This window comes from Lissotriton helveticus, chromosome 11 (assembly GCF_964261635.1).
Source record: "Lissotriton helveticus chromosome 11, aLisHel1.1, whole genome shotgun sequence".
Classification (NCBI taxonomy): Eukaryota; Metazoa; Chordata; class Amphibia; order Caudata; family Salamandridae; genus Lissotriton; species Lissotriton helveticus.
Window position 1 is genome coordinate 56,086,584 of NC_136072.1, and position 144,179 is coordinate 56,230,762.

The 144,179-nt window shown below is 42.8% G+C and overlaps 1 protein-coding gene across 1 annotated transcript; it reads right to left on the minus strand.

Moving 5' to 3' along the window:
• Nucleotides 1-41,523: 41,523 nt before the first annotated feature.
• Nucleotides 41,524-103,643, minus strand: LOC144792919 (cytochrome P450 2J2-like). The gene is made up of 9 exons (XM_078668121.1): nucleotides 103,436-103,643; nucleotides 84,729-84,891; nucleotides 76,341-76,490; nucleotides 68,577-68,737; nucleotides 66,642-66,818; nucleotides 50,933-51,074; nucleotides 44,235-44,422; nucleotides 41,998-42,139; nucleotides 41,524-41,915 (listed from the first exon to the last, which is right to left on the minus strand). The coding sequence occupies exons 1-9, from the start codon at nucleotides 103,610-103,612 to the stop codon at nucleotides 41,722-41,724; spliced, it is 1,494 nt and encodes a 497-aa protein (XP_078524247.1). The 5' UTR covers nucleotides 103,613-103,643; the 3' UTR covers nucleotides 41,524-41,721.
• Between the last annotated feature and the right edge of the window lie 40,536 nt (nucleotides 103,644-144,179).

Genomic DNA, 144,179 nt, shown 5'->3' on the forward strand with positions numbered 1-144,179 from the left:
TAAGGTACAGGCTAGTTTCTGGTGGTAAATTGAAACTAGAGCCCGTCTGCTGTTTCCCTCCAATTGGCACCCTACGGGGCTCTCTATGAGGCGGTTCAGGTGGAGTAGGTCCTCCCGTAGGCTGCAGACTAATGTTCGCAGGTTCTTCCTGTGTTGTTAACAATAAAACAGTAGGGGTATTTGAGGTCGATAACTGGGCCAATGGAGGGGGTTTGAGAGGAGCTTGCGTTTCTGTAGGTTTATTTCCCCGAATGGTACCCAAACATGTACTTTTTACTTTTATCGCATCTGACAAACCCCTGTAGTCTGCTCTAACTGGGAGAGCTGTTTCTCAATCTGTGACAGTCTAGATTCTAGGGGTTCAAGGGAATGTTTTAACAGGGCTCCCAATTTTTGTATTAAGGGATTATCTTCCACCTCAATTCTACCAACGATGTCCTCATCGCCTCCAGTGCACGAGTTTTGATTGGATTTAATCGGAGAGTGATTAACGTGCCTAGTCGGGGTCTTCTTATTAATTTCCACCTTTGACTTAGAGGAAATATCACTCTTACCCTTGCCTTTCGCTACCTTTGGTTGCCTACCTCCAGTTTCTGTCGTATTAGCTCTCTTTCTCTTAGGGAATGCGCCCTCGCTTCTCTCCCTTAGTATTCTGGTGTTTTGTATCTCAGGGGAGTTATTAGCCATAGAAATGTGTACAATCTCTACTGTTTCAGATGATAGTGAACTATTTCTGGACATATTATTAACATGTTCATTAACAATGGGAGGACAGTGTACAAGGGCTTGGATATCGGTAGGATTGTCTTTTAGAGCACGTACGGGCGTACGAGCTGTCGCAAAATGGCCCATAGAGGATCTTTTTGCTAATACCAAATCTTGCGACACCCGCCGTACCATGAGGATTATTCCTTTATCGATTACCGAGTTCGCTCTAACAATGAAATTGTCCAAGGTACCCATTAATGTTTTCCCTGCATTAACTGAGTTACTTCTATTTTCACGTCCAGGCATGTTAATGGACATAATAGTTCAAATATGGATCTATGAACAGGAAGCAGTTATACCAAATGTAATACCTATATGCACAGCAAGCGCCAGAGGGTGGGCCCAGTCCGGTCTCACTCGGGCTCGAACGGGCTACAATGGGCCCGCCCTTGGCCCGGGCTTCGCCCGCGCGCGTCCCGCGGTGCGCGGTAAATGCCTAAACTAAAAGGAGGCAGGGAAGTGGCGGGAAGAGGACCAGCTGCGGCCGATCAAAGGGCGCTACCGCCGCTGGTCCTCGCAGTCCCGAAAATTATGCCCAGTCTCCAACAATGAGGCAGAGTCACTTTCCAACTTCCTTAGTGGGCAAGCAAGGCAAACAGGTCCCGATGAATAAGAAGCTCCACATCAGCTTTTAAAAATAACAGCAACTGCTGCGAGTGGCACCCTCCTCGTGCCATGGACAGCAGCCTCACTCCTGGTTTGGCTTCACTGACCATAAGGGAACATAACTACTAGAAATCACCAGAATTGCATTAAAACATTTACCTAGTGACCCTGTAGGTGAAAGCCTTGTAACAAAGTGCTGCCATTGCACGGCTTATCAAGTGAGTGTGATTTATGCATCTCAAAAGTAAGAGAATTGCTCTCTATATTTCAAAACCCTAGAGGGCATTGGCAATCTCAGGCAGTGTGGCTTACCAGAAAGTTTTCCTGCCTTGCAAATGTCAAAGTATGGGTGAAAATTCTATTTGCTCACATGTATGTGACTGAAATCTCAGGAACTTCCAACCAATGTCATAAGTCTTATAATCCTGATTTAATGAATTTCTTTCAAGAACAATAATACTTTACATTTGTAGGTGGACCTAAAGCATGTGACAGGGACAGATTAAGCTGTAATCATGTGACGACCACATTGAGGGTATATTGATTCTACATGGTTACAGTTTTTACCCATTCGTGTCCAGTACAATGGGCCCACCCTCAAATGTGGAGTGCCACTTTTATTAAGAGAGTGTTCCATTTCTTTAATACAGCAAAGTATTGAATCATGTCCATGCTTCTTTCTTTATAGTGCTGAAAAACTCTACTTAATATTGAAGAATATGTATTTGAGGTGGATTCTTGGCAACAGTATTATTAAGGTCCCTCAATCAGATCACAAACACAACTCTGCTCAATCAATTTGTTTTAAGACTTTTCATCAGATGGGTAAAAGCTCCAACAAGTGGAGGATCAATGCTCCAACAAGTGGAGGATCAATTGTAATAACTCCCTCTACCTCATTGCATGCCTTATTTATGAGGTGGACTCCACCTCCTAGAATGTTGGGACAGCAAGGCCCACAGCAATAGGGCACCCTGATAGTTTTCTGTCTCCAGTAAAGTCAGGAAGCATTGGGCCCGGCATTGATACTACCAGACTGGCTGACCCAATAACAGGAGGATGAGCAGTTGGCGTCCATGGCTTATGCTACAACAGAACGTTACCAGAGACAGAATAGCAAAATTACCTCTTGTATTTGGTATCCACATACCCTCTTGGGCACCCTTCCTTCAGTCTTGGAAGGGATAGCACAGATCAAACCTTCTCCACAAGGGTTGTGGTCAGGGCCAGGATTTAAGCAAGTCAAATTTTCTTTATTTGATTTGCAATAGCAATCATAAAAGCACAGGACGAACAATTAAAACAGTTAAAAAGTAATTTATGTTTTTTGCCTCTCTTCTGCCTACTTCATGCTCCAGAGCAACTGAAGTCATCCACACCAGTGGCAATACTGACTGTACATTGATCCTTAGTACTCCTGTGGGTTTTGCAACTTTTAAATAAATGTAAGAGTATTACTGAGGAGCTGAATGAAACAAGTACATGCCAGTCGGGCGATACCCACATATGTCTGTGTGGTTCCTGGTGTCCTCTGAAGGCCCTGGCAATCAAGATGGTGGAAGAGTAAGGCTGCAGAGGGAGGAATGGTCCCTCTCCCTTTATCTTTGTAGACCATCTACTTGTCATCCCTTCCTTCACGCATGAAGCATTCTCTCGAGTGTTGTTAAGGATGAGAGGTTGGTCTTTCTGTGTGTGTTTACAGGGACCACCACAGGCAGTCTGGGTGATTTAGTACCCCTGAAAGGTAAGAACTTTGATGTGAAAGAAAATGTAGAAGAAAAGCCTGGAATACTCTTCTTTACTTTTGACCTTCCTTTTCCTTGGCATAGTCCTTAAGAAATACCATCCCACCCTGTTCATTCTGATCTTCAGAAGTGGTCTAGGTACTTTAGGGTGATACTGGTAATGCTGGACACCTCCATGGCATGCCGTTTAGGTAGGCTGGTCTTTTATTTTTGTTGCAAACTGGAGTTTCATTTTACAGAAGTGGAGTTCACCTCATATGTAAGGACTTTGATGCAGGAGAGTAGGAGTAAGAGTAACAAAGGTTACAGATAAATAATAAGCACATGCACAGGTACTTGATTTCGAGTTTGTTTCTCAGCTTCCCCTCGATCAGCCAGAGGATCTGTCGAACTTGTATTCAGGCAGTCAGTTAGTCAGTCAGTCAGTCAGTCAAACCACTTTATTCGATTAATTAAAATCATAAAAGTACATTACACAATATAATAAAATCATATAACCCAATAAAACATATGAGCAACTTAAAAAAGAATTAATACAGCAAGATCAATTTTCAAATGCATAAAAACTTACAAACACAATTAAGGGTAATTTAATAAAGGGGTAAAACAGAGGTTTTCTATACGATTAGATCTCATATAGATTTTAACATAGGGTCCATTCTTTTTCTGAGATGAACTGCTGCAACTAAAGAAGCTGGCAATGATAAAGATCGTTAAGCAGTTGAAGATGAAATAAAGCAGGTCTAACCTGTAAAACCCCCTTTCCCCTTAGCAGAGGGGCTAAAAACTACCTACGAATCTCACTGTAATAGTCACAAAACATTATAAAATGCATCGTGTCCTGTGATGAAAAATTGTCCCAGGGACCTGGACTTAATTCCTCTGGTCTGCACCAGCCTTGCAGATTGCCTAAGGAGAAATGGATTAAATGAAAACGAAACCTAGTTAAAGCGATTTTAATAATTCTGAAGGTAGGGCTCAATCAGAGGGGAAGTTTTTAACAAAAAGTGAGCCCTGACTGCAGGTTTCAATAGCTTCCACTCATCACGATCCGCCAACAATAAATTAAAAAATTGGGATTTAACCCATTTAACATCCTCTTTTTTATCCTATCTGGATAATTGAAAAGATCTGGAAACCCCAGTTTTAACAACATATGCTTAACGTAATGCAACCACTGGATATTACTAGCTTTCTCCAGGTGAACATAGTCCCGAATAATCTGATGATTCAGTGTTAAATCTGGGTTAAGTCAGGTCTTAAACCAGCAAACCACCAAGGCCAATCTCATCAAGTCCGACACATATCCAAGCCCCAATTCTTGATGAATAACAAAGGTTGGAGTTGATTGAGGGACCGACAAAAGGGTATGCAGAAATGTATTTTCAGCTATCTGCACCCCTTCCAAGTGCTTGTAACCCCAGCTGGCAGAGCCATACAGAGCCATAGCCAAGCATTTAGATCTATACATATTAAGCATGGCTTTGATGGGCCTAGCCCCCAGACGCTGTGCAAACCCTTGAACAGCAGCCGTTGATCTTACCATTGCACTTCTTTTGGTTTTTTGTTTGGGGACCCAGGAACCTCTGTCCTCAAATAAGACCCCCAAATAGGTAAAAGAGGACACCCCAGACACCTCAGCTCTGTTGCAGTAAAAGGATTTTACTTTTCTGTTTCTTTGGCCCATAGACATAATGTGGGACTTCGCTATGTTGACTACTAAGTCCAAGCACTTCATATAGGCCCCAAAGGCATCCAAAAGCCTCTGAATGTTTATGGCTGTATGGACTAATAACACAGCGTCATATGCGTGTAGGAGAACAGGGATAACCCTTTACCCTACTCACGGGATGTCCAAACTAGCCAAGTCTAAAAATTTATCAAGATTATTAATATGAAGGGTAAAAAGTAGTGGCGCCAGAATACATCCCTGAGGAACACTCTGCCAGATTTAAAGTGCCTTGTGCATTTTCCTTCCTGGATAACCCTAACTGTTGCTGAGAGATCCCTGTGTAAATTTGCCAGGAAATGAACTAGACATGGATCAATCCCCCCTGTCAAGTAGGATAGACCACAGTTTCGATCTGTTAACCAGATCAAAGGCTGAGGAGAGGTCCATAAAGGCCAACTGTAAAATACCTTCTTTAGCTATGGTATATTACCTATTATTAAATCTAAATTAAGGCACTGATCAATGGTACCCTACTTTGTCTAAAGCCATAGTGTAGGTTAGATAAAACCTAATTTTCGTTCACCCAGTCCGTGACCTTAGATAGGATCACTCTCCCTAGGATTTTCACAGCGGAATCGATTAGAGATATCGGTCTATAACACCGTGGATCCCCTCTCTGGCCCTTTTTAAAAACTGGAATGATCGTGGATGAAGACCATGATGTGGGTAATCCCTGGGAACTTGACACATTAAATACATTAGTCAGTATTTTGGCCCACAATTTTGGATTTAGTTTATACAGATCATCAATACACATTCTTAATGGGTGAGCCAGGCAGTTGGAAACTTCTAGAAGGCCTTAGAACTTTATGGGCAGGAAATAGCCAACTTTTTAAAAGAGCCATTTTCAGAATTGTAATCTAAAAATCCGACTTTACCATTAAAGAGGATTTTAAAATATAATGGATATGGGTCCATGCAGATTCTAGCTGTCCAAGCAGTTTCTATCTGCTCCCAATCAAAGGTTAGCACCCATTAAATGTAATACAGTAGCCCAAAGTTATTCTGTGGCTGAGGTAGGCCTTACAGTAGTGACAAATGAATTTAAGAGTTGTTTCCTACCAGGAAATGTAAAACTTAAAAATCACGCCCTACTTTTTAAATGCAGTGCACCCTGTCTTATGGGCTGTTTAGGGCCTACCTTAGGGGTGAATTAAATGTTTTAAAAGGAAGGTTAAGGCCTGCCAAAAAGAATATTTTGCTAGGTCGCATTGGCAGTGTAAAACTGCACTAAAGGCTACAATGGCAGGCCTGAGACATGTGTTAAAGTGCAACTTTATTGGGTGACACAATAGGTGCTGCGGGCTGACTAGTAGCATTTAGTTTCCAGACACTGAGTATATGTAATACCATATACTAGGAACTTAGAAGTAAATTACATGTGCAAATCAGGTGTAGGCCAATGTTAGCATGTTTAGGGGGAGAGCACAAGCACTTTACAACTTTTAGGAAGACCACACCAAGGATGTCAGGTCTAACACTTTGCACACACAGTCTGACCAGAGTCTGTCTTATGGGAGCAAGGACGGCTGCTGCTGGTTCAGCAAGTGTAACCTTTCCTCTGAAATATCAGAAGCATCGGTTCATATGGAGAAGGCAGTGCTCTGGGCTAGTGTGTGGATCTCAAATGTCTTGTTGCACTCACTGACTCGTGCAACTCTACAGGGAAAACATCCTTTACAACGCAACCATTACATCGCACTACACTTACAATGCAGTCATTACATCGCAACATCCTTTACAACGCATGTCACTACAACGCAGGCATTACAACGCATGACGCTACATCGCATGTCACTACAACGCAGGCTTTACAACGCATAACATTACAACGCATACCATTACAACGCATAGTACCCCTACACTATTCAAAACTTACCCTACTGTTACACCCCCTGGAGTTAGAATAGTAATTTTTACCCGAATTCCATCCAACACTTACCCTACTGTTGCACCCCCTGGAGTTAGAATAGTAATCTTTACCCCTACACTATCCAACACTTACCCTAAATGCAATGTATGGTATGCGTTGTGAAGGTATAATGCGATGTATTGGAATGCGTTGTAAAGGTAGTTTCTAAAAATGAGATGTAGTGTCATGCGATGTAATGGAATGCATTGTAAAGGATGTTGCGATGTAAAAACTGTGTTGTAAAGGCATGCATTGCAAATGTATGCGTTGTAACATCATACATTCCTCTACAGCCATAAAATGTAGATTTTCCTGTTCCTCCAGTTGAGCCCTTATTACCTAGTTGAGCTGTGGAATGAGCTGCATTTTTTGAAAGTTTTATTAAATAATCATATTTTGTACCACATGTTCCCAATTTAGCTTCAGAATATACAGCAGGGTAGGTATGAACAATGGACTTGCTTTTCACTGGGGGATTCATGTGGCATCACAGAAAATGAAAGTTGAAACCACAAGCTTGAAAACACACCTTGATGATACTTACCCATGCACAATATTGTATGGGTATTCCCCATGATGATGACCACATCATGGGTCCGATTTAGACTTTGGTGGATGGGATACTGTGTCACAAATGTGAGGATATCCCATCTGCTGTGTTACACGTGCCATAGGATGTAATGTACCTTTAATATGGTGGATGAGTCTTCACACAAGGAGATTGCGGCTGCTGGAAACAACTCAACTTTCCGTGTGAAGGTATGAAGAAAATTAGGAATTTCTTGGGGAATCGAAATGACTCCCTCAGTAATGCCTCTTTTTTTTGCAGTTTTATGTAGCACAAACTCAACCAGAAAGTACTGGAGCGCTATACAAGAGCACCAGTTACATTCCACAGAGGTAATTTCATTTCTTGTAGGCACAGGGATATTATGCGATTTGCCCAGAATCACAGGACATTGAGCAGACGCCGAGACTTGAACCTGGTTCCTCAGTTCCAAAAGTGGCCGCTCTGGTCGTTACCCCACATCCTCTCCTCATTTCCAGTCATGCCTCATGTTTAGTGGACCATCTGGGATCCAACTTGTAATATTATTATTATTATTAATAAAGGCTTTTATATCGCGCTCTATTACTAAAAAAATAGTATCCTGGCGCGTTGAAGGCTGAGCAGTGTGGGAGAGAACAAATATCTGGAAGTACAGAAATAGGGAAGTTTAGACTATAGTATTAAAGAGGTGGGTTTTAAGACCTTTCTTAAAAGCACTAACAGTCGATGCAGTTTTTAAATAGAGAGGAAGAGTGTTCCAGGATTTTGCTGCTCTCACTGAAATTGATTGGCCGCCAAGTCTGCAATATTTGAATCAGGGAACGGACATTTGGCACAAATTGGCCGATCGCAGAGGGCGATTGGGGACATACAAGTAGAATCTTTTCCTCAGGTAGACAGGGCCAGTTTGATGGATAGCTCGATACGCCAGCACTAGAATTTTAAACAAAATCCTGTGAGCAACTGGAAGCCAGTGAAGAGCACGGAGAAGAGGACGAGCACTGGAACGCCTTGGGACATTAAACAAAAGTCTGGCGGCGGCGTTCTGAATAACCTGAAGACGGTGGATCAGGTAAGCCGGCAAACCAGAGAACAGTCCATTCGCGTAGTCCAACCTAGAGAGTACTAATGCCCGAATGACAGTCTCTTTAGCTTCTTTTGGTAAGAAAGGGAAGAACCTACGTAGAGTTTTTAAGGTAGCAAAACAAACCCCAGTGATTTTCTTTATATGGTCCTCAAACTTAAGGTTCTTACCGAACCAAACACCCAAGTTTTTCACCGGGCCAGATGCGGCTTTTGGTGGAGGTAGGTCGGTAGGCCAAAGACGCTCACTAAAATCCTCAGGAAAAGAGCCATATAGCAGGATCTCAGATTTGCTTTCATTACATTTTAGCTGGGCATTTGCTAACCATTGAAAAACAGAGGACAGGCAGAGTTGGGCCGCCGACGTATCTAAATTATCTTTAGGCCAGGTAAACAAAAGTTGAGTATCGTCGGCGTACGCCATAATTTTTGCCCCTAACTGTTCAGCAAGGTAAATTAAAGGGGTGAGATAAATGTTGAAAAGTAAAGGGCTTAACGTAGACCCCTGTGGAACACCAGTAGAAAGTAATTTAGGGGTGGAGGCAAAGGGGGGCAACCAAACTTGTTGTGTGCGGTTATTTAAAAATGAGGTCAGCCAGTCAAATGCGGGGCCAATAATACCTATGTCGGCTAGTCTGGAGAGTAGAAGGGAGTGAGGCACCGTATCGAAGGCAGCAGAGAGGTCCAATAAAATCAGAGCCGCTCTGCCACCTTCGTCAAGACACTCCCGAATAGCCTCCGATATTTCGACTAGAGCCGTCTCTGTACTATAGGCGGCCCTAAAGCCAGACTGGGCTGGGTGTAGGGCCTCCGTAGATTCCACAAATTTCTCCAGCTGACTGAAAACAATCTTTTCACATATTTTTGCAAGCGCTGGAAGCAAAGATATTGGTCGAAAATTGGACGGAGTGGCCGGATCTAATCCATTTTTTTTTAACAGTGGGAGCAATTTTGCTTGCTTCCAGCAGGCGGGGACAGTAGCCGTAAGAAGCGAGAGGTTGATGATCTGAGTAACCTCATTTCCCACAGTTCCCGCTAAACCCGCAAATACTCTAGCCGGGCATGGATCAGAAGGGGATCCAGATTTTAAAGCAGCAACAATAGCAATGATGTCCGAATTTAGTTGAGGGGTGAAATTGGCCAATTGCTCGGTGCGTATGGGCATTAAGGGAAGCGGAGTTGTTAGGGAAGATGAAGGGCCACTACAGACATTTTGCAGGTCCACCTGAATTTTGGCAATTTTTTCAACAAAGAACTCAGATAGTTCTTCGCACCATTCCTCTGATGCAGGCAGCAAAGGTTTAGACGCACAGGGAGATACAAAACTTTTTACAATCGTAAATATTTCCTTACTATTGTTGTTGGCTTTGCTGATACGCCCAGCATAGTAGCTACTTTTTGCAGATCTGATGGCTGCATAATACTTTTTTTGTGCAGTCCGCAGATCCTTTTTCGCCTCAGGAAGATAAGCTTGTCTCCACAGCCTCTCCAGCTTTTTACAGCCTGATTTGAGGTCACGGAGGGCATGGGAAAACCAAGGTTTGGAGGGGGTAGAACGGAGTCTACAGACCCGACTACTCTTAATTGTTGCGGTAGTCGCACACTCCACCCATAGATTGAATGCGCTGGCTGCAGCATCAATATCAGGAGGGAGCAATGGGCGGGAAGCAGCAAGGCCATCTGAGAGAATATTTAAGTTAATCTTCTGTGTATGGGCAATTTGGGGATGGATCACAGTAGAAGTCAATAGAGGCCAGGAGAATCTGATAAGCTTATGGTCCGACCAGGTTACTGGCTCAGGATGGACCATATTGATATCAAAATTCGTGCATACCAGATCCAGAATATGGCCTCCTATATGGGTTGGAGCAACCACCCATTGTTTTAACTGGGCCATAGAGAGAGCTTCTACAAGGCGAGCCGCCTCCGGTAGGTCCGAACTATCAACATGAATATTGAAATCCCCCAGAAGAAGGTTATGTTATGTTATGTTAAAACAATTTATTATGCGCACAGCGACCCCAGCGAAGGAGCATCCCGGCGCAGAGACAACGGAGCAACATAACATAACAGGGAAACAGTACTACGGTAGAAGAAGCTAAAACAAGAAAGTCTTGATGGCTCTACGGAAGGTACCGGTAATGACGTAAAATCCTAGGGACTATAACTTCTTCTAAGACCTGCACAAAATTGCCAATATAGCCTGGAGGGCGGTAAACCAACGTGCCACCAATGGATGAGTGAGCGTTAAATATTAGAGAAAAGTGGAGCATCTCCGCTTCAGCCAATTGTTCTTGGGAATCATAGGAAAAAGTCCACTGTTCTCTAAAGACAACCGCAGTCCCACCTCCTCTACCCAGAGGGCGGTCAGATCTAAATATTTTAAATCCGCGTGGAATGGCAAGTTCAACAGAAGGGGCACAGGTTTCATTGAGCCAAGTTTCCGTAATAAAAAGTAAATCCAGCTGATTGTCACTCAGCAGCTCAAAAATATCTGCTGCATGTTTGACCAATGACCTAGCATTAATCAAACCGGCTTTCACCAGTGAGGAGTCAGCGGGACGGAAAGGCGGGTAGTTAAGACTAGGCCGGAAACGAAATTTACACACCTGGCAGACCCGGGACGCACTGTTAGCCACGTCCCATGTAGCATTACACATACAGGAATCGGCTTTCAGCGACATAAGATGCCCGCGTGCGTACCGCATGGGGTTGTTAAGGGGCCGCCAAGGAGTGTTGGCAAGATGGATGGCCCTAGGCCCGTCCGAGGCACGGACGGGCACAGACTGGCCCTCCTTTGGCGCTCCTTCGGCGCGCAGACGGCGCGCCCGCTGCGCGTGGCCGCTGCGCGTCTTGAAGTGCATTGTTATTTGTAGCCACAGCCCCTCCCTCCGCTGGACCGCTAACTCGGGTCCAGCCGGGTCCGAGCCTGACTCAAGATGGCGCCCGTCTAGCCCTCCACATCAATTGGCACCTGGGAGCCGCGGTGGACCGGGGCACAGGGGGACCAAGTCTCAAGCACAATAAGAGGTAACAGTTTTAAAAAATATTTTTAAAAGGCACAGAAATTATTACACACAATTCATAAAATCGAAATGCAAGTAATCTGAAAGTGACTCGGTAATTCAGTGGGGACCAAAGGAGAGCAGAGGAGAACCCTCGCAATCTGCTCGCCTTCACTAAGCGAAATTTCGAGGTGCTGCCACCACCTCCAGCAAACGCCCAGACCCACCTACTCCAAGTCTATTTGTAGCCACAGCCCCTCCCTCCGCTGGACCGCTAACTCGGGTCCAGCCGGGTCCGAGCCTGACTCAAGATGGCGCCCGTCTAGCCCTCCACATCAATTGGCACCTGGGAGCCGCGGTGGACCGGGGCACAGGGGGACCAAGTCTCAAGCACAATAAGAGGTAACAGTTTTAAAAAATATTTTTAAAAGGCACAGAAATTATTACACACAATTCATAAAATCGAAATGCAAGTAATCTGAAAGTGACTCGGTAATTCAGTGGGGACCAAAGGAGAGCAGGTTGGATTTTCCCCACCCCCAGTTACTGGTACCCCGGTATCGGTAGTTCAAGGGCTGGGGGAACTCTGGCACACTCCCTGGGCCTCTCGTGATGGGGTCTTATTGGGCGCTTATTTTTCATGCTCTCCAGGTTTAGTCAGGCATCTTCCAGTGAACATTAGCCACTTGTCCACCCTCTTACTGATAACTGTTCCTATTTCAGTACTGTGTGAGCACGCCCAGCACATGTGCCCCTTGTTTTGATGCAGCACAACAGTAATTAGTTTTCTTTTTTGGAAGCATACCTCCATGAATCTGTAAATGCTGTAGAAGGTAATGATAAGCACTGGCAAAGCCAATAAGTCTCACTTTTTGTAAGTCACAGTCTGGGGAATCTGCCCTTGTCCTCCCTCTTCTAGTTGGCAAGGGCTTGCACCTTTGTATAAGTAGGGACCCTTCTTCCTAGTCAGGATAAGGGAGTTACACTCCTAAAATAACCCCTGCTCACCCCCTTGGTAGGTTGGCATGAGCAGTCAGGCTTATCATAGAGGCAGTGTGTAAAGCATTTGCACGTAACCAACAGTAATACAGTGCAAGCACTACAAAAGCACACCACACCAGTGTAGAAAAATATCCAATATTTTTATATACTTAAGACAAGACCAAATCTGATAAAAATCCACAATGCAGTACTTTAAAAATAGATAGTTCGCAAGATGTTTTTTAAATTGCAAAAATATGTTGAAAACACAGTTCATACGAGTCTGTAGCTCGGTCCGAGCCTACTGCGATGCTGAAAACACAGAGTCTCGCAGTTCCAGCTGACTGCTTCAGTACGGGCCAGCAACAGTGTGAACAGACTCGGTAACAGTACCTTTCTTAATGCAGCTTACACGGAACTGCGAGCCGGTCGTGGCATCTGTCGCGGTTGCGATGCAAAATGGAAGAGGTGCAGGGCGCGGTGTCCACTCGCTGCAGTGCAGGCAGCGGCTCGGTGACAATCGTCCAGACGGCGTCGGTGAGACCAAGGCTGGCGGCGCAGGGCGAGACAGTGCTTGATGCGGTGCTGGCAGGTTGCGATGCAGGCAACAGAGCCAGTTGGTGGGAATTGGCGTTGGCTGATCCGGACAGCTGTGCTTGACGAGGCGGTCATGGGTGTTGAGCCAGTGGCAACCATGTCGGTGAGACCAGGCCAGCGAAGGGAAGTGAGGCGGTGCGGGCTGCGGTGTCCACAGGTTACGGTGCAAGCAGTGGCTCGGTGGCGGCGGCGTCAGTCATCGTCGTCGGTGTAACAAGGGTTGCGGTGCAAGATGCGGACACAAGGCCCGCAACGGAGTCGGTGACAGAGTCGGTGGCGGTTCCCTCCTCTGTGGCAACTGAAACAGCGGTTCCAGGAGCGGTACCCAGAGGTTGGTGAAGTCTTTGCAGTCCCTGAGACTTCTGAATAGGGGGACAGCTCGATTTCAGACCCTTGGAGATACTCAGCATAAGTAGAGAAAGTTCAGTCCAGTCGTTTCACTGCCCAAGGCAGAAGCAGCACTGCAGGCCAACCCAATAAAGCAACAACACAGCAACGGGGCAGTACTCCTCCTGGCAGCTCTTCCAGCTCTTCTTCTTGGCAGGTTCTTACATTCCAGCGAGTTCTAAAATCTTGGGGTCTGGCCCCCAATATTTATACCATCAAATCCTTTGTCCTCTGAAGGCAGAGGGGCCTGGACCTAGTTCCAACCACATTGGGCGCATTCTGCCAGTGTGCACCTTTTTCCTTTGTCAGTGTGGGCCAGGGTCCTTAGACGCACCACAGGAGGTGGAGCCAGCATTGTGGAAGGTAGGCCCAGCCCTATTCAGACCCAGGTGCTACTCCTCCCACCCATCTATGTGTGGATAGGTTATTCAGCCCTGTGCTGACTCACCCTGTCTCCTGGAGTCTCCCCCAGCCCCTGTCACTCACACACCAGACAGACAATACACATGCTAGCAGAGGCAGGCTGGATAGTTAGGTCAGAAAATACCTACTTTCTAAAAGTGGTATTTTCAAACACAGAATGTTAAAAACAACTTCACTAAAAGATGCATTTCATCATTCTGAGCTCAGGCATACTAAACTTGACTTTCTACTATGTTACCTGGGTCAGTTAGGATTATAGGATGTTATAATCAAACTGCCCATTCTGGCCTACCGGGAACAGGTAGCCTTGCAATCAGCCTTGCAATAGTGAAAAACGAAGTAGGATGTAATTCACTATCAGGACATGCCACACACACCAGGGCATGTCCTACCTTTCACATACAATGCACCCTCCCCTTGGGGGTACCTTGGGCCTACCTTAGGGGCGACTCACATGTAGAAAAGGGAAGGTTTAGGGACTTGCAAGTGTGTGCACTTGCCAAGTCGACATGGCAGCCCCAGGCTGCGCACAGGCTCTGCAATGGCAGGCCAGCGTTACACTTTACACGCTGTTTGCGTGAGTTGCACAATCCAGTGCTGCAGCCCACCAGCAGCATTTTATTTATAGGCCTGGCACTCGCAGTGCACTTTACTAGGGACTGACACATATACATCAAATAGGCCAATCATGGAAACACCAGTCCATAACACATTTTATAACAGGAGCACTTGCACTTGAAAAATGCTCAGAATCATCACACCAGCAAAAAACAGAGTCAAAACCTGGAGGTCAGAAAGCAAAAACTCAGGGGAAACATGCCAAAAAATGCCAAGTCTAACACAGACACAATACTATTACTATACATGGGTCACTGTACAAGCACTCAACATGCACACTGCATGTCAGCCCCAGCTTCTGGGTTTCATACAACAGTGGAACTTTGCACGAGAGGGGCCAGTAGACCACACCCTTAGAGACACAGATCAAAAGGTCTGGTCAAGCTATAAATCGTAAAACAATTCATGCTGCCACCACCGCTTCGTGTGATAATGGTCAGGACAGTGACAGCAGTGCTTAATTTGAGCCGGTGGTTTCCTGCTGTCAGTACGGGCACTTAATCATCAACACCGGCTTTTCATGAGTACCAGTTAAGGACGAATATATGATGTTACGTCGCGGTGTTTACACGGCGATACCTTTACAACGCAGGCATTATAACGCAAGTCGTTACAACGACTTGTGTTGGAGGGCGCCGGACTTAGGAATAGTATGATTTACTATTCAACTCCAGTCTACGTACAGTAGGGAAGGTGTTGGAATAGTAAATCATACTGGGCCATATGTAGGAAGCCTAATTGCGCTCGCAAATGCTGAAATTCGCAAAATTTCAGCATTTGCGATCGCAAATAGGGCAGTGTGCTATGTAGCACACAAAAACCCACATGCAAAATAAGGAATCGCAAAATTTGCGATTCCTTATTTTGCTATTGCATTTAAGGAATCGCAAATTGCGATTCCTTAAATGCAATGTAGGAAGCACACAAGTTGTGTGAATTTTGGCTTAAGGAATCGCAAAATACCACCAACTTCAGGTTGGTGCTATTTTCGATTTCTTTGAAAAATTAACTTTTTGTCCTTTTTCAAAGTGCCATGTGGGTCACATACATGTCCCTAGGGCATGTATGTGGGCCACATGTGCACACATGTTAATTTCAGGGGTGCAAAAGGGTGTACTATTGACACAAATTGAGAATGTCTTCCCATTCATTCCTATGGGCTTTCTAGCCCATAGGAATGAATGAGAAGGTATTGCTTATTTGCGAATCCTAATTTGCGATTCGCAAATAAGGAATAAGTGGAATTCGCAAAAAAAATTGCTAATCCTACCTACATTTCGTTTTGCGATTCTCTAATTGCGATTCCTAAAAATCTCAATTTGAGAATCACAAAATGAAAGTTACCTACATATGCCCCACTATTCCTTAGGTTAGAGCACCATCCAGCGCAAGTCATTGCAATAACTTGCGTTCCAATACCCGGTTTGTAAAGGTATTGGGGGTGTAAACACCGCGATGTAACCGATGTTTCCCGTTAAGGGCACATTTATATATGTAGACACGGGGAGATTACGTGATTTGCCTAGAATCACAGGATATTGAGCCCATGCAGAGGCTCGAAGTCAGCAGCTCTGGACATTATGCCACATCATATCCCCACTTTCATGATTAGTAGTTGGTTCGGTTTTGGCGGCGCTAACAGGAGAAATGGGCTGGTGCAAGCTGCATCCCGATGAGAGCCCTGGCACATATTTCTTTTTACAAATTAACAACCGAGTGACAGTATTCCACTGCGTCCATGAAAACATGCTTGGTCACAGGACATGTTCTGGACTTTGCATGGTCAGGGACAGGCCTAGACTTTTGTGCACACACTATATTAGCCTGACATCAGGATCAGATTAAAAGTGAGAATAACAGTTTCACATGCAGCTGGTAAACAACATTTCAGCCGTAATTACTCTGAACTTTCAATGGACGTCTTCCAGTTGTTGCATTACAGGTAACACTGAAATACATTACAACTATTGTTTTGAGACACTTCTATACAAAATGATAAAACATTACAATACAATTACATTGGTAAGAAAAAAGTGTTGGGAGAAAGAATGAAGTTGTTTGTTAGTTATAATAAGTAACCTATATTTGTTGTTACAGAAGACACAACCTGACAAGGGGGAGGGAGGTACACAGTGAACACCATGGTGGTTAAAAGCGTATTCAGAGAATTTGAATTTGAATACAAACATGGTAATCCTTGGGACTAGGTCCCCGGGAATTTGAGAAAAAAATCTGGGGATATTTTAATTTACCTTCTAAATAACACTTGAAACAGGGGATTTAAAATGTAGTTTATCATTCGTAATTTACCCACTTAGGGGCACATGCATCAAAGCTTTTTGTGATCGCAAACGGTGCGAATCGCAAAAATCGGCCGTTTGCGATCGCAAAATCAGCTTTTGGTATGCATGAAGGGTGAAGGCCCTCGCCATTTGAGAATTCGCAAATATTTGCGAATTCTCAAATTGCGATTGCATTTAAGGAATCGCATTTTGCGATTTCTTAAATGCAATACATGAAACTTTAAAAAACTAGCGACTTCGCACTTAGGGGGAGCAAATTACCATGAGGTTGAACCTCATGGTAATTTGCGAAAACTTTGAAAAATGCACTTTTGTGCATTTTTCAAAGTTTCATGTTGTGCACACACATGCCCTTAGGGCAAAGAATGAATGAATGGGGAGGTATTCCTTAATTGCGATTCGCAATTTGCGAGTCGCAATTAAGGAATTTTAAGAAATCGCAAATTTTTCAGCGATTTCTTCATGCATAGGCTTTTGCGATTTCTTAATTGTGATTCCTTAAAAATCGCAATTAAGAAATCGCAAAAGCCAACAACAATGCATGTGCCTGTTAGGTCGGATGATCGCCTACTCATTGGTATGTAGCAGCCCACACTGCCGCATTCATGCGAAGCTAAACTCACACAGTAAAGAAAGGGGTTATGATAAGGATTTTTATCAGCATTGTAAAGATGAAATATGGGGTTGGTGCAAACAGAATCTAAACTTGTAACTTAATGGTTACACAGGCGCCTAAATAACATGTACATCAATCTGCAAGGCTGTTTTAGAAGTCAGCCATCTGCTCAAGATCACAAGGCGCGCTCAGTGCAGTTTGTACTGTACCTGCATGAGGATCTCGGGGTGCAGCTTAAACCCCAGAGTCCACAAGTTGCCGAGGATGGGGAGAGGGGTGGGCCCGGGGGGTAGCCGCCCGCGCATCCGCATTACTTTCATAAACTGCAGAGTGACGAAAGCCAGCAGCAGAGCCACTAACAGCTCACCCAGGAGCAGCAGCGCCATCTTGATGCACCTTCTTGGATACACTGGAATATTCTCAAAAGGGCAGCAGAACCGGTCAGTCTGGGTGATTGCCCCGAAGCCCGCCCTTTTTTGAGATCGGTGTCAGCTGGTTCTCGTCTTCCGCACCACTCCTTGTTTGTGCTACAGGCAGGTCAGTAGCCAGAACAGAGAGGCAGGGGAGGGGGAGAGGGCATTTGAGCCTGGCCAGCCCTTCTTTGTCTTTGACGCCTCCACCTTCCAAATGACAGAGACAGACAGCACAGTATTTCATAAATTCCGAAGATGAATGAGCAATAAAAATGCCTTCAATTATTGATTTGATCTCGTTAGGTTTGCTGTGTGTTCCAAGACAGGTTAAAGGTCAGGGTGTGTCTTGTGACAGATTGTGTGGAGATGTTTACTTTTCTTTCTTTGACTACAAAGTGAGAGGATTTTGTAAAGTGAACTAGGGGAGTAGAGCCAGGGAGGCCTTCATTTTGTGGCAATGTTGACTAAATTAGGTGGCAAGAAAACACACATCATGTGGCGCATTATGTGACATATCACTTGATTATTTTATAATTTTTACATGTTTGCACTGTCACTGCATGGCAAAGGTTTCACTTCATTAGTACCAGTTCCACATCCAAAAACGGCTATAAATAACTGAAAGGTGACCAATCAACCTTTACTAAGGCACCGTGGGGGAGCACGCGGTGCAGCCATTTTAGTAACTTTCACACTGTGTGAGCTAGAAACGAAAGTTTTTTTTGTTAAAATCTGTCGATTACGCAGGATATGATATGATGGATTATGTGGCAAATGCGACAAATTAATAATTAAGCGGAAAGCACCGCATCCACAAAATCACAAAATTCCAGTGGCCTTGTGTACAGGGAGTGAGAAGAGAAATACCGTAGGGCGGCTGTCAATTTGTTTATAATTCACACATTTAAATACAAGTAAATGAACTGTAGAAATATTTCAACATGTGCCAGAAGTTGCAAAAGCACAAATGAAGCACATTTTGTTTTAAAATTTTGAAGTCTGATGGAACAAAAAGATTTTAAATGATCAAAACAAAACTTGGTGATGCACAAATGATAAATATTGTATTGTATTGAACATTTGTATAGCACTTACTATCCCTATGTGTGGCACTGAAGCGCTTACCTACATGGGCAGCAAGCTAGGTCACATAGGGGGGAAGGATGTTGTCTTTGATTTGTGATTCTGTGTGGGAAGTGTTTCATGCCGTGTGTGGTGATCACCGATGTGCGGTTATCATGTTTCGAGATACATTGCTTAGCCGTGAGGACGATGAGCTGATGGAGACACAGATGCACAGTTTATGGTTTTTCAGTATGCCGACATCTTTGATCAGCTCTGCAGGTGCCATTATGGTGTTTCTTTTGATATAGTTACTTCAATGGTTACTGCACTGAGTTGTCCATTCTGAAACTTTTGGTAAACTGTGGCAGAGGCGGCATTGCAGGAGGGAGAGAGAAGTGGATAGATCTTCTGGGGGATCACTGACATAATATCAAATTCACAAATATAGAATTACCAAAATATAGAAGAAAAAATATAGAATGCAAAAATATCGAATTCCTATCTACAAACAGGTAAGTACAAAAATATCGAATCAAAAATATAGTTTTAAAAATATAGTTAGTCAAAATATCGAATTTTTTTAAATGTCTTAAAAGTAATTTAAAATTAATGAACTAATAAATATAACATTTACTATTACCACTCCAGTGAGTGCAACAGTAGGGAAAGCGTTGGATAGCGTAGGGGTACAAATTACTATTCCCACTCCAGAGAGTGCAACAGTAGGGAAAGCGTTGGATAGTGTAGGGGTAAAAATTACTATTCCCACTCCAGAGAGTGCAACAGTAGGGAAAGCGTTGGATAGCGTAGGGGTTAAAATGACTAATCCCACTCCAGAGAGTGCAACAGTAGGGAAAGTGTTGGATAGCGTAGGGGTAAAAATTACTATTCGATATTAAATGACTTACCTTCAATTCGATATTTTTCACCACTATATTCTGTCCATTCGATATTTTGTCCATTCTATATTTTGACTTCGATATTATGGTAATTCTATATTTTGAATTAGATATTTTGTCTTGTTACCCTTCTGGGATGTGCATTGTTACTATCTTCTCCTATCTGAAAATCATTATGAGATGTAAAGAAGCAGTCTTAGAGTATAGCTATCTGAACCTGCAGTCATGGACTAGATTCAGTTCCTTCGATTGACCGGCATTGTGGGCAGAGCTCTTCAGTTACTCCATGCCTGTTCATTTGGTGATGTCCGGTTTATTGGCTGTACAGTACTGGTGATGGACAACCCTCTTAGCAGATATGTCTTACGTGAATGTAAGAGGTGTGAGTTGCAGTTCGCTGGGGACAGCTGAGTGTTATGGTATTAGATTTAGTGTGGGCCAAAAATGTTACATATGGAATGTTATGTATGACAATACTGTTGTGGAGTAGATGTTTGCTAACTATCTCCAGCTTAACACGAGCAAATCTTGAACCGGAAGGGCAAGCAGTTTGATATATACCAGCTTCCGGGTCGGATTTGCCGACTTTCAGAATACGGAAGACCGGTGATTGATACAAGTGGAACTATTGCCGCCCCAGGACTCCGCAATATTGGGAGGTAAGCGACGCTCATCCTACGGGTCTCAGTGACCCATCTGAATGGCAAAAAGACTCGATCCTGTTACTTTTTCCCGCACTAACACGGGCCATTGGTTTTATTTTGGCAGCGGGCGCAATCCTGACTCCGTCAATATTTCGGGAGGAAGGACCCTTACTATTCTAAAATTTTGCCGGAACTCAATTAATAGATTACCGGAACACGGGATATTTGAAAGAATTACCGATTGGAGGGTAAGTTCTTACTAGAGATTGGTGGGTTTTAATATTCTACTACGGCCGTTTTTTATAATAGAACGGGACAATATGCATTTTATTTTGATTTTCAGCGGAGACGCTTGATACTGACTTAAAGAGCTGACAGAGAAGAAATATCATTGCCCATGCCATAAGCTGGGCCGGAAGTATAACCAGCAGGTAGGTACGTCCCATGTCTTGGGCTAACCATTGAACTTAACTTTGTTTAGATGGTGGATATATACACACCTTGCTGGGGGATTAACATCCCATCTTAACCTGGTTATTTTAGGTACAAAAGTTTACTAGCAACTGATATCAGGTAAGCCTGAGTATTTTGTACTCAGCATCTTTATAAAGCTAACAGAGCACCTCCACAATATATGATTCCGAATAAGTTGAGACCCGGCACCGTTATTTCACGAAATTCATCACTTATATCATTGCCATCTACTGGGGAGAGCACAAGTCCATTGACTAGACTCACAAAGGCACGTTGGTCTTAAGAATTACTAGCACGAACTGTGGGGTATGATTTCTTCGCTTAAACCTACAGGTCGCTATGTATTTCGGTATGGGAATTGACTTTAATCCCTCCTCCTTTTTTCCTTCAATGCACGGATTCACACTTCACAATGTTGTGCATGAGAAATGTTTTCTCCCATCTATTTGCATGTATATTTGAATGACTTACTGTATATTTGTAAGTCACGGGAAAATGATCTCGCGACTCCAATATATGTTTGTATTGTTTTTTTCCCAGCCCTGATAAAGTCGAGGGTTTCAGCCCTATCGACGAAACACGTGTTGGCTGGACTGAGGAAAAATCTTTGAAATTAAAAGAACTACTCTTCTTCTGCACGTCGTGTAATTTTGTGAACTTGGAGAAAAATTGAATGACAAGTCTTTATGCATAAATCTTTATTGGTGTGATAGGTGACAAACTTCAATCTGTGGATTACTGGTGGGGATGATGACAACCCATACCTAGGCACCCAATAACATATAGAATAAACAATATAAATATCTGCCCATATTTCGTGAAGCGCCAATTCCACCGAGACCAGTCATCCCCTAAACTCTCATTACCTGTTACATTGGTGGGGCAGCTACGGAGGCGTAAATAATCACCTATACCAGAGACTATGGATAGAGGTAAAGAGGCAGCAGAACTATTTGACAGCTTAGCAAGAGGGGAGACGGTAACCACCTCTCTGGCAAGTGGAAACACTAATAAAGCAAATGAAGGATTGAGGGAGAAATTTGTTAGACTGGAAAGACTGAAGATAGCAGAAAATGCCAAATGGTGGGATGGAGCGACTCTAGAGCAATATGTCCGTCTTAAAAGAATCCCTAGGGGACTGCGCTCTCAAATATTACCCACTTATGACGACCTTGAGGAGGATCTCCTGTTAGCCTGGGAGAAGGAGCTGATCTCCAATTCCAATAATTTGATGAACATTCTAATTGAGAATGCCTCTCGCAAAGTTAAGAAACTGCAGGGTGAAATTGCATCATTGGAATTGGAAATTAAAGAACTGAACCTCCCCGAAGCTACAGAAAAAAACTATGAAATTCTTAAAAAAATACTAGAGAAACACCAGATATATATCAAACAGCGTAAAGCACGCAAGATAAAGAGGGATGAGACTGACTATAAGCAAGGTAGAGTGTTTACCTTCGCTAAGAAATATGATCATTTGGTAGATAAAGGAACTAAGGGAACGACGGAACAAGCTCAAAACCTAACCCCAGCGAGCTCTGTTTCAACATCTATGGAGACCCTACCTAGCGAAAATGAAGGTATCTCATCAGATGACGCTGCACAATGTAGTGCTTTTTTAAGGGAGGTGAAACTAAAAAAACGGGGGGACAGGGACCTGTCAAGACAAAAGGTAAATACACCAAAAAGACAAGGAGGGGAAAAAGAGGAGGATCCAAATGCAGGAAGACAGGGAATGAGATTGAGATCCTGGAGAAAGTAACTGAAAACATGAATGAATGTACCGGTGTGCAAGTGGTGAATCTCAGTGATAAAATACTATCTCCTGATATGATTTCTGTTCTTGAACGTGGCATGAGTTTCTGTCCAAAGGAACAGGGTGACATCCATAAATCTATGGTGGATCTATTCAAATTTACTCGTAAATTGAAATTGAAAAAACATTTTGAATGTATGCAAACTGTAAATAAAAGCATAGAAATACAAGCCTCGGATGTGACTCATGTAATACCTACAATTCAAGATATCAGAGATAGTGAGATATTACTGTCTATAGTAGATGATGATAGGGACCATATGTCTATTGATGAACTGTTACTTGATCATGATATAGAACCTGATAATACCATCTCTAGTGGTCTATATAACAAGTCTCGATGGACTCCCACGTTACCTAGTGGTAATAGTGTGGACATGTTTCATAAACTAGTCACTGAAGATTTATACACCCACTTGAATCATAACAAGAAAAATAAGAAGTTGGCTGATAACTTAAATATGAATGAACGCAAGGCACTGGTGGAATTATGCAAACTATCAAATGTGACCATCAGGGAGGCAGATAAAGGGGGGAATATCGTGGTGATGAACACGACTAACTACAATGCTGAGATTTTGACACAATTGAGAGATGACACTTATTATGAAAGACTGAGTGGTAATCCAATAGAACAACTGAAGGCCAACATTAACACCCACTTGGAGAAATGGTGGCTTGAGGGTCTGATCAGCAGAGAAGAACTAACATATTTGAAAATAGATAAACCCAGATTCCCCTGTATCTACACTCTACCCAAGATACATAAGAACGCGCAACATCTACCGGGTAGGCCCATCATTTCTAGCATAGGGGGCCCTACTGAGAGACTCTCGCAATATGTTGATAAATTCTTACAGCCACTGGTACGCAATTTACCAGCCTATATCAGGGACACTAAGCACATCCTTAGTATTTTGTCGGATGTGGCTTGGGAGGAAGGCATGATTATGGCTAGCCTCGATGTCACCTCCCTTTATACTAACATAAGAACTGATTTGGGTCTTGGGGCAGCGAGGAAATTTCTGGAGAAAAGACCTGCATCCCAGTGGGCACACACTGAGATGCTATTAGATATGATGAATCTAATACTACAAAACAATGTTTTCCTATTTGAAACAACGTGGTATCGCCAAAAACAGGGAGTAGCCATGGGCTCCAGATTCTCTCCTTCGTATGCGAACCTTTTTATGGGCAAGTTCGAGGAGGAGTGGATCTGGGGCCTCAATGGCGCAAAGTGGAGTGACTATATCATTTACTGGGGTCGCTACATAGACGACTGTTTGTTAATTTGGGCAGGAGACATGAACAGTCTCATGGAATTTTGTGAACATTTAAACTCGAATTTGATGGGTATTCAGTTGACTCATTGCATAAGTACAACCCAAATAGAATTCCTAGACCTGTCACTTTTTATTGAAGACAATAAAATACAGAGTAGACTCTTCAGAAAACCCACTTCCTGTAACGCCCTATTACATGCTGGAAGCTCACACCCAAGACATCAAATTCAATCCATTCCCTTTGGAGAATTTACCCGGGCAAGAAGAAACTGTAGCAAAGATGATGACTTCCTAAAATGCAAAGACAACATGAAGAGTAGATTTATATCTAGAGGGTACGACAGAGATATGATTGCTAAGGCGGAACAGAGAATAGACAAAGTCCCTAGAGAAATGACCCTTCGGGACACTCGAAAAGATAACAAAGGGAACAATAAGATCAGATTGATCACTAACTATGACAATGCAGCTGCTGTTTTGAGAAACAGTATGCACAAACACTGGTGGATTTTAAACAATGATAAAGTTCTGAACAAATATATCACCAAAAATCCTCTCATAACACATAGAAAGGGGAGAAGTATAAAATCCTGGATAAGTCCAACCTACCCAGTAAGATCCGTAACACCTCATGACTGGTTGACACAAAGAAGCATTGGCTTCCACAAATGTGGAATGTGCAAAATTTGTCCCATGGCTATGAATAAGACCAAAACGTTTTGTAACTACATGGGAAAAGAATTTGTAATTAAACAATTGCTTAATTGCAATAGCTGCTTTGTAGTTTACATGATTAAATGCATCTGTGGCAGTTTCTATATAGGTAGCACTAAAAGAATGCTAAAAGAAAGGATGTTTGAACATATAAGAGCCATCAAACACCAAGACATTAGATATAACACCGCGACACACGTGAACCAGTGTCCTAAACAAGGCAAACAGAAAATAATCAGCTTCTGTGCAATAGATCAGGTAAAAAGTGACCCAAGAGGGGGCAATAGAGAATTGGCCCTTAGGCGCAGAGAAGCGTCATGGATACTGACTATGCGTGCGGTGGAATATGGGATGAACTCGGACCAGGAACTGCACTACTATCTGGGTGACTAAGGATGACAGTATACAGAGAAACAAATACAAGAGATGTTTTGTTATTTACTACTGAACTGCATACAATGGTTGTAGATCATAACTGAACCCTAAATAATGATTAGACCGCCACACTTCTGTCTGTACCCTGTAACCGCGACCCTGTACAAATGTATTACATGGACCTTTACGAATAACTGCAAATCTATGTATATGAGATTTAACAATGTATATATACCTGTAACCATATATTTGTGAAACAATATTGTAGTCACAGTGTAAATATAAATTTACCCCACAGTTCTCACTTGACACCATAACAATTACTGAACAATCACTGTTAATACAGACTATATTTAGTTTCTGTATGACACGTTACCAGAAGTAGATCTAAGAGCACTAAAATACTGAAACAGCGAAGATATGGTGTTCTTGGTTATTACCTACACACCATTCAAAGATGGCCGTAGACGTTTAGGTGTATCTCCACCACGTCTGATTCTTGAACCGGAAGGGCAAGCAGTTTGATATATACCAGCTTCCGGGTCGGATTTGCCGACTTTCAGAATACGGAAGACCGGTGATTGATACAAGTGGAACTATTGCCGCCCCAGGACTCCGCAATATTGGGAGGTAAGCGACGCTCATCCTACGGGTCTCAGTGACCCATCTGAATGGCAAAAAGACTCGATCCTGTTACTTTTTCCCGCACTAACACGGGCCATTGGTTTTATTTTGGCAGCGGGCGCAATCCTGACTCCGTCAATATTTCGGGAGGAAGGACCCTTACTATTCTAAAATTTTGCCGGAACTCAATTAATAGATTACCGGAACACGGGATATTTGAAAGAATTACCGATTGGAGGGTAAGTTCTTACTAGAGATTGGTGGGTTTTAATATTCTACTACGGCCGTTTTTTATAATAGAACGGGACAATATGCATTTTATTTTGATTTTCAGCGGAGACGCTTGATACTGACTTAAAGAGCTGACAGAGAAGAAATATCATTGCCCATGCCATAAGCTGGGCCGGAAGTATAACCAGCAGGAAGGTACGTCCCATGTCTTGGGCTAACCATTGAACTTAACTTTGTTTAGATGGTGGATATATACACACCTTGCTGGGGGATTAACATCCCATCTTAACCTGGTTATTTTAGGTACAAAAGTTTACTAGCAACTGATATCAGGTAAGCCTGAGTATTTTGTACTCAGCATCTTTATAAAGCTAACAGAGCACCTCCACAATATATGATTCCGAATAAGTTGAGACCCGGCACCGTTATTTCACGAAATTCATCACTTATATGATTGCCATCTACTGGGGAGAGCACAAGTCCATTGACTAGACTCACAAAGGCACGTTGGTCTTAAGAATTACTAGCACGAACTGTGGGGTATGATTTCTTCGCTTAAACCTACAGGTCGCTATGTATTTCGGTATGGGAATTGACTTTAATCCCTCCTCCTTTTTTCCTTCAATGCACGGATTCACACTGCACAATGTTGTGCATGAGAAATGTTTTCTCCCATCTATTTGCATGTATATTTGAATGACTTACTGTATATTTGTAAGTCACGGGAAAATGATCTCGCGACTCCAATATATGTTTGTATTGTTTTTTTCCCAGCCCTGATGAAGTCGAGGGTTTCAGCCCTATCGACGAAACACGTGTTGGCTGGACTGAGGGAAAATCTTTGAAATTAAAAGAACTACTCTTCTTCTGCACGTCGTGTAATTTTGTGAACTTGGAGAAAAATTGAATGACAAGTCTTTATGCATAAATCTTTATTGGTGTGATAGGTGACAAACTTAAATCTGAGGTTTTGCTGGTAGGGAAAGACTCTGAGCTGTGGAGCGAGCGCTGGTGGCCGGCATCCCTGAGATGTGCCCCCGCCTCCAAATAGGTGATCAAAAATCTGGGTGGGTGGGTAGACGTGGTCTCAGTTTCCAGGCCCAAACCGAAAAAAGTTGTGGAGACCCGCTTTGGACTCCTGCATGGGCTTACATCGTTGCTAGTTTTCTACGATCCTTCTACTCGTCAAGTCATCATCCAGGCCACTATCATGCCTAGGTTAGACTATGCCAGCTCTCTTTACCTGGGGATTAACAAGGCTGAAATTTTACTATTGCAGAGGGTTCAAAATGCGGCTGCTAGAACTCTCCTTGGCCTTTCTAGGACTTGTTCCATGACTAACGCCATCAAGTCGGGTTTAAGTCCCTCTGCATTGATTCAAAATTATTAATCTCTCCTCCCCTGGCATTCTGGCAAACCTGCTCTCACCCTATACACCTACTCGCCAACTTCGATCTATGGGCCAGCATCTGGCGGTTGTACCTCGGTTGAGGAAGGTGCGCGCAAGAGGATGTTCCTTCCGCACTCTGGCAGCTAAACTTTGGACCTCTCTCCCGGTGCACATCCGCAGTATAGACAACTATCTGGCTTTTCGCAAGGCCATTAAAAATCACCTTTCCCTCTGACTTAGGATCTGTCCCCTTGCTGCAGCCTCCCAATTTCATGCCGGTCAGAGCTGGGACACCCCTTTGCTTGGGCAGCTATGCGCTATAGAAAACTCAGTAACATACATAACTACATAATACCGCTGCGAAGCAATAGTCAGCCCTCCTTAACTTACCAGTTTATCGAAAGTAGTTTGCTAGTTGGGTTGTTTTCGATCTGTGGATTGTAAGCTAAAGACTCAGCTTGAGGGTGCGACTGTCTATTCCAATGCTTAATTTGAGCCAGTGGTTTCCGGTACTCAGTGCCGGTACCCAATTGTCAACACCGGCGCTTCTGACGGTCTGACACATGGTAGCTCTGTTGGTTTCATTTAGAGATCAGTATAATAACAGTTGTTTATTAAATTCACTGTACATTCAAAATGACTAATGCCTGTCACCAAAGTCGTTCTTATAACTAGAGGGGCCTGGAATAGTCTAAATTGCCACACTTGCAGAAGTGGGATGGTAAGGAGTTGTGTCTTTTTTTACAAATTAAGCACTGGACTTTTCAGGTTCTGTTGACAGGATGTGCAGTGTATTAGTTGTCTTGGAAAAAGCCATGTTTTTAACTGTTTTCTGTTTATATATTCCTGGAAACTTCGAATGCTGGCTGGTAGGAAGTTCCATAGTTTGGCGGCTTGTACTGAGAAAGCACTGCCTCCTATGGATTTCTCATGGTAAGGTGGTATGATGATAATTGGAACAATCCTGGTGCTCAGTGTCCTGATTTGTTTGTATTGCTTGAATTTAGCTTGTAAGTATAGAAGTCATTTTCCTTGGAGGTTCTGTGAACAATGCAAAGAACCTTGAACATTGCTCTTCTAGCTGTAGGTAGACTGTGGAGTGATTGCATGACTGGAGTCATATGTTCTCTTGGGTGAAGGCAGAGAACAAGTCTTGCAGCAGCATCTTAGATGAGTTGCATTTTGAGAATAATTAATGCGGGTGCGCCAAGGTTTAGGTTTTTGGCATAGTCAAGCTCGCAGGTTATCCAAGGTATGGGAGGCTGCATTGTAGTGTTTTCCTTGTGTAAATGGCCCTCTGTTTTACACCGTTAACATGTTGTATCAAATATAGGCCTGAGTCCATGGTTACTCTGGGGTTTAGGATTTCTCTTGATATTGTAGGAGGGGCCTCATTTTGGCAATAGACTTGTATTTTTGTCATTTTCCGCAGGTAATAAGCTCTGTCTTTGAAGTATTTGGCTTTAGATGGTTATTCATTATCCATGTGTCTATGGCCCGAAGGCAGTCAAGTTTTAAATTGTAGAGGTCTTCAAGGCCATCTATTTGTAATAATGATTTGGGATTCATCTGTATAGTTGTAATGGGTGGGGTTGAATGATGTAATCATGTTTGGTAAGGGAGTTAGGTAGATATTGAATAATAGAGGGGATATGATGGACCCCTTTGGGACCCAGGTGTTGTGTGTGAGAACCTGATATTAAAGATGGTACCAACTAGTGGCGGCCGGCACAGGTAAGAGCGATGGGACGGGGGCCTGTCAGGGTGGAGGGGTTAAGTCGACAGATGACGAGTTAGTTTAAATTATATAAAAAATAAATAAAACCACGTACCTTGCGCTTTCCACATTGCCGATCCGGCAAGCGCAAGGTAAGTGTTTTTTTTTTTTTTTTATTGAATTTTAACAAATCCTTCCTCTGTCGACTTCCCCCCTCCACCCCGCCCCGCTGCTCTTAGTTGGCCGCCACTTGTACCAACACTAGTTCACTGTCACAGCTAAAAGGCCAAGAATTCAGTGGGCATTGACTGAACTCCATTCATGCATTTTGTTGGAAATTGGGTTACTGGTTGAGTGGGTAAGACCCTACTCTAGCAGGAAACATGTGTTAGACCTGACAGCCTTAGGGTGCACTCCCCCCAACTTTCTGCTTACATCCTCCACTTTTCTGGTCCTGTTTTTGCTGGCCTTAGGACTCTGAGCACTTTACTACTGCTAACCCGTGCTAAAGTGCATGTGCTCGCTCCCTACAACATGGTAACATTGGCTCGTACCCGATTGGCATATTTAATTTCCTTATAAGACCCTAGTAAAGTGCACTAAAAGTGCCCAGGGCCTGTAAATGACATGCTATATAGTGGGACTGCAGCACTGCTTGTGCCGCCCACATAAGTAGTTCCTTAACCATGTCACTGGAATGCCACTGCAGAGCCTGTGTGTGCAGTTAAACACTGACATGTCGACCTGGCAAGTAAACCCTCTTGCCAGGCCTAAACATGACCTTTTTATACATATATGTAACCCCTAAGGTAGACTCACAGGGCAGGGTGCAGTGTATTCAAAAGGCTGGACATGTACTTTTAAACTTTACATGTCTTGATAGTGAAAAACTCCCATTTCCGTTTATCAGAGTACTGCAAGGCATATCGCTCTCATAGTTTAACATTGAGATTACCTTATTAAATTTTATAAGTGTAATTTCCAATTGGGACACGATTAATATTTCAAGTTTGGTGTCCCTGGACTCCCAATTTAAAATCACAACTTATGGTGAAGGTATATTTTTAGTTGCAAGTCTAAAGATGCCTCTTTTAGAAAGTGTACCTTTTTCTTAAACTCTTCTGTGCCTTCTGCCAGTCTCCAATACACTTCTGGGGTGGGTGTCAGCTGGGCTTTGTGCTTTCCCTCGAGACAGCCACCAACCTTTGCCAATGTTTTACATTTTTTCTGGGTTTCCTTCTTAAGGAATAGTTCCGTGAGTAAATTATAAAAACATTACAATAGGAATGTAGAACTGCCTTTTCCAGCACTTCCCGGATAGCCTTCTTTCCATCTCGCAGTGGATGTTTACCAGCCACATAAAGTTAAGCACCTTCAATGGATCAGTCTATGTCTTGATGGCCTCTATCCATGGGTAGTCTAACACCCCTAGTCAACCAGGCCAGAAATCTTGGGAGGACTTTTTTACTCAGATTAAACTTCGATACCCCCATTACTTAAATTGCCACATCTTGTTTTTTGCTTTTTAGAACTTAGCACAAATCCTCTATCACTTTCTTATTCCCTCAACAGAAATTGATATTCAAGCTATCATACCATCAAGGATTAACTCTAAAAATGCCATCTATCTTGGCAACATACTCTTTCCATATGCTACACCTCATTCAAAGTATTACTGCCATGCTGGTTGTTAGACTCCTAGCTAGACATAATTTCTCCACACATATCTTCATTGGCGTCTAGCATCTAACAGGAATCTTTACAAGACCTTTTGTCGGCCATAAAGTAATTCATAACTCTCAGTCACATTGAAATTCATTCTGTCTTCCACAAATGCTTGAAAACATGGCTTTTCACCTTATAGTAATTGCCTCAAGGACGTTCGAATGTCATTTATGCCAAGTGCCACAGAAATAGAGGCTATTAAGTCTTTAACTCTATACTGATTGCTTCACAGACACTAGAATATTCTTAAAACTGGGATTTCTTCCGAGGTTACTGCATACTTTTTATGCTATCTACATCCTTACAAGCTATCTCCATTTCTGTATGATATGTTTCACATGAGCATAAGGAGCCATGGTACCCATCTTATTCCCAGGTTTTAGCCCTATGAAAACCCTACTACGAAGTGCATAAAACTATTTAAAGTGTGTCACTTTTGGGGCCATCCACAACCCAGTCTCTCACACCCAGAACACCCTCCTAATCATCAGGACAAAAGGATTCCCTCTTTAATTTAAAGCCAAATGCAAATTATACAAAAGACTATTCTGAGTATACACAGAAATCAGGTTAGGGTTCAACATCTCATTCTAGGTCACTAGTGACAGATATATGTGTAATTTTTTCAGATGTGGAAACAGTCTGGCAAAGCTTCAGAGTGTTTTTTTTTGCATAATCAGAAAGGTTGATAGAAGATTGTGGTTCATAATACATAGAGTGCATCCTTACTGTAGAACAGAAGATTCCATTCTGCGAGATGCCACTGAGGCAAGAGTAAGACATTATTAAAAAACATAAAAAGGTGAATAGTACAGTTTGCTTATCTGGGGCTTATTGTGACAGTTATAATGTAAGGAGTTCCATCCTTGGAGGCTATATGACTACAAAATATCTAGAAAGCTTGAGGACAACTTTAGGCTAAGCACTGTAAGATTTTAGTGATAAGGGATTAGATTTTCCTTAGGAGAGTAACATGATATGCATATTAAAGAGCCCTATGAAAATACTGCTACTACTAAATGATGAAGTGCCTACATCATCCATAGAGCATTAATTGTATGTGCATTTCCCGAGTTTTGATGCAACTGTAATATAGAGTATTTAATAAAGAGTAGTGCTAAATGCAGCTCCTCATTCATTTTGAAGGACACATAATAATGGGGAAGGGTCATTTCTCTTGTGTTTCACAGACTGGGTGCAAATCCTATCAAGCTTCTGCATGAAGTGGAAGTTTTGGTGTGTTTGGGATTGCATAGATGGAGGGGACTATTAATAAAAGTGTTTTATTTTGAAGTAAATAAAGTAGTCCTGTTGCAAAGTTTTAGGTACTATAACTGTTCCTTTGGCCAGAAAAAACATTAAAATGGGAATATTCAGGACATTTTTATATACAATACAATTAGTGCAAATACAAGAAAGGACTGTGCCCTCTTTGTACTTCTATAAAAACGTAGTTGGACATTTCGGGGACAATTCACAAAGGCATGCACGAGTATTTAAAAGAGTAGTGATACAGTAGACTGTCCTATGCTCTTAAACTCTTTGTTCTATAGGCCCAACAGTATGTTTTCTCCAGAGATATTGGGTCCTATTCACAAAGGCATTTTGTAGTATGTAAAGTAGTACTCCTGTAGTACACTTTCACATACTCACATACATTGTCCCCAAATCATTTAGAATTCTAATAACATAGGAATATTCAGAGCATATTCATATACAACTATAGAAGTAGAAAGGACTTTGCCTTCTTTGGACATTTACTATCAAGGAGTCGGATGCTTAATGGATATTCACAATTTCATGTAGGAGTAAATAAAAGAGTATTCTTAGATGCTTTTGCAAATTGACCTCATTGAGTTTATTTTTTAGATAACTCAGCACTCTTAATTTCAATGTTTTAAAGATTCTGCGTGCTGATCTAAAAATGCAGCAACTTTCTAGGGGCAGCCGCGTGAGTTGTTTCAGCACCAGAGGTATATGGTCATATTTGTAGGTGCCAGAGATCATTGCGCTGCCACATGTAGGGCAGCTTTAATAGGGCAGTTTATTTAGAAGGGATATGACCAGAGCCTGGAAGGCTTGCTTGAGATCATCCTTTGGGATAAACTTATAAACAAATTTAAATAGTCTCAGTTGCAAATGGGTGTTTTTTGTCATAGCTTTAACACGTAGGTGTGAATTCCATTTAGATAAAGTGAATCCAGAAACAACTGGCATCATTATTGCTGGGCAACGCCATAATTTCTAACAATATTCCTGCCATGACAAAACTTTGTGGTTAATGATGTGCAATTTATTTCTACAGGACTTCAGTTTAAGGTTCCACCTAATTAGCCAGTCAAGTAATAGTCTAAGGCAATGGTTGATTAATTGGTGCAATTGGAGTACTCAAAGATATAGATGTGTGCCCTCCAAGGCTTGGTGGTAAGAGACACTCTGTGAGTTTATGAATTATCCCAGAAGCTCAAGATGCCCAGTGAAGTGGAGAGGATCCAGGAGCAATCCATGTGGGACACCATGGAGTAGAGATGTAGGGGCAAGAGATCTTCATTGACTTTGTTCACTTAGCTTGAAACATTGTAGGACCTTTTCACTTAATTCTAATCTGCACTAAAGTGTATTTAGTAAAATATTTGATCACTAGACTCAAATGCCATTAAGCGGAGTAAATACCCGGTGAGGTAGTTTCATCTTTATCTAGTCTCTAAACGAGGGTATTCATAATATTGAATATAGGAGGTTCCATACTGTGGACCTCATGGAAGCCTGATTGTGGAGCAGTTTACTTCTATATTGGTTCACATTTTGGGCTTTACATTTCACAAAAGATTTGGATATAATAAGAAGACAGAATCTTTCTTAGAGTCGGACTCATAATACCTTTTTTCAGAGATGTGCGTGTATCTCTTTGCTGATTATCATTTGATTGTTGTTTTACAATTTCACTGGTGTACGTCCCACCCCGTTTCCACTCTGACACATTTTGGACACATCCATGCTATATAAACCTGCATAAATCAATAAATAATTAAATTAATTCTCACTTAGCTACAAGGAATGAGCAGGGTAACATTTCTAACTTTGGAAGTACAAGGTCCAAAATATAGTGTGAGAGTTTACAGGATTTAATAATCCATTCTATTGAATTAAGGACAGGGGGGGTATAAAGGAGATCCAGCTATTCCTTGGCACCTTTGGGTTGACATTTTTGCCATCAGGAGGGGTAACAGAGCGGTAGTCACAATCTTTTCTTTTATGTCATGTATTTTGTCACTTCCCATGTTTTGTACAACTTTTATTTGATAGTGACAGATTGATGAGACTGGTGAGTGTTCTTTCATAAATTCAAGTAGTTTTATTTGTATGTCAGTGTCTGATTTATTTTGACCCTCTAGGTGTTTTGAGTATGTTAGCCTGGAATCTTTGTCTATGGTCTTTTAGGTTCTGAAACATGGATTTCTTCATTTATTCTCCAGGGAATATATTGTGTGCCTCTGTGGGACCATTCTTAGGCCCTTATTTTTTTATGGGAAGCAAGGTTATCCATTATTGCAAGACTGAGGAGTAGTGTAGGGACCGAGTAATTAAGATATACAAGCATGTTCAGTGATAGCAAGTATTGATGCACTAAATATCATGTTAAAGGATGCTGAAGTGCTATTTTGGAAATTCATAACCTAATCATATTTTGGTTCACATTGCACTTGGATGAACTGTTGGGGTGGAGATGGAAAACTGATTCTGAAGATGATCAGACCAGTCTGTTGAAATGAGTTTCGTGAAATGATAGGGTTTGGTGCAGAACTAATAAGCTTATACCTCTTTTAATTGGTGGAGATTGTTATCAATGAGGGGAGAGGTTGAGATACGCTTTTGATTGTTCCAATAAAGTGTAAAGTCTCTTATTACTAGGCTCAAGTTCAGTACCAACAATTGGTTAATCATGTATTCAAACAAATCCTCAATAAATAGAAAAAACAGCAATGGACCGCACACCGCTAGCCCCTCCTCCGGGTCGCCCCTAAGCACTCTGGTATGTGCAGTGCCTGAAGTTCGAAGAATTACTAAAAGTTCGTAAGTGGTTCACCTATGTAGGTGCAAGTAGATACTTGTTATTCCCCCGATCTCTAGACCCGGCACATGGCCCGGGTTTCGGGATATCTTCCCTCATCAGTAGAGAAAGTCAATAGGGGTGGAAGGGAAGGCCGCCTCGTAACCGTCACGGGCCTCGTTGCCCAGCACCCAGGTGCGTCGTCCAGAAACTCGTCAGCTTGGGAGGCTCAAGGGAGCCCTTATGTAGAAAAAACAGCAATGGACCGCACATCGCTAGCTCCTCCTCCGGGTCGCCCCTAAGCACTCTGGTATGTGCAGTGCCTGAAGTTCGAAGAATTACTGAAAGTTCATAAGTGGTTCACCTATGTAGGTGCAACTAGATACTTGTTATTCCCCCTATCTCTAGACCCGGGACATGGCCGGGTTACGGGATATCTTCCCTCATCAGTAGACAAAGTCAATAGGGGTGGAAGAGAAGGCCGCCTCATAACCGTCACCGATTCAAGACCTGATTCACAAAGGTAAATAAACTTTCGTGGGAGGAGCTTGGCGGGCATCCGAGATGGCCGCGTGAGCACAGCGCTCCCCGGACCCCCGCCGCTCCCGGCTTAATATCCTGCTTTAATCCTGATTTTTGCGAGGATTCATATAGAGGACGTTGGGCTGATCTACCTGGACTTTTCAGAAACTGATTTGGACATCGGGTGCCTGAATTATGTTCGATTGAACTTTTGGGCTCCACCCTCGAAGTGCGCCCGGGACTGGGTGAGGTTTGGTGGCCGTCTTGGAGTTGAACAACAACGGCAGGGGGATTGGTCTTGTGGGTCCCCTTCTTAAGTTTCGGTTTCGTTTCTGCCTCAGACTGGTACACTGGTGAGAGGGTCGGGCCAGAGCTGTGGCTGGGACACGAGTAGGTTGTCTGGCCCTTGGCTGCACTGTTCCTGGAGTGGGCTGCCTCTATTCTGGTGATACCCCTCTTATAGTCCTTTGGTCCCGGGGCCTCCATTTCTGGTGCCCGGTCCGTCGACCCTGGTGACTTTACTCGTGACGCATCTTCAAAATGGCGGGCAGAGGGGACCGAGAGACGCGCAAGACGAAGACACCTCTGCGCGGGGGTCCGGTTCAATCTAATGTTATGGATCGTTATACCCACTCTAAAGGGTCCCCCGGAGCTGCCCTGCCCGGTCCCATTGCGTCCGACCAAGTAGTGGATGCGTCGACGGAGCCCTCCTTGCAGGACATCATGGGCGCCATTTCTGGCATGAGGGAATCCATAGGCCAACAGTACGAAACCTTGGCCCACAAACTTGACACTGTGGCAATTGAGGTGAATTTGATTCGAGCCGATCTCTCCAAGACGAACGAAAAGGTGAAGTCGTTGGATATCAAATCATCCAGCCTCACGACGGACGTCTCTGATATTCAGACGGAGATTGGCAATCTCCGTAGGGTGAACGATTTCATGACCCGGCGCTTGGAGGATTTTGAGAACAGGGCACGTCGCTGTAATGTTCGCGTGGTTGGTGTGCCGGAGAATCCAGAACCCCACTCGGTTGATCTCCTGGTTGAAGACCTCATCCAGAACCACCTTTCTCCGTCTGGCCTTAGTAAATTTTTCGCAGTGGAGCGCGCACATCGTGTTCCGGGGGGCCAGGGCAAGCCAGGCGCCCCGCCGAGACCTATTGTTGCAAAGCTTTTCCACTATAGAGATCGGGACGCTATCCTGCAGGCCTCGCGGGTGAAGGGCCCGGTGGCTTTTGAGAATGCCACGGTGAACTTTTATCCGGACTTTTCCCAACAGGTCCAGAAGCAGCGTATGGGATTTCGTGGTGCCAAGAAGCGTCTTAGGGACATGGGGATGCGTTACGCAATGCTCTTTCCGACCAGGCTGCGGGTGGAGTATAATGATCGAACTTTCTTCTTTGATCGGCCTGATGCTGTGAATGATTGGCTAGACTCCCTGCCTCATCGACCTCCTGAGACTGAGTCCGAAGCCCACCCGGGCGGTGCTGAGGGTGGCGTAGAGAGCTGAACATTTCATCTTTGACTGATGCCTTGTTTTGTATAACTTCTCCAGGGATGTAAGCCTATGTTCCTCTACCTCACATGTGTTTTGATGTATGATCTTTTTCTCGTCATTGGTTTGATCGGGGGGCGGGTGGGACAGAGCCTTTCCTCCTCCGGGGTCTTTGTGTAGAATAGGGGTTCTTGGGCGACAGGCACACTGCAGGTTGGGGTGGCTTTTTAGCTTTTTGCAGGGGTGCAGGGTGGGGGGTGTTTTCTTGTTACCTGGGGGGTGGGTGGTTGGGAAGTTCGTTGTTTGTGTGTTCTGTGTTCAAGGCGACTTTATTCTGTATCTGGACTGCTTTTTATGGTCATGCTCATTGGTGGGGGGTTTGGGCTTTTTCGGGTGGTATGGGGGGTAGCGGGTTGAGATTTGTTTCGTGGAACGTTAATGGTCTGGGAGATCGTATCAAACGAAGTGTGATGTTGAAATGTATACAACGTTTATCTCCTGACATTGTTTTCCTACAGGAGACTCATTTGATAGGCAATGTTTGTCATGCAATGAATAGGTGGGGCTATCGCCTCGTAGCGCATTCGGGGTTTACCTCGGGTTCCAGGGGTGTGGGTATCCTTGTCCGGGCTTCCCTCCCCCTGGCTATTGATGATGTTATTCAGGATGACCGGGGGCGGTATGCTGTTCTTGTGGGTCGATATGAAGGCCGTGCCCTCTCCTTATTAACTGTTTATGTGCCCCCCGGCTTGCAGACTTCTACCTTTTCAGATTTGGGCCGTGTCTTGTTGGACCTCCCTGATAGTACTCTCTTTCTGGCTGGTGATTTTAACTTGGTAGTCTCCGGTCTCCACGATCGCCATCCCCCTAGGGATACCCCTGTGGCTCAGCAGTGGTTGGGTGGATTTTTGGATACCTTTGGCCTGGTGGATTGCTGGAGGCTTTTGCATCTTACGCAGCTTCAGTACACCTTTCACTCTGGGGCCCATGGGAGTCTGTCTCGGCTGGATTATTTCCTGATGCCTGCGGCTCAGTCCCCAGCGGTGCGTGAGATTGTGCACCTGCCCAGGGGTATCTCTGACCACTCTCCGCTCTGGCTTCGTTTTGAGGTTGGGGTGGAGGCAGTGGGCCGGGTGGCCCCCATTAATCCGTGGTACCTCACCTCCCCCGAGACCCGCACCCTTTTGCTTAAGTCCTTGGACTCGTATTTTCTGGATAACGAGGGGTCGGTTTCCTCTGCTGTGTCCCTATGGGAGGCCTTTAAGACCGTGATTCGTGGGCAGGCCCTCTCCCTTATTGTTGAGGCTAAGAGAGCGAGAAATAGAGAGGTGGTTGATCTTGAGGGGGAGATTTCTGCATTGGAGGAGGGTTTGGAATCTGGTGTCACGCCTGAGAAGCTCCATGCCCTGGGTCTGAAACAATTTGCTTATAAGTCCATGGTCACAGATGCCGCCAAAGTGATGTTTCGGGAGCAACAGGGTCGTTTGTATGATGTGGGTGACAAAGCGGGTAAATTGCTGGCATGGCTGGATAAGAAGGAGAGAGCTAATCGTGTGGTACCCGTGATTCAGTCTGCGAGTGGTGTGAGTGTAACGGACCCGATTGGAATAGTTGACCGGTTTGCCGATTATTTCCGTGTGGTGTATACCCCTGTGTCTGTGAGGGATGTGGTTGACTCTCGCCTTTTGTTGCGTGATATAGCCCTGCCCATTGTTTCCGATTTAGACCGTGTGGCGTTGGACTCCCCCTTTACGGTTGATGAGATAGCTACCGCCATCCGTTCCCTCCGTTCGGGCAAAGCATTGGGCCCGAACGGGTTGCCAATCAAATTGTATAAGTTCCGTCCAGATAGGGTGGCTCCGTATCTTCGCGCCATGTTTCTGGAGTCCCGGGAACGGCGTATTCTCCCTTATGATCAGAGACTGGCCACAATAGTTGTCATCCCCAAGGAGGGTAAACCACGTGATCTTTGTTCCTCCTATAGGCCCATATCCCTGCTAAATGTTGAACCCAAGGTATTGGGGAAACTCCTGGCATCCCGTCTCTTGACGGTCATTAGTGACTTGGTCCATCCGGATCAATCTGGATTTATCCCGCATCGCAACACGGCTCTGAACCTGCGTCATCTTCACGGCGCGGTCGCGGGGGCGGGGCTTTTGACGGAGCCGGCCATTTTGGCATCGTTGGATGCCTCCATGGCCTTCGACACGGTGGAGTGGCCTTATCTTTGGGCGGCTCTTGAGAAATTTGGTTTTGGGCCTGAGTTCATTGGTTGGGTCCAGTTACTGTACGCGGAACCTCTGGCGCAAGTAGTGGTGAATGGTAGGGTCTCGGCTCCTTTCACCCTTGGGAGGGGTACCCGTCAGGGATGCCCCTTGTCTCCGTTACTGTTTGCGCTCGCCATGGAACCGTTGGCTGCTTGGCTTCGGTGGGAACCTTCCCTCAAGGGGATCCGCTGGTCTCCGGACTTTGAGGACCGCGTTTCGCTTTACGCGGACGATATCCTTTTATATCTCACCTCCCCGCGTAAATCTCTGTCTGTTCTGTTTGACGTTCTTGCTTCCTTTGGAGCCAATTCGGGCCTTGTTATTAACTGGACCAAGTCCTGTGTATATGTTCTTTCGGGGTTTTTGCCCCCCTTGCCGAGCAGGCTCCCTATTCAGGTGGTCCACTCGGGTTTCAAGTATCTAGGGATTTTTATTACGTTGGACCCGACGCTCCGCTTTGAGCGTAATCTCCTCCCACCGTTGCTTAGATTGCGCCAGGATGTGGCCCGTTGGCGTAAGCTTCCTCTGTCTCCTCTGGGCAGGGCGGCTCTGTTTAAAATGATGTCCTTGCCGCGATTCCTTTACGCGCTCCAAAACTCCTATGACGCTATTCCTAAGACCTATTTCCAAGAGATTGAGAGTCTTCAACGGCAATTGATATGGGATGGGCGTCCGCGTATCGCGCTCGCAAAGCTCACCATCCCTTGGTATGACGGGGGCATGGCGCTCCCCGATATCAAGCGATATTACTGGGCTTCCCAGTTGTCTGCCATTAATCACGTGATGTTTTCCCCGGGTCGTAATCCTGCATTCGAGATGGACAGATTCCAGCTCCCGGGTGGGGACTTTACTAGAGCACTTTATTCTCGATTGGCCGGGCGCCATCTTGTGGGCCCATCCAAGATCGCAGTATCTGTATGGCGAGCTGCGAATGTGAGTTTGGGGTGGGAGGATCGCTTGACGTTGGCGACACCGCTTTATCCCTCGGAACGTTTGGGCGGACTTTGGTCTTCCAAGGGTTTCGACCGCTGGGATATGATTGGGATTTGTAAGGTGGGTGATGTGTGCTCGAACGGTTGTGTGAAGTCGTTCCAGGCCCTCCAGGCGGAATATGGTTTGAGTGGTAGAGAATTTTTTCGCTACCTGCAGGTCCGGCACACCCTCGCCTCAGTGTTGGTTTCTGATGAGACCCTGCCTGAATCTTCCCCCCTCGAGGACCGTGTCCTTGATGGGCATCTTCCCGATAGTACTATTTCTCTGATTTACAAGAAATTGATCAATAATCGGGCGGACTTATTGGTCCGACTTCGGGAGGCTTGGGTTGGCGATGGGATGGAACTGGACGACGAGGATTGGCAGTCGGCACTCTCTTCTCCCAAGGAGGTGGCCATTCCTGCCCGTCTCCGTTTGGTTCAACTTAAGATTCTTCATCGAGTTTATGTCACGGGTCCGCGTATGGTGACGATGGGCTTTTCTTCGGATGGGCTATGTAAGCGTGGTTGTGGTTTGAGTGCGACCTTTTTACATATCCTTTGGGAGTGCCCGGTTGTAGCGGCTTACTGGACTGCTGTGCTTGAGGTGATGACTGCTGTGACTGGTGTTGCCCTGAGGCCGGAGCCACGACGATGTCTGTTGAATGTGTGGGAGCCCACTGACTACTCTGTGGCCCAGACCAGATGGGCTACCCTGGGATACATGATTGCGAAGCGGGATATTGCGCAACTCTGGGGCGCTTCCAGGCCCCCTGAGGTCTCGAAGTGGGAGGACAACATGGACTGGTCCATGTTTCGTGAGAAGACGGTTTATGTGGCCAGGGGCAGACCCAGGGCGTGGACGAAGGTTTGGGGCCAGTGGAATGATTATCGTGGGGATATTTGCACCCCTCCCCTTGTAGGCACTGCTGAGATTGTCCTATCTCCCTAGACGTGCGTTCCCGGAACCTTCCCATACGGGTTTTTTCTTTTTTCTATATTTCCGGTTCTCCCCGCTGCTCCCCTCCCCCCCTCCCGACTTGATTGGAGCCTCCGGGCTCTGGGTGTGTTCTCCTGATCTTGGACCGTCCCCTCCGTTCTTTGGGCTGACCTTAAGTATCGTGTATTCGCCTTTTAGTGTTTGGTTTTTTTTTGTAAAATAAAAATTCAAGTTGCTCTGTGATTTATGTAGAGTAATGCTTTGTGCTCGAGCTGTACCTGACCGCAGGTGTACACTTCTATTTCATGCATTGTGCCTTGTTATTAGCGGCCAGCCCGTGCGGTTGTAGGCCCATTCTTGTACTTTTCTATGCTTGCTCCAATAAAGGTTTTTGAAAAAAAAAAAAAAAAACTTTCGTGGAAGTTTACTATTTTTTGGTATTCAAAAACTACGAGTTTAATTTTACTAATAGTAATTTTAGGGCTGCAGAGGCCTATCATTTTATGTGCAGAGCCTCCCCATGAATACCAAATAAATGTACACAACATTATAAGCCCTAAGTCATTTATTGCCCTGATGAACAGATATGTAGAAACAATCTTACCCCTTTTTAATATAGACATATTTACATAACATCTTCAGAATGGCAGGCAAAGAATTTAGATCTGGCCCATATAGATTTCTATTAATTTTACACATAGGACCTGTGCATACAACAAGATATGCACAGAGTAACCTCTTCAAACACTAGCATCTTCTCCCATGAGGCACCACCGCTTATGTTGTTGTTTTCAAGCGTGAAACAGCACACAACTTGTATGGGTGAGGATGCATTATTGCTCCATAAACACTGTCGAGTTTGGCAGCCGTCACCCCCTCGGGAAGCTGAAACGTAAAGGTCCGGAGCAGGCTGGTGAAGAAGATGAAGAGTTCTATCCGTGCCAGCTTTTCCCCCAAACACACGCGATGCCCTGTGAGAGTGAAAACAAGGGTATACAGTTAGCTTGACCCACAGTTTAAAAAACAGAAGACCTATTGTAACCAAATTGCTACCTGCTGAAAAAGGCAAGAACGCCTCCCTTGTGACAAATTTCCCTTCCGGGTCGAGGAAATGGCTTGGGTTGAATTGATGGGGAGTCTCCCAGTAATCAGAGTCATACAGAACAGAGGTTAGGTTGTTTAAAATGACAGTGCCCTGTAAAGAAAGACATATGTTTATCAGCTGAATCCTACTCTCAGGAGATTTCATGACATCATCCTACTAAATTGGTGTTCTCTTTGGTAAACTCATATCCACATTAAACCCTTCATATATATCTCTTTCCCGCTTTACTTATTTTCTTTGTGACTTTCTCCCATACTATCATGTTGATAAAACAGGGAAGACTGTGGATATTAAGCGACTTTGTCTGTAAGTTACTCTACATCTCAAACTCCCTGGGTTATTTAAAAGTTGAGGCCTATCTCAACCCTCAGAAATGGTAATAAATAGTATGTTACATATGACACATAAACATGCATAATACAATATATATTTTCAATGAAGAAAACTGAAGGTTAAAGTGACGTGATAGTTGCACAGTATAATAGTATCTTACTTTATATTAAAAACCTTAGATATTCACTTAAAAATACAGTTTAAGGTAAGTTATAGTTAAATGAAAATATCAGTTCAGACATAACATTTTAAAGTAACAAAACAACTAACATTCACCAGTGATAGCTATCTCATGTCATTATAACACGTGCCCTAAAGTAACTATAACTCACTCAGTTGCCACGCACAGTGTTGTTGTCAATGATGACATTTCCAATGCCATTAGGGAGGCAGTCATTGAACTTGTCATGAGTGATGTAATATGTGAGAAAAATGTGTGAGGGTACAAGCCATGCATGGCAAGTGTGTGTGTGTGTTCAGTTAGAGATACATTCACCTAACTTTAACATCCCTTTAACCTTTGGCTATTTTAGTGAAGTTCTTTTTTTCAGTGAATTTCTAAGTTTTAAAAAAATGGAAAGTAAGAAATTAATAAAATTTCTAAGTAAAATGTCGCTTAAAACCTTTGTTTTTTCCAGTTACATTTTTTTTTAGAGTAAAGTAAGATGGTCACAGTCATGCGTTGGCAGAAGGTCTGGCTTCTGACCACGGTTTCCAGCCAACCCACCACCCGAAAACCTGCCATGGAAGGCCTTCGTTGTATTTGGCCTCGTTTTGGGCACTCAACCCTGCTCTTTTTATTGTATTACTCTACAGATCTGTGGATCCACTACAAAGCTTCAACAGGCCACGCCGGGACCTACAGTGGATTTATGGAGCCCCCAAAAACATTTTAAAAAATGTGGCCCTGGAAAGCTCCTCTGGGATTCCCCCCTCACATGACCCAGGTGTTAGGATAACCCTACTTTGCCCTCCTATATGTTACTTGATTTTGTGTGACTCGGGGACCGAGCACCAAAGTCCTAAGCTGGCAGCCGCAACTTTTCCTTTAAGTTGCGGCCAGCCAATCACAATGCATACTTAAGCATGTCGATCCACAGTGGTGGATCCAAGGTGGAACAGCTGTGTGAAATATATATATATATATATATATTTAGAGCATTAATTTCTCAAAAACTACTGAACGGATTTGTAGCAAATCAAAAATCAAGAACTAGTTATTTCATTCAGCCATTTTTGCAGTATCCCTGTTCACTTTTCCTATGGAAAATTACATGGGAAAAATATGTTTTAGGACCATTTGTTTTTCTCAGCTCCGTTGATATATCACCCTGAAACTTTTCAGTATGAAGCTGAGGTGGGTGAGACTTTCTTTGGAAAGTTTCTTTAAGATTCGTCATACAGCCTCAATGTTGTAAGCAAAGCAAAAGAATCCTGTTTCCAAGGAAATGTGGTACTAACCACAACTACACAGTGGTAGCTGCCTTTTGGTAACACACACACACGCACATACACACACACTCACTTAAGCATACAAACACAAGACAGTGTGTGTATCGCTGTAAAATTTTTAAGGTGCTATCCTTGGAAATGGGTGCAAGTGCACATGAAATAATTGCAAATGGGCTGGTATTAAAACATTACATTGATTTTGAAAGGTCTGGGATCATAGTACTGAGTTTGTGAAATGTAAACTCATGCCCAGGAAGGGTCTTTGTGTCAAGATTAGATAGAGAGTAAGCCAACTGAGCAAAAAATATGCACTTTACTCTTTCTTCAAGATGCACATGGAGGTAGATCATTAAGTGCTATTTGTGTATCACATGCTGGGCATCTTTTACATCTACTCAACCTTTTCAATCTGGTAGCCTTGAACAGGGGCCTGCTTCACACACACTCGTGGTACGCCCACAGCTGAAATGCTGCTGTAACGTTGAATCTCATGGATCACAGCATTGGTGTATGGAAGCTTTTCCCGATCTGCATACGAGATCACAGAGGAGGATCCAAAAACAGCATCCAGTTCCTTTTGGACTCTGTCTGAAGAGAAACTTTCATGTTTCAGGCCACACAGAAAGCAGGAGGTTTGCAGAAAACACAAAACCAGTGGTATCAGATAACAAAGACCCACGGAGGTAAGTCAATAGTTAATTCCTGTCCATGCAGACCACCTAAATCTGAAGATTTTGTGAACATTTATTTGTCGTCCTGATTAAACCTTATGCAATACATAAGGAAGAATTGAACCATTGAGGGAAACAATTTTGTTAAATGTCATTGTACCAACTGAAGAAGTTGCATTGATAGGGAATATTCTTCACTTTATGCAGGAAATACCAAATATGGAGAAGAACCCATAAATGGACATCCTCCACCATAAACATGCTTTGGCCCACACCTGCATTGGGATTACTGAGCAATGTGAATTTTGTACACATGGCAGCGTCCATGTTTGTCTAGTGTTTTTGTGAAGACTATAATGCTAGCTGAATACACTAGCTAAAAGCTACCTCCTACTTATGTAATCTTTTAAGATCTTCGGGAGGAATTTGCCCTCAAGTAGCAACAAAGAACTGGTCGTGCCCTGCTCGACTTGGAAAACCTTTTGTTAGCTACTCTCATGTAACCTTTCTCTGGAAATTGCAACTATGCAATTGGCAACTCTTTGTTTTGTGCCATACTAAATTAAACAAATCTTAGGGAAACTGATCCTAATCAATGCAAAAATGCATAATCATGTTTTTAACTATTCTTATGTAGACTGCACTGCTGCAGCTTGTAATGCTTTTATATAAAACAATGTGACACGTACTCAGTTATATTTGTGCAATATAAAAATGCAAAGACCACATGAATAATAAATATGCCATTTTTGTATCCTCCTCCGGATTTAGCATTTCCTCCTAAAATTAAAGGAATTTTCAATGCTAAATCAGGCTTCTAGGCTGTTAATTCTGTGTCTTACTGCAAAGGAAATACAGCGGGAAGGAAGCTAGCACTCTGACTAGAGTATCAATTCACTGCCAGATAATAAATTAGAATAGCGCAATTTGTGTGTCACCGCTGGTGGTGTGAAATTACCACTGGTTGTGTGCACCATCAACTGCACATACCATTTAGGGTCAAAAGAAAGCCAAGAATATAACAATATTTGCTTTGCTGGCATTGTTTCAACCTCAATATGGATGGGGTAAAAACTATTACCAGCTAAAAAGATGTAAAGTACATGGCCAGGTGTAGCAACAGAAAATACTACTACTACTACTACTACAAAGTTGTCACATAGGTATTGGGGCTTGCATCTATTCAACACTTCGAGGAACAGCAACGGGTGCTAGCTTATTTTGTACTGTATGACAGGTGAATTATTTGGAGGCAAATATTATTTTCATGCATTTTCTGTGGTAGCACAGTTTTGCAAAGAGAAGTATTACACCGCCATAGGACATGACTGAATATCGCGGTCTTATGTGAAGATGATTAATCTTTAATAAAAACATAAGGGCATTGACCACTTGGCTTTTCCTGTTCTCTGTTAGGACAGCCTTAGGTACTGGATGCAGGAAGTGGAATTTCTATTTCTACTAGTGGGCGTCCATTTGACAGGAAGTAGTGTTGCATGTTTTAGCACACTTGCTGCTGCCAGTGTGGGTCTTTGCTAGAAGACAGGATCCATGGCTTGGGCAGCTAGACTGCAAATAAAACGGAAAAGCCATCTTTTAAAAGTCTATCTAGACCAGTAACATTTCCTGGGTCTTGGACTTAGTATTGTTTAAAGATGAGACACCTTACATTTGTCTCTAGTCCAGGAGGTGCTGGATCTGTCTAGTTTTATTGTGTATATTTTTTATTTAGTTCTAAGTGAATTCAGGTACTGTTTCTTTTTAAAAAAAAAAGTAAAAACAGTGATTTATGAAGTTATATTGGTCCTTTGCTGAGTTCCTAAACTTTCCATATCTCTGAGTAAACAGTGAACTGCCTCACTACTCTTGGTGTCAAGAACTAAAGGTGTGTACTTGATGCTCAGTTTGAGTTAAGTTTGCCACCTGACCGTTGTTTAACCTGCGAGACCAGTATTTTAATGTCCAGGTCGGTACATAAATAGCACAGTTGCCAAAAGCTGGGATTTGTTTCCCATATCAGTACATACTATAAACAGTAATTATAACAAGAACACACTTTAAAAAATGTGTTCTAGAGCCGCCGTAACAAGCTCTAACTGATAAGTAAAGTAAAATAAGGCAGAAAAGCTAAGTTGAAAATGAATATAGGCAACTACGCACAAAGATCTATTTAAGTATCTGATCCGAGCCTTTGCAGAATGCTAAAACATGAACAAATGGCTGGTATTTTTACCTCGGAAAGTTTGCAACCCTACTTGAGTTCAGTGGTCCAGTGGTAAGATGGCCCCAGGATACCAGAGGAATTGCAACAACTGGAGCGCAGTTACCCCTATTACCCACTCACCCAGAAAAAAAAACAGCCCTGCCTCTGTCCAAATCCCAAGTACTTTCTGATCTGGTAAAACAAACCCCAACATCTGCACTGTTGTTTCCCAATCACAAAAGAGGGGTAGCACATCAAGCAAAGTGTGCCACCAACAGCACCGATGGTACGAAGAACCATAAGGTGCTTTGGATTCTCTACTCTTAAGATAGCTGCACATCCTAAAATAATGACACAACAGCATCTGAAGTGGGTTGGTGAGCATTGCTGGTTTCAGTGAGAAAACAAGCAGTTTAGCTACAGGTGTTCCACATGATGTATTTTTCTAGGTTTCACCAGGTGCTTGTTAAGTCTATCGTTAATATAAATCTTGAAAACGGCTTACATCCCGCCCTTGCTTTTCATTGTTCCTGTGCTTGCCACTTACTTTCCCTCCATTTCTATTGGCTGTAGCATACTATTTCCTTCGAGCAGCACACTCACCAGTTCCCCCGGGGCTGAAGCAGGGACCCATTCTAGTGCTCCCTTATTAGCAACTCGTGAAGCACCAACTTTTTTCATGTTCTCATGCGGTGTGCTGATTTAAAACAGCATCATAATGGCCTGGACTTTAGGTTTTGCCAGCACAGCTCTTAGGCTGTGCTTCTTTGGTTTTTCCTTTGCCCTTTATGTAATCTCCCCATAGCTGCACCCATTTCAAGCCTACTTGTCAGATGCATTTTTTCCTTGTCCTTCCAGCTTTACAGTACCACCAGTAACAGCACAATACATTGCCTTTCTAAATAAACAAGTCATAACACTCTAAGAGTTTCAGTAACTTATATTGCACAACTGCTCACCAAGCTACAACTTGCAACAAAAAACAGCTTATTATTAATCACATAGGCGAAACCTATTACATTTACAGGTGTTTGTTTATTGTGCTGCTGGGCATCCCCCCAATTATCCGTCTTATCCCTCCCAGTGGTCAATTACAGCATTGTATGGGGTTTGCGGTCTGTAATTCGGGTTTATCTGGTAAGTTAGTATGGCAAATTTTGGCTCATGCATGAATAGTTGCTCTTTGGCACCTGAGAAGTGTGATTATCCTGCTAGGTGGTTAAAGAGCTACTCCTGTGCCACACACACACCATGCAAATGAAGGGCACTTTGCAGCACATGTGCACTGAGTGTGTGCACATGCAGGTGAGCTGCAATGTGTTTGTGATTATACACCAGGACTGGAATCAACTAGAAACTGTAGCAGAGTTCCAGACCAGGGGTTATGATCTGTGAGTAGCAAGGAGTTGTGGGGTGTTTGAGACTCTGTTCACTTGTGTGAGAGGTGCTTGATAATGACAGTAAACACAACCGGTTGCACACATGATGCTGGTTTCAATGACCCGTGCGGAGGCGCTGATTGATGGGAGAAGCTAATCAGTGGGCACTGGGCAAGGATTTTCAAGAGTAAATAAATGGACATCCTTGTTACTCAATGTCATATTCAATATCTGGGCCACCCCATTATGAAAATCAAACCATCAAGGCATACAAGCATAGGAAGAGGACACAGATTAGGAACAATTGCTGCTGTTTCAAGAGTAAGACTCATCCATTGTTAAATAAGCTCCCAACATGTCATCTGCCATGGCCTCAAAGAAAAGTACTCTTACAACCAATCTAGTGGAAAAACAAATCATTATAGTTCTCAACAGCACTCTCACACTCCTCACAGAACAGCAGTCACACAATACCTTAAGCACACACACGGCTGATGTGGAACCCGTGAATATTATAAGAAGCATTCCTACAACGCCTTCATACTAGTAGTCTCACACTATTGGCAGTACTGTCACGTGCATAAGAGTAGCAGTTATACACTGCCTGAACCACAATCACAAGAGACTAGTACCAAAATGGACAGCACTCTCATATTCTTCTGAGCGTAGTAGTCACTTACTATTGACAACATTCTCACTCTCAGGAGGGTAGCAATCTTACACCACCATCACCATTCTCATACTCCTCACAGACTAGCGGGCACACACTACCAGAAGTGCTCTTAAACCCCACAAACCAGCCCAAAAGCTCCTTTGGTTAATAATTGAAAGTGTCTCATCGTTGATTGATCAGTTTGTGTGTGTGGCATTGTGGAGAGGCAAATGGGAGGATGAGTAAATGAGTGGATGAATAGATGCATGAGTGAGTAGATTCAAGTGAGTGAGTGAGTGTAAGGCCAATGTATAATTGTGTGCAATAATGGATGCATACGTGAATGCATGGATGGACGGTCCCAGGTACTGTCAGTTATTAACTATTGGCTTTGCAAGTGCTTGTTCTGTTTTGCAATTCATTAGCCCATCCTAAGCTCTCATGCCCCCTTACTTTATTGATACATCCTTCAAAACTCTCCCTGTTGGCTATACCCAGCTTTTGTCCTGCTGGCTTAAACTCACTTCCTTCCACATGTTTCCTCAGTTTTCTTAGTGTTGTTTCAATGCTACACAATCACTTTTTGACACAATACATGGACTTATTATCTTAGCAAATGTTTTCTGGGGCCTCAATACTATTAGCAGTTTTTCTTTTCTACTATTATCTCCTCAGGAACTTTTTGCCCTGGTCTCTGTAAAGGATGCAGGTCTTGCCTGCGACAGCAAATGCGCTCTTGCTTGTAAGAGATATTGGGCCACATGTATCAAAGTATTTTGCATTTGCAACTGGTGCGAATTGTTAAATTCGCTCGGTTGCGAATGCAAAATGGCCTTTCTGAATGTATGAAAGGCTATGGGATGCGCAATTTAGGTAATCGCAATTTTTAGCGATGACCTAATTTACTGATGTAAATAGTGAATCACAATTTGCAATTCCCTAATGCACATGTAAGAAGCCTTTCCTAAATGCAAACTGTGTTTTTAGGAAACACTATTACTATTGATTTCAATTTGATAGTAAACCAGCAATTTTGGAAAAGGCAAAAAAAAAGCATTTTTCAAAATGCAATGTGCCTCACACATGCCCCTAAGGCATGTTTGTGCCTTACATGTGCACCTCTTTTTTGGGGGGCTTCAGGGGTGCCTTAAACCGCCATGCACTCTTGTCTTTCCATTATCTAATTTGCGATTACCAATTAGGTCATCACAATTTAGGTAATGCAAGACCATTTACACCTATGGGCCTTGAGGCCCTTAGGAAATAATGGAGTTGCAATTACAAATAGCGATTCCCTAATTGTATTTGAGATTTTTTAAGGAATGCTTTTAGGGAATTGCTATTTTCTGTCTGTTTTGTTACATCACATTTAGCGATTACCTATTTGCGATTTGGTAAAAATCGCTAATAGGTAATCGCAAATTGTGAGTTTCATACATGTAGCCCATTGTATATAACAAGGAGCTTGCAACCCACCCATTGCTTAACATTTGTTGGCTTCATTGTCTCTCTTATTTGCTGCCTTCTAATTGGTCATGTGTCCCAGCTTCACTTCCTCTTCTTTTGGCTGGAGCATAAACCAAGTACTGATTGCTTTAGCTTAATTTCTGTCCTTCCACTGGCCATTCAGAGCTCTGTTTTACTGTGCCACACACACTTCAAAGAAGTCCTTTTTTCCTTGGAATGAATGTTGATGGTGACAACAGATTTTACCTGCTTTTATTATGACAACAGATGTTACCTGTTTCCAAATGTATTTTCACTAAGACGTAGACATAGGCAGAATTGTTCTTTTTATGTGATAGATTTTTTTGCCAAATGTAATTTTTTTCTTTTTCACGCTTGGGGCTATTAACTCATTTGCTCCAAATCTTAGGGGTGTTGTGCTAATAAGCATTGGCATAACCAAATAGGTCTCGCCTTTCAGACTATTGATTCTGCTGTTTCCTTTTGCTCATGCTGTTCAGCTTGGGTATGATTTGTAGCCCATGCTGTATAGCCACCTGTACACTGTGCTGAATTGCTAAAAATAATGATAAAAAAAGACTATGGTGCATCCAGCGCTAATGTACTTTTGGAAAAAAGCACATTTGCCCTGGCTGCGTTATAGCACTTTCCTAAATTAATTTTAGCACCACTGTAAATCATCTGTGCTGCTACACAGCATGGCTTCAATGCACAGCTAAATCTTACCTTGGATGTCAGGGTGGGCCACCATGTAGAGAAGGGCCCAATAAAGAGCAGTGGTGGTGGTTTCTGATCCTGCCAAGAAGAGGTCACCCACCACCTGGACTATGCTTTCCTCATCAAATGTAGACTGGGGGTCCCCGTTGGTCTGAAAGGAGAAACATTAAACAAAAATATTTTGATGAGTCAAATGTAAAAGATCATATGCGGATGGTCCTATATAACATATTTTAACATTTCAATAGTACTGCTGTAGTTACTTGATAATTTCTCATGGGGTGGCGTACAGTGGTGTGGAGTGGCGTAAAGTGAAGGAGAGTAGAGTGGAGAAGAGTGGCACAGAGCGGAGTAGAGGGTCTTGGAGTGGCGTAGAGTAGGGTAGAGTGACAGAGAGCGCAGTAACATAGAGTCGAGTGTTAGAGTGTAGAGTGCAGTGGCGTGGAGTGCAGTTGTGTAGAATAGAGGAGAGTGGTGTCGATTGGAGTAGTGTAGAGTGCAGTGGCATACAGTGGTGCACAGTGGAGTAAAGGATGCATAGTGCATGGGGTAGACCGGAGTGGTGTAGAGTGGCATAGATTACAGTGGAGTAGAGTAGAGTTGAGTGAAGTAGAGTGTTGTGGAGTGGCAAAGAGTAGAGTGGCATAGAATAGAGTGGTGTAGAGTTAAGTGGGGTGGACTTAAATAAATGAGGTAGAGTGAAGTGGGGTACAGTATATTGGAGCTAAGTAGAGTGGCATAGAGTAGCATCGAGTGGAGTGTACTGGAGTAGGATAGAGTGGCAGAGCTTCACTGTGTGGAGTTGAGTGGCAAGGCATAGAGTAGAGTAGCAAAGATTGGAGTGCTATAGAGTGGAATTCCATAGAGTGACGTGGAGTGGCATAGAGTAGAGTAGATAAAGTGGAGTGGCATAGAGTACAATGGAGTGGCTTGGAGTGCAGTGGCATACAGTACAGTGGCATTGAGTAGAGTGCAGTGGCTTAGAGTGCAGTGGCATGGAGTACACTGGTGCAGAGTAAAGCAGAATGGCATACAGTTCAGTAGTTTACAGCACAGTGCTGTAGAGTCATGCAGAGTAGAGTGGTGTATAGTGCTCTGGGGTAGAGTGGAGTAGAGTAGAGTGCTGTACAGTAAAGTGGAGTAGATTGGCATAGAGTGAAGTGGAGTACAATGGCTTGGAGTGGTGAAGAATAGAGTGCCTGGAGTAGAATGGCATAGAGTAGAGTGACGTAGAGTGACGTACAGTGAAGTAGGGTAGAGTAGAATGGGATAGAATGCAGTGGCACAGAGAAGAGTGGTGTTCAATGCTGTGACTTAGAATGCAGTGGCATAGAGTGCAGTGGAATCGATTTGAGTGGTGCAAGGTAGAGTGGCGTACAGTGCAATGGTATACAGTGCAGTGGCATAGAGTAGTGCAGAGTAGAATAGCGTATAGTGCACTGGGGTATAGTGCAGTGGAGTAGAGTGCAGTACAGTAAAGTGGGGTTCAGTGGCATTGAGCGGAGTGGAGTACAGTGGCTTGGAGTGGTGTAGAGTAGAGTGGCTTAGAGTGAAGTGGGGTACAGGAGAGTGGAGTAGATTTGAGTGGAGTAGAGTGTCATAGATTGCAGTGGCACACAGTAGAGTGCAATGACATAAGAGTGCAGTGGAGTAGAGTGGCTTGGACTGGAATAGAGATAGTGGCATAGAATAGAGTGACATTGAAATTAGTGGGGTAAAGTGCCCTTGTGTGGGGTGGGGTGGAGTGGTACTGTGTGGAGAGTGGCGTCTCATAGAGTATAGAGGCATAGAGTGGAGTGGGATAGAGTGGGGGTGACATGGAGTGGCACAGATCAGAGTGAAGTGACATAGAGTTGAATGGACCTCCATAGATTGGAGTGGCATAGACTACACTGGCGTACAGTAGAGTGGTACAGAGCACAGTAAAATTGTCTGGAGTGCAGTAGCATGGAGTAGAGTGGTGCAGAGTAAAGTAGAGTGACATTCAATGCATTGGTGTATAGTTGTGTGGCATAGAGTGGTGCAGAGTACAGTACAGTGGCGTATAATGTACTACGGTAGAGTGTAGAGGAGCAGAGTGGTGCAGAGTACAGGTGAGTGGCGGAGACTGCAGTGGCATAGAGTAGAGTGTTGTACAGTACAGTGGCATAGAGTGCAGGGGCATAGAGTTGAGTGGTATAAAGTAGAGTGGCGCAGAGAGCTGTAGCGTCGGCTAGAGTGCAATGGTGTAGAGTGCAGTGGCATAGAGTACAGTGGCATACAGTAGAGTGCTACATAGGCCAGTAGCGTAGAGTGCAGTGGCATAGAGTAGAGTAGAGTGGATTAGAGTACAGTACCTTAGAGTAGAGTAGAGTGGTGCAGAGTAGAGTGGCATGGAGTGCAGTGGAATACAGTGTAGTGGCATAGTATTGTGGACTGGCGTAGAGTGGAGTATAGTGGCGCAGAGTAGAGTTGCATGGAGTGGCGTAAAGTGAAGTGGGGTAGAGTTAAGAAGGCTACAGTACAGTGGCACAATGTAGTGTGTCGTAGACCTTTGACATGAATAAGGTAGGGGTTGCTGCATTTTGGAAAACCCAGCCATGCTCTTCCTCTCATGTCAGGAGTGTGAATTTTGTCAACTGCGCTCACCAACTAGGGATTTATAGACCCTTGCTTAGAATGAGGAAAGTAGAACTACAAGTACCAACATGCTTAGTGCTGTTATCAGTCACCATGATAGCCCACAGGCAGGTTACAGATATGTCTCTGTTCCACCTGTCTTGGAGCTTACTTTCTCTTCAGTCTCTAAAAGTGGTATGTACTTATCCCACTTATGGGATAGTTCGGTTCATACACCGCTATGGAAACAAAATGTAAAAAATGCGCAGCACTCTTTGCCAAAATAAAAAGAATGTAATCATTGTTTATGAGCAGCAAGAGTAGTTTGTCTGGAAAAGTTGCCAAGTTGGAAGGCCCTAGTTATCTGTCTGTTTTTAAGATGCATTCAACACCTACCACTTATGCCAGGGTGTCTATAGGGCCGCACCTTTTGAATCTGCAGCCAGTTCCCCAGACTGCACTGGTGGTGGAATGCTAAATGATGGGCTCACCTGCAGAAAGCTGTGGGGAGCCATTTTACAACGCATACCACTGCCAAGCATTTACATTCACTCACATTGGAAACACCTTCACCATGCAATCTACTACCATTCATACTTTAACCACGCTTTTACTGAAAAATTATGTCACAGCCTAACACTACCACCTACTGCTCAAAAATGATATTTTAATTCTTAATACATTATTAACTATATATATATACATTTTAACAAATTACATTTGTCGTTTACAAGTTTGTTACTATTTTACTATTTTATATTTTTAGGGTAGACCCCTCACAACCTCCCTTTCAATTACCCTTAAAAATAAATAAAACGTGTCACAAAGAGAAACACTGCCACCCACTGTTCAAGTGTGTGGTAAAGTCTTGCATTGTAAAAACTTGCGTGCCAACAGTCTTTACGATGTAAAAAACGTGTGGTAAATGCTAAACAAGGTAAAAACTTCGGAGTAAAGGCTGTTTCCCGCCGCAGTATTCAGCAAAAGTACTGCGGTATACCACAGCTTAATAATCACTAAGATTTTGTGCCCTATTACTTTCAAACTACTGAACCAATTTAGATAAAATAACAAGGACCCTTCCCAGACCATAATCTCGAGTCCTCCTGTCAAATTTAATTAAACTCCGTTTAGCCATTTTGCTGCAACGTCTGAGTAAAAAGTCTATGGAAAATGCATTCATACAAAAGTGTGTTTTGGGACCCCCCTTTTTTCATTGCACCCCCATAACTAATCACCATGATACTTTGTCATTTTCAGCCAATGTATAAAAAGGTATAGCTCTGGAAAGTGTTGTGGAGGTTCGTCAAGCGGTGGCAAAGATATAACCAATGAAAAATCAGAGGAATGCCTATTTCTGAGAATCCTAACTATAACATTTTTTATTTTTTTCACTGATAAAAACAAAGATTAAAGTGATGTTATAGTTCAGTGAAAATCTCAGTTGAAATGCCGTTTTAAACTGAAAAAATCACTGAAATTCACCAGTTAGCTTAAGTAACTTTAACTTGGCATGCACAGTGATGTCGTTAGTAATGTTAACAAAGATATCATAGCACATGTCATGAGTGATGTAATATGTGCACAAGATATAGTTACTTGACTTACTTTTGATTGGGCCTATCTTCACTCAAGTGCTCATGTAAACAGTATACAAACTGGCACTCGGTGACCAGCTGCTAGTATTCATATGGACGTCGAAGCAGCTCTACAATACTAGCTTGAAGGGACATCTGGCAAAGACACCCCACATGGCTCTTTTCCCCTCAAGACTATGCCATTAGAGGAGCTCTGCTACTGCCCTATGCAAAGAAGGCATAAGAGCAGATGTTGGATAATCTAAAAAATATGCTACCCACTATACAGCCATGGGTTGCATAGAGGACATTTCAGGAAATTGTAATGAGAGCTGTCCTGTACCTACGAGAGTCAAAAGCTACTTGTTTATTACAGACATTTGCTTCTTCTAAAACAAGCATATGTTTTTATTATGAATGGGCTGCACATTCTTGCTTACATGTGTGGGCGACTTTATCTACCTCACTCCATCCCAAGAGGAGCACAAAAGTTTTGTTCTATGTCCTTGGGTCTCCCAGTGGCTGAGACAGGTCATCGCTTTTCCAGATCTGTTCACACCACCACCAGTCTATGATGTACAACTTCAGAGAAAAATGGTGCCCCCTAAGAAAATTGTTTGTATGTCTGCTAACAGGGGGAATAAACCAAAGTAAAATACAAGAATTCCCACCTGACCTATATCTTTTCTAAGCTAAGCTCTCAGTGCCTAATAGTTGACCAACAATCACTTCAATATAAAATGTATTTATTTTCATTTGGGACTATTTTTTCATAGTTCATTTTTCAATCTTGTTTGTTTTATCACAGCTGATATAAATACATACATTTCACAATTTGATTCAAGATATATATATATATATATATATATATATATATATATATATATATATATATATATATATATATATATATATATATATATATATATATATGAGGCAGAAGACGTCTTGGCAGCAGTTCAGCAAAAGACGAGACAAACCCAATGATGGTGCAATATTGTTTATTGTAGCCCAAACACCACACCGACCATTACGCGTTTCAGCCCGCGAAGGGCCTTGATCACATGACAAGCGCTGAGCAGGTGAGGTGACCCTTTTAAAGTGCTAGCGTGCTAGTGAATTTGCATAGACATAGAAGATAGACTCATGTCAATTCCTCCATATTGCTGCATACCCCCATATAGGCACAACATACGATGCGAATGCAAACACACAAAAATAACTGTAAAATACAATTAGTGCAAATTGGCTGATAAACCGCATCAGAATGATAGGGCAGTTCAGTTGCTGCATAAATATAACACAGTAAGATACGGGGATAGCAGAAGGTAAGAACATGTAAAAACATGTAAAAAACATCTGAAAACAGGTAAAGACAAGTAAAAGCATGTACAAACTAAATTACATATTTAAACTGTTAAAAATCAAAATAGTCCCACCTAACCCTTTACCAACATTGAATGTTATAAAAATATATACTGCGGCTAGACTCCAAACGGGTATGACGAGTTGTGGGGCCAAGATTGACCTGCCAATCAGATCATATCTTAATAATTATATCCCCCTCCTATACAGGGCATATTCCATTACATGTTGGCCAAACAAAAGTTACCAGCAGGGGGTCACAGAGGCCCATCTGGGCTGTCTTCCTATGTGCAAAATTGCAAAATAAGTCAAATAACTCATACTTGATGCACAATATAAAAAGCACTAATTACGCTAGAATAGACCCAGTGTTAAAAAATACTTTAAAAGTGTCACACTTAATTTCATTATAAACGTGTTTGAAAAGAATTATAAAAAATCAATAAATTGATCCGAAGAGCAGCAGCTTGACATTAATGCAGTTGATATACTTGAATACAGTTAGCAGCAGCAGGAAAATATTCATAAATAGGTGTACATATCCTCACTGGAATTCATACCATTAGGGATCTTACAATCGAACAGTAATATGTGTCTAGTTTCTAACTTTCGTAGGAGTGCCTCACGGTCACCCCCTCTCCTTAATGGAGGAACTGTGTCGATTAAGAAATATTTTAACCCCTCCGGGTTCTTGTTGTGGACCTCCTCAAAGTGCCTCGCAACAGGGTACGCGGTGTCACCGTTGGTAATGGCTCTGAGGTGCGGAAGTATCCTTTTGTGTGCAGGTAACTTAGTGCTGCCTACATACCGTAGGCCACAAGGACACTCCAGCACATACACCGCGTACTCTGTTTTGCAAGTTAACTTAGCTTGTATGTGCACTGGTTGGTCATTAAAAGGGATCAAGTATTCACTCCTGCTAACGCCATTCTTACATGCCTTGCAAGTGGCACACTTAATGAATCCCTTACTACCAGCTAGCCAATCACCTGATGATCTAATCTCAGGGCTGCTTGAAACCAGGCTGTCGCGCATGGATTTCGCCTTCCTGAATGTGATGTTAGGAGGGGTGCGTAGTTGTTCTCCTAATATTTGATCACTTGCTATTAGGGACCAATTGCTACGTACTATTCTCCGAATAGCCTGATGTTGTCTGCTATATGTCAGGATCAGCCTAGTTTCGTCCTGCACTACAGGGGATGTGTGTGCTGGAGGAGTTGTTAAAGATACAGCTCCCATAGAATTGGCTCGGCACATGGCACTGTCTATGATCTCCAAATGATAACCCCGTCTGAGGAATCTAGCTTTGCAATCATTCTGGGCCATCCTACAATCCAAGTCTGAACTGCAGATCCTTCTAATACGCAGCATCTCACCATACGGGATGCTGCGTATTAGAGGTGCCGGGTGATGACTGGAAGCGTGGAGCACAGCATTTCCCGCAGTTGGCTTTCTGAAAAGTCTAGTGTGCAATTCCAAGTTATGAATGTAAGTCTCTACATCCAAAAAAACAAATGGAGGAACAACTCATCTGGCTAGTGAAGCCCAAATTAAGAGAATTGTTATTTAGGTCATTAACAAATACCGAAGCCTCTTCATCACTACCATTCCAGATTATTAGAAGGTCGTCAATGTAGCGAAGCCATTTGACGACTTTGGTAGCCAGTATTTGTGTAAAGAGAGGTGGTAGGACCTGCTCCTCCCAGTAGCCCATATGAAGACAGGCATAACTGGGAGAGAAGCAGGCCCCCATAGCCACCCCTCTCATTTGATGAAAGACCTGCATGGAAAACAAGAAGAAATTGTTACACAAACAAAGCTCAATCATTTCAAGTACCATTGTAGTATGGTCCTTAAAACACGATGGCCTGTTACCCAAAATATTTAATACTGCATTAAGTCCATCCCTGTGGTGGATTGATGTATATAGGGAGGAAACATCTAATGTAATCAGCATATAACCTGGTTTCCAAACAACATCCTTCAATTTGTGCAAAAGGTCACCAGTGTCCAATATGAAAGATGGCAGTTGTTTAACAAAGTCTTGGAGAAAGAAGTCCACATATTTACTTACATTCTCCAGAATGCCATTGCGTGCCGATATAATGGGCCGCCCTGGTGGCTTGCTGCTGTTTTTATGTACCTTCGGGATGAAGTATGCCACCGGCATAACAGGATTTAGTGTTCTAAGGAACTTGTACTCATCCATAGACAAGAGACCAAGGCTGCGCCATGCCATTAGTTTACCATAAATCACATTCCATGCCTGTTTGACTTCACTCATGTTGACTCTCTTGTAGCAGTCTCTATCTTGCAATTGGCCCAAAGCTTCTTCCATGTAGAGTTTCCTGGGCCACAGCACCACATTGCCACCCTTATCCGATTGGCGAATGATAATGTTGGTATTACTCTGTAGTTTTTTAATCAGTTGGTGGTATGCGGCGTCTCGATAGTGTTTCTTGCTACATTCTTTGATTTGTTTTGAAAAAAGTTTTTTCAATTCCAAAGGGATTTTGTCCTGGAATAGATCGATGTTGTCTTTCAACATGAGGGGGCAGGAAATGGATTTTGGTTTAAAAGGTGTCGCAAACATTACTCTATTGATCCCCGTGTCCGTGCAAACTGCCTTTACCATTGACTCAGCCTCAATCTGGGCAACAAGTTGTGATAGATCTGAGTTTGTAGGCGGTGGGGGAGCGGAGGCCATTGTCGGATCTTGAGCTGCCAGTAAAACTTTCTTAGTCTGTTGTTTTGACGCATAGTGCTTGCGCAACTTCAACTTTCTGGCAAATTTATAGAAGTCTATTCGAGTGGTCGCATAATCAAAATTGTTAGGGGGGCTATAGGAAAGACCTAAAGCCAGGATATCAAGTTCTTTCTTTGTTAGTTGGGTGTCCGTCAAGTTGATCACTGTTTTGGAATCTGAGTTCTCGCAATCTAGCGGCCTTTCCAGTGTTTCTTCTTCTTCTGAACTTGATTGCTGCCGCTGCTTTCGTTGCTTGTAGCAGCAGCGCCTTGCCCTGCGCTTACGGTTGTTGTTTTGTTTGCACTGGCATTTCGGACACCTGAAAGCAGGCTCTGCTTTCTGTCCTGCCGAATTGCATCTAGTTCCTGAGCCAATGTGAATTTGCGAAACCCCAAACGACTAGACCTTACTTGCTCGTTGTCAGACTCGCTGCCAGCATTAGAACTAGCACCCGAGGACGGCCCAGGTTCTTCTGTGCTGTTATGGCTACCCACTGGTGGAGCCATTGCGTTACTACTTGAGACTTTGATCTTGTCGTACTTTTTGGCGAAGGTAAAGATCTGGCCGTGTTGGTAATCTAACCTATCTCGCTGAAATTTATAGGTTTTGCGTTTCTTAATGATGGCCTCTACGCGTTGTAAACGAAACTCCATCTCATCTCTGTACTTTGTTATCAAAGTGCTTGGAGGGAGTTCGTCGATTTGCCCACTGATAATTTCTATTTTCCTTTGAAGGGCAATACGATCACTCTTTGCATATTGCACTAGGATCTCCACCAAACGTCTGGAATGCTCCAGGTTAGCCTGTGCCCAATCCGATAACATTTGTGGATCGGGGTTCTCATACGAGGGGGCCAGCATGACCCTAAGCCCTCTGGGAATACGTCCGACTTCTAAATACCTCGTCAGGGAGCGGTGCTCCCCCCACTTTGCCTGTTCTGATTTTTTCACTTTCTCCAGTTTTTTAAACAGCTCCCTAAGTTCGGGCTGTTTTTCCTGCTGCTGACTGCTGCTAACCACTGCAGCGGCGTCTTCCCCAGCTGGGGAATCTGCAAACATGTCAAGCGCCGCTTCTTCGCGGCTCCTCAGCGTGTCGGTCGACATGGTGTTGAAAATAGAATGGGCTTACCAGTTCTTGAAATAGGACCCGGCCAGATACAAATGTCCCTGACTCGAACCCCGCACACTCCACACAGGACACTCGGCGGTATCCCCCAACCAGAAACCAGCAAAGCGGCAGTTGCATCCTGTCCTCAGTCAGCCGACCGACGACCCGGAACTACACCGCAGCACTTCCTCGTTACCTTCGGGGAGCTTCCAATATCCCGGGGCAGGCAGCTACTCCGAGCTAGGAGCAAACAGTAGATTCCGGAACGAAATCACAGCTTCATGCCGCGAGCCCAAATCGTGGAGGGGTTACGCCACTTCAGGGAAGCAGTCCTGAAGATATTTTAGGCAGAAGACGTCTTGGCAGCAGTTCAGCAAAAGACGAGACGAACCCAATGATGGTGCAATATTGTTTATTGTTGCCCAAACACCACACCGACCATTACGCGTTTCAGCCCGCGAAGGGCCTTGATCACATGACAAGCGCTGAGCAGGTGAGGTGACCCTTTTAAAGTACTAGCGTGCTAGTGAATTTGCATAGACATAGAAGATAGACTCATGTCAATTCCTCCATATTGCTGCATACCCCCCATATATATATATATATAAATATATTTAATATAACATAACCTACTGGCGGTTGCCAGTAGGTAGTTATAGTTAGGACCTCTTTTCCATAGGAAATCCGCAACATTCTATTCCCAATAACTTTGGGGCCGATTGACGAATCTTCGTGAAATTATCCTGAAAGTTTTACGGTGATTCTTCAAGTGGGGGCCGAGAAAAAAGGGGGGTCCGAAAACGTGTTTTCCCCTTGCAATTTCCCATAGGAACCTTTAGCCGCAGCTACAGCCCGAACTGCTGAACGAAATTACACCAAATTTGGCAAAAAGGTAGCCCTTGGTTCAGAGTCGTCCCTTTTTGTTAAATGGTGTAAATCCATTCAGTAGTTGCTGAGAAAATCAAAAGTAAAATCATATATATATCTATGGCAGGATCCGCGCACCCTCCCAATGACAAGCTGTATGCTAATTGGCTGTCAACACTCCAAACCAGGAAGTGTTGGCAGTCATCTTGTGCCTCGGTAGAACTGAGGCACAAGAAACCTGAGAAAAAAATGTGAAAAACATGAAAAGGGGGCAGGGTAGAAACACCCTGACCCCTTAGGCCTGCTTAGAGGGTCTAAAAAAATGTTTTTTTTAAAAAAATTGGCAAAATCGGTGCAGGGTGAGCGGATCCTGCCGATTAAAAAAAATAAAGGGCAATCTCCAGCGCATTGTTGCTAATTAGCCCCTGGTGGGACCAAATCCCGGGGGCAATATGTACGTTGTAATGGGGGCCCAGAGGGGCCCGCAGCCCGGGGATCGCCACCCCCGGGGCTTTATCAAATTCGGTGCTGGGGGCTCACAGCATTTAAAAAACCTTTGAAATTCACTGAAAAAACCATAGGTTTCAGGCACGTTATAGTTAGGAATGAGCATTTAAAAAACCTTAGAAATTCACTGAAAAAAACATAGGTTTCAGGGGCGTTATAGTTAGCTGGACATTTCACTTGTACAAAATCATTGAAATTACCCCGTTCTAGTTAGTTCAGCTAACTATAACTTGCGCGCCCACAATGCAATGCTAATGACGTCGCATATTACATCACTCATGACATGGTCAGTGACATCACTCATGACATCACTGATGACATCTCAAATGACATCACTGATTACATCGTCCAGTGAATGTGAGTTTATTTGAAAATGAAATGTTTTATATTTGTAAATCTAAAGGCTCGTGGAAGAATAAATGGGTAAATAAGTGTCTAAATGGATGTTTTTGTGTGTAAAATTGATTGTGTAACTGACTGATTAAGTGTATCTTAGTGAATACCCGGGTTAGCGATTAATGTTTAAATATGGAAATGTCTGTATCGGTCTCTCACTTTGTGTATAAGTGGCTGCATGGGTTAGTGAGTAGCTATATGAGTGTCTCACCTATGTTTTTTTCAGTGAATATATATATATATATATATTTAATTCCAAAAAGCACCCTTCTGTTTATTGAAGCGAACAAACGCACGGGCACAAACTCCTCTTAGTTTGCAGTACAGAAATTTTAATACCTCTCTCATCTCAATGTCAATACACATTTCGGTCAACACATGACCTTGATTACATAAAGAAACGCCTTACGGTAAACTGATTTAAACAACCCACATTGTGTCACATGGCATCGTTTAAAGAGGACATAGTAGACAGACTTAGTTGCAATTCAATTTCAATTCAATTTTATTAAATATGTTTTGGAACTCCGCGGAGATCCACATATTATACAATTACAAAAGACAATGAAAAATTTTGACCGTATAAAACAACTCATACAGACAGTAATTATACAAAAGTAATTTACCATTCTATTAATAAAGTTCTAAGAAACATTTAAAAAAATTAAAAATTTTGTTACAAAAAATTCCATTCGGGGGGCTAATAATAGCATCCAACAGAGCTGTTGCAGAAAAAATACCAAACTGAATACAAGCCGGTTTTATCCAGAGGCGCCGGTAAGTCAATAATGCAGGACAAGCTAACAGGGCATGTTTGGAGTCTTGAATTGCTAGGTTACAGAAATTACATACATTGGATATTCCGTACCATTTGGCCAACAACTTGTTCAGGGGGAGCAAGTCCTGCCTGAGAAGTAGCCAAAAGCGGCGTAAGCCATGCGGGATGTTCCATGACAGATAGGGTTGTATCTGTCTGATTGAATAGGAATCAACAACTTGAGTGGCCCCCTTTTTTTGTGTTGTTAAATTCCGATCCCTCTCGTAGCTTAGCTTCCATGTAGCTTGTTTTAGTTGTAATTTCAATTGATTCATGGAAAGCTCTAAGATGGAAGCTTCCTCCAACTCCAAGAGAGTGATAGCTTTCCTATAGTTCTTTATTAGGATCGAGTATGCATTTAGGGGGCCCATCAACTCTTTTGTAATAAGAGATCTGAGAGTGGATGGCTTTCCTTTAATCAGACTAATGACCCAGCGAATCACTCCTGCAAGTCCCTGAGCCCAGCTACTCCTAAGGCCGAGTTCTAGACGCAGGGTTGCAGAGCTACAACTATTATTAACCGAGGTTAAATTTCTCAGTAGGGAGCCCTCCACTGTGTCTAAAAAGCCCCATTCCGCTAGGTCAATTAATTCTACCCCGTAGAGCAGAGTCGGGGGAACTTTTGCCCGAAAGGCCTCCAACAGATGAACGAAGTGTCTCTGACCTGTTGATTTATACAGAGTTCTTAGGCCTTTACCCTGTGACTTTGCTTTTCGAGAACTGCTTTCAATGTGTAATTTATTACTTAAATTACTAGTGACTACCATACCTAGAAAGACGTACGATTTTACTCTTTCTAATTTCTGACCTCCCAATTCCCAACTAATGTGGTCCAGTTTTAGTTTGTTTCGTCCCTCCAAGCACATTATCTTACTTTTAGAAATATTTATTTTCAAAAAGTGCTCTTCAGAGAAGATGTGTAGTGCATGCAGACGGTTATTAAGACCCTTGGGGGAGAGGTCTAATATTAAAATATCGTCTGCATACATTAGGCAGGGGATGTGTCTTTCGCCTAAACGTGGAGCAATTCCTACACATGTTGATAGAGTAAGGGGAAGGTCACTAACATAAAGGGAAAATAGGAGGGGAGCTAGTAGGCAGCCCTGTTTGAGGCCATTTGCAGATGGAATGAGCCCGGAGAGACCTCTTTCTCCTCCCAACAGAACCTTGCACCATGTATCGTCATGCAGATCCTGGACCAAGCGTAAGAGGCTATGTGGCATTCCTAAGATGTGTAGCTTTCTCCACAATACCTGACGGTCGACCTTATCAAAGGCCGTGGAGAAATCTATGAAAGCCACATAGACTCTTCCCTTCCTCGCTCTTATGTACTTATCAACTATTACCTGGAGGGCAGTTAGATTATCCATGGTCCCGTGGTTTTTTCTAAAGCCTGTCTGTTCAAGTGGAAGGATATTTGCAGATTCAACCCAAGCATTTATCCGTTTGAGCAGGCATCTGGTAAAAACTTTGCCGATTGCATCCAACAATGCAATCTGGCGATAGTTCTGGGGGAGAAGACGATCACCCTTTTTGTACAATGGGACCAGGATGCTTCCCTTCCAGGAAGGTAGGACCTTTCCGCTAAATATGCAGGAATTAAAGATAGGGCATAAGAGCTTGCTCCATTTAACCCTGTTCTGCTTTAACACATTAATTGGGACTTCATCGGGGCCCATAGCCCCTGAGCGTCTCATTTCCCCAATGGCGAGTTCTATGTCTTTTTCTGAAAAAGACTCTGTCGGTGGGCTAATGTCTAAAACCCGTACTTGAGGGGAAACTGAATGGTTACTGGCATAGAGATTAGAGACAAAATCCCTCCATATGTGTTCCTCGATAGGGATAGGGAGTGGAATGGTTCTCGTTCCGCACCCTTCGCCTATAAGGGACCAAAATTGTCTCAATTCTCCATTAGTTGCAGCTTCCCTTATTTTTACCCAGATGGTATCCTCTTTTTCTTTTTGAAGAGCATGTAAGAGTCGCCTCCTTCTCCTTTTTAGTGTTGTTATTTGTCGGGATTTATCCTCAGTTCTATTTAAGTATTGGGCCCTTATAAGTTTATTCAGGTCTACATTGAGCAATTTCAGAGGACAGTAGGTTATTTTGGTGGATTTTTTCTTATTCTGCTTTTCAACCCCTGTTATTATTGAATTCAGAAATAAGGAAAAAAGCTCGTTTTCACGGCCATACCAAGAGGGGAGCTCGGAGATTGCTATATCTAGCATATCCTCCAGGTAACGATGAGCCCTTGCATTCCAATAACATCTTCCCGAACTGTTACCAAAATTTATTTGGTTACTGTTCAAGGACCATTGGTCACATTTAGGGGGATGTACGTTCATTAAGATTGAAATGATTTTATGATCGCTGAAGATGGTGTCGATTACAGCGATATCCTTTAAAAACTCAAATGAATGAGACCCTGTTATAACATAATCAAGAATCGATTCCCCTTGATACGATCTGTGGGTAAAGTTTGCTGGAGAGTCCGAGGGGAGACGCCCGTTTGCGATTATCCCATCGATTTCTGTGACTTAGTTGCAATGACCTTACGAAACCTCATTATTCTTATCAACATTTGTTAATAGACTTTTCATCGTCTTTCTATGTATGTTTAAACAGGTATCATATAACATAGACCATATGTTTAAATAAATACATCAATAAATAAGTAAGAACATGGTTAAATCATGGTAAAGTGCCAAGGGAATTAATGTGTTACAATTATTGTATTCTGAAAAATACAAAAATGACATCACAGCATAGACTGTACATATCGCCAAATCTACACTCACTCACTAGTTCCAACCACACACTAACACAATCACACCACAATCTCTCCTTCCTTGCCCCAGCCTGATCTCACATACACATCGGAGTGAATCCAAGATTATTCTTGTTGTTGTTGTGAGCTCTCCAACATACAGTTGAAGTACGTTACGGTGATAAAAGAAATTAGGGAACCACCTTCATCAGGACCACACAAAGTGTATTAATAAAAATGGATAACCAAAATAGAGAAATCAAGCTTTACAATTTGTTTTTGCTAAAGTGCCACCTGCACAGATTCTTTTTGTGTAATAGGAGCGTGCGGGTGTGTATGTCGTCCAGTGCCCTTTGTTTCAGATACTAAGTTAAATCCTGTGCATTATCATACATCATAGTCTATTATAATGGATGCCCATCGATTGTCCGAACAAAAGGAGATGAAATGCATCTGCCTATTCTAACTATCGATGTTGTCCCTATAGCGAGAGAAAAGTGGGAGGGGGGGACGAGGACACATGCAGCCCCAGCACACTTCTGTTGTGCATGAAACGCCTCCCAGGAAAGCATGTAGGTCAAGTGGGAATTCTTACATATTACAACTTCAGAGATAAAATCCACTGCTTTTTCCCAAGCCTAAGTCCAACCCATGCTAGTGGGGAAGAGTGGCATTACCACTTGCAGTAAAAAGCAGGGAAAAGTTCAATCCACCACCAGTTCTTAAAATTAATAGTAAAAGTCTAAGGAGGAGAAGTGCTTCTTTACAGCTATCACAATACATGTTTACCTTAAAGGTGTACGTACCTGCTATTCCCATTGCTTGTACAATTGATAATGGAAACAACACTATTGATCAACACCACAACACACTGTAAAGACATTAATTTAGTGTTTCTGCTGCTAACAGAGAAGGAAAAGGGATAATTCCTATATTATCAGGTGAGGGAGGTGAGGATGAGCAGGACTCCTTACCTTGGCTAGTTGAGTCAGGTACAAATCAATGAAATCACGGGGTGCATCCTCCACCATGCTCTCCTGATGCATCTTAATTTCCTGACAAATATACTTGTGTGTCTCTCTCCAGGCCTTCAACGCTGTCTGGTGAGGGCCTGGTACACGACGCATCAACCCTGGTGCAAAGTCATAGAGCTACGGCAGGGAGAGACAGATTGACACATATTGTTAGGAGCCAAGCTTTGTGAATTTTTAATTATGACTGCTATTAAATAATCTATCATCTATAGAAACAATTTGGGATGTATGACAAAGTATTTTGGGGTTCAAGGGTCTTTACATCCACTTTTCAACCCTTGGAGCACTTTGTTATCACTGAATTAGGGATCAAGTAAAGTACAAAAAATACACAAGCGAGATCCGAAGGGGATATTTCCTTATATGCTTTGGTGTGATCCTTGCAAATTACAGGAAGCCTCTGCTTCTGTGCCATATTACAAAGGAGATGGGGAGTCAGAGACAAATAGGTTGCGGGGAAGCACACTGATTTTGCACCACATATGAGGTGCCATGGACTATGGACATCCACAAGGGTGCTTTCTGAATATGGGTAACAAGGGTTCTAGGGGATCTCTCAGCGATTCTCCCAGAGATGGGTAAAGACACACACACCTGCCTGTTGCGGCATCCCTCTCCCCTTGAAACCTAGTAAGGTCTGCACTAGTGCACAATATTAAGGGCGTGCCGCAGCGCAGATCAAGAATGTGAGCCCAATATGTAAGATGGCTAGTTGTATGACCCAATAATGACCACCCAAATATTGATTTACCACAATATCACCCACAAATTTAATTCAACAAACCATCACCATACAGCCAAACAAGACATACACAAATGCCTCTGACAAAAATATAGTTTCAAAACAGGGGATTGATTCAGTTACGGACCCTAGAGGTTGGAATCTATAAATTAAGAAACAAGGAAAGGGTACCTCTGGGACCATCAATTCTCTATTTTACTGACGGCGAGGGTATTCTTAATTTACCTACGTCACTTTCAATAGATGAAAACTATAATTATTTAATTATTTAAACATATAAGATAGACGGACAACACCTTTAGTTTATGTCTTTCGAACAACAATCAACACAACATAATTGATCAATATCCAATGTTCTTTTTCAAAAGAATTTTACGTCATTCATAGAAACTCAAAAATGTTTTGATTCTTTTGATGCTATATTTTCCATGTGATTTGTATACATACACTTACATATAACCATTTTTCTGTAAGTAATGCACAAGTATCAAAAACCAGCACAATATACATAAATGTTTTTATACACAAAAGCATCCAAAAAATCCTAATTTGTATTAATCCTACTGTTATTCTCATATCTATATCGGGATACATAAGGCTCAAATTCTCCTCTATAGACATTCAATGAGTGGTCCTACAATAAAAAACTGTGCTCAGAATAACATGCTATATGTAAGTGTATGTATACAAATCACATGGAAAATATAGCATCAAAAGAATCATTTTTTTTTTTGAGTTTCTATGATGTTGTGTTGATTGTTGTTCGAAAGACATAAGCTAAAGGTGCTGTCCGTCTATCGTATATGTTTAAATAATTAAAAATTCTAGTTTTCTTCAATTGAAAGTGACGTAGGTAAAATAAGAATATCCTTGCCGTCAGTAAAATTGAGAATTGATGGTCCCAGAGGTACCCTTTCCTTGTTTCTTACAAAAATATAGCCGTAAAAAATATTTGAAATACCATAATATCAAAAAGTGAAATATAGGAAAATAAATTTTATCATTAAGTAATAGTAATAGTAATAGGGGCCCGATTCTTTTTTCCCCACTTAGTGGAGCACGGCATTTTAAAGTTTGAAGACCACTGTAATAGGGTTTTAGTTGTACAGGTTAAGGAAGGCTGTTTGTCTCACCTTGCCATAGACGCTGCCCAAAAACCAGATGAGAAGATCGGTGGCATTGATCAGCTTGTGGAAGATCTCATCATCAAGGGAAAAGCGGTGCCCAAAGGTCACCGATGAAATCACATTGGAGACACAGAGGGAAATGGGAGAGAATGGGTCCAGTGGGTTCCCTGCGACAAACAAGATGGGGAAAAGTAATGTGAAGTGAGAATGAACAAAGCCATTGCTAAAAGTGGTTGACATACAAAGTTACAGATCTGCATACACCAAAACAATCACAGAATATTTCTACTATGAATAATCAGCACGACTAAAGGGGTCTTCAGTGCATTTACCATCAGATAAAAAGAAATTGATTTGTGTATTTGAATGCATTTTAATCTCTGAAGTTAGATTTGTCAAAACTCAATAAGAAACTATAATAAAAAAAACACAGAAATCAAATAAATTTTGATCATCAAAAGTGGGACATCGATGGGTTTCCTACCCGGCATGAAAATATGAGCCATTTACCTATTATCTGAACATTATCAATTGATCATATTACAGCTGCCCCATCAACACTAGTAAAAAGATACATGATAATGGATTAGCATAGCTTTATATATAATACTACTTTACAGATATATTGACAGTCAACAGGTTTGACACTTCTACGGAGAACGGAGGCAAAGAAGGAAGTATAGGAAAGAAATGAAGAGAAGGAACAACAGTGTGACAGAGGAAACAGGACTGGCGGATATAGAAAGGAGCAGGAGAAGCAACTGAGAATAAGGAAGGAGTAGATGGGAAGGAAGGAGTAAAAGGAAGTGTAGGATAAGAGAGGAAGAACTCGATCCTCTTTTGTGTGTGTATATTCCTGTGGTCTGTGACTGTATATATGCCTGAATGTGTGTTGTTTGTGTGCGCCTCTTATAGGTGTCCGCATACATGGGTGTTTTTCTTAATCTCGTAAGCACATGTGTATTTGCCTGTTTGTCTGCTGGCATGGAAGTCTGCATCTGTGTCTCTCTTTATGCATAAAGGCTGAAATAATTGTTTTTTCTGTCTGTATGAGTGCATGTGTTTATTTTGTATGTGTATTTTGGTATATGCACTACAATATAGCCAGTCTCAAGGGCTTGGCCAGCAGCCGCGGAAGATGGCTGCCATCTAATTGAGCTGCGCTAGTTGCCAGCGATCAAACCAGCAAAACCCGGCATAATCCCCTGTTCCTGGAGGCAACCAGACGTCGAAGACTGATTTGGGGAGAGGCGGCTGTCCCGCTGTGTGCAGGAACCCCGGAGCGATGGTGCAGAATTGATCAAGCTGAGCGAGGCGGATCCGGCCTGTGAAGATAAGATGGTGCTGCCCATGTAGCTCCGTGAGAGAGATGAGCCTGGTGCTGGATCTCAGGGGGCGAGGTACGACGCGGCTGCTCAGAGTGGAGTGGTGGTGGACCCCTGTGTGGAGTCCTGCGGAATGCCCACCTCCGTTGTGCGCGAGACCACTGGCGGCCGATGCAACACAATGATCGCAAGCACCAGGGCGCCGCAGACAGCGCCAGTCCCGCAAAACTGGTGTGACGATTGGGGACCCCGGTATGGAGCTCTGTGGATTGCCCACTTCCGATGCGGGTGAAGCCACCAGCAGCTGACGTGGTACAAAGACCGCAGGTACTGAAGCGCCATAGAATGTGGCGGACCAGCGAGATTGAGTGTGTGCGGCTGGGCTGCCTTGCCCCTCTCAGTGGACCTTGCTTGGGCCATCAGGGTGCGTGGATTGGGTGCAGGTGTGAGACCGAGGGGAACTCCGGCAGTGGGGCTGCCCGGCAGCGCAACTGCGAGGCTGTTCGGGAGCTGAAGATATGCTCCATCATCCCCCTGCGCAGACTCCATTAGACAACCACCTGGGCTGGTAAAATACTACACGGAGGCACGTGTACCGCAGCAAGTGTAAAGGGGATGAGACTCGATTTATGAGGTCCTGCAAGACAACATGAGAGCCTGAGGAACTCCGATAGAGTGGTGGCAAACGAGGGTTCCCCTGAATGGCTAAGAAGACGAGATTAACGTCTATTGTTTGACGGGAGGCCGTGATTGACCTGTGGCCTTGCGGTGAAAAGCATAGTCTAGGGTAACACACACTGAGGCCTAGGCTGGGAGTGTCTGGGCCTAAAGATTTTGCCAGGGACTACGCACTTCCTAGGCCTGTGTATGGGGCTGAAGGTGCATGAACTGTGATTATGGGATGAAACAAGCTGATGGGGCCAGGCCAAGCTAATCATATTGACAAATACACGGTGGCCATGGGCCGTGAGTAAGGTGCGATTGGGGGGGGGGAGTAATGCAGTCAGAACAGGACGACCAAACCCCGGACCCCTTCCTGAAAGCCATTATGAAGGCGTTTAAGGACCTCCGTGTGACCCTGGAACCTAAGTTGGATTCCGTCACCGATAAGGTAAATCTTCTCCATGCTGACCTCCGAAAAGGTGTCCCAGGGGAAGCGGGGATTGGGGGACTGCAGTCCAAAACTATACATCTTGAGGAACAAGTCTCACTGCTTACTAAAGACCAATCTGAAATATTCGCCCGGCTTGAAGATCAGGAAGGGAGAGCCCGACGGAACAACATACGGGTGGTGGGTGTGCCGGAGGGATTGGAGGGCCCGTCCATGGACCTCTTCTTGGAGGACTTGATCCTGAAAAAATTGAAGCCCAAACACCTGTCCTCCTTCTTTTCTGTAGAACGCTTGCACAAGGCCTTGGGAGGCAAGCCTCGACCCGGGGCGCCCCCATACATGATCATTGCCCGGATATTGAATTTCAGGGACCTGGATGCCATCCTGCAGGCGACACACCTACACAGTGATCTTCAATATGAAAATGCTACTATCCGTTTCTTTCCGGACTTCACACTCTAAATCCAGCGCCAGAAGATAACATTCGACGCAGTCAGGAGGGCCCTCCATGAGTAAAATGTGAAATATATGATGCTCTTTCCAGCAAAACTTAAAATCATTAACATAGGTAAGGCATACTTCTTTGACTCACCAGCTGAGGCAAGTAATTAGTTAGAGGGTTGGCGAACTGTCGGACGAACAGGGAGCAAAAATCGACCATCGCCTGGGAATGGGCACACCTCGGCAGAACAAGAATCGGAGCAAGCACCCAACAATCCAGTGCAGCGTCAGCGAGCAGATAAGTGACAAAAGAGACGTTCCCCCAGACACTGAATCTGAATCCTTCCTTCCAGGGACACAGTCTTTCTGCTTCTGTTATATAGTGGCCATCACTCACAAAGTGCTTCACTATGGAATTCCTAAACACCTACCTTGGAAATGTACTTTTGGAGCTGCCCAGATTTCAGAAAGAGGGAACCTACTCACACTCACTGGAATTGCTCCAAAGATGTGGAACTCTCTACCTTTGGACAGGTGCACAAACGCCTCATCTGTGGCCTTCAAGTAGAGTGTTAGATCTCTCTACTTCGAAAAATATCTAACGCACTAACTGAACCTGATTATGTAATGAGAAGAGTCATGAAGTTCCTACATATCAGTGGTTTATCTGGTCCCCTCTTCTCTCTTTTTATATATTGAACTTTTTGTGATTTTGGGATTGCCTTATCTTGACCAGTTGTTGCATTTGCAGACAAGGGGTGTCTTTTTATACCTTAAATACCAGGCTAACTGTTTTTCCTGTTCCTTGTTTTATTGTTTGTTTATTCTCTACAGTGCCGTGCTACCCCTGAGTCATGCAAGCACTTTATAAAGCTATAAATAAATAAAAAAATATTTCATTCATTCATTAAAGTTGAGTAGTATATATGGGGTCCATACTGTCTCTTCACATCCCTGGACAGTGTAAAAAGGGGACTCAGGGAGGAGTAAATCAAGAGTATCATCAGTGTAGCATGCGGAGAAGGAATAGAAGGTGGAAGAGAATCTGGTGGATTTGAAGAATATGGACAGTGTCTGCCATACACTTCACATATCTATACCTGTATTCTTTATGCATATTACTGTTCAATATGAGTGTAAGGTATAGAGCAAAACATTTAATCGAAGCAAGGAATTTTCTGGTTAAAAACAGCCATTAGTTGGGGTGAAGTGGGCCCCCTTGGCCCTGAGCACCAGTAGCACTGCACCTGCTGAACTATTGATAACTATTGAGCTGATGCCCACGAATATGAAATATTTACATTAAAAAATTACATTTTCTTCGAGTTGATGTTTCTAACAGAAAATATGATTTTATCTGGTTGTTAAGTCATGTTTATATAATCTTAGTCATTTATATGAAGTATCAGAGTCTATGTCACACAAATGGGTGTATATATTTATGTAGACAATCCACCATTCTAAAAAGGAAATAATAAAAATCTCGTGCAAAGCATATTTCAATACAAATGTAAATAAATGAATAATATAGATTGTCAAGGTAATTCCTAATTATGTATAATTGGATGACATTATACATAATGTTTAATTTAACTTTTAATGTCATACATATAAAAATAATACATATTTACAAACATTTCCTGTTATTGCAGGTGACACAGCAATAGGGGGCATAGAGGAACCTGCTATAAACCGTACAAACCCCTGCTACTTGTTGGCACACAGACAAAACAATGACAATAACTGCACTTGCTGGAACCACTATGACTACAACTTAACCACAGTTTCAGTTGGCACTACTTCCACTGTAACAACCACTGCTTTCGTGCCCCATCAAGGTCACCCAGAAAGAGGATCACCTACCAATGTCACTATGGCCCTTACCTTGCCAATGTAAATAACCCCCCTCCACAGTCAACATTAGAAATAACCACGTAAGTAGGGGGGCATGGTGGAAGAAGAAGATATACCAATGCCTGATGTAAGGCGTGATGTTTCTCCTGGTTGTCTCACCAACAACAGTACCATGTACAACTGACTGTAGCGGCTGCAACTTTGGAACTAATATACCCCCAAATCTCCGCAATGAAGGTTGGTCATGAGCAGCTGCTAGACAATTCAAGAAAAACTACTGAAGCCTTAGTAAGGGTTGCCAATTAGATATAAAATCAGATAACTGCTCTTCGACCTGTCAGCGGTAGGGTGGTCTTCCCCCAAACGTGTTACCTGCTTACCTCCTCTTTTTGCTGAATCTTTTTGCTGGCTTTTGGACTCTGAACACTTTACTACTGCTGATCAGCGCTAAAGTGCATGTGCTTCTCCCCTAAACATGAGAACGCCGGTGTAGAAACAATTGGCATATATAGTTTACCTGTAAGTCCCTTGTAAGTGTTATAGCATATACCCAGGGCTGTAAATTAAATGCTACTAGTGAGTCATCAGCACTGATTGTGCCACCCACTCAGGTAGCCTTTTCAAACCAGTCTCAGACCAGCCTCTGCAGAGCCTATGTGTGCAGTTTTACTGCCACTTCAACTTGGCATTTAATACCATTTGCCAAGCCATTGAGGTAGGCCCTCGGTAGCCCTTATAGCAGGACACTGTGTAACTAAAAGATAGGACATGTACTTTCAAGTTTAGACATAGGGCCAGATGTACGATATGATTTTTCATGCACAAACGGGTTTTGCGACCCATTTGCGAATGCAAAAATCCTGTGGGCCATGTACTAACACTATTTTGCAAGTCGCTAATAAATTACGACTCGCAAAATGGTGTTTAGCGACTCGCTATTAGGAAGGGGCGTTCCCTTCCTAATAGCGACCCCACAAGCCATGCACGAATGTTTTGCGACCGCAATTGCAAAACACTCACAATTTACCGCCCTCTTCAAGAAGGTGGTAATGAAATCACAAAAGGGTAGGGGTCACTAGGGGATGTGTCTATATTGCTGGATGTAAGTTCCTTAAATGCCAATAAAGAAATTTATAACTCAAGCAGTAGCTAGTCCTCAGTGAAGATCCGAATTAAACACACAGATATGGGTCATGAACTTTGACACAATATATCTTTCCGTTGGTAGGATATGACCAGACAGGCATAATTAAACACCGTATAAACCAGATATGAGACAGTTTGCCCTGTTTACTAGATATATGTACTTGTAGTGGATCTATGTTGTGAGATGAGGAATCTACTTAGATATTTGGAGATTTAAGTCACTGGCAAGTGGGGGCACACAGATGGGCGTGAACGTTCGTGACACGCTTCTATGTACTAATGTATGTGTTAATATATTGCTTTATTCTTCAACACTGTTATAAGTCATGACATGGTTTCTATGTTATAACTTGTCAAACGAACACCCAGTCAAGTTAGGTCGGACTATTGGGTCTGTCCTGTTATGTTATAAAACCAATAAAGAAAGATTTATATTTAAAAAATACACTTCAACAAAAGCAGGGCTGACGGGCATTTAAGTGAGGCATTTGTCCTTTGACTAAAAAGAAGTAGAAGAAACAGACCCTCTCATTCTAGTAATACAGGGCCATATGTATGAAGCTCTAATGGGTTCGCAAACGCCAAAATTTGCCGAATTTTGGCGTTTGCGAACTCATTTGAGCTACATGATATGTATGTAGCAAATATGAGTGCAAAATAAGGAATTGCAAATTTGCGATTCCTTATTTTGCGATTGCATTTAAGTAATCGCAAATTTTGCGATTCCTTAAATGCATTGTATGAAGTACCCAAGTTGTGCGACTTCTCATTAAGAAATCGCAAATTACCACCAACTTCAAGCTGGTGGCAATTTGCGATTTCTTTCACAAAAGCACTTTTTTGCATTTGTGAAGGTGCCATGTGGCGCACATACATGCCCTTAGGGCATGTATTTGCGCCATATGCGCACACATGTGAATTTCAGGGGTGCATCAGGGTGTCCTTATGACACCCTTGCACCCTTGAAATTATTTTCAATTTGCGATTCGCAAATTGCGAATCGCAATTAAGGAATTTTAAGAAATCGCAAAAAAAATGCGAATTTCTACATACATACCAATTTGCAAATCTCAAATAGCGAGTTCTAAAAAATCGCTATTTGAGATTTGCAAATCTGGATGTTGATACATCTGCCCCTAAATCACAGTTTTCAGTAAAAGACCAAAATAAATCACACAAGTAGTATGTATCCAAAACCAGGATATCTGCAATGAGTGTGGTGACTGTGATGTATCCTTTAGCCAGCTGATGCCAAACATACCTGAGCTCAGTCCTTTCAATATCTCAATAGAGCTAGCAGCCAAGTACTCAGCAAGCCTACTTGGAGTCCTGGTAACACTTTGCTCTTTATGGCTGTTCCATTTATTTTCTAGTGGCATATGGTTTGGACGTAGAATAATCTATTTTTCGGTGTCACGAGCTTCGTCGAACTGTACGCTAATCCATTCGAACATTTCTTTGTTTACCTACATTCTAACTTGTTCACCAGGGAGGCAGGGCTGCTTCAGTGCCTGCCCATAAGGTCTCAAGTTCTCATCCCGAGAGCTTGAGCACTGAATCATGTGTGCTAAAATGGTGCCAAAAACATAAAACTTGGCTTTTTACTCACTATTTCTCTCTGCTTCCCACCGGTCGCATTTACATTTTCAACTATGCTTGCCATTCTGAGTGCTAGAAAACTTCAGTATTCATGCACATTGCAATTAATATTATAACATATTATATTAACAATAAATAATACAAAAAAACAGAATCCTCAGAGTGTGGTGATCTGAATTCTATTTGTATTAAGGGCTTACAGTTAAGTATTGACTCATCACAGATGCCATATTAACTATCCTGCATGCACACACACTCAAATAGACATACTGGACACCCATACATAAAGTTTACCATTGGAGGCAGCAATTACATCCAGAAGATGTTGGGCTTCTTCTTGTATCCGCTCTTCCAGGCTTCTCTTTCCCATTCCCAGACTCCTCAGGGCAAAGATGCTGAAACGCCTCTGCTCCTTCCAGATGAGTCCATTAGATGAGATGATACCTGAAATCATTACACAGATTGAAGGTTATACATTTTTTTATGTCAAGATGTATGTATGTGCACCAAGTGCTATTCATGCTATCGGTTGTTTTCTAGGCACAGGGTTGTCTTGCATCGAAAGATGTAACCCCACTGATCATTGCCTTCCTAAATTATTTTACTTTGAGTTTCCATGTAAACTAGCAATAATCCTGTCCCTGTTAGATGTGGACCACAGCTGTACCTTTCACAGCGTTGCCTGCTGAACATCCAGGGCCTCATTTATGAAAAGTGTTGCATCGCTGGTATGTTAAGTGTTCTTATGTTAATTTAAGTGTTCTTATAATGCGCAAGGCTGCCCCAGCAACGGGGCGTCCCAGCGCAATCAGACGGGAGGTAGAGAGAAGTGAACAAGATGGTAGAAAACAGCGATGCAACACATTTCATTGCTCACTCCTTGTGACACCATGGATGCCCTGTATTTACAGTACGGCACTCCATGTCACAAGGATTGGCCAGATACGTCACAAATCCTGACGTATCTACTAGAGCAGTAATTTAGATGCAGAGGGACACATAGAATGCAGACAGTGGCGCCTCAGTTGGCTCCGCCATTAGAAACTACTCGCCCAGTGGGCCATCTTCCAAAAGACGGCCTTGTCAGTATGTTAGAAGGCATGCTCCATTGAGAGCAGGCCTTCCGACATTCATTTTTACTGGTCTCCATCCACCCTGCTTCACCCAGCTGACATTTCAGGCTTGACAAAAGTGCTTCTCCTGTCGCAGGAACATTTCCACAAAAATGATTCCTGGTGATTTAGTGTGGACCTCCACCGGATGGACTGAGGTGAGACCCACTGCTAGACCAGCCTATGGGTGTGATGTCCACCAAACTCAAACTGAGAGCATTGCTGATCTCCAAATTCTGAGATAGAGTGGATTTTTTGTTTTTTGAGGTCCGTCTACCAGTACCCGTGTATGGCAGTGGAAAGACCTCTGTCACATTGGCGGAGGTTGGCTCACTGCGTTTTAATGTCACACTTCACCCAGTCCTATTTGAGACACAGAACCAGGTGCCAAATGCTTTTATTGCTTCATATGTTCTGGATTTATGTCTATTGTTACTTTATGCCTTTATCATCTGTGTTTGTAAATGTAACATTATTGTATACCTCACACAACTGTTGTATGTCGGGGATTTAATCTTTTTCTTCTCCCTCCTCATTTTCTCAGTACTGCTTTACATTATAAAAGCCAAAAAGAATTTATTGAACAAAAAACAAAAAGGTGCTACAGATGGGCTATATTCCCAAAATCATTTCCACTAGCATGGAAAATGTCTGTATTACAGGAATTCCATCATGGTATGCAGTCATGAAGGAATTATTCTCCATAAAGTTGGGACTGGGAATGTACGCACGGAATGAGGGGACCCTATTAGAAGTGTCCACTACATTTTCAGGAGTTTTCTCTCAGCAAATCATCCTCACCTTTCTTCAGTTTTGTGAGAATTCTTGGCCTAAATGGCTATCTGTCATGGACATGGTAACAGAGAAAACATGGTGACAATACTACAACTCTAATTTGAGTACCTAGTCTACCACCACCATTTGCTATCCCTAAAACACAGACAGTTTTCTCAATGATGAAACTGGTGGTGACTCCACCATCTAAAAGGAGGCTCTGACCTGTCCTGTAATGGGGTAAGGAACACAGAGGTAGGTGGACACAACATCAACAGTTTTTTTGCAGATGTTGATGTTTTTTTTACAGATGTTGACTAGGGTAAGGACCGGGGTTGCTATTTTTCCTTCCTGGCCCTGTTGAATGGAATAAACTTCCCCTGCATTTGAGGCAGGAGAGCTTTGAGCACATTTTTAAAAAGAAGCATCTCTTATCGCATACACAGAGATTTGCCCTTTGCTTTCAGAGTGGAGAATTCTTTCAGAAGGAAAAGCCCTGAGATGAAAGTGCAAGCTTTGCGCAAGCTGTTTTGCAGATTACCTAACAAATGCCAGGTATGGGGAGCCGGTTTTAATCCCAGAGATCTTGATATATTTGTGCCCACGTAGTGAGGATAGGCTGAGGCAGATATATCAGTTACCATGGTAGGACTTCCCATTGTATTTAGTTTACTTGAAAAGCTATTCACTTTGCTGGCATGCATATGTTTTCTAGTTGCAGCACGATTGCTTCATAATAGAGCATGATAGTTTCAATAAATATTTTAAATATTGGAAACTTCCTCGTGTCTTTCTTTTGTTTATTATGGACATGAATGAGTGAGAAAAGGAAAAGTGAAGCACTGTTTCCACGGATCCCCGGGGAACTAGAGTGTTTAGTTCTGGGGTACCAATTTACCTGTTACCCTGGGATTTTAAGGAGGGCAGGTAAGGCACTATGAGCTAGTCGGATATGGGCCCATGGGTACTGATGTGGTATGGTGAATCGGTCCCTACATTTTGACATCCTGTGGTCCGAGGCATAGTTCTGTTTTCAAGACAAAATCACTGCACTACCGCTCCGTACAAGTTTTTGATTCTGAGAATTTTGTTTAATAGATTTATTATTAGGGTTTACAACTCAAAAAGAAAACATATAAATAGGACATTCAAGAATCCCTTTTGGTATTGATTCTTTATTGTGCAAAATTGGTTAAGAGAACAAAGTCAGGGATGCGTAGAGCAGTTAGGGGGATGCAATGGTTCTGAGGAGCTGCAAGGCTGCGATGTGGAGTCCGGTAATGGCATCGAGGCTGCCATCACTAAGGGATGCGAAGGCTTATGCAGAGGAAGCGTCGCACAGTGGCACATCGGAAGGTGATGAGGGCTGCGGTGGTGATGCAGGTCTTTTTTGACAGGTCCAGTTCACACAGCAGTGTAGATGCGTCAGTTCTGCTCGGGGTTGCGCTGCGGCAGAGAAAATGCGTCCGTTCCACTGGGTCCACAAAGGCTGGTAAAGCACCTTAAACCCACTTCCAAAAATCCAGGACTGAGATGGCAACACTTGGCAGGATAGAATCACCGATTGCAGAGCCCAGCTACAGGTGCAAGGTTATTGGAATCTTCTGTCCCTGAGTCAGGGTTGTAGCTATCTGTGGTGCATCATGTGCAGCTGCACAAGGCAATGTCAGTGAGTGTTAACTAGTGAGTGCATGTGGTTGTGGAGTGAGAACCAGTGGATATGAGTGCGGTAGTGTGTAACAGTGAGTGGAAGAGAGCATGAGTCAGAATGAAAAAAGGAAGAGAGTGTAAGTTAGAGTGAGTGAGGGGGAAGAGAGTGTAAGTGTGAGGGAGAAAGTGTGAGTGAATAAGACTGTGTTTATTTCCATGATTTATGATTGTGAATCTGCTGCTGGCCATTGCATACTCAATATTATGCTGGGCTTATGGCGGCACCCAATATACCATGCTGCCACTGACATATTGCAGACAATTCTTGGGGTAAGGGAGTCCAAGAAGTACTTCTAGTATATCAGGGCTTGGCAAAATTCAGGCTGTGTCATACTAGAAGTAATTCTTGCCATAGTGGCCTCTTTGGAAAAATGCTGATGCTGAATACTGGAGGAAATTCTTGACATGGGGCAGCCGTGGCAAAGTGCTGATGCTGGGCCACTGGAGGTATTTCTTGGCACAAGAGAGAGCACCCAAGGCAACATGCTGGTGCTGGCAAACTGGAGGTAATTCTTTGCATCTCAGTGGGGCACCCTTTGCATAGTGAGGCTTGGGGAGGTATATTGGGGAAAACAAATCATCCTAAAATGGTGGGCCTGAAATAGTGCAAATTTTGATATTTGGGCCCATGGTACATTGGTAGTGTCATTGGCAGAATTCTGGCCCTGAAATACTGTATGTAATTCTTGGAGTGAACCCCGACTAACTGCTGGCACTGGCTCAATGAATTACTTTTATAACATATGGTGGACACTCAATACAAAGTTTGAAAAACAAATGGTGTAAACTCCTAGCCAGTATTATGCCCCACCATTTTCAAAGTTCAACAGCTGTTACTGCCCTCCACTTATGTTTTTAGGACATTTATGTTTTTTAAAATATTTGCCTCCTAGCAAAATGCTGATGTAGCCGACATTTGTAGTTTGAAGAGCTACAAGTTAATATGTTATTATAATACATGCTATTCTCCTATCCCTTTATATTTGATGGTTTCTAATTTCTTTACAATCTGTGACTTGTAACACACCCAGTAACTGATTATAAACAAAAGATGTGAGTACTCAACTATTATCAGTTATTATAGTCACGGTCTGACATCACAATGCCTGCTGACAGAGCTAGCTGCCAAGGTCAAAGACAGGTCAGGTAGTGGAGCAGCTGTTTAAAGCAACAAAAATGAACCGTTTCTTTTCCTTCTTCTGCTCTATTTTTTAGCTTACAGTGACAAGCAGAAAAAACATCTTTATTTATGGCACTCCTTAGACAGTTAGAGAAAAGCTAACATTTCTGCATGTTTGCACACATTTCGAGGTACTGCAGCTTGTTTTTTTTAGGACGTATTGAACTTTTTCTAAAATCTGTTTAAACAAATGTTAAACAGGTTGTTGATGTGTTACATTTTTCCCTAGACATTTTTTTTAGTCTTCATGTTTGTAAACATAAGAAAGAGCTACGCACCTAGGTTTTAAGTGGTTTGTGGGAAAGGCGATGCTGTGACCATGTATTATATGGGATAAAGTCCCCTCTGTGGTACATTTAAAAATTATTGCAAGCCACCTCAGAGTTCCAGTAACTTATAAAGGATCTCAGCCTTCGGCCTCGTACCTCTATATGGTTATGGAACCCCTTGGTGACTTGAAATATCCTTTTAAGTACAACAGTTAGTACTTAATCCCTTATATAATTGACCATTTGATAAGCTTCTATAGGGTACTTTTTTGCTATATCACATATGAGACCTGCTGGCTCAAGCTCTGACACGTTGCTTCTCATGTGCTGCCAGCTTAAATTAATACTCTGTTTTTACTAATGATTGGGGTGCATTAACTATATTGATTGCAGCTATATTTTCAAGTTACATAGATGTGGAATTAGAAATAGTATATATTATGTGTCTTGACAATGTAGTTGTAAATGGTATAGTGAATGGTATATTTTTAAAGGTCGATATTTGAAGCACAATATAGCCACATGCAATTGGTGGGAGAGTTTGGGTAATTTTTTGAATGCCCTTTGGATAGTCATCTGAGCCTTCACTGGTTCTGCTTGCACTGAGTTTTATCTGCCTATTGCAAAATACACTGTTTTCACTCTTTATGCTATGCACATTTATCAGTATAGCTTGTCTCTGCCATTGAGAAACACCTTCTGGTAATCCTCTGAAATCCCTGTCTGATAATGTACGCTCTGCAACCACTCTGAGGTCTATGACTAACTGAACTGGCCATAAGAAATGATAAAATATGTATCAAAACAATACATTCATAAAGGAAACTTTATTATTGTCAGCTACACTTATACTGACCAAATAATCCTCTGCTAAATAGCCTTTGTTGAATATTACTGGCTTACATATGTATTGCATTAAATATGTTGATGACCACTACTTTGTCATGGTGAGTATATTATTTAGATTTACCTCCACTTCATCTACCTAAACTAAATAAATATTATATTGTCCATTCTACTTACCTAGCCTTACTCTGTTATGTAATAGTTAGGTCTAAGTAGATATTGTCATATAATATAATGCATGTCTTTGGTGTGGTAAAGAATGTCCACATTCTTGTTGGGTTTAAGTTGTTCTTAACATAAAATATGGCATTGTTCACATTGATGAATATGCTCTATTGCTAATATGTGCACCAGTGATCTCAGTTCACTTAGGTACTTTCTTGACTTCCCCTTGTGGCTACTCTTGGGAATCTATGGTTCGCGGCGAATGATATACTATGTTCATCTTACTGCTGTGTCACAGGTATAATCAAATTCAAAATAAGGATTGTGTTTTTTCACACGAATACAAACTGAAATTGTATTTTAACCTTGTAGAAACAATATAGCATTCCTATGCTGTCTTGTTGTAGCCCTGTCCATTGGAGAAACCTTGATTTACTGTGTTAAATTATTCAATGTTTTGGAAATGGCAATGGCTTATTTTTACCATGCCATGATGGGCACTAGAATTGTTAAAATGATAAGACTGCTTGAGGGCATCTGCACAACTCTCTAAGAGATACTGAAGGGCATGCACATTATACATATTCTGGACTATTCAGAAAGGTAACTTACACTTGTGTGTAAGTTACATGTGTTAGTTTACTCTTATACCTTTGAGTAACGTTTGGGTATTTACAAAATCTAAGAGCAAAGTTACTGAAAAGTGTAGACTTGGATGTCTCCACCCCCTGAAATAGGGGGTGGTGACAAATGTATTAGTGTAATTTACTATGGTCAAAAGGAATAGGGGTAGGTCAAGCAACACACATGCCAACCACTGACACTGCAACACTCTCCCTCAGAAAATAATGGAAGTAGATACTTAAAATATAAACGCACAGGAATTCATGTTAAAATAAATTTCGTTATTTAAAATAGTTAAGAAAAAATATAAACATGAGTTTATGTTAAAAATATATCAAAAACAAAATGTATTTATTATTTAAATATAAAACTTTTTAACAACCTTTTTGAATTTTAATGATACCCTAGCATTAAGTTGTATTAAAACATAATTACATCTATACAACATGTTAGTAATTACCAATGCATTACAAGAAATACTTAAGTTGGGACCTTTTTTTTAAGTAAAACATCAGAAAAATGTTTATTCTTTTATTCAATTTATTTAAAGATATAATTCAAAATTAGATTAATAGTGCTGCAGTAGATCTTCTTTTGTTTTACATTTAAAATAAATATACAGAATTCATTTACAATAATATTTAACAGAAAAATATTTTTACAAGCGCTTTCCAAGTTAGTAAACTGGTTTACTTTTTGTTATACTTTATAATATAGAGATCTCTCCCCTGACTGCTGAGGCTCGCTTATAATGAATTGTGAAAGCTAACAAATAGTAAAATATTTTATGTTAAATATCCATGTAAATTATTTGTATATATTTAGTTTAAATATAGAATAAAAGAAAAGAATGCTACAGCGCTGTTAACATAATTTTGAATTAAATCTTTAATTAATTAAAATAAGTTCAATTAAAATGATTTTGCTGTGGTTTTAATGACAAAATAAACTTCCACCTATTTTTTTTAATGTATTAATAATTATTGAAGGTGGTGTATACAATTAATTAAATGTAATTTAAATAGGTTAATTAAAGCTTAATTGTACATTATTGTTTAATTCAAAACAGAATATTAAAATATTGCATAATTAAAAAATACATCTGTTTAACTTTTTTTAAATTTATCACTAAATTATATTTCTTTATATTTACCTAGTGTAATTAATTTACCATTATTTTCTATGGGTTTTATTTTAAGTCCCTTTCTTCATTACATAATGTGGGAGGGTGTTCAGTATCAGTGGTTGGCCATGTGTGGTGCTGGAGTAACTCCTGCTCTGAGCTGGAGTAATTTACTACTCTCCTGGGTCCCTTTTTGGCTGTAGTAACTTTAGAAGTGCAGTTTGTGAATAGCAAATGATTACCTTTTACGGGTTGAATGGCCTTGTTTCCCTAAACTTCTCCCAAGCCCTCGCTAAACCCCACCTTACCCTTCCCTAATCTCCTCCTCCCATTTAGTCATATGTATTCCTCATTTTCCAGCAACTCCCCCCAATCTCTCCACATTTACTACTACAACGTAACCTTATATGTGCAAGGATAGCATTTTGTAGTATGTTAGTAGTACTATTCTAATATTACAAAAGTAAAGAAAATGTGGTATGTGAATAGGTATGTTATAAAAACAAATGCATATGGAAAAGCCATTAATTCCAGTGAGGCCATTTTCGTTTCCCTTTAAAGTAAAGAAGCAACAGAAAATTAATTTAATCAGGAACCAGGAACGCGCATCTAAACCATCTCTTAAAAATTTATTTTTCTGCATTAGTTATACATGCATGCACTCGAAAGAGGCTCACATCGTCTATGTCTCACTCACTAAGAGCAATTTAATGAATAGATTTACTATTTTTAACTCCACTATTCTGTTTAAACACCAAGTGGACTGCCTCCTTAAGTCTCTATACCCTCTACTGAACTCATTCGTTCTAAAAAAATATTTTGGGCTCCTGCACTAGTGGCCCTTGATGTGCATGGAGTAGTTATATCATCAATAAATACCTTTTTCGCGATTAAAGTCCTTAACAAAGGGTGTATAGGGCCTGCCCGTAAATTCTTCCGAATGGGTGATCAGAGCATCCCTGCAGGCTTCATATCCATTCAACACCACCATAGGTTTACTGCCTAACCACACAGTGAAGGTGTTCCCATACCTCTTTGCAATCTGTAAACACAAACGTAAATACAGAAATCATGTGAACAATTTTGAAAAAATTCGGGCAGTCGGAAAGATGTGGGTTAAGTTGTAACAAATACAGAAACAAAGATCAGACCATGGCATGAAGATTTATTAAAAGTACCTCGTAGCCTGAGATGGTCTTATACAAATGAAAATTGCTAATACAGTTTGCCACATAACAACATTGGTAATCATTGCACAGCACCAATAAATGCCTAGATTACTTATCAGTAATCTTCATTACTCTGATCCACATTCTTGGTCCCACTATTCATTGTTGCAGTTGCGAAGCACCACCTCACTCCAGACACTTATTCCAAGCAACTTTGTTCCATTTCCATCAAACAATCCACATCCTCATACCAATTAAATAAGAATGCAATCCAAAGTCACCCTGATGTTACAAGCATTGTCTCACTCCAATACCCAACCCGGATGAGAATGAGAGTAATGGGATGAATTGCATGGAACCAGAGTAATGAAGATTACTGGTAAAGGTTGGACTCTCTGCAGGATCACCCCCAAACGTGTTTCCCTGTTTTGCTGAATTCGTTTTTGTTAGCCTTAGAACTCTGTGCAATTTACCATTGCTAAACAGTGGGGAACATCACTTACAACGAATTTTTTACAACGCACTACCATTACATCGCAACCATTACAACGCAAACCATTACAACGCAATGCGCTGGGGGGCGCTCTAGGATAGGGAATGTATTTAATATACTATCCAACACCTTCCCTGCTATCCACGGGGACTGGAGTTGGAATAGTAAATTAAATAATTCACTATCCAGCGCCTAAAAGCATTATGCGTTGTAATGGTATGCGATGTAAAAACAGCGTTGTAAAGGCATGCGATGTAAAAGCATGCGTTGTAGTGACACCAATCCCTAAACAGTGCTAAAGTGCTTGTGCTCACTTCTCTATACATGGGTTAATTGGCTTACACCCAAATGGCATATTCAATTTACTGATAACACAGGTCCCTTTTAGAAGCCCTAATACCTAGGGCCTGTAAATTAAATGCTACCAGTGGACTGCAGCACTTATTGTGCCAATCACTTACATAGCACTGTCCCAGGCTTGCCATTGCAGTTTTAATGCAGTTGTAAAAAACCATGTTGACATGGCATTTAAATCCTATTGCCAAGCCATAAACTCCCCTTTTATTACATATAAGTCCCAATGGTAGACCATAGGGCAGGGTGCTGTGTCATTTTAAGGTTGGACATGTACTTTTAAGTTTACATGTCCTGTTAGTGAAAAACTCCTAAATCTGTTTTTTGCTACTGTTGGGCCTACCCCTCCCATAGAAAAACATTGGAATTCCTCATTGCATTTACTAAGCTGCAAATTCCCATTCAGAGCAAGTAGCTATGTCATGTTTGGTATCTATGGAATTGTAATGATAAACTTTCTTTAATGGTAAAGTCAGATTTTTACTACAATTGTGAAAATGCCCCTTTTAGAGAGTTGGCATTTGCCTGCTCTTAGTGCCACATGTATAAACCAATTTTGGGTTTGCAAACGTCCTGATTCGCAGAATCAGCCAGTTTGCGAACGCAAAAAAAGACTTTTTACATGTATCAAAACCCATTTTGCGATTCGGTCCCCTATTGCCGAATTGTAAAATGGGTTTGTGATTTGGTATTTGGAAGGGACGTGTTTAGGGTGTCCCTTCCAAATAGCTAATCCTAACGGTGTGTATGAATGTTTTGTGACTGTGAATGCGGTCGCAAAACATTTGCATTTTACCACCTACTTCATGTAGGTGGTAACTTATTCGTAAATGGGAAGGAATCCACAAGCGGCCCCTTCCCCTTTGGGAATGGTAGTAAAAACGTTTTTTAAGAGTGGCAGTAGTCCCATGGACCACTGCCTGCTCTTAAAAAAAAACAAAAAACTTTTAATCTTTGTTTTTTTTAAAAGCAACCCATTTTCCTTTAAGGAAAATGACCCGCATTTAAAAAAAAAAGATTGCTTTATTTAAAAGCAATCACAGACATGGTGGTCTGCTGACCCCAGTAGGCCACCGTCCCTGTGATTTTAGCGATTCCTAGTGGGTCGCAAATTGCGATCTACCTCATAAATATTAATAAGGTAAGTCGATTTGTGACCCCTGGGAATCAGTATATGAAATTCATGTAGTTTCATACATTGGAAATTGCTATTACCTAATTGTGATTCTCAGAAAATTGTAATTAGGTACTCACAACTTCCAAATTTGATACATGTGGCCCTTTGTCCTTTGTGCCTGCATCCTATCTTGGGCCACATGACTGGGTGTAAGTGACAGTTAGACTTTGTGAATTCCTCCCAGACAGGCAAGTCATACAATAGAAGGATTAGGTGTGCCTGAATGAGCTATCTGCTGATAGGATGGGGTGCGGAGCTGTGCACTGCCCCACTTGAAACTGAATAGCTTGTTCTTTACCTTCACACAAAGGGCCTAACAACCTCACATTGTCACTGCAGCCAGCTAGGAGCCAGGGCAGGGGAGGCAGGAAATTCTATTCACTTTAAAAGCCACTGTCTAGAAGCTTCTCTCACCTTCCAGAACCAAGGGACCAGGGTATAAAAGTAAGATGTCAGACACCAATGCATGAGTTCACTACTGGACCAGTAGGAGGACTCTCAGAGAACTTCATGTTGCTGTGACCTGCTGTGCGCTCTGCCAGACTTCATCTGTGCCTGAAAGGGCTGCTTTGTTGCCTGGAGCCTCCCTTGAACCTTCAGAGGCCAGCACTATTGTTGAGACCTACATCTTCACCTGCACCCGGGACTACCAGAAGTGACTCAAGTGGCTAGTTTGTTGGCCTCTTTTTCAGAGCCAAAGGGACATAAAAGGCTCCTCCCATCTTGAAGCTTCACCTGGCCCCAGTGTGAGTGAGTACTCAACCCCCAAGAGGTGTCCCACCAATCCTGGACCCTTGGGTGTGTAGCCAAAGTTGTCCAGATTGCCAATTTCCAAAATAGAGGACTTAGACACTTTTTAGAAAAAACTGCTCTGAGAACCAGAAGGAGACAGAGACCAATCTGATCGCCTAGCCGCCAATCGGAATGACTTTGCGGCATCTCCCACTATGCTCTTCTCTTCTGCAGAAAAATATTTTCAACAGTCATTGGCCAAGGGGGTATCCGACCTCATGGAACTGTCTTTGGCTACAGCCCTCTGCCTCGTCCTGGAGATTTTTTGACTTCCATTTAGAAGTCCAAATGTAGAAATCTTCGCTGCAGATTCGACCTAAGAACATCCGACAACAACCTTCACTAATCAGTCACCTCCTCCACTCTAGCCCTGATGAACTTTGTTTTCTCAGACATTTTTTCTCAGAATTTCTTCAAAGTTCAAAAGTAAGCGCTGACTGGTCCCAATTCACTTTCAGTATCTGAACTGTGCTCCATCGTGGGCTGCCATATTTTTTTACTTTGGCCCGGTCTCATGCAACGAAAGGTCCACAGTTGCCTCTTTGATCTTTTAGGTGCAAGTTTTCACTAAACACTTTCACTAAAAATTCATAACTCCGGTTCTACTGATTGGATTTTGTTGTTATAGTGTCAAATAATTTATAAAAATGTACTCTATTTTTCTAAATTGGTTCGGATTTTTTCTTGTGTTGTGTTTTCGAATTATTAAAGTTTGTTTGCTGAATAAATACTTTACATACTGCCTCTAAGTTAAGCCTGGCTGCGTTTTGTGCCAAGGTATCCAGGTTGTTTTTAGACACTTTTGTATCTACTTCATAACAAAACTCCAAACTCTGCAATAGTCCAGTACCAAGCTACACAGGGTTAAGCAAAGGTTAATTTAGGAACTTTTTGTGGTTTACCCTGCAGGGGATTGTGACTGTTGCTTGATCAGGGCACGCTCCTCTGTCAACCAACAACCCAATTTCTCACAGTAACTAACCTAGGCATTACCATGCTCATCCACATTTTTCGTCAAGTATCTCACCTTTGCAGGTTCACCAACGCAATTCTCTGATTTAGACAAAACAGATAGTGCATATTAGAAAATTAAGTCTTATAAATAAGTACTTATGACACATTTCTTTCCTTCAGACTTTAGCTTCAAAGTAGAAATGGACCAATCTTTGTCAAACCCATCCTGTAAAACCTGTAAGAAGTTCTGTGGAGGATGAAGAATAGGAGGTAAATCCCTATTTACACACAACTTTTAAAACACCATCCAATGAAGACTATATGCCTATCTGATGGATTCCTTCTTTGAGGCTTGAATGAAATCATAAACAGAAAGATACATTTTTATGTTTCAATTTACACATCACTAACCTTTACTGCTTTTGAACTTGAATAGATAACAGAGGAAAAGGGTGCAAAGGAATAAACTACTTTTGGCCCAGCAAGATCTACAGAAGGAGAAACCAATGATTTCATGGGCAGTACAGACAAACCAGAACTACTTTCACCTCCTCTCTTCTGATCTTTGCCAAAAGATGTGGGATTACAAAAATTGGAGGCAATGCATGTAACAGATGTGTAGCTGTTTACACATCAATGTATTCACCCCAAGGCTAGGTGATTCTTGTACCTCAAGAAAAACTGAGGCTGGGAAGCATTCAGGTGATCCACAAACAGATCTACTGTGTTGTCTTTTGAACTGTCTGAAAAAAGATTTGGATTCTGAAAAGAGGGGGGTAACCTATTCAGAGTATCTGATACCTGATTGGTCTTCTTTCCTATATGAAGGCCCTGAGTGAAAGATTAGTCAGTTCTGTCCCAAGGCAAATTGTTTGAACAAATCAATTGAGAGTTATTGATCCTGTGCCAAACTGCCTTTTCAGATAAAACATGGCTATTGGGTTGTTTGGTCTGACTACCACATTCTACCCTTGTATCTTCTTTTGTCAAAACTGAAGAGCCTCCCAAACTGCCATCAACTCTCTACAATTAAAGAAATACATTTACAGATGAAATGTCCAATGACCCTCGATTGATCTTGTTCCTGAAAATTTCCAACAAACCTTCTTGCTGGCGTCTTGCTGACATCTTTGGTTAACACCACTGGCGATTCTTTGAGGCAGACGCCAAATATCATAGAATGCGAAGTACCAATGGTCCAAGATGCAGATGTGACCTTGGAACCAGAAACAAGCATGCTGCCTGCAAAATATGAGATTCAGAATCCAGCAGAAGGTAAAGCAAGTCTGAGCATATGTGTGTGCCTACAGCAAAACCTAACATGTCTTCCCCAACTTGCAGAAATTGCCTCGCTGAATCGGGAGTCTGTCGTAGGAGATTAGACAGCCTTTGAACCAGCTTGATCCTCCCCACTGAGGAAGACAGGCCAATTCCATCTCCATACTGAACAATGCCCTGGTGTATACTAGGATCTATGATGGCTATTGAATAAATTTCATGGAATTCAGAAGAAATCCGAATGTCATTAATGTCCACACCATCTCCTAGATATTTAGGACTAGATCTCAAGTTTGAGAGACAATCAACAGATCCTCCAGATAAGGATGGGTTTGAATGTTTCTCACATGAAGAACTGCAATTATTGGATCTCGAATCTTGGTAAACTCTCTAAGAGAGGCTTATAATCCAAAGGGCAGAATGCAATACTGCCAATGTTTCTCTCCCACATCAAATCTTAGGATTCTTTGATGGTTGCGACAGGACATGTAGATAAAGAAGATCTGAAGATCTGCTGGCGTCAAGTGCCTGAATGGCAATATGACGAAGAAAGCAGTCTGGCTCCCACAGAAACTCATCACTAGCCTGGGGCAAAGAGATGCACACGAGGGACTGAGTTGCAGAAGGCCACATTCCACAAGCAGGCTGTGCACTTGCATAAGCATTTTGCTGCTCTAGCTAGCCCAGTACTAAGAGAGCTCCTCAGCTGTCTCCTTGCCACACAGCCTTCGGCACAACATATCAGCTACAGCAAGGCCCGATAGGTTTCTGCCCACACTGTGAGAAAGAGGTACTGAACCAGTCAATCACTGGCACTAAGAAGCGCAGCAAACGCTGTGAGTCTACTGCATAAGAAGGGCGCCCCTAACAACTGTAAGAAGCTCACACCAGAGAGAAAAGGCTGCATCCCACCCATCACTCACTGTGAAACGTCACAGAGCCTTCTATGCAGCAGACTGACATTCCCATTTCTGCCAAGAGGCACAGTGAGTGCTCCCCACTTCTTAAGCAAACAGTGGCACTGCACCAAGCCAAAGCCTGCATTCACTTCCAAAGAGAGACAGCACAATAGAATCAGGTTGGCAAAGCATGCAAAGCCACCCCAGCCGAGAGCCAACAGCAATAGTCTGCTGCCCCAGAGACACCCAGCTACTGTCTTAGGAGCCGGAAGAAGAGGCTGCTACTGCTGTGTGGCACAACCATAAATTCGGCTTACGAGAGAAGGCGGCCACTAATTTATTTACATGCCTCTTCAGACACATTTAACGCCTTAACCGCTGCGGTTTTTCCGCCGCGGTGTGGGCGTTCTAAAGGGTGGGCGGGGCTGCGACGGCCAACGGTCGTGCGCAGCACTGGGGAGGGAGTGCTGGCCGACGGGAGCACGGAAGGGGTTAATGTGCTTGGCATAGGAAATATTGTTTTTAAAGAACTATTCCTGCACCCATCTCTTTCTTGATTTAAGACTTGAAGTCCTGAAGCACTGATTGTACCACCCTCTTAAGTTGCCCTTTTAAACATGTCTCAGGTCTGCCATTGCAGTCTGTGTTTGCTGTATTTAACAGCAATTTTGACCTGGCAAAATAAACCTTTTGCCAGACCAAAACCTTCGTTTTTAGGGCTCGGCCTACGTCACCACTGCGTCAGCAGGGGGGGCGGAGCTCCGAGCTCCTTTTGTTAGGGGGTTCTGAATAGTGCAGGAAAAATTCCTCAGTGCGCGAGATTTTTCAGTAGTTTGTTTTGCCATGTGCATGGTAATTGGTCCTCGCGGTGCCCTGTTTCTAGTAGCCTTCATGCAATAGGCCATATGTTTTTCAGCTTCAGCACTTCCGCCATATCCTGTGTGGTTATGCGCACGGCAGTGCAATAAATTAACAATTAGAGCTGTCAGGGCGCTGCGGTAATAGAATCCAGATGGTCGGGGCGCGTTCACCAGTCTGCCGGGAGTTTTGCGTGCGCGCGTCCCTTTGCCTCCTTTCATGTTTAAGGGTTGGCCTTTCGCCAGATGCCGGCTCGCAGAGGCCTCTGATATTGCCTCTCCCCGCCTGCTCCTCACTGCAGCCCCACCACTGGAAAGGACAGGCTGGGAGCTCACAGAAGCCTCTGACATCGCCTCTCCCAGCCTGCTCGTCCTTTCAGCCCCCACCGCTCCTCACTGCAGCCCCTACCACTGGAAACGACAGGCTGGGAGCTCACATAAGCCTCTATATCGCCTCTCCCAGCCTGCTCGTCCTTTCAGCCCCCACCGCTCCTCACTGCAGCCCCCACCACTGGAAAAGACAGGCTGGGAGCTCACAGAAGCCTCTGACATCGCCTCTCCCAGCCTGCTCGTCCTTTCAGCCCCCACAGCTGGAATTGATATTCAAAGCATGCTTTTGATATACATAGATATGCTCTGTTGCTGCTGCTGCCTTGGCACAGTACCTGTTGTGAGTGTGTGAGGGAAGCTTGCACCACTGCTGCTTGTGATGTCCTTTTTGTGAGTATGAGGAAGAAGGAGATCACAAGCAGCAGTGGTGCAAGCTTCCCTCACACACTCACAGCAGGTACTGTGCCAAGGCAGCAGCAGCAACAGAGCAAGAGGCTCTGTGTGAGAAGCTTGCACTGCTGCTGCCTGTGATGTCCTTCTTGTGTGTGTCAGAAGCTTGCACCACTGCTGCTTGTGATCTCCTTCTTGTGAGTGTGATAAGCGGCAGCAGCAGTGCAAGCTTCTCACACTCACAAGAAGGACATCACAGGCAGCAGCGGTGCAAGCTTCTCACACTCACAAGACGGACATCACAGGCAGCAGCGGTGCAAGCTTCTCACACTCACAAGAAGTGTGGTGTAAGTATATTTGGTGGAGCAGGTGCAGTGTTACCAGTGTGGCGTAGGCGTAGCTACCATTGGTGGAGCAGGTGATGTGGTACCAGTTTAGTGCAGCAGGTGCAGTGGTACCAGTGTGTGGTAGCTACCATAGGTGGAGCAGTTGTAGTGGTAGTGTTGCTTAGCTATGATTGTGCAGCAGGTGCAGTGGCACCAGTGTGTGGTAGATGGCGTTGTGTAACAGGTGCAGTGTTATCAGTGTTACTTAGCTATGATTGTGCAGCAGGTGCAGTGGCACCAGTGTGGCGTAGCTATCATTGGTGCAGCATGTGCAGTGGTACCGGTGTGGTGTAAGTATATTTGGTGGAGCAGGTGCAGTGTTACCAGTGTGGCGTAGGCATAGCTACCATTGGTGGAGCAGGTGCTGTGGTACCAGTTTAGTGCAGCAGGTGCAGTGGTACCAGTGTGTGGTAGCTACCATAGGTGGAGCAGTTGCAGTGGTAGTGTTGCTTAGCTATCATTGTGCAGCAGGTGCAGTGGCACCAGTGTGTGGTAGATGGCGTTGTGTAGCAGGTGTAGTGTTATCAGTGTTACTTAGCTATGATTGTGCAGCAGGTGCAGTGGCACCAGTGTGGCGTAGCTATCATTGGTGCAGCATGTGCAGTGGTACCGGTGAGTGGTAGCTACCATTGGTGAAGCAGGTGCAGTGGTAGTGTTGCTTAGCTATGATTGTGCAGCAGGTGCAGTGGCACCAGTGTGTGGCGTAGTTACCATTCGTGGAGCAGGTGAGGTGTTATCAGTGTTACTTAGCTATGATTGTGCAGCAGGTGTAGTGGCACCAGTGTGTGGTAGATGGCATTGTGTAGCAGGTGTAGTGTTATCAGTGTTACTTAGCTATGATTGTGCAGCAGGTGCAGTGGCACCAGTGTGGCGTAGCTATCATTGGTGCAGCATGTGCAGTGGTACTGGTGTGGTGTAAGTATATTTGGTGGAGCAGGTGCAGTGTTACCAGTGTGGCGTAGGCGTAGCTACCATTGGTGGAGCAGGTGATGTGGTACCAGTTTAGTGCAGCAGGTGCAGTGGTACCAGTATGTGGTAGCTACCATAGGTGGAGCAGTTGCAGTGGTAGTGTTGCTTAGCTATGATTGTGCAGCAGGTGCAGTGGCACCAGTGTGTGGTACATGGCGTTGTGTACCAGGTGCAGTGTTATCAGTGTTACTTAGCTATGATTGTGCAGCAGGTGCAGTGGCACCAGTGTGGCGTAGCTATCATTGGTGCAGCATGTGCAGTGGTACCGGTGTGGTGTAAGTATATTTGGTGGAGCAGGTGCAGTGTTACCAGTGTGGCGTAGGCGTAGCTACCATTGGTGGAGCAGGTGCTGTGGTACCAGTTTAGTGCAGCAGGTGCAGTGGTACCAGTGTATGGTAGCTACCATAGGTGGAGCAGTTGCAGTGGTAGTGTTGCTTAGCTATCATTGTGCAGCAGGTGCAGTGGCACCAGTGTGTGGTAGATGGCGTTGTGTAGCAGGTGTAGTGTTATCAGTGTTACTTAGCTATGATTGTGCAGCAGGTGCAGTGGCACCAGTGTGGCGTAGCTATCATTGGTGCAGCATGTGCAGTGGTACCGGTGAGTGGTAGCTACCATTGGTGGAGCAGGTGCAGTGGTAGTGTTGCTTAGCTATGATTGTGCAGCAGGTGTAGTGGCACCAGTGTGTGGCGTAGTTACCATTCGTGGAGCAGGTGAGGTGTTATCAGTGTTACTTAGCTATTATTGCGCAGCAGGTGTAGTACCAAGAGTGTGGCGTAGCTACCATTGTGCAGCAGGTGCAGTGGCACCAGTGTGGCATAGCTACAATTGTGCAGCAGGTGCTGTTGCACCAGTGTGGCATAGCTACCCTTGTGCAGGAGGTGCAGTGGCACTACTGTGGCATAGCTACCATTGTGCAGCAGGTGCAGTGGCACCAGTGTGGTGTAAGTATATTTGGTGGAGCAGGTGCAGTGGTACCAGAGTGGCGTAGGCGTAGCTACCATTGGTGGAGCAGGTGCTGTGGTACCAGTTTAGTGCAGCAGGTGCAGTGGTACCAGTGTGTGGTAGCTACCATAGGTGGAGCAGTTGCAGTGGTAGTGTTGCTTAGCTATGATTGTGCAGCAGGTGCAGTGGCACCAGTGTGTTTGTAGATGGCGTTGTGTAGCAGGTGTAGTGTTATCAGTGTTACTTAGCTATGATTGTGCAGCAGGTGCAGTGGCACCAGTGTGGTGTAGGTACCATTGCTGCAGTAGGTGCAGTGGCACCAGTGTGGCGTAGGTACCATTGCTGCAGCAGGTGCAGTGGCAGCAGTGTGGTGTAGCTATCATTGTTGCAGCAGGTACAGTGGCACCAGTGTGGCGTAGCTACCATTGCTGCAGCAGGTGCAGTGGCACCAGTGCGCCACATTGGTGTAACACACTCACTACCACACACTCACCCCCACAGACTCACCACCACACATCACCACTACACACACAACCACACACACAACAACACACCACCAGCCGTCAGTGCACGCTTTCACCAGGGCCAAACACCACCAGCCATCAATGCACGCTTTCACGAACCACAAACACCACCAGGCGTACAACACCAGCCGTCAGTGCATTCTTTTACAAGGCGCACTCACCAGCAACCGTCAGTGCACGCTTTCACCAAACACACACACCATCAGCCATCTGTGCACGCTTTTACCAACCACACACCCACCAGCCGTCAGTGCACCCTTCCACCAGGCACACACACCTCCAGGCGGCAGTGCAGTCTTTTACCAAGCACACACACCACCAGCCATCAGTGCACAATTTCTACAGGCAGTCACACACACCACCAGCCATCAGTGCATGCATCAATTGTTAACGCATCCACAATTAACTATTGTAGCAATCTCAGTATGGTACACTTTACTTTTAAACATATTCATGTAAAGCACAGCATGCCACCATTGCTACAATTCCAATCTAACTCACATAATTCCACTACACACCACATGCACACACTCCATAACACATGGCGAAAAGACATTGCCATTTACAATGCCATTAGCTCAAACTCAAATAAATCCGAGCCCGATTGCATTTCCAATGCTTGTTAATAGATATGTTGCCTCTAGGGTAGGCCTTAGACAGTCCATAGGCAGGGTGAAATGTATGTATGTTTAAGTTTTACATGTCCCGATAGTGAAAAACTCTTACACCTGTTTTTTCATTATATCAAGGCCTTACTCTCAAATAGGATAATATTGGAGTTACCTTATTATATTAATTAAGCTGCACCTCCCAAATCATGTTTGGTGTCTTTGGAATTGTAATGAAAAATCCTATTTTATGGTGAAGTTGGTAATGCTCTCGGTGCTGGATGAATTGAGAGGCATGGCTGACGGTAAGAAACCGAGCGCCCTGATTTTGTTAGATCTTTCAGCGGCGTTCGAAACCGTCAGCCATGCCCTGCTCCTGGAGAGATTGAGTGACTTCGGGATTAAAGGTCTGGCCTTCAGATGGTTGCAATCCTTCCTTTTGGGAAGGACCCAAAGGATACAACTTGGGGACGAAATCTCCGAGGTGGGGATTCTAGAATGTGGGGTGCCTCAGGGCTCTGCCCTGTCCCCACTTCTATTTAATCTCTACCTGCAACCTCTGATTGCTTCCTTGGCGTGCATGGGCTGTACAGTATTTAATTATGCGGACGACACGCAGCTGTTGCTGAGTGTCGATAACACAAGCACCGCACAACTCCAAGCCCAGAACATCTTGAGGTATACTGTACAATGGATGACGGAAAATCTTTTGAAAATCAACCCAGATAAGACTGAGGTTTTGGTGATTCCATCTGCCACCTCACCATGGTGTGACCTATATTGGCCGGCGGAGTTAGGCCCGGCTCCAAAACCTAGCTTGAATGTAAAGAGCCTGGGGATCAAACTGGACTGTGATCTATCAATGGCCAGTCAGATCTCTTCTGTGGTAGGAAGCTGCACTAATATCATCAGACAGCTACGGACGCTAGCCCCCGTCCTCTCCCAATCCATGATGCGCTCAATTGTAGCAGCTACTGTCATCTCGAGGATTGATTATGGGAATGCCCTCTATCTCGGCCTGCCGAAAACCCTGACAAACAGACTACAGGTCGTCATGAACGATGCAGCACGTCTCATCTTCAGGCTCCCAAGACGAACTAAAGCATCTCCCCTGTTACAGAGCTTACACCGGCTCCCTATCAAAGAGCGAGTGGAATTTAAAAATCAGTGCACAGCTCACAAGGCAATCTACGGTCTGGCACCCGACTACATTAAAGATCGCTTGGTGGTGTACAGTCCAATGAGAACCCTTAGATCCTCAGATTCTCAGCTATTGGTCTGTCCCCAGTACAAACTTGTAACCAAGGGAGGAAGAGCCTTCTCTGTGTTAGTTCCTCAGTTATGGAACATACTACCTGAGACGCTGCGCAGGGAAGGGAATCTCCTACGGTTCAGAAAGGTGCTAAAAACACTGCTGTTCAGAAGAACTATGAGTGCTACATAGGCTAGTGGGTGCCTTCTATTCTGTGACTGCCAAGCTATTGTTCTTACCATCGATTTCCGAGCGCCTAGAGACCTGCAGGTGATTGGGCGCGATACAAATCAAAAATAACAATAACAATAACAATAATTTTTAAAATGCTACTTTTACAAAGCTGGCATTTTCCTTCTTAGCCATTTAGTGCAGCTAGCCTGTCTCTGGATCACATGACTGGGCACAGTTGGCAGTTACAATAGAGAGTTTAGGTGTGCCTGGGTGGGCCATCACTGGCAGGATGAAAGGGCAGAACTGGGCACAGCCCTACTTAGACTTGAATAGTATGTGTTCTGTCTTCACACAACGGAGTCCATACCCCCTGTAGTTAGTCTGGAGCCAGGGCAGGGGAGGCAGGAAACATGTGCACTTCTAAGTGGAAACTCTTGAAGCTTCTCCCACTTCAAAGAAGGCACCAGGTATAAATATTGGACCCCAGACACCTACTCTTCAGTACACTTCTGGACCTGTAGAACATTCTGCCAGGAAGAAGGACTGCTGTGCTGCTGAAAGGACTACTATCTGCTGGACTGCTGCCTTAAAGAACTGCTGCCTGCTGTGCTGACCTGCTACCCTCTTACCTGGGTAAGAAGGACTAGACCTGCAACCTGTACCCAGGAACACCAGAGTGACTCGAAGGGCTAATTTCTTTTAACCAGCACCTGGACTCTGCAACTTTGAGTCCTATCCTGCCAAGTGGTGCCACCCCTTGTTCTGGACCCCTGGAATTGGTTGTAAAGGTGTGTTGCCAGCCCATCTGTGGATCAAGCAGAATCAATGCATCTGCTCTGCTGCACATCACAATCCCGAGTACAACTAACACATTGCCTCTGCTGCGTGGACTTTCCCATCACCAGGACCTTGATTGCAGCCTCGATGCTCCTCAGAAGCGACACATCGCCTCCGCTGTGCGACGCTTCCTCGACACTGGACTTCGCATGACCCTCATCGGCGGGATCCTCGATAACGATGCAGGACCTTGCATTGCAGACATGTAGCTTCTCGGCTGTGCAACATATCCTTGACGTGTAACCTTCCAAAATATTCTTGTTCAGTAAGCCTGTAGCTGGCACGCGCTACAGCAGGATTGGCTTAAATTTGTGAGTTTGTCCCGTTCCGGCATGACCAGATATCCACAGTTGATGCTCTGTGCTTTTTGACACTATTTTCACCTAAATCTTAAACGTTGCATATCTCTCATTCTACTGATTGGGTTTTTGCTGTTTTGGTCTTGTTTTATTTTTTTAAATAAACTCTTTTTTTCTAGTCTACTGTGGGACCCCTTTTGTGGTGTGTTTTCACCTTATTACTGTTTGAAGTGTTGAACAAATATTTTACACATTGCCTGTGAGCTAAGCATGGCTGCTCTGTACCAAGCTACCCGAGGTAAACTTCGGGATTGCTTGTGACTTCACCCTGACAACAATTGTGATTCATGCTTGAGTAGGATTCACCCCCTCAACCAGCAACCCAATTTCTTACATGCACAATACAGGAAAACAGAAAATTAAACTTGGGACTTGTGGGAAGCATTTGCCCGCATTGCGACGTTGATTTTTAAAAAGAAAACGTTTCTGGTGTTTTTATCGTAAACATTTTCTTTACCAGTACTTTGGAAAACCCATTGAAGTCCACTGCACTGGGAAAGTAGTGTGGTGAGCCTCAATGAGCTGTTGTCGGCCCTCCAGCAGTTAAAATCCACCAAATCCATGCATCCTGATTAGGGCTGGGCATAGTTCGCGAAGTAGCGCTACGCGTAGCTACGCAAAGTGCATTTCACACTACGCGAGCTACGGGTAGCACTACGTGAACTGTGTAGTAGCATGTTCGCAGTGTGCAAGATGCCGTTTTCAATGATTGCACAGTGCGGACAAACATCCGGCACTGTGCAATCATTGAAAACGGCATCTTGCACAGTGCGAGCTGTAGTTTTCTGCAGCACGAGTAGATTTTTACTCAAGCGGCAGCTTTCTCAACGCGAACTGGTAGTTTCTCATCACGAGCGGTCACGAGCATACGCGACCACTTGCAATGATAAACCTCACCTCCCCGCGTTCAGAATCTCACAGGGAGGTTTATTTTCCAGGCTCGCGATCGGCAACTTGATTTTGCTGATCGCGAACGAGGAAAAAGTCTCACCAGGATGTCATTTTGCTTGCTTGCTGTCGCCAACTTGACGTTGAGGACTGCGAGCAAGCAAAAAATGACCGCTGCACTACGCACGCGTGTTTGCACTGTGCTACATGCAGTTTGCTTAGTGTGAAGTGGCGCAAACTTCGCAAACTACTCAAGCGTAGCATAGTGCTTCGCCCAGAGTTAATCCTGATGTCCTGTCCAACAAAAATTTAATTTAATATTTACCCTAAAAAATCCACATTTTCCTTCAAATACGATCATACTGTGTGTACCGAGAATAGTGAAACTAAAATATCGATGGCACATAATATCAAATCCAAAATATTGACAATTAAGTAAGTATAGTTTTTCTATCTCACTCCACATATATGTACCTATTCACTCTCTCTCTCTCTCTCTCTCTCTCTCTCTCTCTCTCTCTCTCTCTCTATCTCTCTCTCTCTTGCTTTCTCTCTCTCTCTCTCTACATATATATATATACTAGCAGCCCGTCCCGACGTTGTAAGAGTATGAATTGCTGCCTGCCAGTAGTATATTGTTTTGTAGGATTTCGTTTTGATAGCATTTCTTATCTGTGACAGGCCTGTGAAACGCTCCGATTCACAGTGCACTGCTGATGCACTTAAGAGTGCGCGTTCAGTAGTGTGTGAACTCGAGTTTCCCTACTTTATTTTTCCTTGCAATATTATATAGCGCGAACTCGACAACATGGCATGAGCACAATTTACATGACAGAAGAACACATTCATTTGTGGTAGGCACGGTGAGACAAAGCGATTTGCCTGGAATCACAGGATGTTGAGCTGATGCCGAGATTTGAACGTAGCTCCCCAGCTCTAAAGTTCGCAATTCTAGAACTTGTGGCGGGAGGTGTGTCTAAAAGTGTATGTCGGTGCTGGCCATCAATGAGAGAGACCTGTGCATTTTTCAAATGGGTGGTGAAAAAATATGAGTATGTTGCTGGAGATGTGGGCCACCGTGCCACCAATGTACTTACCGAGGGAGGGTAAACACCCATTATTCCGCAACTTTCTTTCCGCATACCATCACTCCGCATACTTTCATTACGAAAGTACCATGACTCCGCAATGCCATTATAACGCATGGCATTACATTGTATATGCTTTTACCACGCATACATTTACAACGAAATTCGTTGTAAATGCATGAATGGTAAAAGCATGTTTTTTTTCAAATGTTTTGATAAGGTAAGTATGGGTATAGAGGTATATGTTTTGGGGTACTGAGGTATATGTTTTGGGGTGTTTGGGTATTTTAAGGGTTCAGATATAGTTTTGGGTTATGGGGTACAGGGGTATTTTTAGGGTTCAGGGCTAGGTTTGGGTTTTGGGGTACAGGGGTATTTTAGGGTGCAGGGGTAGGTTTGGGTTTTGGGGTACAGTGTTATTTTTAGGTTTCAGGGCTAGGTTTGGGTTTGGGGTACAGGGGTATTTTTAGGGTTCAGGGGTAGGTTTGGGTTTTGGGGAACAGGGGTATTTTAAGGGTTCAGGGCTAGGTTTGGGTTTTGGGGTACAGGGGTATTTTAGGGTTCAGGGGTAGGTTTGGGTTTTGGGGTACAGTGGTATTTTTAGGGTTCAGGGCTAGGTTTGGGTTTTGGGGTACAGGGGTATTTTTAGGGTTATGGGTAGGTTTGTGTTTTGAGGTACAGGGGTATTTATAGGGTTCAGGGCTAGGTTTAGGTTTTGGGGTACAGGGTATATTTATAGAGTTAAGATGGGTTAGTGTTTAAGGGTGTTGGGGTATTTTAAGGAGTAAGGGTGGGTTATGATTATGGGGTGCAGGGGTATTTAAAGGGAGCAGGGTGGGATTAGTACACGATATGAGACATGGCATGAAGGGCGGAACGTACCACACGCCCCAGCGTTTGTCACGCCCCCACCACACGCCCACAGCACAATGCAGTCACGCCCAAAAGGGACTACTTTGCTGGCACAGTTCTTTTACCTTTTAAATGTATATGGTGACTGTCTGCATAGCCTATGTCCTTCTGCTGCAACTGCCCTTTCCAACGCTGAATTGGGTGTTGTGATTGGTGGGGTGGTTCCTGAGATTACCCGCCTCAAAGGTTTGGGCTCTCTCTTTATTATATTAGTATGGATATATATATTTATCAGGCCACCTTTGTTTCCTTTCCTCCAAGATTTATGAGCAGGAAGAACCTCCATGTAAACCCTGGAGAAGAGGAAACTCGTTATATGCTTGGTGGAATTGAGGCGGTCCCACCAAGCATATTGCAGCTTCTGACCTCTGCTCCAACGCCAGGGAACAGCGGTTCTCTGATGGAGCCAGCAGTCCCAGGGCGGTCCCACCACCCAACTCCTAATGGGACAGTTGGACCACGGTGCGGCATTGGCTGGACCCGCCACCTCTGCTCCGCCATGAGATAGGGCCCTTAATGTTTAAGATAAAACAAGTATGTTAAAATATATATTTTTTAGTTAATACAAATCATACTTTACCTTGTGCCAGATTACTGACAGAGTAACTAACAGGCAATGATAGTGCCAACGATTGGCACTATCGCTTTCAATCGCAAAAGGAATGGCAGATGCATTAGAAATGAAACCCGAGACGAGGCAGTCACATGTCCGGGGACCACATGCAAGCACATATGTGCAGCCCTAAACAAGCTCATCACCTGATGGGCAGACTGCACAACATACTTCTGGTCATTCCATCAGACAGAAATGGCTTTCTGAAAATGGAATTTTATATATCATGGGCACTTTGTCATTTAATAGATTATTTTTTTAAAGAATTGGCAGAGAGTGTCATATTCTTGGCCTGACTTTCCAAAAACTGGTTCTAGTGTTATTTTTTTAATCCTATAGAAACTGTTTTTTATTTGTTGAATCACTCATTGCCCTTTTTAAAGATCTCAGTCAGTATTTTATGAACATATTCAAAATTCATTGAACAGTTTGACCTATATGTTTAAATATCACTCTAGGTTCCTGTATTGTCTCTGAGGATAGCTCCACCCATTGTTTACAGTGCTAGCCACCCCTCATATGTTTGACCTGTTAGACCTCTCCGGTTCAGGTCTAGTGGCGACCCTGACTCTGAAGTACTCTGAAAATATTATTTTGTGACACTGCTTTAAGAAATTTTAAAATGCCAATTAAAAACAATGCAACACAATTACATTTGTAAGATAAAAGATTTTGGGGAAAGAATAAAGTTATAATAATAATTATAAAATATATAATATTATAATACATATAGAATATAATAATAATTTTTAGTTCTATTAAATCACCTGTTCTTGTTAGCGAAGACTCTCTGACAAGGGGATACACTGTGAACTCAATCATTATTACATTTAATACATACACGCTAACACTTAGGAACAGATAAGCAGGAGATTTTGAAATAAAATCGGAGGAATTTCAATATTCCTTCTTAACTAACACTTGGACAGGACAGGCGTTAGGTATGCTCACCTGCTGATTCTTGTAGCACACACTGCCGCAGTCCTACATGGCTAAACTCTCCATTAAGAAAGGTGTAATGATACTATGTTTTTATCAGCATTGGAAGGATGAAATGCGGCGTTGGTCCAAACGAAATCTCAGTTTGTAAGCTAGTGGTTACACCCACACCTAAATAACCTGCACATCAATCTGCAAGGCTGTTTTATCAGCCTAATCTTTTTATTGAATTCTTATTCATGTCTTGAAACCCTTATAGTTATTAAAAAAATAGTGTCACATTTACTTGGGTCCTTTCACCGAAACACACGAGAAACCAGAATAAAAGCGAGACTGTTGTAGAAGTCAGCCATATGATCTGCTCAAGATCACAAGGTGCGCTCAGTGCAGTTTGTAGTTTACCTGCATGAGGGTCTCTGGGTGCAGCTTAAACCCCAGAGTCCAGAGGTTGCCGAGGATGGGGACAGGGGTGGGCCCGGGGGGCAGCCGGCCGCGCATCCACATCACTTTCATGAACTGCAGAGTGACGAAAGCCAGCAGCAGAGCCACAAAAAGTTCACCCAGGAGCAGGAGCGCCATCTTTACTCTGGGGTGAGCCCGCCCACGTCGATCCCCACGTCTTCAGCTGCTTGTTTGCGCTCCAGCACGGGCAGGCGCCAAGCTTGGCAGGTGGCACGTGCATTGGCATGACCCACTTAGCCCAAACATTGCAAAACTCTCAGATTGTGCACGTGTCTGCAGCTGAAGGCTTTTGTTGATCTGTTGCAATCACTGTTTGCCATGGCCTTCCCTCAGAGAAAAATACCCGCCCCTCCCACATGTATTGAGCATGGATGCCAATGCACCAAAGTGGCATGGGTAGCGGAAGTGACATCACATGCCCTTTGACCTTCACTTTCACTCACACACACGATTACACATACACACATTCACACGGTTGTCACATAAACACAGTCTCACCTGCAAGCACGCGCACATCCTACATTTAAAAGCATTATTTGACTTACCTCAGCTGCCAGGGAAGGTCATATTCCAGCTAATTGTATTCCATTTTTTATTATGCTAATAGGGAATAATGTAATATCATTAACAATCAGTGTAATAAACAAGCATTTGCAATGCAATCGGTCTCATCTTTGGGGCCTATGTATTTAGCTATGGAGCACATTAGCTTGGGTGCTGTAACATCTGTTCTTTAACATGGAGGGAAAGTTAGCACCAAACTGCGTGACATGCCAGGTATGGGAACACATGGAGAGAAATATTACCTTTCAGCGGGAAATGGTATAGTCCAAAGCTCTGTTTTTAATATAAAGTCAGGGCCTTCGGTGGTCATATCACTGAAAATACAAGATTTAAAAAAATATCATTGTCTACGCGTGCTTGTGGAAGACAATTTCAATGGACTGGAATCTAGAGAATGCTACAGTGATTCTGGTATTTTACTGACCTCTGCTGGTCCTTTTCTATCAAGAAAGTTAAAAAGAGGAAGTTGCCAGAACAATAAAAAAATATTAAGTCCCAAAGCAGAAAGCAATTCTGGTATTATACTGACGTCTACTGGTTGTTTTCTATTAAGACAGTTAACCCCTTCCATGCTCATGACGGAACGGTTCCGTCATCAGCGTCGGTGCTCCGGTGCTGATGACGAAACATTTCCGTCATGAGCCAATACGATTTTAAACCCTTCAGCACTGCAGCGAAATTCGCGCAGCACTGAAGAGGTTAAATAGAGGCAGTTGAACAGACGAAAAAGTCCCTAGGCGGAAGCAGACAAGTCCTAGGGCTGATCTCCAGAGCCCACAGAGTATATACACATACAAGTGTATACTGAAGTATATACAAGAGGTCTTGAATGCTCGACCTGAAAAATTACTGAAAATAAGCAGAGTGGAGCCCCAACCAACATCCATAAGGACGAGCTGTTTCTGTGTTCCTGGCACTGATTTTGCCATCGCTGAGCCAGGGGTCCCAAAGGGCAAGCCAGTCGTCCCAGCTCCACTCTCTGGTGACCCTTAAGTGTATAAAATGACCACAATTCTGTTTTAGCATGTCAAATCTTCTTGACTGTTTCTGTTTTGTTTAATAATACTTCAGGAATAACAGATGACCACCCTGACCAACACAGTCAGCTCGCACGAACATAACATCATCTCCTACGACACCCAGCTCATTCTCTCATTCTCAGAAGGCCCGCCTCCTTTAGAGTCAACTTTCACAGATGTTTGATGAACTTCGCCGAGTGGATGAAGGACAACTGTCTCAAGCTCAACACTAACAAGACGGAGGTCCTCGTCTTTGGTAACAACATCTCGCCTTGGAATCATGCATGGTGGCCTGCTGAACTTGGCCCAACCCTTGCCCCTACAGACCACACCCGCAACCTCAGCATCATCTTGGACAGCAAGCTATCGATGAAGAAACTGATAAATGCAGTCTCATCTGCTTTCTTCTACACACCCTATGTATGCTGCACAAAATCTTCAGCTGTCACCAGTCAGCGCCAGAAAGACAGGGCCCCGTCACCAGCATACTGGAATAATGGGAGCACACGCACAGCACCATACGTCTCATGAGGAGACTACTAATAATACAAAACTCAGTGGCAAGACTCAACCTCGACTTGCCCAAACAAACTCATATCACACCGCACCTCAAGAAGCTACACTGGCTCCCGATCCAGAAGAGATGGTTCAAAATGCTGACCCACATACACAAAGTCCTGCACAAGGAAGGACCAACATACATCAACAAAAAATGACCTTTCAGTGGGCCCATTGAAAGGCTGGGGCCCTGGGCCAGAGCCCACTTTGCCCATTCCTTAATACGTCTCTGATGTAATTGGTGCCCGTGTAAAGCGCTCCAGAGACCGTGAGCTGAGTTTGTAGTATGTAAACCATAAAAAAAGAAATATACAAACCTGAAATGCTGTGTAACAATCAACTCACATCCTGGAACTGTTGCCTCCACAGTCCTCACCAAGTGGGGACTGGGAAACTCACTGGAGGATTTCATTTCTGTGTACATTTATGGTGTAGTCAGTGCAGATAAATTCCTATAGAACAGGTGTGGGAGATGTTTTAGCACCCCTAAAACAAACCTGCTAATAGCCCTGCTGCAGTTCAAAAGGGAATGGGAATAAAGATGTCTTCAAATTTTACTTTTATCTTGTCACATTTGCTGTGTGTTGAAAGTCAAAGGTCAAATGTCAGACTATGTCTGCAGACAAATTGAAGCTTTTTTTTTAACAAGGAGATTTGTGTTTATTTTTATATTTCTTGAGTGCAAAGTGATAGGATTCGTAAAGTGAACTGTGGGACAATCTTGCTGTGAGAAAGAAACGTCTAAAGGAATAATTGTTTTTGAAACATACAAAAAAATCTAAAGAAATACAAATGGGCTTAGGGGAGTTAAAACAGGGTGGCATGGAGGTTGGTTAATGGTCACTAAGGGACCAGCAATGCCAAGTTACCCGGCTCTGTACATGGTGTACTGCTCCAGTCCAGGTTTTTTTCTGTGTATTCTGGCACTTGTAGTCATAATTATTCCATGTCAATGTCAATGTCAGATGTTTTTATATAGCTCGCTTATCACCAAAAGGTCTCAAGGCGCTTTGCAGAGGAAAGGCATTAACCTACCAGGGTGAAGCACATACACAGGAACTTATTGGGGAAAGAGCCACGTTTTTAAGCCCCTTCGAAACTCCATAAAACAGGACAACAAATCCCATAACGACATGTAACCTAAGACGACATGAGTGGTTTTTCAGCAGCAGCATTCATTTTGAGACAAACGGTATTTAGGGAGCAACCACAGAGGTGTTGTTGTTCCCCAAATGTATTCAGCTCATTCTTTGACGAGCATCCAGGATGTAGTTAAAGTTTTTTCTTTTGTTTCAAGAGTGAAGTAAGAGATCACTTTTTTTATTTTATTTTTTATAAATCTTTTTTTGGCGAGAAAAACAAACGTATGGCCGCATATAATAAAGTGACATAGTGCATAAGTAGATCTTTTTAGGAAATAAAGTGTAACCATAGATGGCATTTCATAGTTCCTATCCCGTAGATTTTGGATATAAAGTAACAGTTTGAAAGGATATACCTTATGCAAGGCGTCTTATTTTTTATTTTCGAAAATGCAACAGCAACAAATAAGACATCATTCATGTACATTATAGGTTTATGCTGGTCAAAGCATTCCTGTTTGGCCTTTCATAGTTATCACTCCACTATCTCAATTCACATAGGGCATGATCATTATTAAGCTTTACAACAACTACACATACATTTTGTAGGCTATTTGTGTTCTTCTTACCCTCCACCTTCCCCACAGGATGATCATCACAAGATACTTGTGTTTATTTTCCAGCCTTGGTGCACACCTCTGCAAACAATAACATTTCATCTGATCATCTCTCACCTCCCCTTCCCCTCTGATGATTCTGTCAGCAGAAATAGACGGAGAGGGGCTCTAATGTCTCCAGAAGCCTCCAGGACCATCTCTGCATATGTTTCTAATTGTTCATTGCAATATATTAAATCTGACAGTCATACCTTGCACATTGAAACCTACCCCCTCCATCAATGTCAGACAACTTGTATTTTGGCTAACAGCAGCGCCAAGGCTGTAAATGTTGTAGTCATGTGAGGTATTGATTTCCAGGGGTGTAACACTGGCCCCTGCAACCCATGTGGAAAAGAGGGCCCCCTAACCCTTCTAGGGGCCCTCACAACATCAGAGAGACCCCATTCAGCCCATGTTCAATGAATATCTGTGAGAAATGGTAGGTTTCGGGGGCCTTTATTCATATTCTGTAAGGGGGCCATATCACTTTGCATTATGCCATTGTTGGGGTGACCCACCCCACCAACTCTCTACGTGGTGTAAGGTTACTGACCATATCATTCATCTTTAACAAGGTCTCGACAAGGACGCACAACATCCTGTGATTCTTAGCACTTAGGGGCATATTATCAAGGGGGGGTGATATGCAATTTTCGCCGGTTTAGCGGTCGTTTTCGGCCGCTAAGCGGTGAAAATTCGATCGCCCTATTAGCAAGCTGTCACTAACAGCAGTTAGCGACAGCTTGAAGGCGATAGCGAGCGGTTTGGGGCCCGCTTTGCATGTCAGCGATATTTATCGCTAATGACATGCAAAGTGGGCGTACCCAACCCGTTAGCGACTGAAAGCAGTCGATAACGTCGCTATCGCCTATTAACAAGGCTGGCGTAGCGATGGAAATATTCCCACTATCGCCATAAACTAACGCCTGCTCTGACCAGTTCTTAGCTTTGTTATCCAATGGGAGGTGGATAACATGGCTAAGAGCATTTCGTCGCTAATGCGAGAATATCGCTGTATTTCAGCGATATTCTCGCATTACGCCGCTATCGCTGGATATTTTAGCGCAAGGGAGAAACACTTTGCTAATAGCATGTTTTCTCCTCTAAAATATCCAGCGATAGGCAGCTATAAAAAAAAGTCACGAAGCGCATTTAGCGATAAATATCGCTAGTTGTTGGTAATATGCCACTTAATCTCCCCATGCCTAACAAAAATGAATGTAACCTTATGTAACACAATTGGTGTCGGGTCAATTACACGCTATCCGTAAAAAATATATATATTTTTTTTAAAAAGGTCTCTAACACCTCCTACCAGAAATCACACAGCCTAGGACAGCCCCATGCCAGATGCAGGAGTCCTGTATCTGTAGCATCACCTCTTTCTCAGTTCGAGTCCTGCCTAGACCTCATTTCCATAATACGGATGGAGTGTGGTAGAGTACGTTGTTACTACGCGATGTATTACATCGCGGTACATTACAACACGTCTATTACAACGCAAGTCGTTACCACGACTTGCGCTGTAGGGGTGCTGGACTTAGGAATAGTTACATTTATTATTCCAACACCAGCCTACGTACAGTAGGGAAGGTGTTGGATAGTACATCTACTATTCCTTATCCTCGAGCGCCCTCCAGCGCAAGTCGTGGTTACGACTTGCGTTGTAAAAGACGCGTCGTAACTGCACTGCGGGGTAACATCCGCGTTGTAAAGGATGTTCCCCGTCTATGAAGGAAGCGGAAGTGACAGAGTTGAAGCCTAATATCTGGATAAAGCAAATTGAGAGCAACAATATTCCCATACCTTCACTTGCAAGTCACTATTCTACTTATCCTTTGAGGGTGCTCTATGTACTGGGTCCGCTCTTTGCATTGAACAGTAAAGGCCTGACCCTGTTTAACCTCTGAGATCAGGGGCTTCCAGGGTGGTATGGCCGTAGGCATTTAGGAAACTGACCTTTGGAGCCTTATCTGTTTTTTGTTGACTTTACGTGCTGGCCATAGCAAGCGAGACATGCCTCCCACTTCCCCTAAAGCAAAAAACAAAAATAAGATGAAAAGATAAAAAGCCCGCAACACCTGTATTCCCTGTACATTTTGCAAATATTTTGCCCTCCTACTGGCACTACGATTATCACAGAAATGTAAATAGCGTTGACACAGGACACGGCAATTGTCTAGAAAAATGTATACATATCCTTTTTAAAAAAATGGAAATATTTAAAGCTAGAGGGATCAACACAAACAGTTAACAAGCTGTGAAAAAGCAATACATTTTGCTACTCTTAAAGAGCCCCTTTGCATTCCCATGTAATGCTCCATTCAGTTCTCTCTGAAGTTGGCTGAAGTTGGCTGAAGTTGGCTAAGCACCTTAAGGAATTTACTGAAACCTATGAGTCATAGACAAATCTTGGAAGGAGTAATCTGTTGTGGATGTATGACATTACAACGCAGGCTATTACAACGCCTGCCTTTACAACGCGGTTTTTACATCGCAGTCCATTACAACGCATAGCGCTTTGGGGTGCTGGATAGTGAATAGTTTAATTTACTATTCCACCTCCAGTCCCCGTGGACACTAGGGAAGGTTATTGGATAGTAAATTAACCTATTCCCTATCCTAGAGTGCCCCCCAGAGCAATGCGTTGTAATGGTTTGCGTTGTAAAAGTTGCGTTGTAATGGTAGTTCGTTGTAAAAGTTTCGTTGTAAAGGCTGTTTACCATCTGTTGTACCCTAAGCTGTTAGGGGAGGAATCAATCAGAAGTAATTCAGTTCAATTTTGCATGAAGTGTTTAAGGTGTTCAATGGCAGAAGGATTTCTGGCATAGCAAACAAACTGAGGATGTAAGCTGTAGAAAGAAATATTTGATTTAGTGCTCCAATCCAGTACAGACAATTTAATGTGAGTCTGAGTGTATGGATCATATACACTTTGAGAACCCGAGCCTGCTGTGAGCCAAGTCTAGGGAACCCCATTTAAACACATCCTGGAGCATCCAAGCTTGGTACAGGGTTTGTACACCGCACAAGGGGAGTTGTCGCAGGCACCTTCTTTGGAACAAGTCTCATTTCATTATCTTCCTTTACTGCATTGAAGGTTGTTTCACTCACACACTAAAAATGAGGTATTTGACATTGGCTGAGAGCAGTCAGATTTACACCTTATTTTGTTACCTAACCAGTTGTAGGTTATTTGTACAGCACTGTGGAGCAACCACAGATACACAAGATATCTACCACTAATATCCCATGTGTTTTTTTCCTGGGTATTTGTGTATGAGGCCACTGCCACCTAGCATCGTCTGTTCCAGAATTCAGAAAGTGACTCAAGATCTGGCTCTTCGACTGATCCCAGCAAGATCTCAGCGCGTGAATACCCGGCTGGGTGATTAGCAGTGCTTTACAAATTGGAGTTGATTGATTGGTTGAGGTACATTCACTGTATGTATTTGTGCAACAGAGTAATGGAGGCCAGTGTTTTCCATTTTGGATGCCTACCCCTTCTCCCTCCATCTGCCAAGCCTGTTCATATGCACAAGATGGGGATGAGGATGTTTTCCCAGACAGTGAAGCATGTTGCTGACATTTCTGAAGTAGGAGGGAGTAGACAGGGTTTCCATAGAAACTTGAAAAGGTCCTTTTGCTAGAAAGGCAGCTGATGCATCTTCCTGTAGCACTGACACTTGTTCGATAATGATGCTGAAGGTTTGGACTGAAGTCTTTATTCTTCAGCGTGAGAAGGGTCTTTTAAGTGAGGCCAGACTTGTGTCTCTTTTCCTGATCAAGGTCTTTATGGCTGATGATAGCCACAAGCGGAAAGCTCACGCCTCTTTGTGCTCCTGTTGTGGGTACTCCAGGCTGGGGACTAACCTGCTGTGAGGAGTGCCACTATGCACAAAGGTTATGTCTGCAGAGCAGACTGGAGAGGGCTAAGGCACTTGGAAATGAAAACAAGCATTGACAATGCCAATGGATCTGGCTTTAAAGGAATGTTTTATGGTTTTGTAAAGCATTACAAGTAAATAGCAGGGGAATGGACATGTATTTGTGTGGAAGCAAAGAACAGTAGAATAATACTGGCCTTGCGGTGAATTAATCCTGGGCCGTGCGAGTCTTCATCAGGACTAAGGACGGGCAACCATATATCGTTGGATGACCCTATAAGACAAAAGATGTTCTAAATGGGCTGTTGCTAATAAGATTAAAAAGAAAGAAAAAAGTCAGGGGGTAATAACTTACCCTGACGTTGACAGAGATTCTGCTCTGTTTTTCTTAATGCAATTTTCAATTAATGTAAGGTCCTCCTAGAAGACAATATATTCTATTGAGGACCTGGGAGTTAAAAAACCACTCGTAGTGTAAATGGAGGAGGATGAAGATATTACCTTGGTGATTGAATGCCCTCGGGATGAATCACTCTTGGGATTGTCAACAAATAATCAAAACCTATGAAGGAATAGATATGTTGGAGTGACAGAACTGAAAAGGATACTCACTTTAGTTATCATACTGCCAGGAATCGGGAAAGGTTCTACCTGTATATTTATACGTTGTATATTTTATTTTTCATCCCAACAGATCGAAACTTCACAGTTTCCAAATTCGAAAGGGTAAAGCTGGAAGAAGGGAATACCATGGGCACCATTGAGCTGGGTAACAATAAACACCTGTTATTCAGAGCTAAACTGCTCCAAGGGTAGGGTGACCAGATCTTGAGAGCCCAAAACCCGGACATTTTGCATAAATAGAAGGACTACAATTTTACATCAACGGTGCTGCGCAGAATGACAAATCTTATCAACATAGGAACACAGTAGAAGCGCTGAAAAAAAAAAAACAATGTCATTTTTAAAACGAGCATCATACCTGTTAATTAAATTGCTTACTTTTAACTGCTGCTAACTGGCACGACTTTAGAATCTATATCTATACTATATTATAAAGCAAGAACTTTGGACCTTTGAGGCGGGTAAACTCGGGAACCACAGCGCCAATCCACACACTCGATACATCATTGTAATGGTCAGGGTGTGCAGATGGACATAGGCTATATAAATAAAACAAATATACTTTATTTAAAAAATTGACAATAAAAAAAAGTAGTCCCTTGCAAGTAGCGCCGGCCACGACCTGCATGGTGACATCAGGAGCGCGGGGAGGAGCGGCGTGCAGGAGCGGAAGAGGAGCGGCGGACATCAGCGCAGGGAGGAGCGGCGGACAGGCTGGAAGGAGCGGTGAGGAGCGGAGGACAGGTGGGGAGGAGCGGGGAGGAGCGGTGAGGAGCGGCGGACAGGCGGTGAGGAGCGCCGGAGAGGAGCAGTGAGAGGCGGATGAGGTAGATTGTTTATTTAATTGGGGTAGAGTCAGTGCGGGTGTGGCAGAGTCAGCGCGGGTGTGGCAGAGTCAGCTAATAGTAGTATAGATTTATTAAGGAGCGGGGAGAGGCGTATGAGTAAAAAACAAAAGCAAACGTTACATTAAATGAAGAAAGCGGATGAGGTAGGTTATTTATTTATTTATTAAGGAGCAGGGAGCGGCGGTTGAGAACATTACAAGTGAGCAAAAAACAAAAGCAAACGTTACATTAAATGAAGCAAAAGCAAAAACGACAATCGTGAGGCAAAAAAATACAAGAGCTAGCAAACGGTGCATTACAAAAGTGGCAATCGTGAGCGTAGCAAACGGCGAATTACAGGAGGAAAAAGTGACGTGTGCAGGTTACAAAAGCATACAAAGTAAACATAGAGGTATAATACTGCAATATATGGAGGAAGGTCCCCGGGGACCCAGGGACAACGTTGGGGCGGCGGGGGGCCTGAAGCCTAATTGCTCCCGGACAACGTCGGGACGGGCTGCTAGTATATATATATATATATATAAATGTGTGTGAATGATATTAATATAGTATATGCATGTAAAAGGTGAGATCTGACAATATAGCTATGTCATATTAATATCATAAAGCTGGTGATATCGACCTTCTGGGACATTCTACTGTGTGATTCTTCACATGTTGACACTGTTGATGTCTTCCACTTTGGTAGGATGCAGACTTTGGCTGTGGTCAATTACATTGAAAATCATACTTTTCTTTGGATGGGAATGGTGAAAAATCATCTAGGAATGAATTAGCATTAGACCCCGAAAAGGAAGAGGAAGGCAGAGGAATATGCTGGTTGTGTAGAACAAATGTGCTGAATCTGTGCAATCAGGATAATGCCAAGTAGTTGTTTATGAATCGCTCAACAACACCTGTAAAAAACAATACCTGTACCAGACGGGTTCTAGAAGCAGTAAAAGGCTGATGGGGCGGATTTCTGTCTGGGTCTGGCTCTCTATACTCCTCTTTCCACCTAACCTGTGATGTGGTTTGCAGCAGGATTACTTTGCCAAATACTCTAGAGGTCAAGAAGCACTGAGCAGTGGCACTGTCCAATCAAAGACACTTCTCTGATGAGACATTCTGACCTGCCCAATTATAAGTAATAGCTGGCTTACTGAGGCATGAAGGATGTACCCTATTGAAAATATTGTAACCTGCTATGGAGTGCTACTACTATAGAGTGCTACTACTACTCAGTGATAGTATGAAAGCTCTTTTAAAATGCCTTTGGATTTTTGAACCTGAGGAGCAGCAGGTATGAAAATATGCTGAATATTTCCAGGGGGAAAGGGACATCTTTCCCCTTGGAGGAGCTTTTGTCTAGTAATGGTTGCAGTGATTTCCTTGTAGCAATTAATAGAGTGTCAGGTTACTGCATAACAAATAATGAACACATTGTTCCTATTGTAAAGGGCATGTTCAGTGACCACGTTCCTTCCCTGGCACCCACTTGAAATATCAAGGATGTTCTTGATCTTCAGCCATCTGTCCAACATAGGGACCATGCTTTACAGTCATCACGAAATCACTGCAATCTGTGCAGTCCCTAATTTAGTGGTTGCACTGCAGAGGTGAGAGGGAAGAGGAAGACTCCCCTTAGACCGTGCTTCAATATCACTCCTCCTCCTGCCTCTCGGTGACCTCGTTTGGGCTTGAAAGGCACATGGTAGCTATTAGGACTTAAGCCTGAAGATAGCCTATATAGGCATTACATCTTCTTGTATTGCAGAAAATAAGTTATGACCCAGTTAGGTGTTCTTCTTAGTGATGTGTGCAGTGTGTGTGCATGTCTGACCGAGTCAGAGGATATACTTGTTTTTTTCCTAGCAACCACAAGTGGCATTAATTCCTGAATGAAGCAGCCTCCTTAGAATTCTTGTTGATCACTATCCCACACAATAAATTAATTGGTAAAAAAGGGGAAAAGGTGGGAGATTAGTGTTGTGTGCTCCTAAAGCAATGTGGAACTACTGTAGTGTGGTGGGCGTAGCCAAATGTGAAAGAGTTCCGTGAAATTAATGAAAAAATTGAGTCATCAAGAAAAGTAAGTGCCCCATTTATAGGTCATCCTGCAACTGGCTAACCACATAACCTTCATCCTTGTTCAAGTTTGCATCACAGTATTTATGTGTAAAGATTGCACAAATTTGCTATTGAAGAACTTAATGCACCACTGTTTGAAAAAATGGTTGTAATGTAACACCCTGTGTGCCTTCTTACTGGCGAAGGGAAATGAAACTAACCTAGTGGTTGGTATTCCAACAGGGACAAGAAAATATCAATGCTGCATCTTTGTTCTGGCGGATTTACATGTACCTAAATACTAGGGGGCAGATTTATGAAGGCCTTGCGCCGCCGGTGCGTCACTTTTTCCCATGTTAAAAATGACGCACCGGCGGCGCAAGGCCTTCATAAATCTGCCCATAGGTCTGGGCGGAAAACTACACTACGCTTGCGTAGTTTGTGTATCTATGCGCTATGCAAATTGCATGTAGCATAGTGCAAAAACGAGTAGTGTAGCGTAGTTGCCATTTTTTGCTCGCTCGCGGTCCTCAACGTCAAGTTGGCGACAGCGAGCGAGCAAAATGACATCCCGGCGAGACTTTTTCCTCGTTCGTGATCAGCAAAATCAAATTGCTGATCGCGAGCGTGGAAATTAAACCTCCCGGCGAGATTCTCAAAGGGGGGAGGCCAGGTTTCTCATTGCGAGTGGTTGCGTATGCTCGTGACCGCTCGCGATGAAAAAATACCAGTCCGCGTTGAGAAAGCTGCTGCTCGAGTAAAAATCTACTAGAGCGGCAGAAAAGGACAGCTTGCACTGTGCAAGATGCTGTTTGCAATGATTGCACAGTGCGTACAAGCATCCAGCACTGTGCAAGCATCTCTCTACCGCACTACGCAGTTCGCGTAGTGCTACGCGTAACTCGCGTAGTGCGAAGTGCACTTGCTGTAGCTACACGTAGCGCTACTACGCAAACTATGCCTAGGGTTACTAAATACCTTATTATCATTGTCATACACAATCCTTCTCTGTTTGTATGGACCTTTGGTTGTTCACTGGAAGCATATGAAAGGAGATAGCATCAGCAATACATTTCAATTACAGTGAAATCAATGTGTCTCCACAAAAAAGACAGAGAGGATGGTTTCCCCACCTTAAAGGTTTTATTTAAAAAAAATTGCCAAGTTATAAAACAATCAATGAATAAGTCAATTTATCCAAAAAACATGTATATCTATAAAGGTCATGATATTAGAATGTGTATATCATAAAGTAGAAGATCCAAAATATCACAATATAGAGAGCACAGAACAAGACATAAAATCAGTTCCATAAAGAATTTCCCTAACCGGAAGAAGGCATTGAAAGGGACAAAGGGGGAGCTTAAAATGAGTTTAAAAGGAAGGTGTCAGCATGAGAAGAACCAAGTAATATTTCAAGGGCAAGACACAGGTGCTCAGGTTGAAGCTCAACATCCTGGGCAGGGTACATCAGCAGTTTAAAAAAGGTCTTCTCTCAGGGAAGTCAGGCCAGAATTTGATAAACTAGTCTAGGGAGCACACAATTAGGAAATAGAAGGTTCTGGAAACTTCATCCCACCAACTCCCACTGGACGGTCCAATCGGGATACTTTATTCTCTGCGAGCAGGTAGACTCCGCAGCTTTCCTGGGTCAAACAACCACACGTTCATCTTCTCCGCTTGAAATTAGCAACACTCCGGTCTGCGTGGTAAGGCTCTCTTCCATCTCCACGCACTGCATGTCCGTGATTTAATTAGACTGGCTAATCTAAAAAAAAAAAAACATTATTAAACAAAAGCCTTCTTCTAACTAATCAGCACTCCTTGATAATGTACCTGCAGAGGAGAGAATAATACATTTTATAAAGCAATATTTCAACAGGCTTGGGCCCAGGCACAAGTCATGTCAATGTTAAGAGAAAATGGCAGTCGAATAAGCACAGTTAACATAAGCTAATACAGTTATTATAGTTTGATTATATAAATGTGGCCCTCATTTTAGTTCAATGCAGCCACCTACTATTATTTTGATTATTACAATACACATAGGCTAATATTATCACACAATAAGTATATTTGATGTATAAATATATGGAGCACTAAATGATACTACTCCAACAGAAACCTGGAAATAAAGCTACAAGTAATTCAAGATTAGCATTTTGGAACTAAAGTCTGCTTAGCCATACTGCCTGGAATAAGCAAATGGATGAAATAGGTGCTCTGCTGCTCAATGTTGCCAGGGTATATTGTGCTTAGTGTGGTAAAGTGCTTAGAGAAACTATATGAATACATAAACACCTTTGTTCTGAACCATGATTATAATATTCCTTTATAAAGGGATACATTATTTTATAATTTGACATTCCTCTTCCAAGCTATGTTCCCATGCCAGCATCCCCTCATGGCCAAATTATGTGATCATGGGCATCTCACAATGCCTCTTCCTGCACCCCTGGTCCTTTATCTCACACAATTGAGAACACTTATCAATGCAAAATGCTGGTTCAGTTAACTGGAATTGGCACCCCAATTGGACCTCAACACACCACCATCACACCATCATACTGGACATCACAAATTGAGGTTAACTCTAATAACTGCCTGCTTAACACCCACTTTCTTGTCTTGCAGTCATTAAAGTGTTGGTCGTGGAATGAGCAGACCTGAATAAAATCCAATAGCTATCAGGAGGTGGGGGAGATGCAAGTCTTAGGGGTGTAACCACTCAACTTCGAACGGTAGACATACAATCAAAAAAAGTGGGGTTCCCAAAATGCCCATCTTAATCAGGAATCTCTAGATATTTTTTAGAAACCCCTCAACCACTTACCAGGGGCATGCATCTTCATCTAGTGTGACTGAGCGGGCTGAACCTCCTTGGGGAGGAAGAGCTTCTAAGTGCAAAAATTAGTAGGGACTGTGTGGGCATTATACAATTTACTCAAACTCAAGTAGCACACTTTGCATTTGGTATTCTGAGTTACTCAATGAACCACATTCCCTGAGCAAGTTACAGTTTCCAATGGACATTATGCACATTTAGAAATGTAGACATTATGTACAAGACTAGATTGCTGCAGAAAAGGAGTAAATTGGAGATCCTGCTTTGGGAGTTTGCTTTCTTGGAATAAAATAGTTTGCCAAGTGGGTGCTTCAAAAATGGCACACACTCTGCAAATCTTCAGCACTGTTAAGAGATTTGTCGATTCAGTGAATCCCATTACCGTGTTGAATAGTTGAAGGAAAACTGACATCAGGTTTTACTTAGGGCTTGATTAAGAGGTTGGAGGAGGGAATACTCTGCCACAAATGTTAACGGATAGCCCATCCACCGTATTACTAAGTCATCTAAGGAACCCCTTCTTCTGATGCATTTTGTGGAAATCCATCAAGCTGTAGCCCATATAATATAGTTGTAAGGTTTGCAGCCAGTTGGTTGTTGAAGGAAGATTGATGTCATCCAAACTTAGAAAAAATTAAATCTCTATTCCAGAAATCAGTTTATGGTCCTGGATGCTCAGAATAAGGAACATAAATTTGAAAACGTGCTTAATATATCATAGAGAGATGACATATATTAAGTTTGAAGCAATTCCAGTGTTTGACAGTCTGAATAGTTCCCACACTCATGTTGAGGGAGTTAACAGTAAATACACTCAGAGAACTTAGCTGGGTCTGGACATAACTGACACACTCCATGAAAAAGTATCTGGCATTTCAAGGGAACACACAAAAGAAGAAATCCAACAACTCATTTGGAAAAAACCTGCAGCCCTCCCCAGATCGAATATATAATCTCCTTTAATGGAGGGATGTCATGCATATGTCTACACATTATTATCACAAACTACATGTGTATCATACAATAGATAGCAAGTAAGAATATGACAAAATTGCTGGCTTAAAAAAAACTATCTTCATTATTTATTTAAATGTATGTACCAGTTTAATATATTACACTACTAAATTGTATATAAACTATGTTTTGTATAAAGCTAAGTCTAGGTGACTCAAGTATGGGCCTTGCTATTGCAATGTAGGATACTGTGATACAGTCACATTTGGTTTTTGTCACCCAAGATGTTGCCAAAGACTGAAGCTAGAATGTCAGTCCAAGCTTTTCCTTCACACTGGGTGTGCAAGGCGTGGCAGGGGCGGCGCGTGTTTTAGTAGCTGTAAGTGTTGTTGTTATATGAATGTCCTACATGCAGGGATTACAAGAGTGACAGTACTTGGCAGGTCAAACATGTATACTTGGCCCTTGAATACTGTCTGGGTGCAATTGCTTCACTGTTAATCCCCTACCACCACAGATCCCCAGAGCAAAGTCAGAATGGAACAAGCATTGGAACACACATCATGTTGCGCCTGAGTGATTAATAATTGTTTTGCTGTTATAAGTTTCAGCTTGGTAAGCAGTTGTGCAATATAAATTACAACAACTTCATAAAATTGTTACAACTTGCTTATTGCAAAAGTCAATATATTGTGCAGTAACTGGTGGTAATATAATGCAGGAGATTAGGTAATTACTTTTTGATGGAATCCTTTGTACCAATACTACTGAGCTGCGCACTTGCCAGTTTAGTGTGAGGGAACCTGAAGCACACTCCTCGAGGGTGCGGGCAAACTGCGCAGCATTGCTGTACATGGAGAACCTGCGGCTATGGGGGCATTGGGAGGTCATGGAGTTTATGTCATGGAGTTTATGAGCTATACATTTATGTTGTGATGTTATTTCACATGTACTCTCTTTCTTTCCTCCTTTCCTCCTGTTGAGCCTGGTTGTGAATGGAATGTTATGACTTCATAGAATGTTGGGTGCATGGTCTTGGTCAGTTGGTGTCAGCAGGCTGAGCAGCTAGGAGGCTTCTCCTGGTGGGGCGTACTTTATGGCCTGGTTATCATCTTGGCTTTACTTTAAGCTTCTGTAACTGCAATCTTAATAAAGTTACAACTTGGAACGTACAACCTGGCTTCCTGTAAAGACTCATTCTTCAACATTTTGGCGACAATCTGGTCTTGGAACCCTTAGAAACCTACTTCATACTGCAACCACATCTAAGAACCCAGGCTTTATTGGATTACGAACCTGGGGAGGTCATGGAGTTTATGACCCCCGAAGAGCTCCCACTGTTTAGGACAGACTGTCTGGGCATAGTGACATTACCCCCTGGGGGGTGGCATGGATTCTCAATTCAGAAGGCCCCGAGGCCCGAGTTGCTGACAGAGGGGTATATGGGTCCTGTACCTCGCAGACAAACCTGACTCACTGAATATCCTGTAAGAGAGGCCCATGGGGACTAGAGCCCAGGAGAGAGCACTCTGCAGATGGGCATGGCTCCCCTTACCTGCTTACCTTACCTGCTCGAAATCCCTCTTTGGGGTACCTCAGGTCAAGAAGTTAAGGACAGGGGGAAAAGCTTTTTCATATCTGGCTCCCCTCTACTGGAACCAACTTCCCATCTCATTGAGGCAGTGCCCGGACTATCTGCAGTTCAAAAAGGCTTTGAAAACTGTTCGGTTCTAGACTCGCTCCTTTGTGACAGCTTTCTTATGTAGGTCCATGAGCGCTAAGATACCCCTTCGGGGGTGATTCAAGCGCTATACAAATCCATAAATAAAATAAATAAATAAATAAGGAGTGAGGCAAGTATACCAGGAGGCCGCCTCCCTGTCCTGTCGGTGGCCGTACACAGGGGGGCCGAGAGCCTATGTTACCTGGGACCTCGTAACAGCCTATAGGACTAACCCCCAGATTCATCATGCTCCTCTTTTGCTATTAAAGACTAGCAAAACTGGATGCATGTAGAAATCGCAAAATTTATAGTGATTTCTGCATCTTCCTTATTTGAGATTCGCTAATTGCTAATCGCAAATAAGGAATGACTCCCCATTCATTCCTATGGGCCAAAGGTCCATAGGAATGAATGGGGAGTCAATCCTTATTTGCGATTAGCAATTAGCGAATCGCAAATAAGGAAGCGATTGCGGTAAATAGCGGCCAAAAATTGCGAATTCGCAATTCTAAAATGGTTCATGAATTGCATTTAAGGAATCTCAAAGATTTCAGAATTTGCAAATTTTGCATTTGGGATGATGAATCCCAAATGCAAAAAAAGCGCTCGCAAAGGGCCAGATTGGCAGAATCTGGCCCTTTGCGAGCCGATTTTTCCTTCATGAATCTGGCTGTAAATTACCGAAGTGAATCCGGCCCGTTGAGAAGAGATGCTAAGTGAAGCAGCCCATAGACAGGAGACGCTCCTGCAATTGGCAATGAAATCCCGCTTCCGGCCTAAACTTCGTGTCACATGACAGAAGTTTGCCACAGTGCGTCTGCGTATAGAGAGTAGACGTTTCGGCAATTGGCTGGTATCTTTCTTCCTGCCTGCCAGCCTAAAGCTTGCGTTACATGTCAGCTGTAAGGCTGGCCATAAGCGGAAAGACGCTACTGCAGGGCCACAGCAACATTTGGCTGGCTGCCAGTCTGCTTGTGCCCTGGGGGGGGCCTGAAGAGTGCACCTGATGAGGAACACACTGAAGTGGGTCCCTGGTTGTACCCTACTGGCATTAGGTAGTGCATGCTTTCTCCGGAGTATGGAGAATAAATTAAATTCAGGTCAGAGTTTCATCACCACCGGAATAATAACAGACTCTGAGCCCATGGCACTTGGGCAGCGCTGTAACTTTATAACAAGGGTGTAGCTCTTGATTGGTTTTATTTTGTTTTCACAGTTGCTTGAGATGCTTAAAAGAAGATCCACCAATGTGGATTAACACAGTACTTTTCAGATGGGAAAATGATAAGTAAAGCACACAGGGAAAGACAGGAAATAGAAGCCCACAACCAACAGAAACAAGGAAAAGTAAAGTGACAAGCAGAAGGACCAATGAAAAGTGAAGGCGGGCTGGAAGTCTTTTTTAAAGTATATTTAATCCAATGTTTTTCACAAGCACAGCACAGGCGCTCTGCAGGCGAAACATAAAAAGGAAGCAGGAGGAACAAGTCCACATGCACTGAAGCGATTGCCATAAGTAGATAAACATTAGAGAAACCGTTCAGGCAACATTTAAAGCACCAAAAGGTATAAACATACAAAGCCAACTTTTGAACAAAGTACTGAACTTAGAAGTTGGCTGTTTAGGGTAAATATTTGCGTGCGGGACCTTTATGCAGCCTGCAAGTTATTTTGAATCACAGCCAGCATCCAGAGCTAGAAACATGCTGTTTTGTATCTTTGGAGCAATATGACAAACTATATACATTACCTTTACCTGTTTACCCTCAAACCCAAAACATACATGTGGGGGCTTAATTACAAGCCCCTTGTGCTGCTGGTATGTCACTTTGCGTGACGCACTGGTGGCGCGACCTTATGCACGATATTTACACGGGCACGTAAAGCCACCCTACATGGCTTTATGTGTGTTGTAAATATCGCCCCCTCCCACGCAACATTCTGTGTGTAAGGGATGTGACATGGGTGTTGCTTTGGGTGTTCCCACACAACAGATATGTATTTTGATGCATTTGCAAATTTATGAGAAATCGTAAACTAGGAAATGTATCAGAATGCTATGCCACAGCAAGGCACAACGAGGAGAACTTTTTAAATTTCTCCTTGGTTTTTTCCCTCTTTCAATGCATGCTGCATTCTACAGCACGCATGGAAAGAGGAAATCACCTCAATTGATTGTTTTTATGCAGGAAGGTGTTTCTTCCTGCACAAAAACAATCTCCCCATGATGCAGGCATGTGGCAGCCAATTGTGCGCCAGTGCAGGGGAAAGCACAGGGATGGAACACATTGTTGTAAATATATTGCGTCCCTGTGCTTTGAAAGTGACTCTGTGCGGCCCAGCCAGATGGCTTGCAGCACACACTGAGTCACTTTCTTTGTAAATATGTCCCTTGGTGTTTTTGATTGTGTCAATTTTCCTCATTTACCTTTTTGGTCGAGCAAAGCATTAACGAAGATATCAAAAATGTTGTGTTAGAAATTATTTCCTTCTGCTTGCTTGTTCACTGCCCTCTCTTTACAATTCCCTGCAAACATGAAGGATCCCACACAGTAAATTATGATCAATAGGATATTGAATTGAATCAGATACAATTTGCAAACCCACTTAGAAATGTAAACCTTATTTAATTGCATATGGCACCATACAATATATAACACTTTCATATCTATAGTGTGACCAAATAAAGCAGCCTACACATTCAGATAGCACAGCAAAGTATGTTATTGCTATACCCCATGTGGTTGTCTGGGAAAATATTGATGAAAAAAATATTGTGTGAACAGAATATTGTATTAAAAATATCGAGGACCAAATTATCGAGAAGTTATGTGATAATAGCTAAGTATAGATTTACTATTAATACCTGCACTTCTAGGTATCTATATATATATATATATATATATATTGTCAAGGTGCATATATATGGATTTAACTAAAGTAATACCCTCCTTTCCCATAGAATCTTACCTTCACAATATTTTTTCTCTTCGATATTCTTGACATGAAATTTTGTAAACTTATTTTTTCTCCAAAGGTTTGTCCAAACATCCCCCTATGTACAAGAAAAGCTGAACTAAGGCCAATGTGAGCATGTGCTGCAAAGAGGTACCAGGTGAGTGGCTCCCCATTTTGATGTTGGCAAAGCCCGATGTGAACAATACCAATACTTAGAGTGGTCTTTGGTACAGCCCTTTCCTTTCCATTGGTTGGCTTTCTTTATATGAATGTCTTTCCTTCCTGTTCTCATTTCTGTTCATCCTCTGGAGCATAATTTCTGTACGCTTTTGACTGGTTGGCTTTTATTCTTCTATGGATTCACATCAGGGAACTACCTTTTTCTATCAGCATTCCATAGAAGTGCACGCGCATTTCTTGTTCTCCCCCCAATTGCTGTTTCTCCCATGACATCTCCGCTTCCACACTCTTCATGTTATTGCTCTCCAAGATTGTCCATTGCTTCCCTCATCCCTCATTCTCCAACTCAGCTTGTGTTTCTTTCTTTTTAGACCACCAGCTCTGACATAGCACCCCAACCCTCCTTGGTCCTCTTCCTCCCGCCTACAATTCATCATCATGCTCTGGCTTTTTTTTTTGTCATATCATGTTCAGCATTAGCAAAAAAAATTTAGGTCTTGGCCTGCCAATGCGCTTGCGCATTGCTGGCGGAGATTATAGTAAGGGCAAAAGAACAGTCTACCAAGGGCGGATCACGCACAGTTCATGTGATCTATGCGCGTGCACAAACCAGCCACGTCACACCACCATTTGTCTCCCCCTAGCATCACACTTCAAAGGCTCCGCTCCCCCCCAATCTAACTTCAAAGGCTGCCGCTCCCCGCCCCCGCATGCACATCGCACACCAGCTGAACTCTGATACAGATGTATATTTTTTTAACAAATCATATTTTTCTTATGTGTGGAAAAGGAAGCAAACCAAGTTGATTTTTAAGCTACGTGTGGAGCTTTGTTATCGCCCCGGCCATCATGCCGCGTTCCTGACCTACATTCGCGAAACCGTCCGTGAAGCTCCCCGTGTACTTTCAGTACCAATCGCATTATCACCTATGTGGTGGGCCGCCTTCGACCCAGATTGTTATCCTGCTGCCGCACAGACACCCTCTTTCAATTGAGGGGTACCGCCAACCGCTATATCGGGAACTTTTTACTATGAACAACTGTATTTAGCTTGAGATCAGGCAGCTCATCTCTCCTTATTTCGTCTGTTATACCTACATGGCTGCAGCCCCAGCCGTGTCTGCTTCGCACCCCTCTCTCCAGTATTTGCTTCCACTGCGGACCAGCTGCAGAATCATTAATCCGACAGACTGTATCTGACGAGCGGCCCAGTAGACTAGTATCCTATCTGATACCTCCTGCTCACTGATTGTGCCCCTGCCACGCAATGCCGCTCCCCCGCCCCCCACGCAATGTCGAGAGCGTGCTTCCTATTCGCAGCTCCTGTTTTACTAATTAGTCATGCAGTGATTGTCATGCATACTTTATTTTATAAATCATGTACTTGTTGACCAGATTCGAGGTCTAAGTCAAATTTAATCAATTCAGAAATTCTGAATTCATGCCACACACTCTGCACCCTCACACACTCTGCACCCTCACACATACCGCGCAACCTCACACACACCGCACACACTGCACCCTCACACACTGGACCCACACACACTGCACCCACACACTGCACCCACACACACTGCATCCATACACACTGCACCCTCACACACACTGCACCCTCACACACTCTGCACCCTCCCACACTCTGCACCCTCACACTCTGCACCCTCACACACTCTGCAATGGAACATACACTCCAAATACCACTCAGTGCCACATAATTACATGCCACATAATTACACGGCACTCAATGCTACATACACTCCAAATACCACTCAGTGCCATATAATTACACGCAACATAATTACACAGCACTCAATGCAACATACACTCCAAAAACCACTCAGTGCCACATAGTTATATGCAACATAATTACAATGCACTCAATGCAACATACACTCCAAATACCACTCAGTGCCACATATTTACACACCACATAATTACACTCTACTGAATGCAACACACTCCACACATTACCACTCAGTGCCATGTAATTATATGCTACATAATTACACTGCGCTCAACGCAACATACACTCCAAATACCACTCAGTGCCACATAATTACATGCCACATACTTACACTGCACTCAATGCTACATACACGCCAAATACCACTCAGTGCCACATAATTACACGCTACATAATTTCACTGCACTCAATGCAACATACACTCCAAATACCACTCAGTGCCACATAGTTATATGCAACATAATTACAATGCACTCAATGCAACATACACTCCAAATACTACTCAGTGCCACATATTTACACACCACATAATTACACTCTACTGAATGCAACACACATTCCACACAATACCACTCAGTGCCACATATTTATATGCTAGATAATTACACTGCACTCAATGCAACATACACTCCAAACAATACCACTTAGTGCCACATAATTACACGCCACACAATTACACTCTACTGAATACAACATACACTCCACACAATACCACTCAGTGCCACATAGTTATATGCTACACAATTAAACTGCGCTCAACGCAACATACAATCCAAATACCACTCAGTGCCACATAATTACACGCCACATAATTACACAGCACTCAACGCAACATACAATCCAAATACCACTCAGTGCCACATAATTACATGCCACATAATTACACAGCACTCAATGCAACATACACTACAAATACCACTCCGTGCCACATAATTACATGCCACATAATTACACTGCACTCAATACAACATATACTCCAAATACCACTCTGTGCCACATAGTTAAACGCCACATAATTACACTGCACTCAATGCATCATACAGTCCAAATACCACGCAGGGCGACATAGTTACATGTCACATAATTACACTGCACTCAATGCAACATACACTCCAAACACCACTCAGTGCCACATATTAACACGCCACATAATTACACTGCACTTAATGCAACATACACTCTAATTCCAACTCAGTGCTACATAGTTATACGCCACATAATTACCAGCACTCAATGGAACATACACTCCAAATACCACTCCGTGCCACATAATTACACGCCACATAATTACACTGCACTCAATGCAACATACACTCCAAATACCACTCAGTGCCACATAATTACCCGCCACATAATTACACTGCACCCAATGCAACATACATTCAAAATCCCACTCAGTGCCACATAATTACATGCCACATAATAACACTGCACTCAATGCAACATACACTCCAAATCCCACTCAGTGCCACATAATTACACGAAACATAATTACACTGCACTCAATGCAACATACACTCCAAATACTACTCAGTGCCACATAGTTATATGCAACATAATTACAATGCACTCAATGCAACATACACTCCAAGTACCACTCAGTGCCACATATTTACATACCACATAATTACACTCTACTGAATGCAACACACACTCCACACAATACCCCTCAGTGCCACATATTTATATGCTACATAATTACACTGCACTCAATGCAACATACACTCCAAACAATACCACTCGGTGCCACATAATTACACGCCACACAATTACACTCTACTGAATAAAACATACACTCCACACAATACCACTCAGTGCCACATAATTATATGCTACATAATTACACTGCGCTCAATGCATCATACACTCCAAATACCACTCAGTGCCACATAATTACACGCCACATACTTACACTGCACTCAATGCTACATACACTCCCAATACCACACAGTGCCACATAATTACATGCCACATAATTACACTGCACTCAATGCAACATACACTCCAAATACCACTCTGTGCCACATAATTACACGCCACATAATTACACTACACTCAATACAACATACACTCCAAATACCACTCTGTGCCACATAGTTACACGCCAAAAAATTTACACTGCACTCAATGCATCATACAGTCCAAATACCACTCAGTGCCACATAGTTACATGCCACATAATTACACTGCACCCAATGCAACATACACTTTAAATACCACTCAGTGCCACATATTTACACGCCACATAATTACACTGCACTCAATACAACATGCACTACAAATACCACTTAGTGCTACATAATTACACGCCACATAATTACACTGCACCCAATGCAACATACATTCAAAATACCACTCAGTGCCACATAATTACACGCCACATAATTACACTGCACTCAATGCCACTTACACTCAAAATACCACTCAGTGCCACATAATTGCACTCAACATAATAACACTGCACCCAATGCAACATACATTCCAAATACCACTCAGTGTCACATAATTACACGCCAAAAAATCACACTGCACTCAAAGCAACATACACTCCAAATACCACTCAGTGCCACATAATTGCATGCCACATAATTACACTGCACTCAATGCAACATACATTCCAAATACCACTCAGTGCCACATAATTACACGCCAAAAATGACACTGCACTCAATGCAACATACACTCCAAATAACACTCAGTGCCACATAATTACACATAATACAAAAGAAGGCACCTAGTCAGAAATAGTGTGTGCTGTCGTGGAATAAAGTTACGTGGAATTACACTCGGCTGAAAAAATTCCCATCAGCCCACCATTGTGGCGGATCAATCGTCATCTGGGATACGGATGGTATATTCCAAGTGTCACCCAACATATCAATTGATGGTGTAGAGACAGGAAAATCGTGATTACCTTCTAGCCACAGTGTATTTCAGAGTGGTATTGATGAGTGTGCAGTGCTCAGTGAAATAAATGTGTGATAGAAGTGTTAAAAATAACTACCAGAGCAGAAAATATGTTTATTTGGCACTGTTCTAGTGTTATAATTAAAACAAGCGCTGTATAGTTCGAAAATATAACTATAATATATCGCTGTGCAGTGTGGTCGATCCGCCACAATGGTGGGCTGATGGGAATTTTTTCAGCCGAGTGTAATTCCACGTAACTTTTTTCCACGACAGCACACACTATTTCTGACTAGGTGCCTTCTTTTGTATTTATTGGTATGCCTAGGGTTGTGAGGCACTATGGTCAATAAACTAACCCACTCAGACCCCCCTAAAATTTAGTATTTTGGCCACATAATTACACACCACATAATTACACTTCACTCAATGCCACCTACAATCAAAATACCACTCAGTGCCACAGAATTGCACTCAACATAATTACACTGCACTCAAAACAACATACATTCCAAATACCACTCAATGCCACATAATTACATGCCAAAAAATCACACTGCACTCAATGCAACATACACTCCAAATACCACTCCATGCTACATAATTACATGCCACATAATTACACTGCACTCAATGCAACATACACTCCAAATACCACGCAGTGCCACATAATTACACACCACATAATTACAGTGCACTCAATGCAACATACACTCCAAATACCACTCAGTGCCACATAATTACACGCCACATAATTACACAGCACTCAATGCAACATACACTCCAAATACCACTCAGTGCCACATAGTTTTATGCAACATAATTTCACAGCACTCAACGCAACATACACTCCAAATACCACTCAGTGCCACATAATTAAACACCACATAATTACACTCTACTGAATGCAACACACACTCCACACAATACCACTCAGTGTCACATAATTATATTCTACATAATTACACTGCACTCAATGCAACATACACTCCGAACAATACCACTCAGTGCCACATAATTGCACGCGACACAATTACACTCTACTGAATACAACATATACTCCACAAAATACCACTCAGTGCCAATTATATGCTACATAATTACACTGCGCTCAATGCAACATACACTCCAAATCCCACTCAGTGCCACATAATTACATGCCACATAATTACACTTTACTGAATGCTACACACAGTCCACACAATACCACTCAGTGCCACATAATTATATGCTACATAATTACACTGCGCTCAATGCAGCATACACTCCAAATCCCACTCAGTGCCACATAATTACACGCCACATAATTACACTCTACTGAATACAACACAAACTCCACACAATACCACTCAGTGCCACATAATTATATGTTACATAATTTCACGGCACTCAATGCAACATACACTCCAAACAATACCACTCAGTGCCACATAATTACACGCCACACAATTACACTCTACTGAATACAACATACACTCCGGACAATACCACTCAGTGCCACATAATTATATGCTACATAATTACACTGCGCTCAATGCAACATACACTCCAAATCCCACTCAGTGCCACACTGTTACACGCCACATAATTACATTGCACTCAATGCAACATACATTCCAAATACCACTCAGTGCCAGATAATTACACACCACATAATTACACTCTACTGAATGCAACACACACTCCACACAATACCACTCCATGCCACATAATTATATGCTACATAATTACACTGCGCTCAATGCAACATACACTCCAAATCCCACTCAGTGCCACATATTTACACGCCACATAATTACACTTTACTGAATGCTACACACTCCACACAATACCACTCAGTGCCACATGATGATATGCTACATAATTACACTGCACTCAATGCAACATACACTCCAAACAATACCACTCAGTGCCACATAATTACACGCCACATCCTTACACTGCACTCAATGCCACATGAACTCCAAATACAACTCAGAGCCACATAATTACACTCCACATAATTACACTGCACTCAATGGAACATACATTCCAAATACCACTCAGTGCCACATAATTATACGCCACATAATTATACTGCACTCAATGCAACATACGCTCCAAATAACACCCAGTGCCACATAATTACACGCCACATAATTACACTGCACTCAATGCAACATACACTCCAAATACCACTCAGTGCCACATAATTACACGCCACATAACTACACACCACATAATTACACAGCACTCAATGCAACATACACTCCAAATACCACTCAGTGCCACATAATTAGATGCCACATAATTACACTGCATTCAATGCAACATACCCTCTAAATAATACAACTCAGTGCCACATAATCCCATGCCACACAATTACACTCTACTGAATACAACATAACCTCCCCATAATACCATTCAGTGCCACATAATTGGATGCAACATAATTACACTGCACTCATTGCAACATACACTCCAAATACCACCCAGTGCCAGATAATAACACACAACATAATTACACTCTACTGAATGCAGCACACACTCCACACAATACCACTCAGTGCCACATAATTATATGCTACATAATTAAACTGCACTCAATGCAACATACACTCCAAACAATACCACTCAGTGCCATATATTTATATGCTACATAATTACAATGCACTTAATGCAACATACACTCCAAATAGCTCTCAGTCCCATATAATTACATGCCACATAATTACACTTTACTGAATGCTACACACAGTCCACACAATACCACACAGTGCCACATAATTATGTGCTACCTAATTACACTGCGCTCAATGCAGCATACACTCCAAATCCCACTCAGTGCCACATAATTACACGCCACATAATTACACTCTACTGAATACAACACAAACTCTACACAATACCACTCAGTGCCACATAATTATATGGTACATAATTACACGGCACTCAATGCAAAATACACTCCAAACAATACCACTCAGTGCCACATAATTATATGCTACATAATTACCCTGCGCTCAATGCAACATAAACTCCAAATACCACTGAGTGACCACATATTTACACGCCACATAAATACACTGCACTCAATGCTACATACACTCCAAATACCACTCGGTGCCACATTTTTACACGCCACATAATTACACTGCACTCAATGCAACATACACTCCAAATCCCACTCAGTGCCACACTGTTACACGCCACATAATTTCACTGCACTCAATGCAACATACATTCCAAATACCACTCAGTGCCAGATAATTACACACCACATAATTACACTCTACTGAATGCAACACACACTCCACACAATACCACTCCATGCCACATAATTATATGCTACATAATTACACTGCGCTCAATGCAACATACACTCCAAATCCCACTCAGTGCCACATATTTACACGCCACATAATTACACTTTACTGAATGCTACACACACTCCACACAATACCACTCAGTGCCACATGATGATATGCTACATATTTACACTGCACTCAATGCAACATACACTCCAAATACCACTCAGTGCCACATAATTACCCGCCACATAATTACACTGCACCCAATGCAACATACATTCAAAATCCCACTCAGTGCCACATAATTACATGCCACATAATAACACTGCACTCAATGCAACATACACTCCAAATCCCACTCAGTGCCACATAATTACACGAAACATAATTACACTGCACTCAATGCAACATACACTCCAAATACTACTCAGTGCCACATAGTTATATGCAACATAATTACAATGCACTCAATGCAACATACACTCCAAGTACCACTCAGTGCCACATATTTACATACCACATAATTACACTCTACTGAATGCAACACACACTCCACACAATACCCCTCAGTGCCACATATTTATATGCTACATAATTACACTGCACTCAATGCAACATACACTCCAAACAATACCACTCGGTGCCACATAATTACACGCCACACAATTACACTCTACTGAATAAAACATACACTCCACACAATACCACTCAGTGCCACATAATTATATGCTACATAATTACACTGCACTCAACGCATCATACACTCCAAATACCACTCAGTGCCACATAATTACACGCCACATACTTACACTGCACTCAATGCTACATACACTCCCAATACCACACAGTGCCACATAATTACATGCCACATAATTACACTGCACTCAATGCAACATACACTCCAAATACCACTCTGTGCCACATAATTACACGCCACATAATTACACTACACTCAATACAACATACATTCCAAATACCACTCTGTGCCACATAGTTACACGCCAAAAAATTTACACTGCACTCAATGCATCATACAGTCCAAATACCACTCAGTGCCACATAGTTACATGCCACATAATTACACTGCACCCAATGCAACATACACTTTAAATACCACTCAGTGCCACATATTTACACGCCACATAATTACACTGCACTCAATACAACATGCACTACAAATACCACTTAGTGCCACATAATTACACGCCACATAATTACACTGCACCCAATGCAACATACATTCAAAATACCACTCAGTGCCACATAATTACACGCCACATAATTACACTGCACTCAATGCCACTTACACTCAAAATACCACTCAGTGCCACATAATTGCACTCAACATAATAACACTGCACCCAATGCAACATACATTCCAAATACCACTCAGTGCCACATAATTACACGCCAAAAAATCACACTGCACTCAAAGCAACATACACTCCAAATACCACTCAGTGCCACATAATTGCATGCCACATAATTTCACTGCACTCAATGCAACATACATTCCAAATACCACTCAGTGCCACATAATTACATGCCAAAATGACACTGCACTCAATGCAACATACACTCCAAATAACACTCAGTGCCACATAATTACACATAAATACAAAAGAAGGCACCTAGTCAGAAATAGTGTGTGCTGTCGTGGAATAAAGTTACGTGGAATTACACTCGGCTGAAAAAATTCCCATCAGCCCACCATTGTGGCGGATCAATCGTCATCTGGGATACGGATGGTATATTCCAAGTGTCACCCAACACATCAATTGATGGTGTAGAGACAGGAAAATCGTGATTACCTTCTAGCCACAGTGTATTTCAGAGTGGTATTGATGAGTGTGCAGTGCTCAGTGAAATAAATGTGTGATAGAAGTGTTAAAAATAACTACCAGAGCAGAAAATATGTTTATTTGGCACTGTTCTAGTGTCATAATTAAAACAAGCGCTGTATAGTTCGAAAATATAACTATAATATATCGCTGTGCAGTGTGGTCGATCCGCCACAATGGTGGGCTGATGGGAATTTTTTCAGCCGAGTGTAATTCCACGTAACTTTATTCCACGACAGCACACACTATTTCTGACTAGGTGCCTTCTTTTGTATTTATTGGTATGCCTAGGGTTGTGAGGCACTATGGTCAATAAACTAACCCACTCAGACCCCCCTACAATTTAGTATTTTGGCCACATAATTACACACCACATAATCACACTGCACTCAATGCCACCTACAATCAAAATACCACTCAGTGCCACAGAATTGCACTCAACATAATTACACTGCACTCAAAACAACATACATTCCAAATACCACTCAATGCCACATAATTACATGCCAAAAAATCACACTGCACTCAATGTAACATACACTCCAAATAACACCCAGTGCCACATAATTACACGTCACATAATTACAGTGCACTCAATGCAACATACACTCCAAATACCACTCCATGCTTCATAATTACATGCCACATAATTACACTGCACTCAATGCAACATACACTCCAAATACCACGCAGTGCCACATAATTACACACCACATAATTACAGTGCACTCAATGCAACATACACTCCAAATACCACTCAGTGCCACATAATTACACGCCACATAATTACACAGCACTCAATGCAACATACACTCCAAATACCACTCAGTGCCACATAGTTTTATGCAACATAATTTCACAGCACTCAACGCAACATACACTCCAAATACCACTCAGTGCCACATAATTAAACACCACATAATTACACAATACTGAATGCAACACACACTCCACACAATACCACTCAGTGTCACATAATTATATTCTACATAATTACACTGCACTCAATGCAACATACACTCCGAACAATACCACTCAGTGCCACATAATTGCACGCGACACAATTACACTCTACTGAATACAACATATACTCCACAAAATACCACTCAGTGCCAATTATATGCTACATAATTAAACTGCGCTCAATGCAACATACACTCCAAATCCCACTCAGTGCCACATAATTACATGCCACATAATTACACTTTACTGAATGCTACACACAGTCCACACAATACCACTCAGTGCCACATAATTATATGCTACATAATTACACTGCGCTCAATGCAGCATACACTCCAAATCCCACTCAGTGCCACATAATTACACGCCACATAATTACACTCTACTGAATACAACACAAACTCCACACAATACCACTCAGTGCCACATAATTATATGTTACATAATTTCACGGCACTCAATGCAACATACACTCCAAACAATACCACTCAGTGCCACATAATTACACGCCACACAATTACACTCTACTGAATACAACATACACTCCGGACAATACCACTCAGTGCCACATAATTATATGCTACATAATTACACTGAGCTCAATGCAACATACACTCCAAATCCCACTCAGTGCCACACTGTTACACGCCACATAATTACATTGCACTCAATGCAACATCCATTCCAAATACCACTCAGTGCCAGATAATTACACACCACATAATTACACTCTACTGAATGCAACACACACTCCACACAATACCACTCCATGCCACATAATTATATGCTACATAATTACACTGCGCTCAATGCAACATACACTCCAAATCCCACTCAGTGCCACATATTTACACGCCACATAATTACACTTTACTGAATGCTACACACTCCACACAATACCACTCAGTGCCACATGATGATATGCTACATAATTACACTGCACTCAATGCAACATACACTCCAAACAATACCACTCAGTGCCACATAATTACACGCCACATCCTTACACTGCACTCAATGCCACATGAACTCCAAATACAACTCAGAGCCACATAATTACACTCCACATAATTACACTGCACTCAATGGAACATACATTCCAAATACCACTCAGTGCCACATAATTATACGCCACATAATTATACTGCACTCAATGCAACATACGCTCCAAATAACACCCAGTGCCACATAATTACACGCCACATAATTACACTGCACTCAATGCAACATACACTCCAAATACCACTCAGTGCCACATAATTACACGCCACATAACTACACACCACATAATTACACAGCACTCAATGCAACATACACTCCAAATACCACTCAGTGCCACATAATTACACGCCACATAATTACACTGCATTCAATGCAACATACCCTCTAAATAATACAACTCAGTGCCACATAATCCCATGCCACACAATTACACTCTACTGAATACAACATAACCTCCCCATAATACCATTCAGTGCCACATAATTGGATGCAACATAATTACACTGCACTCATTGCAACATACACTCCAAATACCACCCAGTGCCAGATAATAACACACCGCATAATTACACTCTACTGAATGCAGCACACACTCCACACAATACCACTCAGTGCCACATAATTATATGCTACATAATTAAACTGCACTCAATGCAACATACACTCCAAACAATACCACTCAGTGCCATATATTTATATGCTACATAATTACAATGCACTTAATGCAACATACACTCCAAATACCTCTCAGTCCCATATAATTACATGCCACATAATTACACTTTACTGAATGCTACACACAGTCCACACAATACCACACAGTGCCACATAATTATGTGCTACCTAATTACACTGCGCTCAATGCAGCATACACTCCAAATCCCACTCAGTGCCACATAATTACACGCCACATAATTACACTCTACTGAATACAACACAAACTCTACACAATACCACTCAGTGCCACATAATTATATGGTACATAATTACACGGCACTCAATGCAAAATACACTCCAAACAATACCACTCAGTGCCACATAATTATATGCTACATAATTACCCTGCGCTCAATGCAACATAAACTCCAAATACCACTGAGTGACCACATATTTACACGCCACATAAATACACTGCACTCAATGCTACATACACTCCAAATACCACTCGGTGCCACATTTTTACACGCCACATAATTACACTGCACTCAATGCAACATACACTCCAAATCCCACTCAGTGCCACACTGTTACACGCCACATAATTTCACTGCACTCAATGCAACATACATTCCAAATACCACTCAGTGCCAGATAATTACACACCACATAATTACACTCTACTGAATGCAACACACACTCCACACAATACCACTCCATGCCACATAATTATAAGCTACATAATTACACTGCGCTCAATGCAACATACACTCCAAATCCCACTCAGTGCCACATATTTACACGCCACATAATTACACTTTACTGAATGCTACACACACTCCACACAATACCACTCAGTGCCACATGATGATATGCTACATATTTACACTGCACTCAATGCAACATACACTCCAAACAATACCACTCAGTGCCACATAATTACACGCCACATCCTTACACTGCACTCAATGCCACATAAACTCCAAATACCACTCAGTGCCATATAATTACACTCCACATAATTACACTGCACTCAATGGAACATACATTCCAAATACCACTCAGTGCCACATAATTACACGTCACATAATTATACTGCACTCAATGCAACATACACTCCAAATACCACTCAGTGCCACATAATTACACGCCACATTACTACACGCCACATAATTACACAGCACTCAATGCAACATACACTCCAAATACCACTCAGTGCCACATAATTACACGCCACATAATTACACTGCATTCAATGCAACATACCCTCTAAATATTAACACTCAGTGCCACATAATTACACGCCACACAATTACACTCTACTGAATACAACATAACCTCCCCATAATACCACTCAGTGCCACATAATTGGATGCAACATAATTACACTGCACTCATTGCAACATACACTCCAAATACCACTCAGTGCCAGATAATAACACACCACATAATTACACTCTAATGAATGCAGCACACACTCCACACAATACCACTCAGTGCCACATAATTATATGCTACATAATTACAATGCACTTAATGCAACATACACTCCAAATACCTCTCAGTCCCATATAACTACACGCCACATAATGCACTGCACTCAATGCCTCATACACTCCAAATACCACTCAGTGCCACATAATTACAAGCCACATATTTACACTGCACTCAATGCAACATACACTCCAAATACCACTCAGTGCCACATAATTACACGCCACATAATTACACAGCACTCAATGCAACATACACTCCAAATACCACTCAGTGCCACATAGTTTTATGCAACATAATTTCACAGCACTCAACGCAACATACACTCCAAATACCACTCAGTGCCACATAATTAAACACCACATAATTACACTCTACTGAATGCAACACACACTCCACACAATACCACTCAGTGCCACATAAATATATTCTACATAATTACACTGCACTCAATGCAACATACACTCCGAACAATACCACTCAGTGCCACATAATTGCACGCGACACAATTACACTCTACTGAATACAACATATACTGCACACAATACCACTCAGTGCCAATTATATGCTACATAATTACACTGGCTCAATGCAACATACACTCCAAATCCCACTCAGTGCCACATAATTACATGCCACATAATTACACTTTACTGAATGCTACACACAGTCCACACAATACCACTCAGTGCCACATAATTATATGCTACATAATTACACTGCGCTCAATGCAGCATACACTCCAAATCCCACTCAGTGCCACATAATTACACGCCACATAATTACACTCTACTGAATACAACACAAACTCCACACAATACCACTCAGTGCCACATAATTATATGTTACATAATTTCACGGCACTCAATGCAACATACACTCCAAACAATACCACTCAGTGCCACATAATTACACGCCACACAATTACACTCTACTGAATACAACATACACTCCGGACAATACCACTCAGTGCCACATTATTATATGCTGCATAATTACACTGCGCTCAATGCAACATACACTCCAAATCCCACTCAGTGCCACACTGTTACACGCCACATAATTACATTGCACTCAATGCAACATACATTCCAAATACCACTCAGTGCCAGATAATTACACACCACATAATTACACTCTTCTGAATGCAACACACACTCCACACAATACCACTCCATGCCACATAATTATATGCTACATAATTACACTGCGCTCAATGCAACATACACTCCAAATCCCACTCAGTGCCACATATTTACACGCCACATAATTACACTTTACTGAATGCTACACACACTCCACACAATACCACTCAGTGCCACATGATGATATGCTACATAATTACACTGCACTCAATTCAACATACACTCCAAACAATACCACTCAGTGCCACATAATTACACGCCACATCCTTACACTGCACTCAATGCCACATGAACTCCAAATACCACTCAGTGCCACATAATTACACTCCACATAATTACACTGCACTCAATGGAACAAACATTCCAAATACCACTCAGTGCCACATAATTATACGCCACTTAATTATACTGCACTCAATGCAACATACACTCCAAATAACACCCAGTGCCACATAATTACACGCCACATAATTACACTGCACTCAATGCAACATACACTCCAAATACCACTCAGTGCCACATAATTACACGCCACATAACTACAAACCACATAATTACACAGCACTCAATGCAACATACACTCCAAATACCACTCAGTGCCACATAATTATACACCACATAATTACACTGCATTCAATTCAACATACCCTCTAAATAATACCACTCAGTGCCACATAATCCCATGCCACACAATGACACTCTACTGAATACAACATAACCTCCCCATAATACCAATCAGTGCCACATAATTGGATGCAACATAATTACACTGCACTCATTGCAACATACACTCCAAATACCACCCAGTGCCAGATAATAACACACCACATAATTACACTCTACTGAATGCAGCACACACTCCACACAATACCACTCAGTGCCACATAATTATATGCTACATAATTACACTGCACTCAATGCAACATACACTCCAAATAACACTCAGTGCCACATAATTACACATAAATACAAAAGAAGGCACCTAGTCAGAAATAGTGTGTGCTGTCGTGGAATAAAGTTACGTGGAATTACACTCGGCTGAAAAAATTCCCATCAGCCCACCATTGTGGCGGATCAATCGTCATCTGGGATACGGATGGTATATTCCAAGTGTCACCCAACACATCAATTGATGGTGTAGAGACAGGAAAATCGTGATTACCTTCTAGCCACAGTGTATTTCAGAGTGGTATTGATGAGTGTGCAGTGCTCAGTGAAATAAATGTGTGATAGAAGTGTTAAAAATAACTACCAGAGCAGAAAATATGTTTATTTGGCACTGTTCTAGTGTCATAATTAAAACAAGCGCTGTATAGTTCGAAAATATAACTATAATATATCGCTGTGCAGTGTGGTCGATCCGCCACAATGGTGGGCTGATGGGAATTTTTTCAGCCGAGTGTAATTCCACGTAACTTTATTCCACGACAGCACACACTATTTCTGACTAGGTGCCTTCTTTTGTATTTATTGGTATGCCTAGGGTTGTGAGGCACTATGGTCAATAAACTAACCCACTCAGACCCCCCTACAATTTAGTATTTTGGCCACATAATTACACACCACATAATCACACTGCACTCAATGCCACCTACAATCAAAATACCACTCAGTGCCACAGAATTGCACTCAACATAATTACACTGCACTCAAAACAACATACATTCCAAATACCACTCAATGCCACATAATTACATGCCAAAAAATCACACTGCACTCAATGTAACATACACTCCAAATAACACCCAGTGCCACATAATTACACGTCACATAATTACAGTGCACTCAATGCAACATACACTCCAAATACCACTCCATGCTTCATAATTACATGCCACATAATTACACTGCACTCAATGCAACATACACTCCAAATACCACGCAGTGCCACATAATTACACACCACATAATTACAGTGCACTCAATGCAACATACACTCCAAATACCACTCAGTGCCACATAATTACACGCCACATAATTACACAGCACTCAATGCAACATACACTCCAAATACCACTCAGTGCCACATAGTTTTATGCAACATAATTTCACAGCACTCAACGCAACATACACTCCAAATACCACTCAGTGCCACATAATTAAACACCACATAATTACACAATACTGAATGCAACACACACTCCACACAATACCACTCAGTGTCACATAATTATATTCTACATAATTACACTGCACTCAATGCAACATACACTCCGAACAATACCACTCAGTGCCACATAATTGCACGCGACACAATTACACTCTACTGAATACAACATATACTCCACAAAATACCACTCAGTGCCAATTATATGCTACATAATTAAACTGCGCTCAATGCAACATACACTCCAAATCCCACTCAGTGCCACATAATTACATGCCACATAATTACACTTTACTGAATGCTACACACAGTCCACACAATACCACTCAGTGCCACATAATTATATGCTACATAATTACACTGCGCTCAATGCAGCATACACTCCAAATCCCACTCAGTGCCACATAATTACACGCCACATAATTACACTCTACTGAATACAACACAAACTCCACACAATACCACTCAGTGCCACATAATTATATGTTACATAATTTCACGGCACTCAATGCAACATACACTCCAAACAATACCACTCAGTGCCACATAATTACACGCCACACAATTACACTCTACTGAATACAACATACACTCCGGACAATACCACTCAGTGCCACATAATTATATGCTACATAATTACACTGAGCTCAATGCAACATACACTCCAAATCCCACTCAGTGCCACACTGTTACACGCCACATAATTACATTGCACTCAATGCAACATCCATTCCAAATACCACTCAGTGCCAGATAATTACACACCACATAATTACACTCTACTGAATGCAACACACACTCCACACAATACCACTCCATGCCACATAATTATATGCTACATAATTACACTGCGCTCAATGCAACATACACTCCAAATCCCACTCAGTGCCACATATTTACACGCCACATAATTACACTTTACTGAATGCTACACACTCCACACAATACCACTCAGTGCCACATGATGATATGCTACATAATTACACTGCACTCAATGCAACATACACTCCAAACAATACCACTCAGTGCCACATAATTACACGCCACATCCTTACACTGCACTCAATGCCACATGAACTCCAAATACAACTCAGAGCCACATAATTACACTCCACATAATTACACTGCACTCAATGGAACATACATTCCAAATACCACTCAGTGCCACATAATTATACGCCACATAATTATACTGCACTCAATGCAACATGAAATGAAATGAAATGAAATTTGGGTTTTCTATAGCGCATGGCTGCCCGTGAGCGTCCCAGCGCTGAAGATTGCAGAACCTCTGGGGGGGAAGGCCGGTGGTAGGGAAGAAAGTTATGAAGGAAACAGATGCGTTTTGAGAAGCTTCCTGAATTTCATGAGATTAGTTTCAGAACGAAGATAAGATGGCAGAGCATTCCAGATGGTAGCCGCTGTGACCGAGAAGCGGCGTCCTCCCGTTCTGGCTTTTTTGATTCTGTGGACCGTGGCCAAATGGTGTTGGGCTGAGCGTAGGGGCCTGTTGGGTGTATATGGGAAGATCATTGCTTTCAGCATTGAAGGCCCTTGGTTTTGCATAGCTTTGTGAGTGGTACACAGGGCCTTAAACTTGACCCTTTCGCGGATCGGCAGCCAATGTAGTGCCTTGAGGGCAGGTTTGGCTGAAGCTCTACGGGAGGTCCCCGTGAGGATCCTGGCCGCAGCATTCTGTGTTCTTTGAAGGATGTTAATCGTAGATTCTGGGGCCGCCAAAAAGAGGGCATTGCAATAGTCCAGTCTTGATAGGACTAGACCTTGTATTAGCAATTTCTGTGAGGGACCTGGAAGTAATGGGAGGATCTTTCTGGCGGAACGCAGTAACCCCACACATGTGCCAGCTGTTTTTTTTGCTTGCGTTTTCAGGGATAGGTCATATTCAAGCCAGAAACCCAGACTTTTTAATTCAGTCTTGGGTTGTGGGATAGGGCCCAAACAGGCTGGCCACATGGCAGAGGGAAGGGATGAAATTTTATTTCCCAGCAGCATGAGCTCAGTTTTCGAGCCGTTGAGTTTGAGCCTTGAGGTGGTCATCCAAGCGTGAATTCCTTCTAGACAGTCATGTAGATTTTTGAGCTTATCCTCTTCAAGTGAGAATGATACGATCATTTGGGTGTCGTCAGCATATGTGACGGCTTTTATCCCAAAAGGGGAGACCACATCTTCCAGGGGGGCCATGTATGTGTTGAAAAGTGTAGGGCTCAGTGAAGAGCCCTGGGGTACCCCACACTGGAGAGGGAGAGTGTCGGATCGCACATTCCCTTCGCAGACCTGGAATGTTCTGTCTTGTAAGAACGATGAAAGCCAGTTAAGGGCTGTGCCCCTCACTCCTAGACTGGAGAGACGCTTGATCAGAGTTTTGTGATCAACCGTGTCAAATGCAGCGCTTAGATCCAGGAGGATCAGTAACACCGATCCCCCTGAATCCAAGATGCATCTGGCCTCCTCAACCACCTTAAGAAGGGCTGTCTCGGTTCCTTGACCAGGACGGAAGCCTGTCTGTGTGGGTCGGAGAAGGTTGTTGGTTTCAAGAAAGGCAGACAGTTGTTGGTTGACTACCTTCTCCGCAATCTTACTTAAGCCTGGTAGGAGGGAAATTGGGCGGAGGTTAGTGAGGTCTGCAGGGTCCATACCTGTTTTTTTTTGTAAAGCCTTTACAATGGCATGTTTCCATTTTGGGGGGACTACTCCTTGGTTAAGGGAGGCATTGATAAGGTTGGTAGCCAGATGCGAGATTGTAGGTCCGACTTGTTTAAGAATGCGAATGGGAGCTGGGTCGTTGGGGGAGCCACTTTTCAGGTTGGAAAGAGCTTTCAAAAAGTCGTCATTAGACAGTTGGGTGAAGCTGTCTAGAATTGGGCTAGTGATGAGAACTGGTGGAACGACTTGGGGGGTGTGATCAATTAAAGGAGGAAGTGACTGTAGGATATTGGTAATTTTGTTTTGAAAAAAACAAGCTACTAGATTGCATCTGGCAACTGTGGGTTGTTGATTTGAGGGGGGATTGGGTATTTTGAGGAGGTCTTTAACTATTTTATAAGTCTCGCGAGACGAGCTGGAGGCAGCTCTGATTTTTTTCTCAAAGAAAGAGGTTTGTGCTGCTTTTCGCGCAGCTTTGTATGTCCTCATTGCTAATTTATATTCTGCCTTGATGGTAGGGTCCCATTTTTTTCTCCATTTGCGTTCGTGAGTTTTGCAAATTCGCCTTAGGTTCTTGAGTTCCTGTGTGTACCAAGGTGATTTGAAGGTGGTACTTTTGTTCTTAAGGTCTGTCTTGGGGGCTACTATGTCCAGAGAGGAAGTGAGCCAATTGGTAAAGTTGTCGTTGGCTCTCACTGGGTCAGGGTCTGGTAAAGGAGTGGAGCGTATTAACTCCTGAGTCCAGCTATCAAAGGGTATTCTGGACCATAGTCTATCACGTTCTTTTGGAAATGGCTTGTGGCTCGTGTTTGTGGTGGTTTGCCACATAAAAGGGATGAGGAAGTGATCAGTCCAAGGGAGGGGGAGTGATGGGCGAGTTTCAATTGTTGTGAGGTTAGCAAAGAGAGGGTCCAGAAGGT

Bases quoted from the DNA above. Each gene is read 5' to 3' on its own strand.
- LOC144792919 (XM_078668121.1), bottom strand. From the start codon at position 103,612: ATGGCGCTCCTGCTCCTGGGTGAACTTTTTGTGGCTCTGCTGCTGGCT. The intron at 66,819-68,576 runs GTGAGACAAACA...TCCCTGCCGTAG, and splicing joins TGGGCAGCGTCTATGGCAAG to CTCTATGACTTTGCACCAGG. The intron at 41,916-41,997 runs GTAGCAATTTGG...TCACTCTCACAG, and splicing joins GTTCTTGCCTTTTTCAGCAG to GGCATCGCGTGTGTTTGGGG.